Below are 124,889 nucleotides of genomic sequence, written 5' to 3' on the forward strand. Positions count from 1 at the left end.
CATATTAGGGGGATTCTCTTGCTCTTGTAAAATCTTGCACGGTGCAGAAACTGCAGAATTTTCCTCTTGGTGCAACGGCACAACAACAAAAACACGTCAGACCAAACCCCACGTTTATTTTCGTGCCGTCATATATCACTAGATTCTGCAATGGGTGCTCTCTTGGCCTTGCATATTTCGGTATAGGATTTTTGCATTTGTGTCATCGTGCAATCTTGCAAGAGCAAGAGAATGCCGCTATTGATAGTTGTCGGTGAAAACTCATCGAAAACACACATTGTCGGTCCGAACGACTTAGATTCCACAACATACAAATGTGTTTTCAAAATGTTTTCAATGTCGGTCCGAACATAGTATAACGGTTGAACGTATCACCTAAAACTAAACGAGGGTTATGTAAATATAAATGATCAGGATGATGAGAAAAGTTGAAATCCGGTTGAATGTCTATCTGTCCATCCGTCTGTCCGTCCGGACAAGCTGTAACTTGAGTAAAATTGAGATATCTTAATGAAACTTGGCAAGTGCGTTCCTTGGTACAAAAAATAGGTAGATGGGCGTAATCGGACCACTGTCACGCCCACAAATCGCCATTAACTGTAAACACAAAAAGTGCAGACACGGTACTGTTAAATACCGCTAAAAGCGCGATAACTCAATAACTAAATACGCCAGAGACATTAAATCTTACCACCGAGATGGTATGAGAGAGTTTAATGGGACACGATGTGAAAATTTGACGATGGTGAAGACCACAACTCTACTTCTCATATAGCACAATTTTAAATTTCACTCGATTCGTTCAGTTTCCAGTACATAAATCAAGAAGCAATTAATATAACGGGATAAAACTTTGCTCGAACTATTTTCTCCAGAAGCAGGTTGCAAAATAGTTCGAGCTGCAGAACTAAATAGAGAAGGTACCATCTTCTATAAGAGTGTACAGCTGCTGGCGTATGCCGATGATATTGATATCATCGGCCTCAACACCCGCGCCGTTAGTTCTGCTTTCTCCAGGCTGGACAAGGAAGCACAGAAAATGGGTCTGGCAGTGAACGAGGGCAAAACGAAATATCTCCTGTCATCAAACAAACAGTCGTCGCACTCGCAACTTGGCTCTCACGTCACTGTTGACAGTCATAACTTTGAAGTTGTAGATAATTTCGTCTATCTTGGAACCAGCATTAACACCACCAACAACTTTGCACGAATAATGTGTTTAGTGTGCGCATCCTTATACCAAAAATTGTTTAAATCCAATAAAAAGCCCCTAGGTACCGAATATTTAGACCTCGGTACTTGTAGCTGACATTTGATCGAAAATGTCGGTCAATGTGTGATATGTACAAGAACTGAAATTATTGGATAATCCTTCTCTTATAATGGTATGTCTGTATGCCAAAACTGGGTTGAATCGGACCAATACTTCCCTTAGCCCCCATATACCTAATATAAAAATTTTCGAACTTCGGGGTGACTTTGTACCGCATATATCGGTCAATATGTGAGTTATCCCAATGAAAATAAGAGAGCGTGTTTTACTCATAACAATGTATCTTTGTGCCTAAAAAGATTAAATTTAAAATTGTGTTATATGGGAAGTAGGCGTGGCTGTAGTCCGATTTCACACTGTAACATAAAAACGTCAGAGGAATGCCACATACGAAATTTAGTTGAAATCGGTCGGATGGGTCTGTGTTTTCATCTGAAAGTGGGCGGTGCCATGCCCACGATACAATTTTGGACCCGGCTCTCGGATGAACAGACAGACACTCTATCTCGATTAGTTTTGGGTGATACATAAAATCGTTAGGTGAACAAAGCAACATATCGTCACCAAAAATGCAAAACAAAAAAAAAATGAAAAAATTCGAAATTGAGTTTTTTATTGATTACGATTCACTACTTCAAATCACTTACATATAAGTATGTATGTACATATGTACAACATTTTAAGGTTCTGCTATCAGATATAACCCAGTTTTAACCAACATTTCAATTTTGTTTCACTCGTGTTCCATTTTATATTGTGTTTCTTTCTTTCCCCTATAAATTACCGTAAATCTTGTTAAGTTATTTTGCATTTTAGGTGACAATATATTCTTTGTAGCAACGTGTTGAAAGCGCATAAAAGTTATAAAGTATATAAAGAGGAAATAACTTTTTGAAGATCAATTTTAGGAAATTCTTCAGTTCAAAACGTTCGCAAAAGGAAAAAAATAAATTATAGATATTTTCTTTAAAGGTAAAAGAATTACTTGAATCGAAATAGCAAAAGAGTCATCCGTCTGGTTATTGAACCAGTAATGAAATTTTCGAAAGCGCTGACAAACGGATCTGAACGGGATGGATCGCCAACATGATCATGATCGCACGATTTTTACACACATGATCTTAAAAGGACTGCAGAGCGGTTGTTAGCCTAATGACAGGTCCACTGACATCACATGCGAACTGGATGGACTTAATTAACGACGATACGTGCAGAAAGTGTAGAGAAGAAGGCATGAGAGAAACACAGGAACACCTCTTATGTTTCTGTTCAGCCTTTTCTAGAACTCGTCTTAGATATCTAGCCTAGCCATTTTGGTTTTACGTTGTCGAACAAGTTTTTTAGCTAATGTTTCGTATCGTTTAATTTACGTAGGTCGCCTTTTATATTTCGGGACTAGAGAACAAAAACAAATTTTAATCGTCGAAAATGTCTTTCAAATTATTCTCCATTAAGATTTATGTATACACTTCTGCATGCGTTTGAACGAATAGTCGAAGTACTTTTGCTACTTTATTGAGTTATCTCCAAAACATGCGTTCTAAATGCATTAACGGCCTCTTTAGGTGTTGAAAAACGTTGACTCCTTAGTTTCTTTTATTCAAGTCAGGATTTGACGGTCTTTACTCATCAAAACGATTTTTTAAGTGCTCAAGAATGCACTTGTTTCAAGCGAAATATGAAAGCTCGCATTGTCGTGGTGAGGACATACATATCAGTCTCGGTGGTTGGTTTTCCTGATTTTTTGAAAGACAGCTGACTAACAAATGGTTGCATGCAACTCAGAATTTATTGTTCTGTGTTGTTCTAAACCTCCTTATAGGTCAAACAGCATCAATAATTTCCGGAGCAATAACTGATGTTGAACGACTTTCAACAAATTCGTCTGGAGTGATATACAACCTCGCTTGGATTCGCCATACCGTCAATAAACACAGATCCTTGATGATGCTTCACCTCCCAAAATTGAATCACGTTCATCGATGCACTGCTGCTGAGATAATCCACGTCGAAATTTGTAAAAAATGATCGCAATCTAATTCCATTTTTTGGCCGAGATGAATATTTTAAGTTACTATTAACAACACAAATAGCGCTCGCATGTCAAAACCTTCTGAGTATGTGTAACAGCAAAAATGTCGAACTTTACGATACAGTTGTAAATGACCAGATTGCAACACTAGGGTCGCCAAATCCCGAAATATAAAAAGCAACCTGCGTATAGTTATAGCTAGAAATATCATTCTGGGAAGCGTCTGTTCTCATGAAGTAAGTAGTTTTGCTAGTTTTAAGTTTAAGTAAACTGGTACTGGTACCTCCCTTATCCCAACTGCGTTGTTGGGCGTTCTTACTGTGTTTGGGCTGGACTTGTGAAAGGAGGCCACAAAAGATCAAAGGTCACAAGGCATACCTCCTTTCATATGCATACCTAAGTGAACGGAACAAAATTTGCACCAACTTGTGCTATCTAAATCTAACCTTCATAAGACACGTGTATACATTTTGCAACTGTCGGATAATCGGTTGGCACTTCAACTTATGCACGTTTTGGTATATTGAAAATATATGACCTAATGAAATACTATTTTTTGTTGAAAAATTTCAACAGACAAAAAAATGTTTTCATGGTTGTAATCCGATCTCTGCACAAGCCAAATCAACCGTTCGTAGCTGCTTCTTTGTAGCACCGAAGACTATAAAGGTAATGTGTATCAAAAAGAGGAGGTTGCGAACGGAAATATCAAAAGTCCACAAAATTGTTTTAGTTGGCGATAAAATGAAGTTGCCTGAGATGGTTAAGGGATTACATGGGTTTACGGATTTCAAAATATCGATTATTCTTTATTGTCTTATTAAATTCTACAATACCTCTAGAATATTGTCCTATACTTTCAATTCATGATCCGAGTAATAGTTTGAAAGCCACAGCTTGGAAAACTTGCGCGCTCGAATCTAGCTAGGCTAAGTGCGCCGTCTTTAAACGCGTTTTTCTCGAAATTGTGTTTTTAAAGCCGGTTAACAAAATTTCTCGCGAACTACTCAACCAATCTTCATGAAACTTTACACAGGTCTTCGAGATACAATTCTTAAGTATTTGGACAAAGGACTTTTCGATTACAACTATTAAAAAACAATGTCGCGAAGTTTTCAATATTTAATTTTTAATATGAAAAAAAAAATGGTTGAACAAAGTTTTTTTACCCGAGGAAACCTATGTAACCCCTTAACAATCTACAGGCAATAAAACATTGTGTTGACTAAATTGATCATGAATATTTTGTTAATAGTCAATGTTTGTATCCGTACATTAAAATGGAAAAAATTAAATATTTCATTATATTATTATATTGTTTATTATTCTAATAAACATCGATATTTTATTTTTATCCATGAAAAAATTTTGTCGAAAAAATATATTTTTACGCTATGAATTTTTCGTACAACCGATTATAATATCAATTCTATGGATTATACATCCGAAATTGTGTTGACCAAATTTATAATAAATATTTCGATATGCCTAAAGCACTGTCATATTTGTAATAATAAAAATGGAAAAATTTAATACATGTTTGGAAAAATATGATTGACAATAAACAGATATCATCAATTTTGTCGAAAAAATATATTTACACTATGAAATTTTATATAAATAAATAACAAGCCACAAAAATTCATACATATGAGGTATTATGTTATTTATACTCCCAATCTGCAGGTATGATCTTTAGTTTGTTCATTTAATCGACATCAGGTCAAAGTAAACAAAATGGATTTCCATGATAATTTATAAATACCTAATAATAGAGTCGTTTTTTGTTTCCGATACGAACTCCCTTGAAAGACAGAGTCATATTCAATGAGTTTGAAGCTACATCTGACTGTACGATCTTTGGGCCTCACAAGAAAAAAATTTCCAGCAGTCGCTAAAACAATTTGGTGGGTTAAGCAGCAGAATCCTTTATTATTCAGGATGCGGTACAGAGAACAACGCCTCAACATTTACTTAACAAATAACACTCGCCCAAGTCAACATGATAAGGAAATTCCGTATTATAGCCCTTTACCAAAAGTAGGTAGCTAGCTGAAGGATGGAGTCATGTGTAGAAGTCCAGAAAATAAGGAAAGTTCTCTGAGTGCCACTCACGTGGGAATAGCCAGAAACAATTGTTTAACGTATGGCTTAAGCAGCTCACAACTTCCGGTCTTACATCAAGTTTTCTCTGGGTAGCCAAAAAACATCCATTTGAACACGAGCTAAAGTGAGAAGGCTAAACATCCCTCCCCAGGGTTGTGCGCTGGGTTTGGGACCCGCCATTACGCAAAACTAATACGGCTGTGTAAACTGAGGTTGAGCAATACCAAAAGCTAAGTATATCGATATCATCGGCCTTAACAACCGCGCCGTTAATTCTGCTTTCCTCAGACCGGACAAGGAAGCGAAGCAAAAGGGTCTGGTAGTGAACGAGCATAAGACGTAATATCTCCTGTCATCAAACAAACAGTCGTCGCACTCGCGACTTGGCTCCCACGTCACAGTTGACAGTTGACTTCGAAGTCGCAGATAATTTCGTCTATTTTGGAACCAGTATTAACAGTAACAGCACTGCCAGCCTCGAAATACAACGCAGAATAATTCTTGCCAAATGGGTGCTACTTCGGTCTGAGTAGGCAAGTGAGTAGTAAATTCCGCTCTCGACGAACAAAGACCTAACTCTACAAGTGGTGCAGAAGCATGGACGATGACAACATCTGTCCGCGTTACGAGTTTTCAAGAGAAAAATAAGGTCCTTTGGCATTGGCAAGGCGAATACCGAAGTCAATGGAAGAATGAGCTTTACGAAACATACGACTACATTGACGTAGTTCAGCGAATTAAGAGACAGCGGCTACGCTGACTAGGTGGAGGGAGAGGAAGAGTTGGAGAAGGACCTGGCCAAACTTAGAATCTCCAAACAACGAAAAGTAAGAACGAGTGGCGCGCTGTTGTAAACTTGGCTGTAATCGCGTAGGCGGTGTCTATGCCAAAAAATAAGAAGAAGAAGGTAGCAGGCCGTCCCTCCAAACAGCTCAAATTGTCTAAGGCAGCGCTGTAATTTCTGAACATATTATTCAGATCGAGCCACTTTGGAATAAGATATAGCTGACATACAAACTGACTGATCACAATGAAAATAAAGATCTTTAGAAATGAATCTGTAAAGGGTATTATAGCTTTAGTGCATCCGAAGTCAACGTCAACGGCTATCTCTCCTAACTTTCTCGCTTCTTTGCTGCACGGAGCCTAACTCTTCCTCCTCTCAATCCACAGCGACCATATTCAGGAAGGAGTAGAGACTTGATCCTAATATTGCAGTCGATGGCGTTCAAATTCCGCCTCTCCATAACCTAAGCCTTTAGGCATAACACTAGGCAGTTTGTGATTCTTCTCACTCTTCATACGACCGCGATTATTGCCAAAGTACAATCCGCCACAAAGTCCTCAAGTCGCTAGTCGGCAGCACATGGGGAAAAGACTGAGAAACTTTGTTGGCACAATACCCGGCCTTTAACTACGCAGCACCAATATGGTCGGCTGGACGCAATGAAACGCAGACGGGGAAGCTTTAAACATGCCAGAACACTGCACTCCGGACTATAACGTGATGCCTCTTGATGTCTCCGATCGAACATCTACACATAATGAACTCCTCTTCAAGCAGTTTATACTGGGGTGATTTCGTAAAACCAATTCCTGTATTCGCCTGCTTGAAGCGGAACCGCCTCTTATGAACAACAATACGTCGCCGACAAAAGACATTACGCTTAAGCACCTTCACCGACTCCCTCAGTGAATAGCATACTTGGTGTCAAACCACCACTCATTGCGGACGTCGAGCTCGAGTTGTCGCGAGAATCGAAAGTGACCCTTTCGCAGCTTCGTTCTGGACACTGTAACATGTTAAACTCCTACTTATCCATAATCGACCCCGACATATCAAATATATTTCTAGCATGTAACGAATCCCCGCATGACTCTACCATCTTTTTGCATGCCCAGCTAACCCGACACATCTGACACCTCTTTTCCTATGGTCTGACACCGTCGAAACAACACCTTTGATGGGACTACCTTTGGATGACCTCGATGACAACTTATCTTAACCTTACCACCCTAACGGTGACTAACCGTTACAACAACAACCACAACAGCAAAAATCGTATTTTTTCAAGCATGGCATATGAAATTTTTTATTTAATTTTTAAAGACATGACCTTTCATTTAGCACCTTGACAGCGACATCGAAATACTATGTGAACACATTAAAACATTTCTACGAGTAATTTATATGCAGAGGTTCAATTTGGCTTACCTAGAATTCGAAGAATTCATCTAGATACGTAACTATATAGGTATGTACATATGTTTATACATACATACATAAGTAGCTATGAAAAATGTTTTTCTTTCAACCACGTTTTGAAACTTTTACTTCAAATTTCTACATTATTATTGTATATACAAATACATACATATATACAGGTATGTACATAAATATATTTCATTTAAACAATAGTCATATGTATATACATACTACATTGTTGGTATGTACATATGTATGCAGTAATTTCTTCATATGAAATTCCAAACAGCAAGCATTTTATTTACACAATATCTTACGATCAAAAAACCAGTAAGCTGATTTCCAAATTCTTAATAGGTATGTGGAGAGCAGAATGAGTACCTGCTTTTAGTAGACTCAAAGTATACAAAACTTTCAAAAAATCTTCAAATTCGCTGAGCGTTTAGCAGTAAGTAAATAGAAACCGCCTACCTAAGCGTAAAAATTTCTTAAACGCTGAGCGTTAAATACCAAATCTCCAGTGATGGAATCATAGTCAGCTCTGTGCTGCTCTATCTGCTCAAACTGCTCACACTGGATGTGGAATTTCTTACAGTCACGACCATGTGTTCTCTGCAGCCTTCACCCACAAGCGCGCTCAAGCGGGTTTTCGGTGTAGAAGAGCGTTCGACGTGATTCGGCCACTGGAAAGGGCAGCATTTAGTGCGCACAATCTCTATTCGGTTGTACTGCTTGCTTTTTGCCACACAAACATTTCAGCTCAACAGCGTAAGTGACCAGCGGTTAGCAGTTGCCAACCAGCAAAACTATCTTTCACTTCATTTTCGGCAATCAAACGAGGCTAACGCATTTTTATAAGTCACTACTTTTAGAGCGTGGCATTTATAACTATACTTGTCTGAATTCTTGCTCTCATATACATACTTACTTACAAATGTATAAGCATAATTAAAAATAAATATTTGCTTCAAATAACAAGTGTAATTAAATTAATTATTATTCTGCGCATTTGAGGTGGTAAATCAATTACAATATTTACACACCGTGATCTCGCAGATATATTAAATATAAAAAGTGTGTCTAATACCGTGTTGAGTCAACCGAAAATAATTCATGGTGACTTTAACCCCGTAGGACGCATACACGTGTTTAAGAGATTTGTCTTATGTAGCTTAAACTGTAGACTAATTGCTATAATACCTTTGATTTTAATTGACATAAATACATATGCGCCTGAATAAGCTTAATTCAATTGCAATTGAACAATCAACATTCTTTGAATATAATTGATTAATTCTATTTTGCTAGAGCGTAGCATATCTTGGCCACGTGGTAAAATATGCTTTTGCTACTCACATTGCTTCGATAAAAGCTCGGACGGACAACAATCTTTAAGCATGAGCTCCAAAATGTTTTAGAAATGTAGAGCGCATACATACATATGTATCTACAAATATTATGTACTTACATACATACATATTTATTTGTGAGTTTAATATTTATTTAATTGTTAAAAAGCTAGTTGTGGATTAAAGATTATAATTTATACGCTTAATTGTATTTGTTAATTGATAATTCGCTTAATAGCCTTTTAGGAATGTATGTATGTATTATTTATTTTTTATTCTTGATTGTGGTTTTAAAATTACAATGAAAGCGTATAAATCTATACTCATGTACTTATATACATATGTGCATATACATATCTATGAACACAGGTGACATTAAAGCAGCACCTGTGTAACAACATGATCATGAAAACCAAGCAAGCCCTTTTGCAGCATTGTCCATATTTTCAGCCAAGCTTCATACTTATTAGTAAATGCAAGACTTCAATAAATCCACATGCACAGTTCGATATTTATTATATTCTTTTAGCTTAAGCAATCAATAGAATTGAATATCGCCTGCTTTTTAGATGCTCTATATACAGATTATTTTGTACATATGGTTGTACATAGCCGGAACCTCTCATTATGAAAAGTTGAGCCTTCAAATACTTTTCTAATGAGAAAAACAACCACATTAATATATGTATGTATGAAATTAAATGAATAAAATAAAGTAATTACCCAGTACAAGTAAGCTGAAACAGGGTAATAAGTTATTTGCTTATTACATTTACGCAAATCATTAATTAAAGTATTTAAAAATGTTTTAATTCACCCAGAAATAATACTATTTCATAAAAAAAATATATATAATCTTCTTAATAATTACTTTGAAGCCTTAATAAGATGTCTTACACACCCAAACTTCCATGTCTTGAATATTAAATTCGCTTGCATCAGTACTTATGGTGGAATAATCATTATCGGTAATTAAGTTATAGCAAAAATACAATAGTCATTAGCTTTCGCACTCACCCAGTGGGAAACCACTCAGGAATACGGTGTATATTGCAATACTCCTTAATATGCTATGTTGCTTGCATGGACAGCTTTCCTCTTTTCAATTTCTCGCCACTTTGAACTTGACATATTTTTACAATAACTCTTTAAAACACTCCTCCAGTCGTTCACAAATTCACTTAACACACACATTTTAAATAAAAACTGCAATAAATCTTCACTTTTTCAATTTTTACACAAAGAACACTTTTTCTTACAAATTTGCATGACAAATTGAAATTAATTTTCTTCCCGTTTGTCAATTTCTTCCTTTTTATCATAAAAAGGGCGCAATTTCTATTCCACCTGACGTCCTATATGTAGTGCAATAACCCTGTACGAAATATTAATCTAAGTACTGAGAGCTTTCGATAAATATCTTCAATAAAAAAAGGCAGACTTGTGGTACTTCTTACAAAACTTAAGACATCTAGATATATAATTTTGTCAATATATTGTATTATCTGTGGTCATTTTTTGTGTTTAAATAGTTGACTTTACTTTTAATATATATTTTATTCGAAATCAAAACAAGTAATATCGATTGTTATCGATATATTAAATTTTATAAAAAATAAATAATTGAACAACAAATCTAACACTTACTATTCGAAGCTTTCATACATAGAATTATTTTTATTTTATTTTAACTAATCTAATCAATACTATGCCGAATTACGCAATTGGTTAGTAATACCGTATACCGTAAAATATATATCGTTTAAGGTATGGCGTCTAAATGTCAATTATAACAATGTGGCAACGTCTCACATCTGGTTAAACAGCTGACCAAGTGTAAAATATTTGTTGCACGCTTTCTCCTAAACATAATTAAACGTTTTAAACAAAGTGTTTATTAAATAAATATTTGTATTAAATGTGAGAACGTCTAGCTGCTGCCGCCAAAATGTCTATAGAATATGCTAATCTCTGTTCAGTGGTGGTGAAGCAGGTATTCGGCGAAACAGTGCAAATTGTTGCAGATTGTTTATTCTGTGCAGTCTCACGCACATTGCCGGCTATCTTAAAAACAACAAAACTATCACGTAAAGAGGTAAAATAAATTGTCGCTATTGCATGAAAAATAGAGGTTTATTTTTCTTGAGTTATAATAAGCAAAAAATGTGTATATTTATTATTTAGGTGTCCCTTGCATTGGCGGTGCTTATTAAATATCAACTGGTTGTGTTTATACCTTGCGAATCAAACCCATTCTTGGCGGAGTACTCATTGAAGCGTGAAGAGATTTTCAACATATTACGTTATCCAGGGTGTGTATGACACATTGTTATTTATTTTCTTTATTCAACTTGATTATTTGCTTTCCCTAACAGTTATGTGCAATTGATTCATACAAAGTATGGTGCAGTTGGTGCTGCCATTGCAGAGGAGCTACTGCATGGCGGTCCTCAAACCGCTACTAATGTGCTGCTCAAATGTATTGCCAGCTCAGAAGTCAAGGAAAAAGTCGACACCTATCGTGACAATTTCTTGACTATGGTAAGCGATAATTATTTAATACGTTTACCACAGCTGATAACTGGCGAAGAGGAAACTATACCGAAATTTCAAATTGATGCTTATCAATACTTTGTGCCACCAGATATAAATCTACATTTCATCGCACAAGTACAAGCTGGCAAAGAAAATGTGGAAAAAGCTGCAGATGCAGGCATTTTTTGGCATTTAAATTTCAGTCGTTTCCATCAGGATTTTCGGGATGCGGTAATGATCGGTGCTATAGAGAAGAAACTTGGTGCTAGCACTGGAGAATGCTTTAAGTTTATACTGAAACAAATGTATGAGCGTACAGATCCCTGGCAAAAGGTTTGTATGATATATTATTATTTATAAAAGTGTATTTAATTTTTTATGTTACAGGAATGCTCGAACCCATTCACACTAGCCGAAATCAAGCAATTGATTGAAAAGAAATCCAACAACCTGGATTTGATTAAACATTTGGATCAATACGTCACGCTTATAGGTGTGTAGTGCTTATTAAGTTTTTGTTATTATTTACAACATTTAATTGCATTATATTTCAGCTGATGATCCCTTATGTTTCATACGCAAGGTCGGCGATATGGGCGGTGGCCAATATGTCGTAGATTTAAATCGCGCTTTCGAGGAATTAACGTTGGCTTGGTTTGGGCATGTCATAACCGAACGTTATGGCTCCAAGGCGTCCCGTATATTTCGCATTATTTACATGAAGAAATTCATCGAGCAAGAAGAGTTGCAAAAGGAGGCGATGATACCAGCGCGTGAGGCGAAATTATTGTCGTACTATCTATTTCAAGATCAATTTATACAAATAAAAACGATTAGAAAAGCGGGCGGTGGTGGTACGGGACCTGCTAAAGCCTTCTTCTTGTTCCACTTCAAGCCCAGACAGGTAATTATACGCTGAACATAATACTATACATGTATATTAATTTTGCCACGAAACGTATGACTCCGAGAAAGAAACGTCGGAGACCCTATTAAATAAATATATATATGATCAGCAGGACGAGCTGCGTCGATTTAGACATGTCTGTCCGTTTGTATATCGATTTGAAATTTCACACACGTCCTATTCAACTCAAAAAGTTGCTCTTTTGTGGGAAATGCGAATATCTGACCGCTATATCATATAGCTGCCATACAAACAAAACGATCAAAATCAGATCTTTGTATAGAAAACTTTTTTATTTGACAAGATATCTGCCCGAAATTGTATATGTATTATTTTCTAAGGCAATGCTACAATATTTGAATACATTTTTCAGATCCCGCCACTATATCATAGCTGCCATACAAACTGAACTATCATAATTAAGTTCCTGCATGAAAACTTCTTTATTTGTGTTTAAAGTTTTTCGCTATTAAGTCTCCTTTAACTCTCTATTTTTCCAGAGCGTGCGCATGGTCTTAAATGTTTGCTATAAAGCTTTATATAACACAATTGAGCGCTCCAATTTCGAAAAGTCCGAGCATAAACGCTTAATTGAGAAATCACAAAAGTTGGACAGCATTGTTGCAACAATGAAGGAGCGTGGTGAATCAGCCGAATATATTGACGAGGTATGTACTGTTATATAATAAGTATTAATTTATATGCTTACTAAACTTTTTATATACTTTCCTTACGCAGATACTCGAAACTTTGACGCCGCCCGAGAGAGAGATACTGGAAAAGGTGAAATCTCGTCTCAAGACTCTCTCGAAAGCTGAAATAACCTTAGATAGTAGCATATTTCTATTACAAATGTATCTGTTTCACACGAAAGTGCCAACGACACTTTCAAATAAAGACAAGAAATTAATGTAAAAATACGCGATTTTTGTTTAAATTTATTTTTATGTATAAAAAATGTAATTGCCATTTTATTTTTAACAAAATTTGGACTTAAAGTTTAAAATGATAACTTAAAGCACTGCAACAGCTGCAGAAATCTGACTATATACAAATGAAGGAAAAAAAGTTGTAAAAGTACAGAAACTCGTGTATAAATATATATATGTATGTGTGTGTTCGTATAAACATACAGACATAAATATTGTAAATGCACTGGTCATATGAAAACTTGTAATGTTGTGTAATAGTACTTATATGCTAAACTACAAATATTATTGCTAATTTTAAACTAAAACTAAATTAAATTAAACTTTTTACGATGCAATGAATCGCAAATGAACGAGTTACTGTAGTTAGATCGCTGAAATTGGTGACGAAAGTGATGTGTTGTGTATGATAGAACTTTAACATTTTAATAAATTTATTTTTTTACGTTTCGAGCGTCACGTGCAGTTACTTAAGGGGCACACCGATGGTGAATTGAAAAAAATAATCTATTTTGTTTATAATTCGATCGGTTATACTTTTGAAAATTACATACAAATCACTATAAATATTTCTGTATGTTTTCTCTTTAGCTACCCATACAATAACCTAATTTGATCTGACCAAAATCTTTGGTAAATTTACATTTTTTAACAAAGTCCAATAAGCTTTTCATTTGTTGGAACCGTCAGCCTTTCGCATGAACGATCAAAATCCAGGATCATTCATTTGAAATTTCACGAAATTTGTCAGGATATAGTTTCCAATGCAACGGTTTAATCTCCAAAGAAATTGTTCAAATCGGACCGCTATAGATCAGTCCGGAATGACCGTCGGTGATCATGTGTAACTCAAAAATTTTTTAATATTTTTCTGAAAAAAATTTACTGTGTATTCTTTAAATTTGTTTCAAATTTCAAAACAGCTGTTTTTAGGCTGTCACACTAGGGTGCCCCTTAAAACTTCAACTGCAGCGAACTTCTATTACTTTTGTATGTATGTATGCTGCCTTTGTGACATAATTATGTTATGGTTTATGGCATTATGAACGAAATGTTTTTTGTTTTTGTAAGAAATGCATGTATATAGCGGTGCACCGTTATTTATAAATATTAATGGGAATTTTGTGTGACTACATGGCAGCACCGTTAAAATGCTCATACATATAATCCCAAAATTGTTGTCGCTCTGACTCCGGATTACTGCGCATGTTCAGATTAACGGAAATATCTAAATAATTAATATCTTCCATCACAGTCTGTGGATTTATGGGCGTCCAGTTGGTGGTCAGCATTGTGTCCTCCACATTTTGCGGCGTTGGATTGCTGAGTTGTGATTATATAGCATAGAAACAAGTGTTAAATATATATCAAACACACCTTACGGGTGATCCAAGTAGAGGTACATTTTTCAATAGTCTTTTTCTGACAGATTTGAAAGATATAAACTTCAAAAAATAAATGCCAAAGAATCTTCTTTCGAATGATAATAACATTTCCCACTAAATTTGAAGTTTCTGTGCGTTTTCTTTAAAAAAGTGGGGAACCTCTAATTGGATCACCCTTCATTTGCATATTTCCACTGGCACTTACCCATATTTGGCGAAATTGGTCCACATGCGCACCATGCGGTTCTTCACGAGCACCTCGGTTGAGCGCGGATCTAGGCTCAAGTTGAAGAAACCGAATTTGAATAAGTAACCCATTTCGTCGCCATGGCACACGCCGGGACGCGTCAGACCCAGCATGCGTTTGTACAGTCCCAGCGCGCCGTCGTACGAGAAACGGTACATATAAACAGGCGCGCTGCCGTATTTGGCGTGATTGCGCGCAGTCTTGCGTATGCCCTGCAGGAACATCAGATCCGTGAGGAGCTGTAAAAAGCATGCAAATAATATTGAGTTCAATGGACTCGTGATTAAAGGAAAAGTCGTGTTACGCACAGCAATCATTTCGTCCACGGACTCAATGCCCACTTGCTTGTTGCCCAAATAGAATTGACGTATGTCGCGTGTGACGCGCTCACGGTCGTCCGTGACATTCAGGTCACGTGGCACCATGCGCGCGAAATCATTCTCGATAATCTCCAGCAGTTTTGGATTCTTACGTAGTCCTTTCGAAAAAAAAGAAAACAGTGGAAGCATTGAGCACATTTCACTCGCATTTTTGTTGTTTTTACTCACTTCGTATGAAAAGCATGGCTTCGTGTGTATTGTAGCCCGTCATGTACGGCACATTGCTATGGAATCTGTGTTGTTGGTACATTTCGCTGGGATGCTGTGTCATGAAGGGCTCTTCATAGTATACTTCTCTACCACCTTCGGCATTCCAATAACCTTCCACCACGGGCACGAACGGCAAGCCGATATTGTTGCGCGAGTCCTCAACGGTAAGTGTTGTGGGCGCAGCCTCCACCAGTTTCATAGCGGGCACGCGTCGCAGAAATTCCAAAATCTCATCCGTATCATTGGCACCCACATAGCCTAGATTGGCAGCCAAGCGAAAAGCGCGTTCCGACGAGCTGTCGGCCATCGACCAAGGATTCAACGCTGAACCGCTTTGTGAGATGGCACGTTGGAACAGACCTGCGGCGAGTGGCGAGAGTAGTAGCATTTGCACGGACGAAGCGCCAGCAGATTCACCGAAAACTGTGACTTGTTTTGGATCACCGCCGAAAGCGGCGATATTGTCGCGCACCCACTTCAAGGCAAGCACTTGATCCTGTGACAAATATTTTTTAATAATTTTTTTCAAAAATATACCTTCTTTGCTTACCTTCAAACCCTGATTGCCCGGCGCATCGGGACCTGCAGTCAAAAAGCCTAGTGGACCCAAGCGATAGTTAAGTGTGACTAAGACAATATCCTCCGCAACCAAATAGTCGGGGCCATATAGGAAAGTGTTGCCAGAGCCGAAGGAGTAACCGCCGCCATGTAGCCACACCATAACAGGCAGCTGTAGTTCACTGCAGTGGAAAGTGGATGGCGTTAAAAACAGAGTTAATTTAGAAGAGTTTGAGTAATTATATATCTCATGTAAGTAATATATAAAAGATTCTTCAATGAAATCATCGAATTTCCACTAAAATCATATTTGGCCCACTCACTCATCCTCTCTGGGTAGTCGTGTGGTGAAAACATTGAGAAATAGACAATCCTCGTTGCCTTTGAATGTGTCCAGTATCATATTCTTGTGCGGACAGCTGTTGCCCTCACGTGACGCATCGCGCACACCTAACCAGGGCTTTTCAGGCGCTGCCGCACGGAACCTGAAATGCAAATGTATGAAATTTTTAATGTCAAGAGATTTTTGGTATGCTCAAGTGGTGACTTTACCTCCTTGCACCAATGGGTGCCTCGCCATAGCGTATACCCTTGAAGCTGTAGTAGCCACCGCGTTCACCGGATCTATACTTCTGAAAGCGTCCACGAATTTTGCCCAATGAAGTTTCGATTACAACATTTGTGTCCTTCTGAAATAGTTGTAAAAAGAGACTCTGTCTTAGTAAAGCTTAGAATGAATTCATGCTTGACCTGAAAATTCTGATCTCAGTGTTTTCTGCATAAAGTACAAATCTTGATGATAAATATAGTCTTTGAGCTTTTGTGACAATTGATTCAACATCAACTGATGATCAACACGTCAATAAAATAAAGGAATTTAGTGCTTAATAATCGATGATTAACAGTCAGAAATCTTACTGTCATCGTCTAATATCGAAAGAATCAGTGCAACCCCAAAAAAAGATTTGGGCCTAATAAAGGTGAAAGCACGATTGGTTCCAAATTTACTCATTTTTGTTGAAAACTGCGTCGCGTTAAGGCCTGTGAAACAATTCTTACCGACTACCAAGATGTCATGAAACGTATAAATTCCTGGCGATGAGTCTTGGTTTTATGCTTACGACCCAGAAACAGACCATCAATCGACCAATTAACGTGGCAAAGGTAAACCGAAGTCGAAAAACCACCAAAGCAGGTCAAAAATCCAGGTTATGTTGAAAGCTTTATTCGATTAACGAGGTGTGGTGTTCTCCTAATTCTTTCCGACCTGCATTCTGTCAACAAGAAATGCTATTTCAGCTTTATGCTATCGTTTGCGCTAAACTGTTCGTAAAACTTGCGTTATGGGCCGGTGGCACTCTACGCACCGTCTTATCGTAGAGACCTTTCTGCTAAATTTTCAACCAATATCGAATGGAACCAGTTTTCGCCTGATTTAGCTCCGTGACTTCTGTCTATTCATCGAACTTTTCGTGCCGTCGTAAATCTTTTTGAGTCAATTGAAGACTCAAAGGTGAATCATTATTCAGCTTCACTGCTCTTGATTCCAGCTTAGATATAGTTTTGATTTAACAACTCTTTCGATATTTTTGGAAAAACGTTGCGATAATTGGAAGCAAGATTGAAGGATAATTTGAGAGAAAATATTCATATGATTTTTTGTAACGAATAAATTATCTCATCCAAATGTTTAAAATGATGAAATAAAGTCTTACTATTTTTTTTGCTCTGGGGCTAGTAAGCTTTTGGTTTGAATTTCAAATAAAACTCATCAATGAAACAATACTTCGTTTAAAAACTGAGTAAAATCTGGAGTTTTAGTTCGTAACTCAATTTTTTCTCTTTTTGATATCACCATATTTACATAACAAAATAAAATTTGGCGCGCCCTGCAATTTTGTGAAAGTTAGTAGGTCAATTATAATAGTGCTGCTCATTCTTCGACGAAGTTCTACCCACCATTAAACCAGCAGGTGTTTTCGGCTTAAAATTCTTGCTACCTTGACGGACTTAAATATGGAAATATGAGAATTTAATGTATAACGTGAAGGCCAACCACAAATTTTCAGCAGCAAGAACTTTTAGGCAAGCTGCTTGATTACAGTCTTGTGAAAAATTTTTCAATTTTGAAAGAGAATTCTTTCCTGTATTTTCGGCAACATTTTTATTTTATTTTCTCACCATTTTAAATAGAGATTTTAGAATCAAACTATGATTAGAAATTGCTACTGAAATCTTTTACTCCGGTGCCATAGAATTTCAATGATTTCAATATGATTTCAGAAGAGATGAACATTAACCGTGATGAATTTTTGAACAAAGGATGGCCGATTTTTTGTGACATTATCTTATCACTTCGGCCTCGATATGACTTAACCCTGGCGGTTCTCTCTTCGACTTTTTAACAGAACGTTTTTATTGAAAAATTCACGAGAAGATGCAGAATGTTTCATGAATACGTTAGGTGCCACCATTATAGTTAAGTTGTTGTGAGTCCATGAGAAAAAAATGTTTTTAATTTTAAGAAAATGGCTCCAACTAACTATTTAGATCTTCTAAAGGTGGAAAAATAAAAAGTACAAGTTATTTCAATTCTTTACGGCAGCTAATTTGTGCCGTCAGAAGTTCAGTTAAATCTAAATCAGCTGCAAAATTTTTCAACGCGACTGTGTTGATGTTAAAATTCTTGACTTAATCGGCACAAGGCAACGAACTGCCGAAAATATGTGGTAAGCAACAGCTGCTGATGTAGTGCTCGTGGTTAGAGCGACATTTTAAACTTGCAACTTGAACAGCATTTTTGGCTAACGGTGTCAATGCGCCTAAAACTCATTCTCATGTGCACTTGTGCCTAAGCATTGGTTTATACCCTTGTTTGTTCTTGCGAGCCATAGATTGCAATTAAATTTGACGAACGACATAGCCGAGTGGGTTGGCATGTGAGTACAGATTGAACGTTTCTTCTAAAAAACGGCATAAATAATACGTTAACTTCGCTTCCACCGATGTTATACCACCCCTCACGAATACAAAAGGTTACTTGATTTTGAACGGTCAGTTTGTATGGCAGCTATATGCTATAGTAGTTCGATCTGAACAATTTCTTCGGATATTGTACCTTTGTTTTGAAGAATCTAACATATCGTGAAGATATTTTCATGAAATAAAAAAGTTTTCCAAAGAAGAACTTAATTGTGATCACGCAGTTTTTGTGGCGGTTATATGCTAAGTGGTCCAATAACGTAAGTTTCGACAATCATAGGTTAGATGGCTGATCAAAGATAGCACGTGGTATATGTAGTCCTTTGTGCAGCCATAGAAAAGAAGAACTTCCGTTTTCGAACTTATAAATTAGCAAAACGCTTACTAGCCAATACAAATTAGCATAGGCCGCTTCCACTTCCGCCAGTTTGGTGAGATGTGTGAAGATAAGCGCTCCCAAATGTTTAAGTCTTGACCTTTAAAACGTGGGACAGTCTAGAAGGAAGTGTTGCGTTGTTCCCACCTCATCTTCTTCCATACAGTTTCTGCAGATGGCGTCTGATAAGATTCTCAATCTAACAGCATGGACGCCAATATGGCAATGGCCTGTTAAAGTCCCACAACATAGCGATTCCGCTATGGCCTGACACCCACACCAGTCTTATCACAAATCCACCCGAATATATTAATAGCGAGGTTAGGCACTCCCTACCAACCCTAAACGACACTGTTAATGAGTTCAAGGCTAGTAACACCGCTCTGTTATCTGAGTGAATGGTCATTGCTCTGAAAGAGGCTGCACTCCGGAGCATTAAATCTACTGCTACCTTAATGGCTACAACCTCGACTTGGAAGACACTGCAATAGTCAGAATGTCTGAAGCTGGAGTTGATAGAGAGCTGTTGACAGCAAAACCCTGCACCAACCTTTTCTCCAAGCTTTGACGCATCCGTGGAAAAGCTCACTGTCCCGGTCCTCCAACGGCTTTTTTCCACCCACAACTCCCTCGTCGGTATATGTGGGCAGAGAAGGAGCCGCTGGAGTTCGGTTTTGAAATTAGTGCACCACATATGCTGATGAGCGCAGCCCGTTGAGCGCCCGTTGAGTTTCTTTGCAAGTGTGATCTTTTCTAGAGTCCTCGAGAGGGTTTGGTTGTTTCTCACTAGCTTACTGGCTTAGTCTCCGTTACATTCATGTTTAAGAATTTCTTAACTTAAAGATTTATGTAAAAAAGTTCACATCAGCCTTACTCTATTTTTACAGTTGACAAGTCCATTGCGCAGTTAGATCTATGCGATACTATTGTTAAAAACTGGGTTGATGGAATCTGCAAAGGTTACTATTGAAAAATCTTGCAAATTACTCTGCCACAGCTAATGAAGGGTTTTTGTATGAGAACTAGTTAAGGTTTGTCGCAGGTTTTTGATTTCAGTTGGCGGATAGTAAAGAAAAATTCAAAAAATATCCGTTATATAGTAACTATCATTTATTCAGTCCTACCGAGAATGGAATATTGTTCAAAGATTTCCTAAAATTTCATTTGATGAGCAAGTTTTCAAAATCTGAAAAAATTCGTATTCTTCAAGGCGTTTCTTTAATTCTAAAAAAATATCAATCAACATCACAATCGACAGCCGAAAGCGTTACAAGGTTGCATCATAGATTTTAGCCGCCCACTAGAACCAAACCCATTACTGCTAACATGTTTGCACGCACTGCGAACAACAAGTGCAGACACAAGAGTTATGAATTGCCTCCAATTATGTTGAAGTTGCTCCTCAATTTCAATTTCTTATGTCGAAAATGTCAATTTTAACTACCGTCACACCTCTCTGTCGGTTTGCGTGCTTTCAGAATGGCCAAGTGTGTCAAGCAGCAGCTGCCAATCAACCAGCTACGCTTAAAAATATTCTCAAACTATTGGAGTGACTTGGCAATTGCCTAAAGCACTTGTAAATATACACACTAGAGCGGATCGATTCTTTTTCTATTAAATCGCGTCTGCTGGAAATATTCTACCGATTATTCTGAATAACTTTGCGTGTGGGAATATAGGTCTAAAACTGGTATCAAGCCAGCGAGTTTTAAGGCGAAGTTTAAAATATCTGAATAAACGCTTGTATGGGCGATATGTTATACAGTTTTTCAATCTGACCGATACCAACAAATGATCATTAGAATATGAAAATGCGCCTACGTATTAAATTTCATTTGGATATCTCAAAAACAGATGCACAAATTTTTATAATACCTAAAATTTCTATGTTTTTTTGGCTCGCTGTAAATCGACCCGCCCTAATACATACATAGTATAGGTATATATTATAGAAATTCAGCTATAATTTAGCAGCAAATTTACTTGGTTGCGAATTTTTCACAACTCATTCGTTGTGTGCCTACTTTTTGTCGTCATTATTCTGTGGCGAAGGTCACTGTTGCCGTTGGAATGCCTTAATGGCTCCAACGGGTTCGTTTTTGTCGCTAGCATGCGGTTGCGGTTGATTTGTAATGCTTATTGCGAATGGGCATTTTCACACAAATGCGGAATATGCTTCTTGACGATTTCCTCAGACCCCTTTTTCTTCATTTTCATTTTGATTCTGTAATATTGTATTTACTTACGCGTAGCGAGCGCACCACCTCTTGAACGACGCGCATCGCACGTGACGGAAACAGTTGCACCAGCGAGTTGGGATGCGATGTTAATGTCTTCCATGCGGTTGACTCCTGCAAAGTCGAAATATTTGTGATTACAATACTGCAAGATCAGGTATTACAAGCATGCATTTCGATATTATAATAATTAAATGACTTATGTATGAGATAGTGACATATTTATAAATTTTATGCCATTGGAAGATGATGCTAAAGAGTATAATAGTTTTGTTCACTTAACGTTTGTTTGTATCACCGAAAACTAAGCGAGATAGATATAAGGTTTTATATATATAAATGATCACGACATAAACGGATCATTGCCACGCCCATAAAACGCTATTAATCAATAAATTGGAGCATACTCTTGTAGAACCCCCAGCGGTGATCTAGTGACTGATGCCCAGAGCATAGTGAAATCATGTAGACAACACTTCTCCAGTTTGCTGAATGGCAGTGAAAGCAGATGGTGCACTCGATTCCCCAAGCGATGACGATGGAACAGATGTTCCATTGCCGACCATGAAGAGATTTGAAGAGCAAGTACCCGTCTGAACAACAACAAAACGGCGGGTCGGCCGATGAATTGCCTGCCGAGCTATTCAAATACGGCGGCGAAGAACTGATAAGGAGCATGCATCAGCTTCTTTGTAAAATATGGTCGGACGAAAGCATGTGCAACGATTGGAATTTAAGTGTGCTCTGCCCAATCTATGTAAAGGGAGACCCCTCAACCTGCGCCAGCTGCCGTGGGATAAGCCTCCTCAATATTGCATATAAGGTTCTATCGAGCGTACTGTGAGAAAGAATAAAGTCCACCTTCAACAAACTGATTAGTCCTTATTAGTGTGGATTCAGGCCTGGAATATCAACAACTGAGCAGATATTCACCATGAGCCAAACCTTGGAAAAGACCTGTGAAAAGAGGATCGACACACACCTCTTCGTCGATTTTTAAGCTGCTTTTGACAGCACGAAAAGGAGTTGCCTTTATGTCGCTATGTCTGAATTTGGTATTCCCGCAAAACTAATACTGCTGTGTAAACTGACAGTACCAAAAGCTCCGTCAAAATCGGGAAGAACCTCTCCAAGTAGTTCGATACAAACAAGGCTCTCTATCATGCGACTTCTTCAATCTACTACCGGAGAAAATGCTTCGAGCTGCAGAGCTAAATAGGAAACGTACAATCTTCTATAAGAGTGTACAGCTGCCGGCGTACGCCTATGATATTGTTATAATTGGTCTCAACAACCATGCTGTTAGTTCTGTTTTCTCCAGATTGGATAAGGAAGCGAAGGGTATAGGTCTGGTTGTTAACAAGGACAAGATTCGCGACTTGGCTCCCACGTTACTGTTGACAGTAATAACTTCGATGTCAACAACACCTCGAAGTTCAAGGCAGGATAACTATTGCCAACAGGTGCTACTTCTGACTGAGTAGGCAATTGAGAAGTAAAGTTCATGCTCGAGGAACAAAGGCCAAATTCTATAAGTCCCTCATCATCCAATATTGCCTGTACGAGCTTAACGACAACGATCTCTAGCTATGGCGTATGCATCACAGTATCCGCGGAAAGAAGAAACCTCCATTCCGTAGGAAAGACCAGGTGGAGAAGGACGGATACAGTTGGAATCTCTGCTTGTTGGCGCTTTAAACTCGGCTATAATCGCGTAAGCGGTGTCTACGTCAATACAGAAGAAGAAAACATATCTTCCAAACCAATAAGTCTATATCCCCCAAATTTACACAAAACAATTTTTTAACCTTTTTTACGATAGTACGAAAATAGGCGAAATTGGATGATAACTCTGCCCAATGAAGTGAAGCCCTTTCGCTCCATTTTACAATATTGCCGACATCTGCACGTATTTAGAGAGTATAAAATCTTCGATTACGCCCGAACTTAGGCCTTCTTTTATTTTTTTTAGTTAACACGAGTTCTTAGAATCACCGTCGCCCGTTGAGAGCTTTTTGAAAAAAGTGATGTCAGCGATTGGGCCAGGGGGCCTATTCTGTAACTCGATTCGAAAAACAATTTACTCGAATTCGGATTTTTTATATTCTGTAACTCGATTTTCGGATTTTCAAGCCAATTTTCGAATAAAATATTCGTTAGCTTTTGAGTTGTAGAAAGCAAAAACGAAAATTGTACGTATTTGTTCTGGCACAGGGTGGCACAACTTTCGCATAATGATAAAGTAGATCCGAATTTCGAATAGAATACATTTTCGAATCGAGTTACAGAATAGGCCCCCAGTAGTTGCAATTTGGTATCAAAATATCATCATATAGGGTTTTATATACTTGTATAGGTAGGTAGGAGTGCAGCCCTATCGGGCTCAATTAGCCTTGATGTGCCATTTTGATATACTTGTATACTCAGAATGTTTTTAATAAAGAATGAAAACGGGAAATTCAGTTCTTTAAGAGGGACATAGACTGGCCTAACCCCTTATGTTATGTCCGTTTTTGAGATATCTAGACCACATGCGCTTGATCATATTCACAACCATACGAAATCGGACTTGTCACTTTTTTTGTTTTTTAATAAACTTTTTTCGAGGATCCGATTTTAACCCTTATAGCATTTGTCATGTGAGACTAACTGGAAAATGTTGTATACTATTGAAGGAAGGAAAATACTCGTAGTTTTACTTTTTTAGTAACTTACATACATGTTATTATTAATAACAATTTTTGAATTTGCTCACATTCGAAATTCGAAGTCAAATCTTTGGATTTTTGGTAGCAAACTGCGAAAACCGGAAAATTCATTTTTTTTTACTTATGACTCAATCTGGCCAATATATTAGTTTCAGGCATAATCTCCACTGGTAACTGGTAGTTGACTTTATGCTGCATTGCATGCATGTAATTAGATAATTGTCTCTTTCGAAACTAAAAGCTTACTGCAACGGTAATTATCGAATTCATGGTTTATAGCGGTTTTTGCAAACTTAACCTTGACATTAACTAATTCAAATTAAAGCTACTAGATTACATATCAAAAAACAATTATGCGATTCGCATTCAATAAAATTTTATAATTGTCATATAAAAGTGCGGACATGGCGTATGAGTAACCAGCAATTGCAATTAGAGTAAATGGTTTGCTATGAATTGTATGTTATGTATGTATGGATATGCATACATACATATGTAACGGTATCTATGTGCTGTTTATAAAAAATGCCAACCAGTCAGCTGCTGCAACTCGTACTTGTACATACATACATACATAGTACATACACTAATATGTCGCAAAGCCTGTATGATAACCTCAATAGTGTTTTGTTGCGTCTGATTGAGTTAATTGCTTGCCGGCTGGTTTACAACTGTTAATGACTCGCTGTATAATAAGCTTACGCTTAAAGATCAGCAAATAAAATTTTGTCTCGTTTGAGCCGCTTTGTACTCCAATTAAAATCTCACAAATATTGCTAAAATCTTTTACCGTTGATCTCAAACGCTTCGTTCACTGCGCTTTGCCATTACAACTTCATTTCATAAATGGCGAAAATACTGGTTTTATATATGCACATACATACATATGTATGTTTTTCCATATGTATATGTACATACATGCCTTCATGCATACATAAATATGAAATACTAATATCTATACAAACTTTCATACATACATACGACTATATATAAAATAATAATAAGTATATTTGTGCATTTCTATGAAAAAACGAAACGTTTATTCACAAATACATGCAACCATCCTCTAATTTTCTCACATTGCATGTCACACAATTCTTCTTCGCTTGCATGTCGCACTTCTTTTTATCGCCTTTACGCCGTTTACCTCTTTACCAAATTAAAAATTTTCAAGTTCAACTTCAGCTGTTAAGCGTTGTTGGACATCAGGTTTGGTCATTTACATTGTTTAAGTATCATGAATATGCAATGCATATATATGTATGCATAAGTATGTACGTGTTCAAAGAGCCCTGCAACTTCCGTGTAAATGTTTTGATCAATTTGCATTTACATAATTTTTCGCTAAAGCTTCGGAAACGTGGGCAATTTTTATCAAAATATATAGAGTCTTTCCGCATATTTGATAAATTGTCTAGTTTTTCAAATATTATATTAAACGGTTCAATATAACTGAACTCAATTTGTCTTTGAACTTTAGTTGTAGAAATTTGCATTTAGCATACATTTTTTCCATAAATCTTTGACCTGGAAGTGGGCACACATTAATATTATCTAAATAGATGCATGTTTTGTTCATTTTGTGAATTTAGTTAGTTTATTCAAATATTATATTATTGGTGTCGCATTAAAAGCGAATTTAACCATCGCAGCTGTTGAAAAGTCTTCATTTTAATTTTTTCAATTAGCCTTCTAATATTGGCTAAGTCGATCTTACAGCCAAAATTGCATAAAATAGGAAAATTATTTAGATATCCATTTCCTCTTATATATGTATGTAAGTACATACATAAGTAGATTAAGTTCTTAAAAACCCTTGAATATCTGATGATAATTTAGAAAATGTTTAAGTAACTCTAAAATATTGACGATCAATATGGTACGTACTTGTTTATTTATTTATTAGTATAGATATAAAAAAATAAGTTGAAATTCGATTAGAAAAACGAAAAGAATTTTTCGACTACCCAATATAAAGAAAACAGTTTGGGCATGTTTTCAGAACAACATCTGCAGCCGTTACTAGACCGAGACTTCGCTATCAATTTTTAGCTGAAATATGTATTATTAGACCATTTCCAGCATACTCTTAACTGCAAGAATGCACTAAGCTCACCAGAAGACAAACTCCACCTAGACTTGATCTGGGTTCCCGGCCATAGGGACATTTTCGGCAACGAAAAATCAGAGGAGTTGGCAAAGGCAGAAGCTTTCCTTAACGAATTCGAGGCAGAGTGATATACCAAGCCCGCTAGGATCAATCAGAGAGAATGTACAATTCAACAATTAGCAAATAATAGATGGAAAACTATAACAAAATGCAATATAACTAAACAGATATGGCCAACATATGACAAGAAAAGAACTAACGACTTATTAAATAGGTCCAGGAACAGTATCTACAGGCTAACTGCTACTATAACAGTGCATTGGTCATTTGGAGAACATGCATCCAAAATGGGTATGCGCTACAACAACATCCGCCGAGGCTGCAAACTAGTAGGGAATAAGGAAACAATCTTCCACTTTCTCTGTGAATGCCCAGCCCAATCGCAGATCGGACACAGAACACTCGGAATCCATCAAGCACCAAACCTTGAATGGATGTCTACAAAAAGCATATCGGACATTAGTAGCTTCATTGAAACCACAAAATGGTTTGAAAGAGAAGGTGAAACGTGAAAGCAATAGCATAAATGTCTACGACTAGTGCACCAAAATAGCACAGCTAGTGCTAATTGAGCCCGAAATACAACAGGGCTGCACTCCTACCTACTTAGACCATATAGGGGTTTAAAAAGCAGCCAGTTGATCACTGTCGGTACATATGTATAGGTACTTCGTAACCTTGAAAAGACCAATATAGTAAATTCTTATGTTTTGTAGTTAGATCTAACTTTTCAAAAAGCAAGGAATACATAAATCACATATGCCAAATGAGCAGAAAATAGAAAACAGTGAAGGCTATTGACATTTAAAACAGTCTGTTACGAAGCAAAATCCAAAAACAATTAATCAATGAACTGATTTTTGGGATGAGCATAAAATAAAGTTGATCGAAATAGCTGACGCTTGGACAGATCCTTTATGCATGGGTACCGCGCATGATTAAAATCGAAACAATGCACCGTGTCACAAATCGGAAAAAATAATGGAAAAATTGCACAAATAGCATTACCATATTTTCCAGTTTGGGACTACAGTGACCTTTCCTTGTTTTTAAATCTGAATACTCGCACGATAGAAACCTTTGAGACGCAGTCCTATTTTCAATGAAAAAAAAATCCTACAACAAAAATGGCAAGCTTTAAGCCCCTAAGAATGAACCGTGTTAAAAATTCTTCGAATCGAAATAGGGCACCTCAATTGTAAACTTTGGCCATTTTTGTTTCATTCTTCAAATGTCTCATTGGCGACATCGCTAAGACACGACACAGTTTCCTATACTTCCTCAACGATTCAACAGGTTGTCAGTTACTTCCTAGATTAGTTTGTATAATCTTTTTATCTTCGTATAAAGTTTGATTTTAATGTCAACTAAATTGTTTGTTTGCCAGTTTTTTGTTTACGACGTTAAGAGTTTCTTTGGAAACTTTAACCATGAAAAAAATTACCAAAATGTTTGCTTGACATTTTGTGTATCTAATAGAATCACGGTGATGGCACTACTTTAAGCAAACACAAGTATTTGAGCAACACAAAGCATCCAGTGAAGGTCGTAAAGTCATCGAAAACTTGCCTCTTTCGACTCGTCCATCCATCTCTGTTACTGACAATAACATCGTTAAAGTTGAAGTAACAGTGCTATAAAACCGTCGTGTTGGCCCGATAGAGATAGCAGATGATCTCAACATTCCTTATGTATCGCCTCAACACATTTTGGTTAATGTTTTGGGTATGAAGCGTATTAATGCTGGACTCGTACCAAAAGACTTGTATGCATCGCCTCACTCTAGTATGATTGAGACTGACTTTTAGGTCAAACACGAAGCAATAGTCATTGGTCAGCCACTGTTTTCGTCAGATTTGGCTCTCTGTGACTTTTTTCTATTTTCGAAACTGAAAATTCCATTTCCATTGAGTGAATTGAAGACATTAAAACCCATTTCCTAGAGGCCCTGAATGCCATCCTACATGAGGCTTACCATAAGTGCATTGAAAAGTGGATTAAACGTTGGGATACACGGTGAACATGTTGTTTTTTACCAGTTCAAGTATGGATACGATAACACGAAATAAGTAATATTACATCTGTATCTCTGGAAAGTAGAAATGTTACTTTAATTCCATATGGTTTTCTGCGTGATTGAAAAGCAAAGCCATCATTAGGCCCTTGATTGTGCCCGACGGTAACTCAATTTAGCCTTATCTAGCAACACAGTATTTTTTTTAATATAGACTATTTTTCACCCCAACTGTCCAATGTCTCTTAAGTTGGAGTATTGAGAACAGTCGAGTATAGAGGCTGAGGGCGAGGTATTTAAAGAGATAAACCACTTTTCATTTTTTTAAGGGTAGGTAGCCTGTGATGAATACTATTAAGCGCTCTTTTGCCGAGTAGAAAATATTTGAACTATCTGGCTGAGTCCTGAGGCATTCGTATAGGCCTCACTGTTTAAAACAAGCTTTGAAGAAATTGAATTTTCTGGAACAGCTTAGGGAAATTATGTTCCTAGCTGCCCCCGACTGGCCCAACTCGTCTGCCTTTTCGTTCCCTCTTATGCACATATATATCCCTTAGAAAAAGCCTGCTTCGGTTCCTATTTCACCTTTTGATCCATCATTGTTGGATATTTGGTAGACAACACGCAAACACATTTGCCTTTTATTTATTTAATAATTTTTCAAAAATATTAGATACCATATGTTTGTTCAAAAAAATTTCAAAAATCACTTGTCTCAGGTGTCATCAGCATAAAAAGTAATCACTGCAGTTAATTTGTCAATTAAAATGTGCATTCAACAACTATTAACTGAAGAAACACCCCAATATGTAAGCCTTAAAATTGCATAATGCGTAATTTAATTCTTCAAAGTAACTGTATTTAGTAAAGTGAAAACCGACCTAAAACTTTAGCCATTTGTGCATCATAAACAGATGCATTAGTTACTGCATAATTCTCTAATATTAAAAAAAAAAAAAAAAAAATATGAAAGCCATTTGACGCGCACTGCCACTTCCGCATTGTCTGAAAAAAAGGTTTGATACAAACGCCAAGCGCAGCTCACAGACATGCTGAAACATGAACAATGAAGCGCAGCGCCACCAAAAGCGCAAATCAACTTTATTACCGCCAAAGCTAATGTACAACAATAAAAATAACAATAACTAATAATAATAATAAATGAATGCCAGTTGCTTGCTGTTGTTGCACCACGCGTGCGTGGCAAAGAAAACATACTGACACATACATTTCCACATACAATTTTGCATACTTTCCGGGTTAGACATAAAAATGCGCATCTGTTGCATATGCCCTGTAGGAAATTCAATATATTTACATATATGTATAGAGAGTGTGGATCATAACTGAGGTAATTTCGCCGAGATCGTACTAGTTCTCATGCACAAAGCTGCAGCACACTGTGGGCAAAATATAGTAAGACTTTTTCATTTAAATTACGCTCGATTGTTATTGAAGTGTGGGTTCGATTACCTAATTAGGTCTGTTTCGATACTAAAAGAGATACAAAATATAAAAAATGGAGAAGAAAAATAAACTTTGTAATGTTCCTGATAGAAATTTTGTATACTAAATATCGTTTGAACCAGTTAGGAGGCTAGTTAAGGGATATAAAAACTCGCTTAGAAGTTTTCAGTGTCAGAGATAAATTTTGGATCCAAAACTAAGTCTGCCAAGTAAGCTTCTGTCTTTTTGCTTTAGCGTCTTATCATGCTAACCGCCATTTTGTTAATTTTGAAAATAAAAAAATCCTTCGATCAGGCCCGAGTTTATCTATTTATAAAACTAATTTTTTTGTCCGATTGATTTTAGATGAATCTCCAAGGACTTAAGCTTGTCACCGCAAGTACCTTTTTTTGGAACAGGGTCAACACAAACAACTATAACTTTGGAAATTAAGTTTTTTTTTGAAATTTTCGTGACTTCACGTCAACACATTTTATAATAATGCCATATTACTACTTTTGTAAAATAACATGATTTAATAGCAAAAAAAAATATTGAAAACTCTCATTTTTTCGTGCCTCTGACTACCCCTAAGCCAGTGGCGTAGCTAGGGGGGGCGAAGGGGGCCGTCGCCCCGGGCGCAACTTCTTGGGGGCGGCAAAATGGTATTTAAAAACTCCAATTCGGGCAAAAATTCCTGCAAATTGTGTCAAAAGTGTACTAGATATAGGGCAAAAATGAGTTTTTTCTATGGCTTTTAATAAGATGTCTTGTAAATTTACTATCAATTTCCTCAAAAACCGTATTGTGAGAATTTTGGAACTTCAGAATTTGCGTGGCGTTCCTAAATTTTATATACTTAATATCGGAGGTATTTTGTAAAAATTCACTTTTGTTCGAACCACCTCATGAAACTTGTAGGTAGGTAGATAAAGGGGGGCGGCAGAACATCCTTGGCCCCGGCGCCCGAAGTTGTAGCTACGCCACTGCCCTAACCCCTTAAGAGAAACTTGTGATAAATCCATTTCGGATAATATTACCATTAGTGACCACTTAAAAAAATGATGAAATGATGATATTTCTGTGATGTACAGTACCTTTTCAGTAACATAATTGGTGACAGACAATGAAATTTGAACAGAACTGGTCCATTTAAACTGCGCGCTTAAATCGACAAACTTTTTTTCCCTACATTGATACACACATTTTTATGTTCACGTAAACGTTGATCTCTATATGTCATACTTGTATAGTGTGTGTTTAACAGCTGTTTGTTTAGGGCGAGAAATGTTTTTTTGGCGAGTTTTACCATCACGGCTATGAAATCGTTGAAAATGTTTCAGTTTAGTGAGTCTATTTTATCAAGAACACAGGTATGTATTTGAGTGGTCGAATCATTCAGTGAAACTTGACTCTTGCAAGCCGCCGATCCATCACTGTTAATGACGATAACATTTAAAATGTTAAAGAGCTTAAAAATCGTCGTGTTGGCGTCAGAAAGACATCAGATTTTGGTTAATATTTTGGATATAAAACGTGTCAAAGCTAGACTCGTGCCAAAGCTCAAAATCGTTTGCAAAACGGCGTCGATGATTGACAAAGCAGCTGAGACCCTATATTTATCGAATGCATATTTACTGGCGACGAGTTGTGGGTTTATGAATAAGATGACGAAACTGTCGAAGAACCTACCGAAAGGCGCGTCATCCGAGGCTTATTATAAGTGCATAGAAAATTGGACTAAACATTAACATGCTTGTATTGGCTCAAAAGAGGCCTATTCTGAAGACGATAATTAATATTTGTATTAAGAAAGGTGAAATTGTTGTTTTTTTTATCAAACCGGTTTGAATTTAAACATAGTAAATCACATATTTAAGTCCATAGTGGCTTTCATGGGAAAACCTCTCAATATAGTAATAAAGTTAAGTGCACTAAACTTGAACCGGTTAGCAATTAATGCTCTTAGCCCTGCAGGGTCATACAGACGCACGCGTATTTACCTCCAAAGTGTTGGTTGCCGCGCGTGCTGCCACAATGGCTGCTGGCATCAGTTTCGCTTTGAGCCTTGTGATTCGTCGCGACGATTGTGCCCGATCGACAGCAGCATTTATTGTTGTTGTTATATATGCCGGTATTTTTCTAGTGCGCACAGCTGCTCTTGTTACAATTGTTGTTGTTGTTGCGGCGTTCATTGCACCCGCCGTACTAATTCTAGGTTGCTCATACGCCGGCGCGACGCTGCGCTCTACCGACACTGGCTGAACTGTTGTTGTTGTTGCATCTGTTATATCGTTACTTCCTCGTTGCGCGGTCGTTGGCACTGTTATGTCGCTTTCGGTTGGTTTTGAACTCATTGTTGTTGTTGTTGTTGTTGTGCCAATTAGCATCAACTGTTCTGTGATTTGCGTCAAATTGGCTTCATGCGCCGCCAGCTTTCGCTCCAATCGCCGGCTGGCATTCTGCGAGGCAATGGCGAACACAATGAGACCACTCGCCGCCACAATGATAACGGTCACAACAACAAAGTCAGCAATGCAACGGTATTTCATATTGACTGTGACGATTGCAGAGCGTGCCGAGTTGAATGGTTGGTTAGATAAACGACGCTGGCGCACGAGTGTCGCACGAGTCAATTCGCCGATTGAACACTTTGTCAGTTCAGCCAGTTTTGTGTTGAATTGCGCTCGACTGGGCACTCGGTCAGCCGGTTAGTTTGGTGGCACACAAAGTCTGATTGCAGAGAGCGTAAAATGCATGTGTGTGTTTGTGTGTGTTGGTACACTTTATGTAACACTTTAGTTACCGAATACAATGACCAGTTGCTGTTTATTTAGGAACTTTTTTGCTTGCGCTCAACTTTTTAACCCTTTTATTGTAAGTCACTGCACTTTTTCCGTTGCATAAACGGTTTTCTACGCTTTTCACTTCCGCTCACAATTTTCCAACAATTTCACATACGGTAAATTCACTTTTCACTCTCGATTTCGCTGCGCATGCGCGTTTGGCCACACTCCAACTCCGTTACTCGCCTGCAACTGCGGAGTTAACTCTCTTACATAGTTGCCAAAAGCTGATTGCTTGCGCCTATTAGCAATATCACCACCACTACCATCGGCCAAACGGCAGATGCAGTTTTGTTTTCGCAAATGAAATGCTGCCATTTGTTGTTGTTTGTTGGTGTTGCACTTGTTTGCAGTTTACTCTTTGAATGCATACAATTCATTATGTAAAACATGCAACTGTATGAAATAATCTCATCGTCTTGAGCGACATTTCAGATACGAGGGTGAGTTTGAAAGTTTGCGAACTCGGAGAGTATTTATTATATATGTATGTATATTATATTATTTTTAAAACTTTTTATTAGGTCCAACTTAGTAAATACCAAGACTTATTTGCCATAAGTGACTTTTCATATATGAGGGTGCGTTTGAAAGTTTGTGAATTTGGATAGGAGACTTATTATTGAGATTTTTTATTACGTTTAATCATGTAAATACCAAGACTTATACACCCTAATTGAAATATAAGATACGAGGGTACATTTGAAAGTTTGCGAACTAGGAGAGTAGACTAATTTTTAAAGTTATTTGTTAGACCCGACTAAGTAGATTTATTTGCCTTAAGCAATATTTTAGATGCGAGGGTGCGTTTAAAAGTTCGGGAACTTGGATAGTATACTTATTTTTGAATTAATTTATTAAGCCCACTAAGTAAATAGATTTATTTGTCTAAAGCCAAATTTCAAATACGAGGGTGCGTTTAAAAGTTCGGGAACTTGGATAGTATAATTATTTTTTAATTCATTTATTAGATCCAACTAATTAAATACCAAGACTAATTTGCCTCAGCGGCATTTCTTATATGTACATATGTATGTATGTACATACAGACGTATGTACATGTATATACATATGTATGTACATATGTACATGCGAGGGTGAATTTGAAAGCTTGTGAATTTGGACGGAAGACTTATAATTGAGATTTTTTATTGCGTTCAATCAAGTAAATACCAAGATTTATTCGCTTTAATTGACATTTAAGATACGAGGGTGGGTTTAAAAGTTCGGAAACTTGGCGCGTAGACTAATTATTAAGAATAACCGAGTTAATACCAACATTTATTTGCCATGGTAAACATTCCAGGAACGCTGGTGCGTGTAAACTGGGAGAGTTGACTTTTTATTGATGAATTAGTTTTTTGAATGCTTAAGAATTTAAAATACTTAGATGGATGGTAACTTCGAAGAATGGAGAAATACCTTGCTTACTTATGAGTCAGTCTTTCGAAAAAAATACCTTTCTTCCAATACTCAAAAAAAAATCTTTTATTAAAGCTACAAAATTTTTGTGAACATTATGTAGTCCATGTACCTTGACAGTGCCCATCATCAATGCTGTTGCTTCACCTTTGTTTTAAATGATTATAATTTACTTCCGCCGACGAATTAGGCACTCCATACTAATATTATTAGGCTATGAAAAAATGATAGACGTTGTCCTTAAACTTGAAAATGCTCCCTAGTATATAGAGTTACATATATGTGTATGTGTAACTCTGGTTGGTTTGAGATAGCTGCTCATTTTCGTAGAGCAGAGTTTTAGAGGCTGCGTGACTTCATTATCTCTTTACTGTTGTTGCTGGTAATCTCGCATGTTATTGCACTTGCAGTAACTTGGTTGAGGGCATACATGAATTATATTGCTTTATGGCTACAGTGCCACGTAAGTAAAAATAAAGTAAATTTTTGTAATGCAAAAAGCTCGAAATGTCACTAGGGCAACCACGCTGTTTTTTTATTTTTTATAATCTGGCAACGTTTGCACAGAGAGAATTTTTCTCACCTAACTAACGGTTATTTAATCGATATATACATTATTAAATAATCTTTAAAGTTGTAACTATTAAGAACTTCGAGTTGCCAATTGCTTAAATGACAAACTAACTATTAATAATGAGCGTGCTAGAGCGCGGTTTTGACACTATGTAAAAATGCATCTCAAAGTTGTAAATAGTCTTCAGCCTCTCCAAATGGGTTGGCCCGATTCCTAGATTTCAGCACAAAAAATTCATCAAACTATTTGGCTGTCTCAGGATCGAAAAGTTCGTAACCAGATCGATCATGTTGTGATAGATGGGCGTCACGTCTCCAGTGTTCCTGATGTGCGTACGCTCCGAGAACCTAACATCGACTCGGACCGCTATCTTGTTGTAACGAAGATCCCCCGCCTCTGTACAGCAAAGCACGCCCGTAAACAAACACACAGAAAGTTCGACGTCGAGAAGCTCGACTTGCACTCCTACTCTCTGAGAGCACTCATCAGCAACTTGGTATAAGACAACTGTGGAACGGCATTTCAAGCTCCTTACTTATAGCTGCAAGCGAAACCATTGGTTTTCGGAAAGGTCGATAGAACACCTGGTACGATGAGGACTGTTGTGTTGCAGTGGGGGGAAAGCAGAAAACCTACCTCGCAATATTGCGATCGACCATATCACGAGCAGGTTCGGATAGATACCGAGAGTTGAAGAGGGAAATTCTACGAAAAAATGCGGCGACTCACGTAAGGTTTCAAGTGGCTAATGTTCAGCGCATACTGAAGTTATGGAGGGAACACTACTCCAGTCTGCCTTGTACCCAACGGAAAACGTATTGCTAGTTCTTTCTAGCTACTTTGTTTGATAAAAAACACCCACAAGTCGAACTAAGGTTACTTAATACGGGAAAATATCTTTTATGAATATTTTTACCCTGATTTTGAACGGTCAGTTCGTATAGTAGCTATATGCTATGTAAATGTAACACCAGAACATCATTTTCGAAGATTGTAGAATCTTCTATGGTCCAAGATGTTCATTCATGCCCAGTGTCGTGAAGATGGTTTGCGAAATGAAAAAGCTTTCCGTCCAATAACTTGATTTTAATCTTCTCTGCTTGTCTTCTAGTTGTTACCCACTTCGTGGTAAATTTAATATACCTTGTACAGGGTATAGCAATTAGAAAAGTGATTTGGTTGACGTGGGTTCAATAAAAATTCAAATTCATTATTACTTTAACAATAAAAATAACCCGTCATTATATATGAATTGTTAATAACGGATACACCTCATAAATTTTATGCTGCTTACAATCAATAAATTCAAAGTAATAACGGTTCTTTGCAACCTTTAACGTTACAATGAGTTTGACATAGTTAGAATCTAATAATAAACACTAAACACGTTTGTATTATAATTAATGTGACAGTGTAATAACAGTTAATGGGGTATATATAACCTCAAAGCTAATAGAAATATCAAATAAAAGTCTAACAATTACTATTATTATGGTTTCTAATTTGATTGTTTTTGTAAAATGCGAGTTACTTGTATACTGGAATAACTGGATCAACTAGTAAATTTCATAATCCAACAAAAACAACGAATAACTGATTCTGAGAAGTGTTTGAGTGCTCTTTAATCGTAATAAAACCGAATTTCCATCAATTGCGTGAAAAGACAAAAAAGTCGGCTGGAAAGGTTATGACATCAGTCTTTTGGGATGCACGTGGTATAATACATAGTCAACGACTGATTACTGAGCCAATTATAATTTATTTCACTACGTTTTTGGTTGCAGTTCTTTTCTACTATTCCAAATACTTAGCAATTGTATTATTTTTGAGGAAGAATCTGTTTGAATTGTATGCATATATTCAAATGATTCTAACAAACATGAATTTTGAACAAATGCTTATGATTTGAAATATAATTTTTTTATTTATGAGTTGTATTAAATTTTAACATAAATAGAAATAAAAGATATCCTATGTCCTTACACTGGTTCTAAGCTACCTACCGAACAATATCCAGCCAAATCGGTTCAGCCGTTCTTGAGTTATAAATGGTGTAACTAACACAACATTCTTTTATATATATAGATATGCGGAAAACGCCCTTTATTGATATCATGCCATTCATTCGATTCAAAATGATTGTAATCGATATAACGTCAATTTAGTGCCGCACTTTTTTCGGAGTATGTTTGACAGAGAAATGCATTAGTTCGTGACGTCATGAACGAAAAGAGGGGAGCCTTTTTATTAACAATTACTATTACAGTTTGTCGATTTTCTGAGGTTGTATTTCCTCAATTGCCATTTATGACACAGCGTGCCACTATTTTGAACTCTATTAATGGATTAACTGTTTATTTTAACTCTGAATAAATTCTTACGAGTGTTAGGTAAAAAATCAATCACAAATCTTTCAATTTTTTTTTATTGCTACTAAAAATCTATTCTTTTATATACAAAGACTTCAATATTGGTTTAGATAGACAAATTCATGTTAAAATTAAATGAAAAAGCGTTTCTGCGTGTTTTCTTTTCTGAATAGCTTGCCAATTTTATGTAAACTTCTGGGGTTCTGTAACAAAACCTCTCATTATTTTTGATTTTAGTATTTATTACGATCGAAGATATTTGTTAGCACAGAAGAACGAAAGAAAACATTGCGAATTTGTTTACTTAAAAGTACTTCGATTGTTTTAAAATCTCACCTAAGCTCTAACGATTTGGAATTTAAAAAGTACTTGTCGTTGTGTGAAGACTAGGCTACTGTACTTGCCTCAATCTCATGAAGCGAATTTCTATCCGCCCAGGTGAGTCGCAGCTGTGGTAAGTGTGGTATATTTCTGAAGCGGGTGGTTAGTGGTGATGAGTGGTGGGTCACTTACGACAACGTCAAGTGAAAATGGTCGTGGTCAAATCGCGATGAGTCGCCGCAAACGGTAGCTAAGGCATGATTGACAGTCAAGAAGGTTTTGCTATGTGTTTGTTGGGATCTGTAGAAAATTATCCCATGTGGCCATAATTTGAATTTTGTCTTGTTCTATCAACGATGGAACCATCGGAAGGGGACAATCGCTCAGAATCGACCACATTTAACCAATGAGAGAAGATAGTATATCGACAGTAACTCGCAAAAAGCTCGGAAGGAAGCTCTTATTCATCTACCTCATAGCCTGGACTTGGAACCAAGTGATTACTACACGATCCTGTCAATGGCAAATGTTTTTTGTTGACTCGACTGACCCAGTTTTTTGCCAATAGAGACGAGGGACCCTATGAGTGTGACATTAAAAATCAAATGAAATTATTAACGGTGATTCAGTTTTATCAAAAACATAAGCAAATGAGTGATACAATGCCTTCAAAGACATATCTCGTTCTGAACCACTTTCGGCTTCTTCAATTGATTAAAAAAGTGAAGGATATGGTGCTTAAAAATCGCCAGGCAAGTGTTATAGAGTTGGCAGCACAGCTCGACATCTCTCGCGAGTCTGTTCGAATGCTTTTTGATGGACGTTTTGGGCATGAAACGAGTTCTTTCTTGACTCGTCCCAATAAAACTGAAATAAAATAAAATATTAAGTTCAACCCTGATCGGTTGCCATGAGCCATTGCCTTAGCAACAACTAACCTATTTGTAGTATGCTACTTGAAAAGCAACGGTCAAATTAAGATAAGAATATCTAAATTTAACGCTTGAATGCAACTTCAAGTAAAAGACTGCTCAAATACATATCTACAAGTCTGACACATGGCTCTACTCAACACATTGCAATGTCTCGACATGTTTTTTTCTAATTTAAGATACAGTTTTCATTATAATAGGTAAATAAATATATTTTCTTTAGTTTATTCAGAATCACTAATATTAAATATTCATTTATTTTATGCATCTAAGCATACGTATGCACTTTTCAGGTAAATTTTCGCGCCACGCTGTACTCAACTTGTCATAAGCACGCACTCGCATGAAAACTGCCAACACACATATGTTCATATATGTATGTATGTATAGTATATGCATATGTGAATCACTTTGTGACGTTGTAAATGATGCATTCAAGTGTAACGCAGCAGTGTTTTGCTGTTTTAATTATCGAGCCTTGGTTTACTTTACACACCAATTAAGTTCATCGTGATAAGATTTTGTTGAATGAAATCAAATTCAATGTAATTTGATGAACACTTCTAGCTCTAGGGAATAGTAACTTAGTAGGTTCACAGCATAATTTTATAAAACATAACATTTTGTTAAAAATCTTTCACTCTAAAACAATACAGTTATAACAGGTGATTCAAGTATAGCTAATTTTTCCAATAGCATTGGTTTCAACCTTATTACGAAAATTCACATTCTGTAAAGAATGTGTTACGCAAGCTTCGCTCAACTTATGGTCAACATAACGTCCCACTCAGCGTACTATTCGAACTCTATTACCCATCTGGAGACCCAGCATTCATTATTGGATAATATTCGACCGAATAGACCATAGCACGCAGTGAAGAAGTTAAAGCAGCCGTAGCAGAGAGTGTACATGAAGACCGAGGAGAGTCGATTCGGCACCGTTCGCAGCAACTCGGACTGACATATGGAACAACTTGGCGCTTTTTACGTCGAGATCTTAAATTGAAAGCGCACAAAATACAGCTTGTGCAAGAATGAAGCTGCTCGACCTTCCCAAGTTATTTCGCTGCGCTCAATGACCCATTTCTGGCAAACAAACAAAATTACGGAACTTGGGACTTGGAGCAATCTGAAGAGTTTTAAGAGAGGCCATTTCATCCAGAAAAAAACGGTTTGCTGTGGTTTGTAGGCCGGTGGAATCATCGGTCCATATGTCTTCAAAAATGATGCCGGTGAGAACGTAACCAACAATGGCGATCGTTATCGTGCGCGTACCGACTGGATTCGGTAGAGGGAGTTTCTAGCTAACGAACGAGAGGCTAGTCAGTTGTCTCCGAGCACCTGGAGAGTCAGGACAAACATTTTCGCCCGACGTGTTTCTGTAGGAGGCAATCTTCCGAGTGACACGCGCCGGCGTCTCCTCGCCCAAAAAAGGGAGGAATGAGCAAATCCAAAGTGAAAACGATGTTCATTATCTTTTTTGACATCAGAGGCATCGTCCAATATGAATTTGTACGTACAGGACAAACCGTTAACGCCAAGTTTTACGTGGAAGTCTTCAAGAGACTCAAACGTAGGGTCAATCGGATCCGACAAAACATCGCAGCCGATTGGAAGTTGCACCGCGACAACGGCCCAGCTCACACCTCCTTTCTTGTGAACAGCTACCTAACTAAGGCCCGCATCCCAACGTTTCGTCAGCCGCCCTACAGCCCAGATGTGGCCCCCCGGACTGTTTTTTGTTTCCTTGCCTGAAAAGGCCGATGAAAGACAAGCATTTTGAGGCGACAGAGGGGGTCCAAGCAGCATGCTCCGCGGATCTCAAGGCTGTTCAGGAGAATGCCTTCTGTAACGCGCCTTCAATGCTTGAAAATAGCACTGGCAGCACTGCATCGACGTAGAAGGAGCCTTTTTGAAAGTTTTTAAAGAATTGTAATAGTGCTAATACTTTCCGGACAAACCCTGTAAGATCTTATCATCAACTCAATACAAAAATGATAGAGTCAAGCAACGAAACGAGCTGTGAAATTTACAGAGTCCAAATTGTCAGAGTAAATAAAATCTTTCTACTTTCTTTTTCATGACTTTCGAATTATTAAATTTTAATACCAAATTCACATCAAAAAACTTAAGTTTATTTTTTCTTCCATACAGAAAATCCTACAATATTTGAGTATTAACTAAAATAGCTCTGTCAATAGTTTTTTGTCAAAACACATTCTGACACTTTTTTTACGTCTGTTCAATTATTTTGAATTTCGGTGAATGTATTCAACAACATAATTTTTTTAATATCTAAATAGCTCCATAGTTCGTTGCTAGCTTCATACTGACTAAACTATACGAGTATAATAAAAAAAATTGAGCAAAAATAATAATGGTTTTGAAATTTTGGATTCATTTACATATCCTCATATTTAAATTTTCTCTTGTCTCCTTTCCCTTCTCATCTTCCTCTCACATATACATACTTAGATACTCATAGAATAAACTCTCACAATAAATATGAGCTTTACTCGCATGTAGTTCAATAGCCGACAATGAATTCGAAATTGCTAACGTAATGATAATCGATTTCGCATATTTTTGCCAATTCTTCTATAAACTCAATAAATCAATTAGCGTTGCAAACAGTTAATTTTTCAGTATTTGTAAAGAGCAACAAAAGCAAAGGCAATTCAATGACAGAAATACAAAAAAGTAACAACAATGTACGAGATTAGAAAAAGATGAAAAAGTAACGAAAACGCATAGAAGTCTTTATGGAATTTTAACGACTTCAAGTCATACAAGCACAAAGAGAATACTATAACTCATGCATTAAAGTGACAAAACAACACTTATTTGTAAACAAACGACGGCTGTCACTTAATCATTACGCCGTTTAGTCGCTTAGGTACCCTCATAACCATTTTGCAAGTATTTCGGTATTTATTTTCGTTACTTTGCTCAATATTTCTTCAGCAATGACTTCTTGCTTACAGATTATGCTATATATAATAAATTTACTTGTACGTGCGTATATAATGGAACAAGCTTGCGTATATATTATATACATATACATATGTATATAAATGATTAGGATGATGAGACTAGTTGAAATTCAGGTGACTATCTCTCTATCCGACCGTCCAAGCTGTAACTTGAGTAAAAATTACGAGTTCGTAGATGGGCGTAATCGGACCACGCCCACAAATCGCTATTAAAGGAAAACTTATGAAGTGCCATAACTAAGCACTAAATTAGGATATAGAACTGTAATTTGACACAGTGAATCGCAGGAGCACCTATAGGCAAAAAATTTTGAAAAATTGAGTTTCATGTTTCCTAAACCATCAACTACAACAACTAAATTCGCTCATGACAGATTCCTTTAGCATCCCTATTGACACTATAAAAATGGGTGAAATCGGAAGATACCCCGTCCATTCCCCACATTACCACACTGTTAAAAACCACTACAAAAAATCAATGACTAAATATGCCACGAAACGACGTGACGAAAACACTCCAGCTCTGAAAGTATTCGACGCAGTACCCGCCGGGGTAAGCAGAGGAAGAGGAAGACCTCCACTCCGTTGGAAGAACCAAGTGGAGAAGGACCTGGCTTCGCTTGGAATATCCAATTGGCGCCACGTAACGAAAAGAAAAAACGACTGGCGCACTGTTGTTAACTCGGCTATAATCGCGTAGGCGGTTTCTACGCCAGTAAAGAAGGAGAAATATGCCAGAGACATAAAATATTACTTCACGGCTGTATGGATTAACCCTGAATTTCAATTTTATATTTCACACATTGTCCGATATTTTCTGTCAAAAGTCAACTGTAAGTAGTAGGATTCAAATATTCGGTACCAAGGCTTTGGCTTGAACAGTTTTGATTAATTAGAACAATTTTTGGTCAAAAGGTGGCATACTCTAAAGGCATTTTTCGTGCAAAGGTTTATTGCGTTATAATAATTGATTCTAATACTGGAAAGGAAAAAGTCAGATCCAATTTATATTTGGTTGAATCGCGTCAATATAGGTATTTCCCTTAGCTCCCATATATAGTACCTAATAAAAAATATTTTCGAGCTTCCGGGTGACTATGTGAGTTATCTGAATGAAAATACCTTATGCAACAAACATATAACGTCCCGTTGACTTTACTCCATATGAGTAGTATAAAATGTTCGGTTAGACACGAACTTAGCAAATCCTTACATATTTATATTTATATTTCATCTACGGAATTACTACAGCCGGGAAGGACCTTTGTTTTAGCGGCGTCGATGATCTCGTTTAACTCGAAAAATATTTACATTTTCTCAAACATTTCACTGTGTACTTTTGAAACGTTTATAAAAAATACACGGACATTTTCAAAATAATCGATACACTAATTGTTTTTAATTCCCAAAAATCGACCTTCTTTGGGTTGTGACATTAGGGGTGTACTTAAGTTAAACTCTTACTAAGAATAGTTTTTATTCACTGGTATTTTAATAATATCACGAGCCAAAAAACTATGATTTACGTAATCGTTTGGTTCAATTTCCTTTTTTTATTCAAACGAAGATGATACAACAATGTCTTAAGACAAAGATTTTGGGTTCAGATCCTGGAATAGATAACCCTTAAAATAACATAACTTTTTCCGTAGGCTCAAGGGTATTTATAAATTAAAGATCATGTAGATAACTTTGGGAGTCAATTGATTACTGTAGTAACCTTTTCTAAACTGTTATGTTCGAAAGCTTTTTCTTTAGACTTGAGGCATTTTAATTTCTTTCTAAAAGCCTACACCTTACAGTCATAACACTAACCGTTAAATTTGGTTCAGCTTTTATCTGTCTCCAATTTAAAAGAGTACGGTCGTCTACAAGAGAAGATTTTCAACATTCACCCCTTTTTCCGGTTTTTCTTTCAAATTTATGGTGTTCGAAATTAGTTTTGCCGAACACGAGGAAAGCTTTTTGATTTTTTTTTTTTTATTTAATACTAGAAATACCACAAATAAAAAAATTTTTAGTCACTTTTGCTTTATTCGTTAAAATAAATTTGCAGTTTTCCGTTAGAAGTGAAAATAATCTCTGATTTCTCAAACACTGCTATTTTAATGTTTCATTGAAACATGTGCTTGCAGCTGAAATTTTCCTTTATTTTCAACACTACCATATTTTATTAACACTTTGCTGTTTACATAACGTCTACTGATAACTTTTAGTTCCCAAATTCTTAAATATGCCTTATACGAATTTATACACAACTGCCATATGTACTGCTATTTTCATGTTCGCAACTGTACACATATTAAATAAATATTTTAATTGAAAATTGCACTTAATGTGCTTTCCTTGTCATCCCTTAAAATCTTTAAAATTATAGCAAAATATAATAAATATGCATAACAGAATAAATATTAACTTTCTCATAGTGTCTTTGCCTATCTTCGTCTGCATTATTTTGTTTGTTTAATAATATTACAATTAACTCACCTTAAGTGTGTTCGACAGCTTGCCAGCCCTGGCGATGGCTGTTCCAAATGTCGATGGTGCAATGGCCAGCGATGTGGACTCACGCGCCAATATGTTACACAGTGCAAACAATATTAACGGTAATAAGGTCAGTAGACGTTTGCGCACCATTTTTTTGTATTTCGGGTTTTTGGTTGCTGGTTGTTTTAACTATCTCAATTTCACTTTAAACCTTTTTAATGTTTAAATATTTGCACTTTTAAATATTTGTGAAAAAATCTTGAAAAAGTCAACACTTCTATTTTTAATGTTTGTCAAGCTGAATTTTAGTATGGAGATTAAATAAATATGTGAAATAATTTAGTGAGTTGATTTAGTAAACTTTGAATATGCTGGCAGTGAAATGTTGAGTTTTTAAGTAAATTTCTATTTTTGTCACAAAAAATCAAACATCATGCTGCACTTATAATATTTATGTATATATATATTTATTATTAATTATTTATTTCGCCACTATAGTTAATTATTTTTCTGTTTAAATATCTTTTGTAGGCTTCAGTGAATAATTTTTTGTTTAATTTTATTAGGCACTCAAGATTTTTACTTTGCCCGTCGAAATTAAACTTGTAAGAATTTTTTTCGTGGCATTAAAATTTTTTACAGCTGCGTTTCGTATCCGCCAATGCAAGTTTCGGCGGTTGCAAAACATTTAGAATTATTTACCGTTGATTACCAGCGCTTATTAATACAGAGCAACAGTTGGTCTTTATACAAAGTATTATCGCTTAATAAACAAACTAATTGAGGGTTTTAAGAGCTTCCTAGCGGAAGGTTACAACGCATTTAAATTTATATTTTTACATGTGTGTGTGTGTAATGAATAAAGTTTTTGCTTTTTTCAATTTCAGGCAGGAAAAACGTATAATCCATTAACCTTACTGTAGTAACATTGTTGTAATTTTAAGTTATGAAGATTTTCGCTACAAGTACAGGTAAGTATAAAAAATTCGCGACCTTCTTTTCACAGCACGGTGGAAGTAATACACTCAACTAGTTGAATCAATACATACTTACATATATTACATACATACATACATACATAGAAGTATTTTATATTATTTCATACATACATATATACATCTTTACATATGTTATGTATTACCGATGTTCTGCTTAATGTCTTATTAAGCTTTAGGCCTGAAAATTATAGGTGTCACTTCCGCCAACTGGAATTGCGCAGTAATTGCGTTTTAATGCCTTTCTGTTTAATTTAATGCGAATTTAACCAGTTCAACATTTTAACAGCTGCAACGGCCCTCAAGTGCCAGTAATAAAAAATACTGCAAACTTCTGATTTATTAAAGGAAAAAATCAAAAAGTAAATACCATAATTGATAGCTACAGCGATTTAAATTATTTTTACAAAACAAGCAATGAAATATTCTTGAAAGACAAGATAAAAGATGGTCTTCCTGTACGGATGATTGAAGTTAATTACTTTGTTAACTACAACAGACTTTGATATACAGATACAGCTGATACAGAAGACTTCTGACACGAACTCGTTTATAATCTACAATACAGTATTCATGGTGCTGAGAATTTTAGTTAATAATACTTGGTAGTTAAGCAGTCAAATTGTTTTCATGATGGCATGGTTAGTAAGACAAAAGTACAGCCGAAGAAAAAAAATAACAAAATAAAAAAAAAACGTTCGGCTGTATAGAAGCCTTAATACCCTTCTGGATGCTGTTGGAGTTCTTATAGCATAAAAGTGTATAAAAAGAGTTAGATTTTATAGATTTTTTAATACATACCAACTATAAAAATTCTATAAAGCCTTACTTAAAAAGCCGAATATCTCGAGAAGTATTAATGATAGCGATTTTGAGCTCGAATCTTTTTTATAGCAAATAAAATTTCCTACAAATTTGTCATGCACATTTTTTCTATAGCTCCTGTTATTTACGAGATATATACAAAAAAATGCGAAATTCTTGGAAAAATTGGGTTTAGAGCCCCGTACTACCTCGCTGGTGTGAGTTACGACTTTGTTGCACTGAACACTTTTGTAGAGTGAACAATTTTGAGAAATATGCGTCTAAAGTTAAAGCGATGCCATAAAATACCTCTGATCTGTAGGAATTTAAAGATAAAAACTCACGCTTGTACTGTATTTTCTATCGAAAATTTTTACAGACCGTGGTCCAGTTCTTAATGTTAATATTAACGGCAACAATTTACAGGGAATTTTTTTAAGGTATTTCCCAGGAAATTTCGTGACGGAACTGAAAAAAATTAATACTTAAAAAACACCCTAGTATAAATATTTGAAAGTGTTTTCCGAAAATATGAAGTTGAACCGCAAAATAGTTTCGGAAATATGAGCGTTTTTGTGATAATGTGCTAACTTAGTGCTATCGGCTCCCGAAACTATAAACGCGTTTTTCTCGAAACAGTATTTTCACAGTTGGTAAGAAAAATTCCTTCGAAACGGCTCGACAGATCGACTTGAATATTTTATACAGCTTTTTTTAGATTATTTGTCAGGAATAAAATTTTTCATTATAATTTCGATTTTTAAGGCAAGTTTAAATTTTATAAAGTTTTTCACAAAAACGACTTTTTGACAAACATCAAAATTTTGCTTATACCTGCGATCACAACCTGTATTCATGTATTAAAATTGAATAAAATACTTGTATATAATTTTTGGTTTCAAATTTGAGATAATAAGCAGAAAAATCCTTCTCACCGCCAGACACTTTTTTTCGGAGGTTCGCCTAGAAATCGGCAACCACATCATTGGACTCAAATTTTTTTAAAATCAATCAACGATTGTTTAAGTACATTAAATTCTATTAAGGGGGTATTCTCATGTTAACACTTCGAAAAATCGATTTTTTTTTCAGTATTTTGCTGTGAAAAAATCAGACCGAAATTCATAGTATTTGATAAGTTACAGCTCATAGTCGCCGATGTGTCGTAAGCGACTGTCTACCAGGCGCCATGACAAGTCTGCAGCTGCTACGTTTTTAAACGCATTTTTCTCGAATCATCATTTTCTGAAACTGTCATGGTCCTAAAAAAAAAGGTATGCAACCGATTGCTTTAAAATTTACATACATACTTGTATATTCTTCTACTCATTTATAGTTATCGTCCCTACCAGAATTGTTTATTTTCGAAAATATTTTCATATTTTTTTAAACGATTTTTAACGTAAAAATCTAGATTTTCGTTACTTTTTTTGAAGTTCGACATTTTTTTAATGAAATTGATTATATTTGGTAGGGACGATAGCCGCAGAACTACTGAATAATAATCCATTCGAATTTTTTTTATTTCAGACAACATGAACAGCCATGTTCACCATGATCAGTGAACTACTTTTTTTGTTGGGGACTACTTTGATTAAAAAAAAATATTATATTAAAAATGTAAAAAACGAAAAAAAAATTGTTTTGTACATTTCCAAATACAAATAAAATATATTAAAAAACTAAAATGATTGAATTTTGTTGGCGCATTAAAAAAATTCTCCTAAAAGATATAAAGTGGATTTTCAAAAAAAAATTATGAAAAAACGTGTCTGACTTGAAATTAAACATAAACTCTTAAAATCCAAAATTAGATTATTATTTTCAATATAATATGTCTGATAACACAATTTCTTCTTGTAGTACCACAAAATAGTGCAAAAAACAACACAAGTAGCTTTTAGTGGTATTGATTGGCATGACACTGTGGATATTGGAGAGAGTTTCTTTTGTTTTTTTTTGTTGCAATTATAATTTCGTTGTGATTTTCGTAAAGCGTTTTGAGTTAACCCAAACCAAACGGCGAACGCCTCTGGTGATATCTCTATTCGGATCAGAAATGGATAAGACAACGTGCAACACTGGTCCAAATATCCTAAAGCTTGCATTAAAATCAATAAGTCTGTTTGAAATTTCAGTGCGGTACAGTTCAATGAAGCTGCCATTGTACCTTGAAAAAGTCACAAGTGCTTAGAAGTTTTCGAAATTATGATTTCCAAATTAACTCTGAATAACCTATGCATTTTTTTAAATTATATTGAGCATTAGGTGTACGTAAACCAATATTGGATAGTATGTATATATGTTGGCTAAAAGAAAGTTCAACGATGTATAATAAGCAGTTTGACAAACAAGTGAAATGCAATACCTTAGTAATACTACCTTATATGGCAGTCCATGTGCACAAAGAGTTCAGGCGCCAAAAAAACTGTTCAAAACGTCTTCTGGCACTATATGATGCAAAGGCAGTATACAAAATATCGTTGAATGATTATGAAAAACATATATATTAGTAATGCTTTCAGTAGCCAGAAGATGAATGGAGGAGAGAGAAAGAGCGCGAAAAATCAATACCAATGATAAATATTACTTTGAGCAGATTATTTCAATTTACTTTGCTTTATCCGCATTTGACTTTTTATCTACTTTTTGTATTAATTTGATTTCATTTCTATTTGCTATAAATTTTAATAATTTATACCCAGCGACCAAATATACGAGAAGCCTGTATTGACTCTGTGGTACTCACTTGATTATAAAAATATTTATATGAAAACTAGTAGACTCGCTTAAGCGGTATACAAATACAGACTAAATTGTGATTGCCAGCATTAGAATACAAAGTATTGAGCTTGGGCTTTAATTTGGAATATGATTGATGCAAATATTTGCTAATGAAAAAGTAATGAATTTTCCATATAACTTTTTTTTGACCATTGGAATATATACTGTGCCCAAAAAATAAGGTTACATTGTATTTATTTTGAAAATTCTTTATTTATTCTTCCAAATCAATTTCATCCCCTTCAAAGTAATCCCCTCCCGATGCAATGCACTTATGCCAACGGATTTTCCAATCTTCGAAACACTGGTTGTAGTCACTTTCCGGGATGGCCTTCAGTTCCGTCTTCGCTGCGGCTTGAATCTCCTCTATCGTATAAAAACGGTGTCCCCGGAGCGGTCTTTTGAGCTTGGTGAACAGCCAGAAGTCGCACTGCGCCAGATCAGGTGAATACGGTGGTTGCGGAACGATATGGGTTGAGTTTTTGGCGAAATGATCACGAATTACGAGGGCAGTATGGGATGGTGCATTATCGTGGTGTAAAAACCAAGAATTGTCTTTCCACAATTCCGGCATTTTTAGGCGGATAGGGTTACGCAAATGACGCATAACGTTCAAATAATATTCCTTGCTGACTGTTTGACCGGTTGGAAAGAATTCATAATGCACAACACCACGATAATCGATAGAAGAAAACAGTCAACATGACCTTGATTTTTGAGCGAGTTTGGCGCCGATTTTTTTGGTCTCGGCTCTCTTTTGGCACGATATTCGCTCGATTGATCGGTTGTTTCAAGGTCGTAAGCATAGATCCAAGTCTCATCGCCAGTTATAATGCGTTTCATGACACCCTGGTAGTCGGAAAGCATCGTTTCACACACTTCAACGCGACGCCTTTTTTCCAAAAAATTCAATGTTTTCGGTACCAGTCGAGATTTGACGCGCTTGAGGCCCAAAACATCCTTCAAAATGGTATTGGCTGAGCCTTTCGATATGCCAACTTCATCAGCAAGGTCTCTAATTGTTAATCGACGGTTTTTCAACACCAAATCTTTGATTTGTTGAACGTGAGCTTCGTCGGTTGAGGTTGATGGTCGCCCTGGACGCTCTTCGTCTTCGACACGTTCACGGCCGGCTTGGAACTCACTATACCACCTGTAAACATTTTTTTTAGACATAGCCTCATCACCAAAGGTTTTCTGCACCATCCACAACGTATCCGCAGCAGAAAATTGATTCCGTAAACAAAATTTAATGCAAATTCTTTGCTCAACAAATTTCGACATCGCAAAAAACGAAAAACTCACTTTTAACAGTTCACTAAACGACACGTATCTCAAACACGAATGAATATTTTGACATGAAATTTGATATAAATGTGACTGACAGTACTACCAACCTAAAAAAAAATAATTCTCCAAATCCTTCGACGCGCGCAGTTTAAATTCAAATGTCACCTTATTTTTTGGGCAATTATTGTGTGTTTCCAATGGAATGAAGTCATGGAAAACTTGCTTCATGAAAAATTCGGTTATTAGCGTCAGTTTGACAGCAGTAAATCTCTAGACGCGATATGGATCGACTCAATGCAGTTTGGTTAATATTTTGGGTAGGAGGCGTGTCAATGCTAGATTAGTATCACAATACTTGAATATTTTGCATAAAGGAAGCTTAGTGGGGGTCGCAAGAGAGTTGCTTGATAAATTAATTAAGAATCGTACGTTCAGCAAACGCAAAATTACTGGTGACGAGAAATGGCTTTATGAATATGCCGTCGAAACTGTACAACAATTTAGCGAGTCGAGCGCTAAAAATGAGCCAAAACCGAAAAAAAACAAAATATAATGAACAGGCCCTACCACACGAGACTTATAACTAATGTAAGTAATAAGAGAATTTGATTAAGGATCATCTAAAAATGGTTGAAATTGGGCTTCAAGCTTCCAAACACCAAATATGAGAGTGAGTGTTTTAACAAAGTGGTGTTAAAATTAATCAAAACAGTTTTAATCAAACAAAAAAAAAATCAAACTTTCAGCTAACCTTATATATAATGCCACTCAGTGAAGGAGATAACTCCATAATATTAAGCGATATTACTCCTACACCCAACAACGGGCATTATCGGTCCTCATTTTCCCGCAGTTATACAAGTAGACTTTATAATAAATATTTCGGTTATTACTTAAGATATTATACGATAAATAACGAGAGCACCTAATATTCGGCTACGGCTGAATTTAACCTTTCCTTACTCATTTACTTTTCTTATAACGTTAACAACTGCCGTATTGAGTTTTTATGTAGCGCCAATAAACCGATAACCCACTTCCTTTATTCGCAGTCGATGATATCAGAGAGCCAAAGAGCCAAGCTATTTAACAGTCATGAATGATATGTACATATATAAGCAAGCATATGCATTGATACACTGTAAGCTTCGATATATACAAGTTTTTCCTACACCTTGCCGCCCAGCTTTTTCAATTATCGTGTGCGCAGATGAAAGCGACACCAGACAACAACAGATGAGTTGATCGGTAAATGAGAATTCGGTTAATGCTGCCATTGGAAATGTTTGCACTTTCAACGAAAGCGCTGACGACGTCGTTGGACAAGAAACAAGCTTGCTGTGGCGACTTCAGAGCAGTTTGCTTAAGCTTCGGATACTTTGTGGCTGCTGCGCACGCTCACCGAGCAATTGTTACAACACAAGCGATCACATTGTTAAAAAAAATTTCTCAAACACTCACACATATGTATATCTGCACCTACAAACGGATCTGCCGGATTTTCGCCTGTTTCTTTTCTTTCGACTTCTTCTTTCACGTTGCTTTCGTCATCTTCCTTGTAGGTTGTTTTGTTGTGGGCTAGTTGTTGATTTATGTTGTTGTTTTTTGTATGTTTTTGTTATCACAAGCATTTAGTAGTCTGTTGACGATACCTTTTTTCTTCCAACGTAATTGTGTAGCGTGAAAAATCTCGTTTGCAAACCAGCTCAATGTTGCACTGTGACGCCGCGATGGCATTAGAGTTCATGGGGAAGGCGACTGTAGCTGGCTGCAGTTGACCACCAAGCACACAAACATGCTTATACATACATACACATATACAAATGTATGCAGGTGGTTATGCACTTGAGATGTTATTATTTTAATTGATTGCGGTGAGTTTGTGCTTTTGATTATAAAAAATCAATTTCAAAGCAAAAACACCGAAATGTACTATAACAAGGGTGAGCAAAAATAAATAAACATTATTATTATTTTTTCAAATAAATATTTTTTTTATTTTTTAACTCTTTTTCTCAAAAATTTAGTAAGACCTTTGAGCTGTGTAACCCTTTCTGAGTGCATTTGTTGCATTGCTGTTGGTTTTCGTAAGCGAAAACGAAAGAGTTTAGCAACAAACCCGATTTTCCATTTCACTACATCGAACGAATGCCGTTATTGCATTACTCATTCCACTATTGAAATGACAGAAATGCAGTAAGTGAAGCGCAACAGATGCACTCTCGATGAGTATGGGTTGTGTAATTTTAACGGTAGTTCATAAAAATGAAAATAATATATGCTTAAGGTATGTATATAGTACATACATATGTATATGTATACTGTAATATATTTATATACATATATTAAAAAAAAAAAAATAAATAAAAATAAAAAAAAAAACCAAAAAAAAAATGATTTATTAATTTTACGGTAGTTCAAAAATTAAAAAAAAATTGAAATTTGTGGCTTAAGAATTTTTTGGTTTAAAAATGTATGTTTTAAAAATTAAGTTTAAATTTTTAATCCAAAATTGAAAAAAAAGTGTAAATCTAATTTTATTTCAACATTTTTTTATTAAATAATTTTCAAAATCGAAATTGAAAATTGAAATGCGTTATTTTATCTAAAATCTTCGTATTAAAAATTGAAAATTTAATTATTAATTACAAAATCACACTAAAACTGATAAAATATACTATGTTATTAAACTAAAATAAAAATTGAAAATTGTAATTTGGTGGGTTCGGAATTTTTTAGTTCAAAAACTTTGGTTTTAAGAATTAAGTTTCTATTTCTATTCCCAAAATTTTAATTAAAATTGAAAATCAAATTTTTAATTCAACATTTTTTTATTAGAAAATTTCTAAAATCGGAATTGAAAAACTATTTTTTTTCAAAAATCTTCGGATTAAAAATTAAAAATTTAATTATTAATTCCAAAAACAGAGTAAAACTGATAAAATATGCATTAATACTTTGAGTTAGGGTGTTGCTCTATGCGAGTTCTAGTTCAAAAATGGTAGAATCCGAAATGTGCAAGCGCAAAAAACTGTAGATTCCAAAAAAAATATTTTTTTTAATCTTTTTTAAATATTTTTTTTTTAATTTTTTTTTGTTTTTTTTTTTATTTTTTAAATTTTTTTTCATTTTTATTTTGTCAATCAGATATTTTGGATAAAAAAAAATTAATTTTTATTTGTCAAATCGTACACGTTTAGTACCATGTACACAAGTATGTGTATATAGAAATGTTTTCAAATTAAAATTTTAACAGGCTTGACATAAAAGAATAAAAATTACAACAATGCAACAAAACAAAAAAAAAATAAAAATAAAAAATGGAAAAAATTATCATGAAATTTGTTCATTGTAGCGCGTAGAAATCAGCAGAAATGCGAAAGCTTATAAATTCATAAATGACAGCCGCATTATCAACCGAGCAACAGCTGACCACGCCAAAAGGGCAGCGGCGCGTCACTTTTGTATGATCTCATTCGTCGCTTGTGCGCATAACGGCCACTGCCAAGCGCTTTAAAGTGTAAATTTTGCTTTTAAATAAAACAGCGAAATCGCTAATTATGTAACAGTTATATTTCCCTTGTGTATGTGTGTATGGTCAGCGGTGTTGGGCAGTTAACAGTTATAAACAGAAATATGAAAATAAGATTTGCCTTAATATTTTTTTTTTTTTTTGATTTTATGCATGTATTCAAATGTTTGAAGTTAAAAAAAAATAAAAAAAAAAAATTAAAAACTCTTTTTATCGGCAAATAAATGATTTGCCATTTAAAAACTTTCATAATAAGCGCAATTTGTCAAGGTGTGGGTGGAGCGCATAATCGCAAATGTGTCGGCTTATTTATGCCAAATTAATTATGGTAATTGACTTTTACCTTAAAATTTTCACATAGAAAAAGATGTTAAAAAAGTTGTAACAAAGAAAAGCCCTCACGATATATCGCTAAAGCAAACTCATTACTTTTAGAAATGGAAAGCAGTTTCCACTAAATCTGAAAAATCATTCTTTTTAAGAAATTTTATTATGGTCGTCATTCTCTAGCGCGCTTCCATGGAAAAGAAGAGTTTTTAAGATTTTTAACGTCATTCTCTACCATATTTTATATATTTATTATTTTATTTACTATGAAAAACTGTCGAAAAAGCAGCCAAATTCAATACTTTTTCTTCAAACCGCCGCCATTTTGTAAAATTAAAAAAAATAATAGTTTTGAATTTTTTTTAGATCAAAATTGCTGCCGCAATCGTGAACATCGTATAGAACCTTTGTTTATTTTATTATAATTTTTTTATTTAAGTATAATACACCCAATAAATAAACATAAAAAAATCATTTTATTTTTGTCATGAATGTATTTATTTATAAAAAAACGGACCGATTCCTTAATTTCAACATCAAAAAAAGTTGCGAAAATCAGTGATATTTCGGAGGGACGATCCTTTCGTTCGAACATTTACTGTCAACAACTGTACCGTTGACATCTGAACAACGTCAAGCTACACACAATGATAGTGACTCGCCAGCAGCTTCAAAAGCTTGGTTGATAGGTACTTATATATCCACCTTATAATCTGTTCTTGGCACCAAGTTTTTACTACTTGTTTCTGTCTACGACGAATGGTTTTGCTGGTGAAAAATTCGCGTGTAAAAATGACTTTTTGTATTAAACTTTAAATATGTTCGAGAATACTGCAGTATCAGTAAGGCAGAAGTCTTTGCGGTTAGGAAAGCTGCTGCGATAGCTAACTACCATGTAAATGAAATTAAAAAAAAGGGAGGCGGTAGATATAGGAGCTGCCTGAAAGTGGCTATATATATACAGATCCAGTTTAGGATATACGCAAATCGTTAAAAACGATGCACAACGAAATTTTCAAAAGGGCTGACAGACCGATCAGGGATGGGGATGGAATTTAATGCTTTAGGAAATGTTGTCTTCCAAAAAAAATATGTAAGCTTTTCACACTTTACTCACATGGTCTCGAAAAGGCCTTAACAGGTCACAACTTAATCATATGCACTGTTTGGTGTGGTTTGTAGCTATATAGACATTTTTAAATATATGTTTAGAACTCGGTTAATATCTATCGTTTGCTAACAAAGTTCAAGGAAGAGTGGTTGAAAGTATCAAAATTAGACATTAACAGTCTTCTATTAAACTTTGAAAAAACGGTGATAAATATTAAACCTACAAAGATGTGTATTTTTGACGTGACAGCTAGCCAGTGCAACCTAACTTTATCTATTGAAATTTGTCTGTCGACGTCTGTATCCGATTTCAAGCAAATTCGAACTCAGTATAAGAATATAGACATAAGAAGCAAAACTCTGTTATGTGGCAGCCGCTATAGTCGAAGTATTTCTAAAACTGATAAAGAGTTAAATTTCGCTATCTGAGAGCAAACATTTTTCACCGTTTGTTAAATTAAAAATTATATTGTTGTAAAACAAAGAAAGCGATAATTTGGAAAGACTGTTGAATAATACAGACAACGTTTGGAAACAAATTAAAATACTGCAAAAAAAATTAAAGTGCTAGGTCAGTCTAATATTACTTTAGGGTACTCAAAACAAATTATTCTTACTCAGTTATCAAAAGATTTCAATTATCCATGAACTTAATTATAAATAGAATACCAGATTAAGTTTGTTGAAGGGAAATTTGTTTATCTTTTATATAAATATTGTACACTAAACAAGTATTTGGTCTTCATAAATACTAATTTCCTTTTTATATTAAAAATAAATAAAGTTCCTTTCAGCCTTCTTATTCTAGTATGTATTATACCATAAACGGCAACGATGTTGCTATTTATAATTAAGATATATATTATTTTTTAGGTGGATTCCACTTTTGGCAAATCATTATAGTTTGGCAATGTCAATGTCAACAGCAGTAAAGACGATTTAATGCCGTTAGATATTTATTGCATTTCTGTTTTCCAATGATTTTGATTTTACCTAATTTAACATTGATTGCTGAGTATGACCTCATATTAGGCACGCTACTTTTAAACCCGGAAATAAGCAATCGTTTGTAATTTGTGTTTTGATAATTTTTCACAATAAAAATCATCAGTGATAAAGATGTAAACTTAGTTAATCTAACCGCTTATATAACTGGTATATCTTACTTACTGACAAAATTGATCGACTGGTTTTTAGAAGTGAGACTCAAACAGCTGACCAAAGGGCACAGCAGATAAATTAGATGTAATAGTTAGCTTTAATAGAACGTTTGCTTAAGACTTCAATATTTTATTACCGAAATTTAAATATAAAACTTAGTTTTGCTTCAAGAAATGTTTAAGACATGTTGATATCTCGAATAATTTTTTGGTTATTTTTATTATTATTTGTAATAACTTACAACTCTTTGAAGCTTGATGCTTCGTATCAAAGTGCCCTTCTGAAGAAAAAACATGCTGATCAGTGAGCGATGACAGTTAATTACGACTGTTATATAAATTGTTACTACTTTTTTCTTCCTTCATTTATACTATGCGGAAAAAAATCATATGTTGATAAAAGGCCGCCGGTTGAAGAAGCTTTGGAAAATGTTTACTCCTCCAACCAAAATTTATAGTTAGCTACTTGATCAAGGTGTTGATTATGTAAACGAAGGTTGTTGAAGAGTTTGAAAGTTGTCGCAATCAGAAATGAAAACCATAAAATGATATATTAATACATGCCATGGATGCTTATATTATTGAATTGATGTTCGAAATACAATTTTGTTGATTTTCGGATACAAAGAAATAAATTTTCTAGATTTTGCCATTAGAAATTAATCAAAAGAGCTAACATGGACTGACTGAAAATAGTGCGTTTTACTTTTTTTTCGATTTACCGCTACAAATTTTGACAGTTTGAATGCCATTACTCAAGATAAAACTGAAAAAAAAAAAAAAACAAAAACTCGATCATTTAACTTTTTCCCATACATTTTGAGGTTTTGTTGAGGTTGTAGAACATTCATTCCACATATAACTTTGTTCTATAGGAATCGTAGTTTCACCGTAAATCGCGAAAAACTGCTCTTGATCCTTAAAAATTCAACAATGAACCTGCCCTTTATCTTGCCGAACTCAGAGCTCCCGTTAATTATTTTTGCTTTCATTTTAGTTATTCTAACTCTCATTTGTAATGAGATTCAACAAACTATGATTTTTTATTTTCAAAAATTTCTAATTTTCATACATATCGTCGCCTAAAATGCAAAATAACATAACATCACTTTTAATAAGTTTACAGGCAGCTTAAAAACGATATATAATAATAAAAAGCACTCTTATTCAAACAAAATTTGAGTTTTGGTTCAAAATTGTTTATATATATCGGTTATTATACCGGACAGCGATTTTCAATTTTTTTTAATGACGATATATATGTAGAATAACGAATTTGAATTAAAATTTTGCGAATTTGGAATTTGCTTAATTTGTCTAAAATTGTTTTGCAACGCTTGGTGTGCGTTGGCAGCAACCGCCCCTGCGTTTTTCGGAAATTATAACGGAATGGAACGAAAAAAAAACACTTTTCAATGACAATGCCAGCTTATTTGGCGCACCGTTAAGACACTTGTATAAATATTGGCTTAAATTTTTTGTACAAAAATATTGTTGTTTTGACCCACATATGTACGTCACAACAAGCAGACCTGTTCACAGTTATGCAATAAAAAATGCGTTTACACTTGCTGGCGGCGGTAAAAGTGCAAGGAAGTTAAACAAACGGTAAATAACGACGAGCGCAATAAAGCAATAACAGCGCAAGCAAAAGCTGAGAAATGCACGACACTGATAAGACAGACACATACATACATACATATGTATACGCGCAAGCGCCGATCACCGGGATGCTTGTTGGTAGCCTTGTGTGCCGTGCACACATATTTGGGCGCCTGCGCCGATTTTTGTTTTATTTTTTACTTTTATTTATATTTTTATTTATTATTTTGTTTTTTTTTTTTAAACTTCTTTATTTAATTTTTTTTTTACTTTTCGTTTTTTTATTATTTTATAAGATTTTTTAATTTGTTTATTTATTTTTTTTGTTTTTGTTGTTTTTTATTATTATTTTTTTTGTTTTTTTTTTTTTTTTTATTTTTTTTTTTAGTTTTTTTTTATTATTTATTTTTAGTTTTTATTTTTTTTTATTTTTAGTTCTTTTAGTATTTTTTTATTATTTATTTAGTTTTTAAATTTTTTTTTTTTTTTATTTTTTTTTTTTTTTTTTTTTTTTTTGTGTTTGTAGTTTTTACTGAAGTTCAAGTTTGCTGCGCGCGTCTTGCGTTTTTCACTGGCATCTACCAACAACAATAATCAGTGAAATAATTTCAATAATTCCGCCTACTTGCGCGCTGCCTAATACTCTTACTAAAACACCGTTCTTCGCTGGCGTCGCGAGCGCATTTCGTTTGCTTTCTTTGTGTTAAAACGGAAATTCGTAAATTCGCTCATTCACTCACAAACGCACGCACCGACTTGGGAATATTTAGCGCACTGCATTAATTTCCGTTATTTTTTATATGCGTACATATATGTATATGTTTATGTATACATAATATATTTTTATCATTTTTATTTTTTATATTTATTTTATTTTAATTTTTTAAATTTTTTTTTTACAATTTTTATATTTTTTGTTTTGTATTTTAATGTTTCTCGTACGAATCACGTTTCGCCGCTTACGCTTTGCATTTACACAGCTATTTTTCAACGTTCGTTGCGTTACGCCGCTTGAATGTGCCAATATGTGCTTTACCTTTGACAGTCGCCGTCGAACTGAGGCTGTGTGGCTGCTCGTTTATGCGTCAAATTGTTGTTGATATCGCGTCTGGTCGCGCGATCGAAGCGCCAATGGACAAGTGCGCGCCCGCTCGCGGTCAACGAAATATTTAAATAAAATTAATATAAACAAACCATGCAGACGCTTAGGTACACATACATACATATATACATTTTTATATATATGTATGTATGTATATGAATTTATGCTTATATGTAGTATCTTTTGAGTATGTAGCAGAAATTCAGTAAAAATAATAATAATAATAATTTCCACACGCAACCAAGAAGCACATAAAAATGCTGTTATATGAAAAATGTTTAAGACTGCTAATAAAAAATTAAATTATAATTGTGGAAAATTAATCATTAAATTATGTTGAGAAAACCGATAAATTTAGTTATATGTCTTTAACTTGTTTTTACCGCTTATCATAAACCCTCGAGAATCTGGCCAAGACCTCATTGTATTTAAATTATGTTGCCTGAAACTGGTTTGTAACTGTTATAACTGTTTTTAATATTCTACAAACGACACAAATAAAACAACACTGTAAACAACAACAAAAAAAGGTTCAGATTCTGCTGTGTGGCGCGAATCCTTGATCTATTAGGCAACCCTTTCAATGAACTTGACTGCTTAACGCATTTGGCGGCCAAGAAAAATGCTTAAAACAACAACAAAAATGTTATTATATTTTAGTGCGCGCTTCTTAACGGTAAGCGCATGCAAATTATTTGCAGAAAAAATCAAAATTAGCATAACAATTGACATAAATAAATATAATAAAAGTAAATATAACAAAAAGTAAAACGCGCTAGATACCACAAAGAATATAATTAAGTTGGCAAAGCAATTTAGCAGCGCAGCAAGCAAGCTCTTTGACGTCTAGCAAGGCTATGGCTTGTGTAATGAGTTCAAATGCATGTGTGCAGACATATTAGCGGAGCGTGTTTAAGCGTAAAGCAACAATAAACATATTAAGTATGAAGAATTATGTTTGCTATTAAAAAATAAATATAATAAGAAGTCTTAAATTTAAAGATATTGAACTTTATGTGAGCTAAGGTAAAAAAATTGCAAATAAAAATATTTTTTTTTTGTATTAAAAATAAAAAGTTAAAAAATTATGTTTTAATTTTTAATAAAAAGTATATTTTTAATGAAAATATTAAATAATTTTTAAATTTTTAATAAATTAAATTCATATATTTTTTTAATTTTATTTTTTGTTTTTTACCTTTTATTTTTAATAACAAATTTTTAATAAAAATGAAATTATTTAAAAAGAATTTTTTTATTTATTATGTAAATATAAATATACATATGTAAATAAATCTCATTAATTTAAAGATATTGAGCTTTTTGTGTACTAAGTTAAAAATGTGCAAATAAGAATATATTTTTTTATTACAAATAAAAATTAAAAAAAGATATTAAAAATAAAAAAAAACAAAACGGATTTTCATTAAAAATACAATTTATTCAAAATTTATTTATTTAATTAAAATAAAAAAATTAAAAGGAAAAAAATTTTCATTAAAAATAAAAAAGTAAAAAAAATATAATTTTTTTTTTCATTAAAAATAAAAAATTCAAATTTTTTTGTTACAAATAAAAATTTAAAAAAGATATTGAAAATAAAAAAAAAACAAAAACGAATTTTCATTAAAAATACATTTTATTCGAAATTTATTTATTTAATTAAAATAAAAAAATTAAAAGGAAAAATTTTTTTCATTAAAAATAAGAAGTAAAAAATTATTAAAAATAAAAAAAAATTATTTTTTTCATTAAAAATAAAAAAATTAAAATAAAAATAAATTTTTAAAAATAAAACAATTAATTTTTTTCATTAAAAATATATTTTTTACTTTTTTTAAATTTAATAGAAAAAATACAAATTTTTAATATAAAAAAAATTAATATTTTTATTTACATAATTGTTACATTGTAAAAATAATCATAAATTTGTATGGTTTTACAAATATGCAAGCTTTCTACACAAATATTTTAATTATTTGAGGTTAAGCTGACAGCAGATGGTGGCATTTGGCATTAACATAACTTAATAACCACAAAAATGATGAGCCAGAAAAATTTAATTGTACCACAAAACAAAATAAGAATTATAGTTGGAAAAAAATAAATAAAAATAAAAATTATGAAAAATTAAATTAATTATTTTAAAAAATATAGAAAGCTAATGAAAAAAAAATAATAAAACTTGGAACACAAATAAAAAATAAAAATAATAAATTAAAAATAAAAGTATATACATATATATATTTGATATGATTATAAATAAAGAAAAAATTAAAAAAAGTTCATATGTAAAAAATAAGAAAAAAGTTAAGACCCTTCACAATAGCATTTTTAAAGCATAAAAGTATAATATATATAAAAAGATCTTTATTCGGATTTTGATCGATCAGTTTGTATGGGAGCTTTATGCTATAGTAACTCGATCTAAACCACATACTCAAAGATTGTAACGTTTTCTTGAACAATAATCGGATTTCAGCGATGAGAAGTTTCAGAGTGTCATCAACAAGGCAAAATCGTCCACATCCATTAGCCCTAATGGAATTAATACCCTGAAGCTAACTAATCTAGGCTCGACGGGAGTAAGCTACCTAATCAGGGTCCTCAACCTGTCGCTGACCACTCTTCAAATAGCCGATGTGTGGAAAGTTGGAAGAGTGGTCCCACTATTGAAACCTAGGAAACCGGCTAACAAATTGGAGTCCTATTGCCCGATAACTCTCCTCTCCCCAGGAGTGAAGACACTTGAGGCCTTGCTACTCCCGACCTTCACTCACTACCTTAGCCAAGCAAACCACCAGAATGGCTTCCGAAAAGTGCACAGTATCACCACAGCACATAGCGTCATAAACGCCCAAATAATTCATGACCTTAACCAGACACCACCCTGTGAGAGGACGATCCTCGTAGCGTCGGACTTATCAAAAGCCTTTGACACAGTCAATCACACAACGGTACTTGAGGACATCGAAAAATCAATGCAGCACCGAAGTGGTGGACTATGAACTACCTGAGTGGTCGTCAATCATCTGTACTATTTCGTGGTAAAAACTCAAAACTGAGAAGAATTAAACAAAAGGTTCCACAGGTTGTTATCCTCTCCAAGTTATTGTTTAACTTCTTCTTCTTCTCGAGAGTCCAGCAACCACCAGAGGGAATTTCTATCACCTCGTACGCTGATGATTGCACGACAATGATGTCGGGCAATGGAATCGATGGCATGTGCTCAAAAGTAAACGGCTATATTTCCGACTTTTTTCGCTTCTTCGCTGCACTCCGGACTACAACGGGATGCCTTTGATGTCTTCGGTTGAGCAATTGCACTGTGAAGCCCGCATGCTCACAGTTAAGAAGCATAATGAACTCTTTTCCAAGCAGTTTCTGCTGGGGTGCAAGATGTCCTTCCTCAACTACATCGACGACCTCAAACAATACGCTGACTAGACTTCGGACGCAACTAACTTCCGACAAGCACTGACGGTCATTCACAGTGGAGCCACAAACATCTTTCCCGGCTCCCTCTCACTGAATGCCGTTCTTGGAGTAAAACCACCACCCATTGCAGACGAAGCGCTCGAGTTACCGCGAGAAACGAGAGTGATCCTTCCGCAACTTTGTTCTGAACATTGCAGCAGTTTAAACTCCTACTTATCCAGAATAGACCCTAACATATCAAATATATGTATGTCCAACGTGCCATGAGGCCCCGCATGACCATAGCCACTCAACACATCTGACACAACTCTCCCTATGAACCGACCTAGTCGTTTCCTGGGCTTACCGTTTGATGACCTCGACAACAACTTATATTATAACCTTTTCAATAACAACAACAACAACAACAATAACCGGTAACAAATTTTGTGAAGATATCCGCAAGTATATGAAGGCAGACGGACGTGGCTAAATCCACGTTCATCAGCACGTCAAGTTGATCATTTAAGCATATATTTTGTAGAGTCTCCGACGTTTTCTTCCGGGTTTTACTAACTTAGTGGCAAACTTAACGTACCCTGTTCAGAGCATAAAAACAAAAAAAAAATATGTATTAAAGAAAACATCAAAAGAAATATAAAATATGATGATAGACAAAAAAAGTTAATAAGTATAAAAATAAAATAAAAAATTGTTGCTAAAAAAATAATAATACATAGAAACCATAATAATAAATAAATAATAACAATAAAATACATACATAAGTAATAAAGAGAAGATTATCAAACTTTAAATAGAAATTTTGCTTTAAAAACCAAAAAAAATAAAAAAATAAAAAAAAATAAAAAAAATAAAAAAAAAAAAAAAAAAAAAAAAAAAAAAAAAAAAAAAAATAAAAAAAAAAAAAAAAAAAAAAAAAAAAAAAAATTTAAAAAAATAAAAAACATAATACTAGAAAAAAATGTGTACGTAGAAAAATAAAAATTAATACTAAAAAAATAATAAAAACCAAAATAATAAAAATATAATAATAATAAAATAATTGCTGAAAAATAATAAAAAATCAAATTAATAATTAACGTATTTAACTAAATTAAATTGTGTTACGCTATTGAAAGGAGAATTTCCAACCTTTAGATAAAAAATTTGCTTTATTGATTGCCTTTAAAATAGTAAGTATGAGTTACAACACTGTATATGTAAAGATAATGACAGAGAGCGTGAGCTAAAATAAATACAAAGTGCTTCAAGTTGTCTTACAATATGACATTATACTATAGACTTAATATTATAATTAATTTAATACCACATTTTGATTTTAAATTTACTACAATGTCTTTTAAATACTGCTAATTCAGCTTAGTGACAAGCCTAATATAAGCTTGCACTGTACATTTGAAATATAAAATACAAAAAACAAATTTGAGGCTTGCTAGCAACTGCACCTCACTTTAAAATGAATAAAGTCAACACTTTTATTTGGTAACTACAATGGCATGGCATTGTGCCGCGTTATTTTCGCCAGCACTCACATGTTGTTATGGCCATTCGTCGGTTGATAAATACACGCGCTCATCATGCACCGTATGAAAAGTTAAACCGTTACCTTCAGGCTTATGCCATGATGGCAGTAAAACGCTACGCCAAAACGTTCTACAAAGTAAGTTTAAATTACCATGTTAATTACAATTTTTAAAGCTTTTGCGCAAAAGCACACATTACTTACCGTCCACGCACCAAGCCCAAAAATAATTTCCAATTTTTACGCGCACCAAAATTATATGGATTAACGTAAATTTTATTTTCTTTAAGCAAACGTTCGGTTTCCTCTTGATTTATTAGCGCCTCAATGCTAGTTTCACCGCGTGTTATCAATTTGGCATGCCATATGGTGAGTGCACCCAGTGCCAGTACAGCAGTTACATTCGTAGTGGCCATAAATATTATAGCACGTCGCCTCCCCATTGTGTATGTGCCATCGTCTGAGGTAGGCGGTGTGGGCAGTGCATGCTTGGCAGGCAACAGTAGGTCATCATCGTACTCGTGCGCATGAGTCTGCAATTCGTGGAAAATTTAACGATGCGTAAAGTTAAAAAATAAAAACATAAAATTAATGTTTTACCACTGGTATAATGTGTCCGCTTAAATTGAATTTAACTGGTTGGCCTTCTAATGGTTCCGATTCTATCCAACTATCACCATGATCTAGCCATACATGTTTATAGCCGAGTTCAAAGCCAAAAACTATTAGGAAGAGACAACCGAGAGTGGTGTAGGCCATATAAAGGAAGAAGTAGCGATGATTGAAGAAGCCTACGCAATTATTCAGCCACGCTGAAAGAAATATGTACGTTTGAACATAACAGCGAGTTTAGGAAAAGTATGTATACAACTTTTTTTCGAATATAAACACTAAGCACCAAGCTACAATTAATTCCAATAGGACATCAAATATTTATTTTATTTTGTAAACGAAGCTCAGTTAGTGCCTATATAACGCTATGAAATACTTACGGCAGTGATGGTCCATTTTCAGTACACATTTGTTGCAAATGGAGCAATGGTGTGTACGCGGTGCTTTCGGTAAATGACATTTTTTACAAATCTTGCGCACCTCGAAGGATCCATCACTCTGCAATACCACAAGCTAAAAAAAAATCCACAAATATTTAAAAATGTTACTTACAATTTGTGGGGGCTCACCGGGTGGTGTAATTACGCCCATTACATAGTGGAAAATGACATTAAGCAGTAGCCAATTGCCAATAATAAGTAAAAACACAGTAGCTTTGGGACTTTTTTCCCACCAAAACGGTAAACCAATCCAATAGGCAATCACCACTACAGCAATTGTCAATCCCGATACAGCGAATATGAAAAACTAAATAAACAAATTAATATATATCAAATGATAGGTCAACGGACACTCACTGGTCCTAACAAATGTGTATAGTTATCGACGAACCAGAACATTGGTTCCAAACATGTATCTGAATCGAATTCGGTGATGAGTCGGCGGAACCATATCTTTGCATAGCTCCAACGAGCACGATATCTAGTGCTGAAAACGCAAATATGTTTTTTATGTACTTGATTTTTATACATTTATCACTTACAATAATTTCTTTAATTCACTACTGTAGCGCCACTTAAAGCGAGTCATTTTTTAGTAACCACATCAAAATTCAGAATTTACTTATGCCGATTCAGTTCCTCATAGCAAATTTCTACTATTCTGTTATCATAAACAATAAACAGCTGATTCGAGACAAACGGGTTCAGATAGAGTAACTTCTAAAAAATTGAAATTAAAATAATGCTGCATGTTATTATATCAAGAAATATAATTGCATTTAACAAAATTTTAGAAATTTACTTGCTTATTAAAAATATTAATAAAAATTAAAAATTTATTTAACAAAATTGCTACTGACACTTGGGCATCACTTAAATGTGTTGAAATCTTCATACAGTGACAAAAATCATATTCATGTTTCATATAATAAAACGTGATAATTTAGGAAATGCCTTTCAATGCTTTCGAAAATATACTAAAATGATTTACAGATTTGCAGCAGACAGACATTAGAACCAGATTAACACAATTTTTTATAATTTTCAAATTAGGAACATTTTAACAAACGCACATACATATATTTACTTGTGGTGTGTTTAACACCACCACAGGAAGAAGAAGAAATGCAAAAACGAAAACAGTGAAGAATTTTTATGGAATCAGTAATGCAAAAGATTGCTAAATACAAATAATTCATATTTGGTGGAAGTAAACATAAATGGATCTACAAGCAGCTACAGGTATTAGATCTCACCTTAAATTGACGAAGACAGAAAGATTTAAATCTGCAATTAACTTGCCCTACGTTGTTCTTTTATTTAGGAACATCAAATATGGAAGGTGCGGTGGGTGACCAAACTACTGAAATCACTGCTATAAATATTAATGAAAATGCTGAAGCTATGCCACCAAGTGAAGGCCGAAATGGTGGGGCTTCCCTAGAATCGACGCCAAAACCGCATGCAAATAGTAGTGTTGAAACAGATGCAACAGAAACAGTAAACGCAGTTGCTGAACAGCCGTCCGTAATAATATCGACAAACGAAAATGTACCAAACATTACTTCAAATACACAACCAGACACGGAGTGCGACTTGCAGCTACCGGATGCTAATACAACACCTATTGCTCCAAATGAGGACGCGATCTCTTCAAACCAGGAAGAAATTAACTTACAAGAAGATGTGCAAATAATAGACAATAACATAACGGCCGCTCCAGTAGCTACCAATATGGAAATTGAAGCTGACCAACAGCAAAGCCTTGCAAACGCTGAGGCACAGCAAGAGGTTGAAGCAGATGATATATCGTTAGACGAGGTTGTTCAAAATAATAATGAGAATGAAGATGAAAGTAACGACGAAATACGTTTTGATCCCTCACCACTAATAGAACCACTTTTAGAGGACGACGAAATGGGCGAACAAGGCGTTGATGATGATGATCAGCCAATTGCTGATTATGAGGGTGAGGATAACTTAATGCTGGAGGACATATCGGATGATGCTTCAACTTCACCAGATGCTGTTTTTGATGGTTAGTAAATTTTTCTATTTAATTAGTATGTGAGGTTTTCTAAATTTTGTTTTCATTTCAGATGATCAAATGCGCGCTGCCTTTAGTGAAATGCTTGTGCAAAATAGACGCGGCGGGGAAAATTTCATGCAACGGTTGCGAAGCGCTTTCTTTACAATGGAACACAATAGAGAACGTCGACGCATTGAAACTGAAAACAACGAAGTGGAAATTGAAGAGCCCGAACCTGAAAATCCTGTAAGCTTTGACACGAGCTTACCAGCTGAACATTCATATTTAGGAGAGAATATGGATCGTGTGTCGGGTGTACATTATTTGGAAGTGGGACAACAATACAACTTAATGCTTTTCATGCATCAGCATATATTATTTCCCGGCGAAGTGCTGCCCTTTATGATCTCCGGTTCAATTATCGAGTCTGATATGAGCGCACAAAACGGTTTACTTTTTGGCGTTTGTTTTCCCACACTCTGCAACAGCGAAGATATGGATGATAACTTTTATGGCGTCACTTGTCAAATTTATGAAAAAGGAACAGATGAACGTGGCAACACACTAATCAAATCACGAGCTTTACAACGTTTTGTCACTAAAGGAAGTCAAATAACTGGGTAAGTCAGTGTAACACTTACTATTGTTGTTCTATTTCATATAGTTAAATTTTATTTGCAGTCCCCTATCATTTATAGCTGCCCATCCACAATTCAAGGTGTACGGCAAAGTTAGAATACTTCCCGAAATTTATCTACGTGAACCACTACAATGCATTGATATGGGTTCACTAAATCGATTTCGTGATATAAACTCCATGCGCGAAACCTATAAACGTTATCAAGCAGCCACAACCGCTTGGCCAACACATATTTATGACTACTACAGCATTACGGCCATAGTGGAAAAAGCGCGTTCTCAATTGGCACAGCACAAGATTGACACAATGCCCACTGACCCAACACAGTTATCATTTTGGTTGGTGCGTAATCTGCATTTGTCTGATAGTCTAATGAAGACCATATTTTTGACCGATTCGGTTAATATACGCATGAAACTCATATCGGACACATTTACAGATGTAGGTTGCATTGACTTAGCATTTTTTAAATTTACCTCAATTTATATTTTTGTTTTACTCGAATATAGGATTCGGTGTTTACCTGCCGTTATTGTGGTAATCGCATTGCAAATTGTCAACAACTCTTCGCAATGTCAAAGCATGGCGTGCAAACACAATACTGCAATTCGGGTATGAATGGAAAAATGGATTTAAATATAATATATTTTAATATATCTTATTTTTTAATCTTTATTGTAGCTGGTTATATACATGAAACGAACACCGTCTATCAACTCTTACCGGATGCAATTACATATAGTGGTCAGCCATCCTCGAAATTCAGTTGGTTCCCTGGGTAAGTCAACTGAACTGTATATTATTTATTTTTAAATATGATTTTCGCTAAAATTTTAATTACAGTTATGAATGGCACATTATTGTCTGTAAAATTTGCTCTCGTCACATTGGTTGGAAATTCAAGGCGCTCGAACCGAATTTAGTGCCGAAATCATTCTTTGGCATATCCAGCTCTAGCGTACGCATTAGCTCACCAACACCGGAAAACACCAATACACGTGCAGCTGTCTTTCAAAGCTTGATGAGATTGGTGCGTCGCGAGATGCAATGAATTTGGCGAGCGGTGAAGCGTTTAAATTGCAATTGCAACTGTTGCGGCATGAGGCGCGTTAATCGCCCACAGCAACCGCAAGAAAATGAACTCAATGTTATAGATTTGGTATGACCCTATGTGTTTAGTGATGTGTCGCATATGGATTGCCAAACAATTAAAGACAAGTAAAACGTTTCACCCAGAATTATATAAAATTGTCTATATACATATTTAAGCGGTGCTAATGTTCGTATAGAATTAAAAATTATACTCATCGGCCAATTTGATCGCGAGATTTTGCAGCGAGTAGCGAGAAAACGAATTAGTAACTTCAAGAGGAATGCTTTCTAGAACAAGAGTGAATGGAAATTGATTTTCACTTTGAAATAAAATTTTAAGAAACATCCAAATATGTATGGATCTGGACTTAAATTTGCATATTAAACTACTACATTGTGAGATTTTAATGTGTGTGACATGTGTATTGAAATTACAGTGCAATGACCATTTTTGCTAACACAAACTGCGCTGAGTTTTTGTTTGCAAGTGACTGCGTTAATTTTTAACGTCATTGCGATTTGTTTTTATATGTTTTAAAACTCATAATTTTTTTTCAAAGTTAAAACTGGAGTAATATGAAAAGTTTCTAGCGATTTGCATTAATAAAGTGCAGCAACTTATTAGTCATGAATAAAAAACCAAAATTATTAAAAGAAAAACACTAATTTGTTTAAGCTTACTCGTTAGCATATTTGTTGAATTGATGTGCAAACTCTGACGGTAATTACAGTCGTGTATTGTATACATATTAACTTACTGTATCTAAACTAATAGATTACTCGAAAATTATTAAAAATTAATTTGTCAATAATTCAGCGAAAGATGTTGAAAGTTTCTGGGGAGGGGAAAAAGTAATGAAGTCTTAGAATAATTCGCATTTGAATATAAATCCAATTAGAACTTACAGTTTTGCAAAAGGGGCAAGTGCCAAAAGAGACACTCAGAAAGTCCAACCCATCAGTGAGCGTGTTGAACCACTCCTTCAAGCAGGCCGCATGATATACCAGCGTACATTGTAGATTATCGCATGAGACAATTGGAATTTCACCTTCCTCTAGTTGATATGAGTAACAGATATTGCAAAATTTTTGCTCTGTGGTATTAACTTCACCATCTACTTCCATCCAGCCACTGCCGGGCGGCATAGGAAAATAGCAGATGTCGAAAATACGTAACAAGTTCTTATGTATATCCAGCTCAACATCCCATTCGCTCAGGCCATCACTTAACGTACGCCTCAACTCTTCGACAGCCTGCGTTGGTCCTATTATCTGCACTGACATGGAACCAATCGGTGCAAAGGGATCGGAAAGCACTAATTTGATAAAGACACGCTCACGTAACACAAATAAACGCCAATTATGCTTGGTCGAAACTGGCGGCTTTGGCTGCACAACATAGCATAGCTCATCAATATCGGCGAAATTTTCATAAAACGGCCGTAAATCTTGCAGATAGTTGCGGAATTGTTGCACCATTGCGGTTAGGTTCTCATATTTCTGCAGTTGCTCCTCCCATGGCACACAGTCGGGCAGACTATGTTCAGTTATTCGTAGTGTTGGCAGTACTACTTGTAAATAATGTCGTTCGTACCCCGCGAATTTGGAGAAGCGCAGTAAACTACAAGCGTCATTTAGCTCTAATTGATAATCTTGTGGTGCGTAGAGTGCGGCTATTTCGCTATAAATGTTGGAATCTGTTATTTCTAAGCTTTTGGCGTTTGGGTTGGCTGTATCGCTGTACTTTAGTTGTAGTTGTGGCAGGTGCTCCATTAAATCATACAAGGTCCAATCAGCTTCTAAATCTTCTTTTTTAATTTTTGTAAATTTAACTTGCTGTGGCAGCAATAATTCCAGACGCGCTTCTTGTAGTTTAGGGAAATGCGGACACATCACTTTTAAACGGTACCACTTGCCCTAAAACAACATCAACATTGCAACATTATGTATTTAAATTCGTTATTAATTTGCAACATTACATACGTTTAGTTTTACAGTCCCTCTGGCATTGGAACCACTTACAATTATACCGGGATAGCGCAAAAGAAAATCATCCCATTCTCCGGATTCTGTCATCGCATTGCTCAATTCGATATAATTTCAGGTAGTTTTATGGCGTGGTAAGTCTATGGTAAAGCGATCTTTACTACAATTTTTAATTGTAATATGATTTTTTGTTATCAATTACCTGATTATTTACAAAATGTATTAAATTGGAAATGTTCGCGCTTCAAATTTATTAGACCTTCAGAACTTAGCGTTGCCAGAGTACTAAGCATATTTTTAAATAGTAAGATTCAACCTTTTTTGGTATATTTTTGAACCTCGGTACAAAATCGTACCAATGTTATGTTACTACATGTATATACATATGTATATATAAATTTACATATTCAATTTTTATTATTACTTCATAGAATGGCTTAGAGGTTATTTATCAGGGTAAGAGCAGCAAAATGATATGTCTATAAAGTTTATAATTACATTTCTGAATATATATTTTAAAATCCTTATAACTCTTTATAAAAAAATGTTCAACAATTTCATTTTTATTAACAATTTATAAATGGTTTATTAAAGCAAAAATTAAGAATTTTAACTTAAGTTTTTCAATCTTTTTATAGTCCATTTTCATCTTAATATTTTTGCACCTTAATATCGGTAACGAAACAAGCCACGGATTGCTTGTCTTCATCAACCAAATCCAATTCGACTTTTACACTGACTTCTGGGTAAGAGGGATCAATGTAGAAATTGAAGTTGTAAACCACATCCTCGGACTCATCGATGGGGCATGAGGCACCGTGCAACAAATTGCGACAAACATCGGCAACATCGTCGGGCAATGGATAGGGCGTTGTCAGCCCCAAAGCAGTGGCATGGACCACACTATTGATGGATTTGATATTATCGCGTGCTAAAACATACAGATATACATAAATACAATTTTCGAAAATATTTTCAGGCAATAATATTTGCCATATTGCACTTACTGCCCACGAAGTTGACTTTCATGACCGCTGTACTGCCCTTGACCACATTGCAGGGCATGGTCGCACAACCCTCGATTTCAACGCTCAAAGGGAAAGGTCTACCGTTTGTGCCTGAAAGGCAGAATATTTTAATAATATCTGAATTGTTTATAACTTTAAGGATATATGTGTATACTGGAAGAGATAATGATATCTGAATGCATTAAGGACTAAGACCCTCCTTCTCGATGATTATTCAATTAAATTTCACTTACATTGTCTCACATTCGTGGCCGAAACCGAGACTAAGAAAAGCGCCAAGCACGCAACAGTTAAACGAAACATTTTTCCTTTTAATTAAAAGTGAAACACTGAGTGTTCTGTAGTACAAGTAGTAACTCTTCAAGAGGTATGAACTGCAACTGATAACAAACCGTCCAAATAACGGCCTTTAAATAGTGCAGGCGACTGAGTGTGGTTTCTGAATCAGCGTTTTAGTTCCATGGTTGCAGGTGTTGGCTATCTGTTAAAAGATTCTTCTAGTAAACATGCAGGTGTTCTCTCGAATTTATCGGTGTAAATTAATAACAAATTATTGGAAGACAAGTGATAAGCATGTGGCCAGCGACTTAAACTGAATATGTAATAGTTTTCCATTGTTAACAGTTTATTTATTATATAAACCTGATTTATGATTCAATCTTCTTCTTTTTTACTGTCGTAGACAACGCTTTCGTTGTTATAGCCGAGTTAATAACAGCGCACCTGTCGTTTTTACTTTTCATAATTTGGCGTCAATTTGATCTACCAAGTGCAGCTAGGTGCTGCTCCACCTGATTCCTCCAACGGATTGGAGGTTTTCCTCTTCTTCGAATCGAAAACCTTCAAAACAGGAGTGTTCTTCCATCCAGACAACGTGACCTATCCAGCATAGCCACTGTCTCTTGATTCGATGTACTAAGTAAATGCCGCCATATATTCTATAAAGCTCGTCGTTCCATCAACTGATACTCTCCGTTACCAATGGCCCAAGAACAATGAATTTTCCGCAAAACCTTTCTCACCAACACTCCTAAGGCTAAGTCATCAGATGTTGTTATTGTCGATGCCGTCTATACCTCTACACAATATAGCAGGACGATAATGATGAGGGACTTGCAGAGTTTGGTCTTTGTTCGTCGAGAGAGGACTTTACTTTTTAATTGCCTACTCAGTCCAAAGTAGCACCTGTTGGCAGGAATGATTAAGCGTTGTATTTGAAGGCGATTCAAGACGATTCGATCGGGGCCCTAAATTTATGTTATCTAAAACAAAGTTTTATCTTTCTTCTTCTTAAAAGGTCAATGTCGATGGTCTTATAAATGTCCAGTATACACTTTTGTGGCCAGAAGGGCCACCTCATCCTCAGGATGGGTATCGCACTTGAACTACTTACATAGTCGTTTCCAAAGCCCAATATAAAACTCTGTAGTCCGATCTTACCATATAAGTTGTCAATGAGCCTTGAGACTAATAAAAATCTGCTTAGGCGTTTTATATTTCCCCTTCGGCTAGCTAGCTGTCTGCAACTGTGAGCACGGAACAATCAAGAAAGAAGTGTTGAGATATTTCTACCAAGTTTTCTTCGAAAAAGCTTCTATAACTGGTATTCCTGTAAGTTTTTCAAACTTTTCGTGTGGAGGCCAAGTTAGAATCCCTACAATTAGGCCAGCTTTACTGCTAGCATAGTGTTCATTAGACATTTTGCGATTCATCTTGGGTCAAAAGGATCTTGTGAGAGCGCAAGTTTTTATGGTAGTTCAGTACTGACCAAGCTCCCCATCCATATAACTGCCATTGCGCTGTAGTCTTATCATAAAGTGACTCGACACCATTAAAAGCGCCGTTACGCAGTCCTTAACTTGTCTTGAACGCACGGCTAGTGGCCTCTTATCACTTTCAATGTGATCGTGTCACTTTGTGCTAAGTATGCCAGGCCAGAGCGCTCTGCTATCGGAGGGGATACTCACTTCATTAAAGGAGGCTGCACTCCCAAGCAGTAGATCTAACGCTCCCTTTATGAGAGCAAACTGTTATGTTTATATGTTAAAAAATTATTTAGTTCTCCGAGCTGTCCTCTAGACAATTTCATCTTGTTACTAATTGAAATAATTATCATTGGTAGTATATTTATAGAAAATATCAAAATTTTTTATTAGGTGGCCCATGATGATTATATTTAACCAAGGAACTCGTCAACATTTTCGGAAACTTAACTATCAAGGTGAAACAGGTTTTCTTTAAAGTATTAAGAGAGTCTGTTCAGAACGCTATTTCCACCCGCGTTGAAAGCTGATAAAGAACAAATTTCGAAGCAGAAATGGAACACATAATTGAAAGATCTTTGACAGAACACATTTTGCTCAACAAGTTCGATAATAATAAGCTGCTGACTGACTTTTTGTAAGATTATTTAGAAAGCAAGAGTTCACCAATAATCTTCGAGAGCATTGATGAGCTTGAGGGGTCCATGCTATAAGTTTGGGAATCCTACCAGACTCCATCTGCACATGCTGTATGGAAAAAGGTGAGGTGGAAACTTCTCAACACTTCCTTCTTGGCTGTCTCGCGTTTGGGAGGTCAAGACTTAAGCACATGGGAGCGCATGCCTTCAGACATCTCTCCGAGCTGGCGGGAGTGGAAATTAAACGGCTAACATAATACGACTATAATATTGTCAAAAACAAAAATAAATGAAAAGAAGAGAAAACGTTACACCGAAGCTGTAATACTCATCACAAATACGAAAGATTCCTTACAAGAACTTGATTCCGATAGTTCAGTTTGTATGGCAGATACATACATATGTGCTATAGTGTCCGCTATTGGCGGTTCCGATAAATGAGCAGCTTCCTGGGGATGAAAAATTGTGTGCAAAATTTCAGATCGATATCTCCAAAGCTGAGAGACTGGCTCATGTACATGCAGACAGACAGGCGGCAACACGGAAATGACACAATCGACTAAGCTGGTCATGGTAATCATTTATGTATATCTTTTTGTGGTTTCTAATACGTTTCCTTTTGGGTGTTACAAGTCTCGTTATAAGATTAATAAACCCTATTCAGGTTATAAAGAAAACTCAAATATATAGTACATATATTCTCCAGGTTCTTCTCTTTGGACTTATGTATATCTTACAATCATCATTGCAGTAATATCCTCTGTTATTTTCTTATCTTAAATAATATTTAAGTGATAAATAAAAACTTAAGATAGGCCCACAACTGTAAAGACAATGGTTATTTCCGAAGAAATTCAATCATAAATCATAAATCAGTATTTTATAGTAAATAAACAACACTTGTTGCTAAATATAATGCCGCGATGCTTATTCATTTCCTTCAATGGGCTATTGCGTTAGTTTACACCGATAAGCCTACGGAACACCTGCTCGTTTACTCGAAGATTCTTATAACAAATGGTCAAACACCTGCAACCACGGTGTTGATTGAGAAACCGCACTGAGTCGCCTTCACTATTTAAAGACCGTTATTTGGACGGTTAAACATCAGACACAGTTGATACTTCGTGGGGAGTACTACTACGGAACACTCAGTGTTAAAAGAAATAGATTTCTAAATATAAATTCAATTTTAATTGAAAGGCAAAATGTTTCGTTTAACTGTTTTGTGCTTGGCGCTTTTCTTAGTCTCGGTTTCGGCCACGAATGTGAGACAATGTAAGTGAAATTTAATTTAAGGGGTTACATGGGTTTCCTAGGGTAAAAACAGCCTTTTTTCGAACAAACCCTATTAACAAAGAAATTCTGAAATTTTTGGAAAAAAATATTTTTAACTCGGCCATTGCAACGCAATTTCCGGTAACCACTTTGCAGGATCATCTAAAGTGAAAAAATAAGTGCTTTAGTTAAAACCTTGGCATAGAACTTGGACGAAGGAAAAAAACTGAAAATTGGGTTTTTGGCAGAGAATTTTACAAAAAAATGAAAATTTTAGTGAAAAGTTCGCAGATATTTTTTTTTTGTCAAATAGTTGTAATCGAAAAAAGCCTTCATCTAAGTTTTTAAGAATTACATCTCAAAGATCTGTTTAAAATTTCATGAAGATCGGTTAGGAAGCTCTCGAGAAATCTTGGCAACCGACTTCAAAAACACAGTTTCGAGAAAAACGGCGCACTTAGCCTAGCTAGCCTCGAGCGGACAAGTTCTCAAGCCTGTATCTCCGAAACCATTACTCGGATCAACTTGAAAATTTAGAACAATATTCTAGGGATATTGTAGAATTTAATGAGACAATAAAAAAAATCTATTTTTTGAAATCCGTTTACAGTTATTTTGCGGCTGATATCTTGATAATTTTTAGTTACTAAAAAAAATTATAATACAAATTTCGTAAGACGTAGGATTTTTTGTGTTGTAATGCAGGTGTGCGGGTGTAAAACCATCACCATTTACTAAAACGATAAAAATAGCGGTACGTGATGGAGCATTTTTGAACTCAAATTTGTGAACAGGGCACATGAAATACCGGTAGCAAATTTTAGCTTGAGATTTGTTGATTAGTGTAATTATCGGACTGCTGGGTTTTAGACCTTGAAATGAAATTGTAACGGCTGTTAAAGCTTGCTCTTAGTTTGTAGCATATTTTAAGAAATTTTTTTCTAAAAATTTTAAAATCTACAAAAAAAATAATTTTTCAAAATAAAATTAATTTAAACCAAAAAAAAAATATTTTTCAAAAAAAAAATATTTTTCAAAAAAAAAAAATTAAAAAAAAATAAATTTCTCAAAAAAAAAATATTTTTTCAAAAAACAAAATTAATTTCTCAAAAAAAAATATTTTTCAAAAAATGAATTTAATTACCATCCTTCGAAATTAGCATTAATCTTTAACTCTTTAAGTCTTTAACATTTTCGCCGCTTCTAATTGACCTTATCGCCACAGAAACGCTAGTAAACGAGACTCGAAGCACCGTTATGCTAATAAGATAATACGAAAATGTATTTCGCAAACATATTTTTAGGCACGATCTTTTCGCCAATACACACATTTCGCCTTAAACTTTCAAACAATTCAAATATTACTAAACTACTCTACATTTCAGGCAAAAATGATAGACCTTTCCCTTTGAGCGTTGAAATCGAGGGATGTGCGACCATGCCCTGCAATGTGGTCAAGGGCAGTACAGCGGTCATGAAAGTCAACTTCGTGGGCAGTGAGTGGAAAATGACAACTATTATTACCTGAAAAGATTTTCGAAAATTGTATTTACATATGTATGTATTTCTGAATATTTTAGCACGCGATAATATCAAATCTATCAAGGGGGTGGTTCATGCCACTGCTTTGGGTCTGACGGTGCCCTACCCATTGCCCGACGATGTCGCCGACGTTTGTCGCAATTTGTTGAATGGTGCCTCTTGCCCCATCGATGAGTCCGAGGATGTCGTATACAACTTCAACTTCTACATTGATCCCTCTTACCCAGAAGTTAGTGTGAAAGTGGAATTGGATTTGGTTGATGAGGACAAGCAATCCGTGGCCTGTTTCGTTACCGATATTAAGGTGCAGAAATCTTAAGTTGAAAATGAACTGGAAATATAGAAAATGTGCAGACTTTTATTCATGAAAAAAATATGTAAATAGTAGTTAATAATAAAATATATACACAATTGCTAAAAAATAATTGTAGTGATTTGAAATACAAATTTTGAAGCTTTTTTGAAACGTTAAAAGGGTTTTTCATAGTAAAGAAATAACGAGATTTCATCTTGAACTTAATAGTGGCGACACACGCCAGCAAGATGGGGACAGATCGAGACGACTGCAGGAAATGCCTAGCGTAGGACACTAGGGAAGCAATGGAGCATCGCTTGTGCACTTGTTCCGCAATGGCAAGACTACGCTGTAAGCATCTGGGGTTCCCACACTACGATACACTAGAGCAGGTATCGACGGTGAGGCCGCAGAGTCTGTTCAAATTCGCGTCAAGCGCACGTATCCTAAACGATGACTACTCCTCTTGGACTTAACAAGTGAACTCCATCTGGTATCGCAAAGGACCAAACTGGTCTGTATTCTGTGGCCTACCAGATTAACCTAACCTAACTTCATAGTGTATACAATTAGTATGTAGTTATACATATATGTATGTATATTTATGCGCTGAGCTTACATTTAAAATTCTGGTTTAAACCGTTGATATTTTATAGTTAAAGAAAATAGAGAATCTTTTGAAAAAGGTGTATTTTTCATGTATAAAAAAATAATAATTTTAATCAAGTTTCTTTCTGACTTAAAGTTCAAATATTTTTTTTTTAAATTAGCATTATTTAAAAGGTCACTGCACAACCCTAATAGTGATTATTAAGCAACAAGCTTATCACCCGCTACCGTATGCCGTGAATTATGGATTACGCTGATAAGTGCTGCTGAAACACCTGCAACCTTTTGCTAAGCCTTCAACACTAGCGCCCAAGTGGACGCAAATTTAAAGACTTCCATAAGTTTCTATTGTATTTATGACTAATTCTTTTATTTGAAACGTACTGAGGTATTTTGAAGTATTTAAGTAGTGTAAATACCTGGACCTTGCGTCATATAGAGTCGGTATTACCGTAGAGTTGGTACTACGTCGTTGGATTTTATTTCAAATCAAAAAATTTAATTTAAGTTTCTTTGAAGAATTCATTGAGGATGTGCCGTTTGACAGTTATGTGTTTCGCGCTTTTGGTCGCCACTGCAGCGGCGACTAAAGTGTCTCAGTGTAAGTGAATTGTTAGCAAGGAAACCAGTGCCTGATAATAAAAAAAAAAAAACAAGGAAAACGTTAACGTCGGTAGCATGGAAGCTATAATACCCTTCCCAGATGCAAAATATTCTTTACAAGAACTTGAGTTTGATCGGTTAATTTGTATGACAGTGGTATGCTATAGTCATCCGATCTAAACAATTTCTTCGGAGATGGCATCATACCAAAATTTGTAAAGATACATTTATAGTCAAGTGAAAATCGATTCAGCAGATATGGAAGAGTGGCAATCGAAAAACCTACCAGTACAAGCCATTTATGTTCAATAATTTTTCCACTGTAGTTTTAAAAGTACTATATTAAAAAGTCTAGCCTAAACGTAACCTAAATTATTGCTAATCTAAATTATTTCATTTAATATCTAAGAAAAATATAAAATCACTTGTTGTTGTTCTAATCAAACGAACTAATTGGTGAAATATTTGTAATAATTACATGGCACCGACTTCTGTTATTTACAATTACATAATCATATACATATCATAAAACACCGTAATACCATAAATCAATTATCGCTAATCTATTTACTAGTCTACTAATCGTCGCGTAGACAGCAAAAAGACCTTTATCGCTTAGGCTCTCTTGGTGTTTTGTGTATATGTGACCTGGTCTACGAAAAGGGGTTAAAAATAATCGTCAGTTTCTCGTTATCTCATTAATTGTTCTCCTTTTTTTTGACACCTAAGCCCCCTTTCCGTAGACCAGGTCACATATTTGTATGTATACTCAAATTCAATAGTAGGCACTTCCGTGGTCTTTCTTTAAGAGCAGCTGACAAATTTAATATCGTCTCCGCTAAGATAGTGTCATTTGACACCTAATTTTAAATTCCGATTTCATTAGATATAGTTAAAGTTCGGCCTTTGACGAATAGTAACGAAAAAAAAATGTTACTTTCGGTTGCACCGAAGCTATAATACCCTTCACCGGTGCATTTATTATAGAAAAAAAGGGTCTTAGGACCGCTGATCCTAAGATTGCATTATTGCCTTAGATCATTCAAAATTTCGTGAAGATATCTCGACAAATCAAGAAGTTTTCTGTACAAGCACTTGATACCGATTACTCAGTTTGTAGTTAGTGATCCAATATGGGTGAGTGTTTGGACATATGAGCAGCATCTTGAAGAGAGAAGAATGCCAGCAAAATTTCAGATCGATATCTCAAAAACGAAAGGACTCAGCTCGTCATGCTGATCATTTATATATATTTTTTAGAGGGTCTCTGACGTTTTACACTAGGTGTTACAAACTACAAAACTATGAGTATTGAAAAAATAAATAAATTTTCAGGGAGTTACATGTACGGCGTCTACCAATAGCGAACCGTGATTTTGACCGCTCATGGCGGCCATTTTAGTTTACAGATTAGCAACAAATTTTTTCAGTGTATTAAGTGAGGTTTGTTATTTATCATGCCATGTTTTACTTCGATAGAACGCTTGGAAATTGTCCACGATTATTACGAAAATCATGTTCTCCAGCGGCTACCGTGAGATCGCTTTGCGCAAATTTTCATCTTCTCAAATGGAGCCCAATTCTGGCTTAATGGCTTCGTCAACAAATAAAATCGTCGCTATAGGTGTGAGTCAAATCCTCAAATGATTCAGGAAACGCAATTGCATTTCCAAAAAATTTACCATTTGGTTTGGCGGCATCAGCGTACCTTATTTCTTCCGTAATGAGCCAGGAAATGTCGTTGCCACCAATAGTGAGCGTTATAACACGATGTTGACCGACTTTTTTTTCCCGGAATTTGATGATATAGACGCGGACTGTCTCTATATCCAACAAGACGGTGTGGCGCCTCATGTTTCGGGTCTAAACATGGACACAGCGTGCGAAGATTAGCGACTCGTTAATTTCGCGAAATGGCCAAGTTAAGTGTCCGTCAAGGTCATGCGATTTAACGCCTCTAGATTATATTCTCTGGAAGCGTGTTACATCAAAGGCTTGCGCCAAATAACTAGAAACGCTTGCGGAGCCGGAAGACAACATTCAGCGCACTGTAGCTGAAGTTCTGCACACGATCACCATAAATTGGCGTAAACTATATTAAGAGGACGTTATGAGAAGTCTCTAAACAAAATGTTTTTAAGGGTGTCAAATGGTTCAAAATACATATATAAAAATCGGAAGAGGCCGTCGTGTTATTTTTGAAGTAATCCATAAATGGGCCTGCATATCAACCTTGTCAACAAATATTTTGTTTCTAGTTCTGCGTTAGAAAGTTAACACAATTTTGTTGCAGTTAAATTATGCAAACTCACTTTTATTGGAATTTAGTTGCAAGAGAGAACTTTTTTCTCAACATTAAACGTATGAGCGAGTCGTCATGCTGGCCACCTGAGTTGGAATTTATTCATATAGCCAATCTTCAGCGGCTGGCTGCCATGAAACCAGCTTTTTCTCATTGAACCAAAGAGCGATTTCCTCAAATGCCGATTCAAACGCGTCCGAGTCGTGGATAATATTACGACCGACTTGGATACAGAAGTTACTATGGCTGTTTTCAGGCAAAGAGTCAGCTGGGTTACTAGCACCCAACATTTGACAACCAGTCTTCACAACATTCAAACGGTCCCAAACAATGGGAACCACTGGGCCGGAGTTGACATGTAGTTGACCAAACCGGAGAAGAAGGGACGAGCAGACAAATCGGCATAGTGCTTCTTCAAAAGATCCTTTTATACCCATGTGAATTTCATGTTCACCAATTTGAAGCATTTCTGTTCAAAGAGCTCGATGATCTTGCCGACGAGTAAACGTTGGACTTCAACGGGTGTCACCAAGATGAAAGTGCGCACATTATTTGATGCCAAAGAGAAGAAGTGCGTGGTTAGTAGCAGAATGGTCCGTTTTCATATGGTGGTCTGATCTGAGTTTGCAAAGCTATTTAGAACTTCTTTTAACCGCAAAATTAGTTTGAAATCTCCAACCTATGTTTTTTTATCGTTCCTATCAAAGAGCAGTCTGTTGCTCTACAACTCTAAGAAAACACAATTCAAATTAATGTCCTCCGATGAAAATGTTCACCTAATTAACGATTTCTCATTCTTTTTGTGTTACAGGCAAAAGTGGTCAGCCATTTCCGCTAAGCGTTGAAATCGAGAACTGTGAAGATACGCCATGTGATGTGCACAAAGGCTCTACGGTGGTAATGAAAGTGCATTTCTTGGGCAGTAAGTGAGAAAATACAAATAATTCGATTTGAAGAGTAATGAAAAATTTAACAATAAAATTTGTGCCGATTTTAGACCGCGATAATATCAAATCCATCACTGGTGTGGTCCATGCCACCACTTTGGGGCTGACAGTGCCCTATCCATTGCCAGACGATGTTGCCGATGTGTGCAGTAATTTGTTGTACGACGCCATGTGTCCCATCTACGATACCGAGGATGTCGTATATAACTTCAACTTCTACGTTGACACCAGCTATCCAGAGATCAGTGTAAAGGTACAATTGAATTTGGTGGATGAAAACAAAGACTCCGTAGCTTGCTTCATCACCGATATTAAAGTACGCAAGGCTATCAGTTAAGGCTTGAATTTGGTGTGAAGATCTAGTAAATAATGGATATTGATATTCTTTAAATGTAGTTAATAAAATAAAAAAGTATGACTTATTTTAAGAAGAGTTAACCTTTTCTTTTAATTGGACTTTGAAATTTATTGCGCACGGACCACTCAACTTACTTTAAAAGGAAACAATAAAGCTGAGCACTAACAATGTTTTTATCTGTAGATGGAAATTTTTGATTCCGCCTTAGATTGGGCTAACTTACTGGAGCTTGAAGGCAGGTTAGGGTTGCCTTCATCCCAAAGGCCGGTAAGAGATCGCATGTGCGTCCAAATATTTTAGACCCATCAGTCTCTCCTCTATTTTATTGAAAAGGTTAGAGAGATTAATTGAGATTTTCGCTTAAGGTGTAATGTATATATCTAGAAATCGATTTTCAAGAGCATAGTTACAAGGCAGGTTAGCGGACACTTTCTTGCGCACTTTTGTCTCATGGTTGAGAGGACCATAAGGAATAAGGAGTAAGGACCCCTCGATATTGATGGAACATTTAACCACGTCTTGCCGGAAGCGGTCATTAGAGCTTTAAATAGGTTTTTGCTTGATGCTTAATCTTCCGATTTCTTTGCGATAGCGCGTTCGTGACGGAATGGGGTAGCGCGCGGGCGCAACAGAGTGTGAGTAGGGGCACCCCACAAGGAGGAATTCCTAGACTACTTCTCGGAATCATGATTGTTAATAATTTTCTGGAAAAGCTTGAGGAAGTAGCCAGCTGTGTGATTGCTTACTCGGACGACGTAGCTCCGATGGTTGAGGTAGAATTTCTGAATAAAGTATATGAGCTAGCTCAGGAGTACCTTACCATCGTAAGCAACTGGACTGTTGAAAACGGCGTTTCTATAAATCCTAGTAAGACCGAACTGGCTTTATTCACTAAGAATCCCGGAGGCGCAGCTACCATCAATAAAGCAATGTGTCTTCAGCCTTTTGGCAGAGTTATGTACCTACCACTCATGCTAGAGGAAGCTCTCGTGGAAATTCAACATCGAGGAAAGAATCAAGAGGGCATCGTTTGCTCTATATTGCTGTAGGGCACCCATTTACAAAAGATGGGCGCTCTTACTAAATGTAGTTCTTTGGTTCTACGAAACCATAGTTAAATCTAAAATATGCTGCGGAATTTTCCATTGGTAGAAGGCGTTGGAAATGGCCGCGAAAACTGCGTACACTCAGAGAATCTGGGTTGATTGCGAGTCTGAGCACTCTCAAATCCTGGCAAACTTCGAAAACACTCGAAAATACTTGGCTTACCATGTCACCGAGACTATCCTTGGCAGTCGCTTCTTTGCTTGCATACCTTCGAGGGGTATGGGAGAGAAAGACTCGTCGGAGGTGAGGTGCAATGGGTTTTTTTACGGATGGATCAGCTTTCTGACGACTGCAGCGTATTCCAAGCGGAGGTGACTACCATAAAAGTAGCAGTAGATCTACCCTCGCGGTTTCTTTCAAAGTGGTAATTATTCACTTGAGTTCACTGACTCAAAAAAGGATGTCTACTTTCCTTTTCTTAGCATCAAGTTGTTTTAAGTTTAGACTGGTTTGGGCCTAAACCACAACGGCATTGCAAGGCTAATAATATTGCTAGGATAGGTATTTCAGTCTCAATAATCTTATTGTTATTGTCTTATTGTGGTTCACTACTAGAATGTTGGGCGTCAGACTTTGCTTGCTGAGCTGGCATTGGTCAACTACCAGCAGTTTTGCAGTCGCAAGGTCCTTTTCGGATAAATTTTAAAAGATCTTTTCTTCGCTCTCAGCAAGGCCCACCTTTCAATGGTTGTAAGAGTTCCAACTGGACGATAAGTAGTCTTGCAGTAAGATTGAGAAAGAATGATCTTAACACTTCCGAACCGTTTTCGCCGGAAATAGCTGATATCCAACTACAGAAAGCTTTAGTTTACTAACCTTACATCCCTAGTGTTCAAACTAGTTATGTGGTCGTTACTTAAAAGCATACTTTTAGGCGTCTACCGCGTATTGTGAACCAGCAAAATGCTTTAAATTTCATATGTACTGTAGGACTCACCTTAACAGTTGTATCACCCACTCTTCTTTCATTTCTTTATGGTTTTTTGCTAAAAGTATAAAATAATAAATAATAATAATAAAATTTTGAATATTCTTATAATATTTACGATATCGAATCCGTTCTTTAACTTGGCTTCTGAACACTTCAACGGTATAGAAAGAAATGTCTGGTTGTCTTGGGCGTTTAATCGACAAGCTAAAAGAATTCACTAAAAACTGATAAGACTGAGAGATTATCATACCCAAAATCAATATGTTTCTCAAGGTTAGTATATTTTTTTTTAAAGCGGAAAGTATTTTGCTCTCGATAAGCGACTTAAATCTTACAAAAGAAACTTCCAAATACCATTCATAGAAAAAAGTGGGAAAGTGAAAACTCAGTTGGTATAATTTTGTAAATATTGTTATATAGATAGATTAATCCTGAGGGATTCGTGAAAGTCCACATAGAACTAAATGTAGAAATATTGAAATGTAGACACTTTCTCTGCTGGTCTTAAATTTGCCTTAAACAAATTGCTGAATTTTAGCCGCCTACGTAAATGGTGTGATAATAAAATTTCTACTGCTCATTACTTTATCTCATGCGATATTGAACATTATCGCATGCGATATATAATAATACTAATGTAAATGGGGACATTTCTCAATTGAATTTTATACAGTTGTGGTGAAAGGAAAGTTGATACGAGTATATAATATATTTCTTGAGTATTTAGCAAGATCTGACAAGTTTGGTTAACAACCTAGTGTAATAAGTTCCCTTGACGATGGGCTACAATATTTCATGCAATGGTCTTAAACTTATATCTATACTAATATTAGAAACATGGAAGATTTGATAGTTTTTTGTTTGTATTTTAAAAGGCTTCGAAACTACTTGATGAATTTGAAAAACTCTTTCACCGTTGGGAAGCTACACTCTCTTTATGGATCCTTTCTCAGGGTGGTTCGACATCGAGAAGCTACAATCACAACAGACAGCCAAACGATTTTCTACTCGACTTGCACTCCTGCTCTCGCCGAGCACTCATCAGCAACTCGATATAAGAGAACTGTGGGACACCATTTCAAGCCTCTTACCTACAGCTGCAAGCGAAATCATTGGTTTTTGAAAAGGTTGAAAGAACACCTGGTACGATGAGGACGGTCGTGTCGCAGTGGAGAGAAAGCGGACAGCTTATCTCGCAATGTTGTAATCGGCCACAACACGAGCGCGGTGGGTTAGATACCGAGAGTTGTAAAGTGAAAGTGTAACATCTGGAGAACGCGAACCCGATTACCCAATCGATGACGATGGAGTACATGTTCCATTGCCCGACGATGATGAGGTTCGAATAGCAGAACAACAAAGCGGCGATAGATTGCCGGCCGAGCTATACGCCAGCGAAGAACTTGCAAGGTACATGCATCAGCTTCATAGCGAGATATGGTCTAATGTAAACATGCCCAACGATTGGAACTTAAGAGAGTTCTAATCGACAAAAAAAGGACCCCACAATCTGCGCTAATAACCGTGGGAAAACCTCCATAATATCGCATATAAGGTTCTATCGAGAGTATTGTGTGAAAGACACCGTTAACAAACTGATTGAACTATATCGGTGTGGCTTTAGACCTGGAAAATCTCTGTTGAACAGATTTTCACCATGCAAATCTTGGAAAATATCCGTGAAAAGTAGATTCACACACACCACCTCTTCGTCGATTTTAAAGCCGCCTTCGACAACACGAAAACGAATTGCCTCTATGCTGCTATGTCTGAACTTGGTATCTCCGCAAAGCTAGTACGGCTGGCTAAGCTGACGTTGAAGAACACCAAAAACTCCATCAGAATCGGGAAGTACCTCCCCGAGCTGTTCGATATCAAGTGAGGTTTCAGACAAGCCGACTCCCTATCGTGTGACTTCTTCAATCTATTACTAAATAAAACAATACGAGCTGCAGAGCTGAATAGAGAAGGTACAATTTTCTATAAGAGAGTACAACTGCTAAGAACCACGCCGTTAGTTCTGCTTTCTTCAGACTGAATAGTGAAACTAGGGATAAAGCGATATCCAACTTATTCCAGTGTGAGAGCGCTTCAAAATTAGCGTTTTTTATAACATTTTCGATTATGGCCAGATTGGACAAAATAATTAATTTTGGGCATTTAAATTAAAACACCCAACATTTAGTACGAATAAAAATTATTATAAGAGAAATTTTTTTAATCTTTTTATGGTATGTTAAAATAACTGACTTTTGACCATTCAATACCCAATAAAAGGATTTAAGCTTTTTAGCTCTCAAAAAATGGGTCGAGTTGTGAACGGAACGGATAACACGGAATATCTCCTGTTACAAAACAAACAGTCGTCGCATTCTCGACCTGGCTCCCACGTCGCTGTTGACAGTCATAGCTTCAAAGTCGTACGTAATTTCGACTACCTTGGAACCAGCATAAAACATCAACACCAATATCAGCTCTGAAGTTCAACGCAAAATCACTCTTGCCAAGAGGTGATACTTTGCATTTAGTAGGCAATTGAAAAGTAAAGTCCTCTTTCGACGAACAAAGACCAAACTCTACAAGTTCCTCATTATTTTCGTCCGAACTAACTAACCTTTTTTTTCAAAAGAGAAGGAAAGATTGTATTTATTCCTATTTCAAGCCGAAAATTATTAAGTTCCTTTGTTACTACAAATCAGTCCAATAATCGGGTGGCGCAACTCTTTTAGTGCCAGCATAATTTACAATTTCTATGACTTTGAAAACAAAATTAGAATAATAGAACCACTGTTAAATTCCAATGTACCTAAATAATCATTGTTAATTGCTTGAGTCGTTAATGCTCTGATCGCCGATCGAAGGTGACGTATGTAGTTGTAATCGTTTTGCACTTAGCTGTTTTGATGGCTCTCATTGAGTGGTCAATATAATATCGGGTGTTATAATCGATAATATAGATTCAAATAAATGCAAAACAATAACCTGCTCATTTAGTGCAAATGTGCACTTAGAGAAATAACTATATTAATATCAATGATTTTGTGTCTCACTTTTGTAATATAGAATCTATTTCTAATAATAATTTGGATTCAGTTTGCTTATATCAAACAACATGGTTAGAAAGAACTAAAGGGTGATCCATTTCGAGGTTCCCTACCATTTTAAAGAAAAAACACAGAAGCTTCAAATCCTATTATCGTTCGAAATATCATAAATAGCGGTTATTTTAGCGCGATAACGGACGCCTTTGACTTCTACGTTTTCACCGGCATCATTTTTGAAGAAATGTGGATCGATGATTCCACTGACCTGCAAACCACACCAAACCATTGTTTTTCTAGAAAAAAAGACCGCTCTTGAATCTCTTCACATTGCTTCTCGTCCTAAATGCGGCAATTTTGCATTTACACACCTTTGAGCCAGAAATGGGCCTCATCGTTGAACAAAATTTGGCTCGAAAACATCGGATCTTCTTGGAACTTTTCAAGAGCCGATAGAGCGAAGCGATGTCGCTTGGGAAGGTGGAGCAGTTTCAGTTCTTGCACAAGCTGTACTTTGTACGCTTTCATTTTAAGATTTCGACGTAAAATGCGCCAAGTCGTTCCATACGTCAGTCTGAGTTGCTGCGAACGGCGCCAATCGACTCTCCACGGTCTTCGTGTACACTCTCTGCTAAGGCTGCTTTAACTTCTTCACGGCGTGCTGCACGTGATCTCTTCGGCCGAATATTATCCAATATTGAATGCTGGGTCTCCAGATTGGTAATAGAGTTGTGAATAGTACGCTCAGTAGGCCGATTATGTGGACCATAAGTTGAGCGAAGCGCCCGAAAAACATTTTTTATAGAACGTGAATTTTCGTAATAAAGTTGAAGATTTGTAAACGTTGTTCAGACATTAGTCTTTCCATATTGAAATGCCAATCAATACTGAACAAAAATAACATGAGAACTTAACACGGCTCACGCGAAATGGGTTATCATTCATTTAAATAATTATTTTTCACCGTGTATTATTGATAAGCCGACGAAATCGTGCTGTTCTAAAAATATGATTTAACAGTTTAGCTTGCTGAAATAGAACAGATGTCTCACACTTATCATGGCTCACCCAAAATTTACCTTGCACCTAGCCGCGTTTCAACAGTCAGATAATCTCCGCCATAAATCGATGATCGGAAATAACTCTTTTCAAATAAGGTTCACTTGCCAATGACGCAATATGGGTAATATTTATTCGGAGGGTTATTTTGAGAAGTGTTATAAATGTTGCACTAAACCTGTTGTAACAGGTTCGAAGCAATGTTTGACAATAATGAAAATCATCTTCATAGAACAAGTTGAACCTACGGATAAAAAAATGTTAAGTATAAGCTAACTAAATGCGATTTTTCCTTTCTAACATTATGCGTTTCGAAAGAAATCAACAATTATTTCGTCACGCAAGCTCCGATTCAAAATTTCGAATTTTAACTTGAGCGCCAATAAATCCGATAAACTAATTTCTAAGAAAAGTTGCTGGATCCTTTATTCGGTAAACTTCGAGGTCTTTTGCTATTGTTGCTTTAGAACGTCGGTGATTTCTGAAGGGTAGACAAAGCATCCAAAACCATAAATAATGCTCGTAGCTGGATCTCAGGCAACCCTTCAAGCTTTGGGAATACTGGAGTATATTTCAGGCGAAAGTATTTGTCGTCAGGAAAACGGCTAAAATAACTAACAACGCAGGAAACAAAATTTTAATATGGATGGCATTTTTGGCAAGCTCATCAGCTATTTCGTTTACCGGAATGTATGCAGCCACTACATCAACTGCCTCCCTGCTTCTAAGAACATTCTCTGATAATGCGATGTGAGATTATTGCCTTAATTGCTGCCTGGCTACCGAATAAGTACAGGAAATGCGGAGGTCAATAAAAAATATACATGCACGATGAAATTTTCGAAAGAGCTGACAAACGGATCAGTTCGAGATGGAATGTCTTAGATCAGGTTCAATATCGCTAAGATCATACCCTAAGGCAAACATATATGTTTTTTACTGACAAGGTTTTGAAACAACTGCAGGACGGTTGTTGAGCTAAGGACAGGCCACAAAATGTCGCATCATAAGTAATGACGATAAATGCAGAAAGTTCAGGGAAGTAGGCATTAGCAAGACTCTGAAACACCTTCTTCTGTCCGGCATTATCTAGAACTCATCTTGGATATATATAAGAGTTTCCCAGCTCAAGGGACTAGATGAAGTATCAAGTCGCTCTTAAGGTTCGCAAAACGCGTCGATATCCTGTGTGACAAATACTTTAGCTCAAATTAAACTAAACCTCCATCTGGCATTACTAAGGACCACTAGGTCTATGCACGGCGTGACAGCCGACCGGCATAACGTAACCTAATCTTTCCTCTCGATTATCAACTGTAACAGTGAAGTGAGCAAGTTCTAATAATACAAAAGTGGTTATTCTCGCCGAAATGAAGAGTTTAGATTCAAGAAAAAAATTGAAAATTCTTAAACCAAGTCAAGGAATAAATGTGTCTCACAATTTTTTAAAGTAAAACAACAAATTGCAACAATGTTTATAATATGTAAATCTAAAAGACAAACAATATGTTGTTATGCACTTCTACATATACATACATACATACCTCTCTTCATATTTGTATGTTATTTCTTAGACCAACATAAATAGGAGACAAATTTGCATTTAATATTTTCCAAGTTCATTTTCTATGCAAATCTTAGCAAAAAATATAAAAACATTTTTCAACCACTCGAAAAATGTTTTTGTATTGTATATGCTTGTGGTATAAGTAAGCATGTATGTGTTTGCCATGCACTTTGGAATTTGTGCGCATGGAAAAATAATGCCAGTGCAGGCTTTTAGGTGATATTAAATATTCATGCGTTTCGGAATTATGAAATGCTCGCATAAGCGCAGGGCAAAATGCAGCGCTGTACTTGGAGACATAGCCAGCGGCGCATGAATGTCATTGGTGGTGGCGTCGTGACTGTTGGGGAGTGAAAACTTTGATGGAATTACGAAAACAGACCACAAGCATATTCAAATACAGAAGTATAGTATGTATGTATGTATGTTTGCTGTGTATGTTTCAAATTTATTTAGATATATATTTACTTTTATTATTTTAGAACCACAATCCTAGTGCTTTTGGTAGTAAAAGTAATTGCCATTTAAAGTAATTCAAGTGAAATAATTTCATAATAGTTTTGTATAATTGTTTACCTTTTATTATAGTTTTGAAATCAAAAGTTATTCGAAACACTGTAAGGACAAGATACCAACGGTTCAAGTGGCCATATAATATAGTTTTAATTCACTCTTTGAAGTAAGTTTTCTTGCAAGCAAAAATATCGAAATTCCTGAGACTTATCCGTAATGCAATGATACCTTTCAAAAAATGCTTCTTAACATTTCAAATAATTCAGGTTCTAGAGGCATTAAACAACAACCTAGATTTCGTAACGGAGAAAAACTTTGCTACCGGACAATAACTGAACACTTTTCTCCATAGCCGCTGAAAAAAGTGGCTCCTAACTTGGAACACTTCGTTTTTTCCTCGTCTGTTTTTTCATTGACGAAAATGTTCCTATTACCAGGGAACCAAATTATGAACAAGTGGATTTGACTGGCAGTGTCTTTAAAGCTTTTCTGCAATTGTTGACTTCGCTGGAATTCATCTGTGGTGAAGACAGTTTCAGAAATAGAGAGAAATGTCAAAACCCTGGAGTATACCCCCGACTCTAATTCTTATTTTGAATAGACTGAGATAGTTTAGATTAAGATAGTATCCTCCTCCTCTACTAACCCATCTCTCCATTCAAGTCTAGCGAAAATTCTCACCAGGAAATAACTATTAACTTGTTACTTCTTACCGTAGAACTGTTATTTTCCGAGTTAAAATTTCTATGAGCGCATAAATTTCAGTCGGACATGACTTAATAGCCTCCGTAATGCCACAAACCAGTTGTCCATGTGTAAAAATTGTTCTAATGACGGCAGTATACATCCATATATGCACAAAATTTAGTACATAAATATGTTAAATAAATTCTCCAGAAGGGTTCAAGAAGTGAACTCTCGATTTGCCTTCCAACTCACTGTTGACAGTCATAACGTAAGTCGTAGATAATTTCGTCTATCTTGGAAACAGTATTAACACTAACAACAATGTCAGCCTCTCCCGACTAACAAAGGCCAAACTCTATAAGTCACACATTATTCCCATTCTGCTATACGAGTATAGTGTAGAGGCATGGACGATGATATCATCTATGAGTCGAGGTTATGAGTTTTCGAGAGAGAGGAAGAGGAAGACCTCCACTCCAGGTGAAGAAGCAATTGGCTATCCAATTGGCGCCAAACAGCGAAAAGGAATAACGACTGGCGCGCTTTTGTAAGCTTGGCTATAACCGCGTAAGCGGTGTCTACGCCAATAAAAATGAAGATAAATAAGTAACTACTCAGTTGTAATTAGTCCATTTCACACCTTTTGAGTGCATGATTTATTTTAAAATACCCACATTTTTTAATTATCACAGTTGAATTTTTCGTATTCCATAAATATATTTCTTTTAAAATGTATACCGTTAGTCACATTCAAGCACTTAATAGTCAATTTCATATATCGTACTATTTCTCGTGGATCCCTTCTTCACTTTAATGTTACAAACGAAACATGTGGCCACCTCCTGATCCTGATCAACGACATATATTTCCACTTTAACACTGATCTCCGGGTAATTGCCAATGGGGAACGTGAAGAGATACGTCACGTCTTCGGTAGCGTAAAGTGGACAGTAGGCTTCGTGCATAAGATTCGAACACACATCACGTACATCATCGGGCAATTCATACGGTACTGTTATGCCCAAAGTGGTAGCCTTCACCAAAGTGGTCAACTTCGTCACATATTTCACTGTAGGGAAACAGTGTTGCATAAAACTTTAAGTTTTACTGAATTAAGTGTCAATTGCTTTACTTACTGACGTAAAAATCGATCTCGAATATCATTACACTGCCCTTAATAACATCGCAGGGAGGTATCTCACAGTTCAGCACGCGTACGGCCAACGGGAAGGGTTTGTCGTCGGAACCTGTTGTGTGTTTCGGACGTAATTTTTAGTTACACACGTTTTTGTAAGAATTTTATTTTAATATAAAAAAATATAATAGTTTCGACTTACATTTCTGAACCTGTGTAGCCGAGACGTTGGCCAGAATATATGCAAATAGAATGAGCTTCTTCCACATTTTCGTTTTGCCGGACGCTATTTATTGTGCAGCGAAATTGGTAGTATTTCTTATAGTCTTTGACTTTCGGCTTATATTTGGCAAAAAATGTATTTTTGTAATGCGAAGTAGCTTAATTACTATTATCTTATCGCCTTACAAATCATTTTAGATTTGAATGCCAAGAATTTTTTTTATTTTCTCTTCTTATGCTGAGGTAATTGACGATTGTCAAGGAGACTTCTATTTTTATTCTTTCTTTCGTTTAAGATAAATCACATTGCACCGAAATATTATAATTTATGAGTTGGTTTCTGTGTTTAAAAATACCAGACACTATATTTTAGACTTCTAAGCTATTGCGCTGGTCGAGTGAGACATTCGGCTGACGAAAAATGTATATTCTGAAAGCAACTCCCAATATACAGTCACCCAGAGAAGTCTACATACATCATTACCAATACTATACCAAACGTATTAGAATTAAGAGTAAAAAGATATTTAGACTAAGTTTATTGTATTGTATTTATTAAAAATATTTCATAAAAACTGATTTCAAAACATAGAAAAGTCTACATACTCCTAACAAAAACTTATTTTCAACAAAAAAAACGTAATAATAGTATTTAAATTGATATTTATTTGGGCCATCTTTGCTCTGCGGTGCAACGTTTAATCTGTTTTTCATTGAAAAAACGATTTTTTTTGTCTAATGGTTTGAAATAAGATCTCATTACTGGAGCAGTGCATTTTTAAAGTCCTCTAATTCATCCCATAAATGCTCTATGGGGTTCAAATCAGAAGGCTGAGGAGGGCGAATTTTTATACCCTGAGCAAGGTATATTAAGTTTGTCACGAAGTTTGTAACACTTAGAAGGAAGCGTCGGAGACCCTATAAAGTATATATATAAATGATCAGTATGTTGAGCTGAGTCGATTTAGCCTTGTCCGTCTGTCTGTCTGTCCGTCTGTCTGTATATACTATACAAATCCCTCAGTTTTTAAGATATCGTTTTGAAATTTTGCAAACGTCATTTTCTCTTCAAGAAGCTGCTCATTTGTCGGAACTGCCGATATTGGACCACTATAACATATAGCTGCCATATAAACTGAACGATCGGAATCAAATGCTTGCATGGGAAACTATGAGTTATTATTCATAGAAATAATGTAATATTGGAAGAAATTGTTCAGATCGGCTTACTATAGCATATAGCTGCCATACAAACCGAACGATCGGAATAAAGGGCTTGTATGGAAAACTTTTGCATTTGACAAGATATATTCACGAAATTTGACATGGATTACTGCTTAAGATAATAATATAATCTCCGAAAAAATTGTTCAGATCGGATTACTATAGCGTATAGCTTCCATACAAACAGAACACATAGTTACTAAAAGAAATTTACTGCCGAAGTTAACGGTTTTCTTGTTTTTTAATCAGAAACCTTTTAGAATGTCGAAAAATTGGGAATGTAGGCTTGGATTTTCTAAAAATTACCATTTTTACCCTTGTCTTTTGACATCAAAATAGTTAAACCACTGTCAAAATGCCTTTTTTATCGGAAAAGCGCTCTATCACGCACTGGAGTATAAAATTGTCTATAAAATACGCTTTAGTTCAAGTAAATTGGTTAAATAATTCGATCGCAATTTTGACGGCCGGATAAAAAAACGCAGTTTCGAGGAAATGAGCTTCAAAGTATTGGTACTATACAGCCGCTACCTGTAGTGCAGAGGTTTTGGGGCCTATTTCTTAAAAAATATTGCGAGTAAACCAATGAAACTTCGGGATTATATATTTGATTGGTTTTTCGATCGATTAGAGCGAAATTCTTTTTAAATTTTTTGAAAATTCTAAAGATTTATCCCCCCTTAACAATACGTACAGTATGCTTTAGGTCATTGTTCTGTTGAAAGTACCAACCCTCTGAAAGACCCATTTTATTTTCAGATTGTTTCAGATTGTCTTTTAGTACATTCAAATATACCATACGATCCATTGTTGTTTCGATAAAAATTAAATTCCCCACGCCAGCCGCTGACATGCAAGCCCACACCATTCCGGAACCCTTTCCATGTTTGACTGTAGGAAGCAAGTTTTTTGAAAACAGTGCTTCTTTCATTTTGCGCCATACTTTTTGTTTTCCATCACAGCCAAACAAGTTGAACTTGCTTTCATCGCTAAACATGACGTTGGCCCCAAAACATTAATCTTCATCAATATATTTGGTAGCAAATTCAACATGTTTTTGTTTATTATTCTATTAATAATTAATTTTTTCTATTTGGCACACGGCTATGAAATCCACTATCTATTAAACACTTCCACACAGTTTCTGGATGCACTGAAGCAATATTTGAGTTTTCCAGGATTTTCGCAATTTCTATAGCCGAAACTGAGCATTTTCCTGAACTGCTGCCAAAATTTAACGCTTTGCACGTGATGAAAGCTTAGACGGTCGACCGCTCCTCGGCTTGGTTTGTATACTTTTCGTTAGATTACAATTCCAAATTATTGTTCGAATGGTTGATTTTGAATGTAATTTTCCTCCCTCACTTAGAGACCTTCAATAACTAATTTCTTTTACTCATTTAAAAAAAATAACACCGTGAAAATATGTATTAAAAGTAAGGAAATCAGCTTATTTATATATAATTTTATATACTTGCAAATATTGAAATAAGCTTTTATGAAATATTTTTAATAAATATAAAAAAAATTAAAACAAGAAAAAACGTTAACTTCGGCTGCACCGAAGCTGATATACCCTTCACAGGTGCATTTATTTTAGTAACTATGTGTTCAGTTTATATGGAAGCTATATGCTATAGTAATACGATCTGAACAATTTTGTCGGAGATTAAATTATTACCTTAAACAGTAATCCATGTCAAATTTCGTGAAGATACCACGTCAAATGCGAAAGTTTTCCATACAAGCCCTGGATTCCGATCGTTCGGTTTGTATGGCAGCTATATGCTGTAGTGATCCGATCTGAACAATTTCTTCCAATATTACATTATTTCTATAAACAATAACTTATACTAAATTTTGTGAATATATCTTGTCAAATACAAAAGTTTTCCATACAAGAATGTAATTCCGATCGTTCAGTTTGTATGGCAGCTATATGTTATAGTGGTCCAATATCGGCAGTTCCGACAAATGAGCAGCTTCTTGAAGAGAAAATGACGTTTGCAAAATTTCAAAACGATATCTTAAAATCTGAGGGACTAGTTCGTATATATACAGACGGATAGACAAACGGACATGGCTAAATCGACTCAGCTCAACATACTGATCATTTATATACATATGTACTTTATAGGGTCTCCGACGCTTGCTTCTGGGTGTTACAAACTTCGTGACAAACTTAATATACCCTGTTCAGGGTATAAAAATGGTCAAAATATCTTTTTACGCTTAATTGGAATTCGTTTGGCATGAATTTTGTTGTTCCATTGTCAATAGATTGCCCAGAACTGAATTTTTCAGGGGTGTATGTAGACTTTACTGGACGACTGTACGTATTATATGGCATACATATTTACGTCATGGAAAGAAGAAAGTACTCAAAAATAAAAACTCATAATATGAAGTCTAGTAAAAAATAATCAATTATTTTTGCTTTCTTTAGTATAGTCCGATCCGGTAAAGATTAAAATGAACTGCACACAATACACAAATTTCTGTTGCCTAGAATTTTTCTATGAAAAACACCTTTTATCATGTTATATCATCATAAAACATGGGATAAGTATGCTTGGAGGGAACGAGAAAGATGGAACCATAAACTGAATGAAATCATCAGTAATCTAGACTATTTAGCTCTGGAAGTATTTATAGCAGGAGCAAAGACGAAATTCCACGTGCTTTAGCAAAGCCGAATGAAAAAAAATCGTTCCAAATACCGATTTGCTTTTCTGTAAAAAATAAGAAGAAGAAAATATCTCAATGTGGATAAAAACCTCTGCCGATGCCTAGACTGTACGAAAGTTTTAGAAATATACGTATCAAATGATTTTTTAATAGCGAAGCCACATATTTACTTTCTTATAATATGGTAAGCACTTATGTACTATATATGTATGTATGTATATGTATTTACCTATACCGTATGTATGTTATGTATGTCTATGTAGTCTGCGTGTTTTTGCGAATTTTAAAAGAGCATTTCAATACGCTGGGGAACGCCACATCTCGTATCAATACAATACGCTAAGCGGATATGTAAAAGCATCTGAAGAATGATAAAAGTGTACAGGGAATAGGCGACTACGTACATGTGTATCTACAAATACTATGTATGTGTGTCTAACCTCATAAAACTTCCATTTAGCTTCACACGCTCTGAGATTTGCTTGCCAATGTAATGCGAGTATATTAGCCACAATATTGCTAGACATACATGCACACGCACACACACACATACACAAAGTAAGAGCGTTGCATATCAGCAGGCGTTACAACAATCGATGCGTATTTTTGTGATTTTTAATCAAATATTTTCGCTTCATTGATGTCTTCATCCGCTCAACGGTGCGTCGCTCACTCATTTTCGTTTTCATTTTCATTCTTAATGGAATTTAACTAATCCGATTCGTATGAGTTCGCTCTTTGACATATTAAATAATGTCACAATAAAGCATTAATTCAATAGAGATAACAGCATATGTGCGTGTGTGTGAGCGTATGGGTAAAACACACTACTACAAGCAGATACATCATTGATGTAGGTACATTTCACAGGTGGCAAATTGTGAAAAATTGCATTGGTCGGTGGAAATAAGTGCGTGAAATGTGTATGTGTGTGTATGTGTGCAGATTGGAGTGAATTTAGATATGTGGTATGTGGTTCAGGCAGCGATTGCAAAGAATGTGACAAATTACCGCCCGTCGACTAGGAAAAATACTATAAAGTATAGAAACGGACGGCAGTTGATCAGGGCTGGGAGTTGAAGGGGGGTGCGGATAAGGTGGTAAACGGTGGCACACGACAGAGCTGCTGTTAGAGTGTCTGCTGCGTTGGTGTGTGCGCATATGCAGGGGGTAGATCATTAGTGCAACACCACAACAAACACAAAGTACCCTGTGCGAATTCGAAGATTCAAAAGGAAATTTGCGGAACATTTTTTAAATATACTAAATTTGTATAAACAAGGTGCGTTCCAAAGTAAACAGGACTTTAAAAAAACAGAACAAATGATTTTTTCGGCAAAATCAACTTACTTTATTCAAAACAGTCTCCTTCTGCTTCAATGCAGCTTTTTGCACTGTCCAAAAGCATGTCAAACGCGTGTTTTAGCTCGTTGGCCAGTATGCTGGTGCAAGCCTTTTGAATGGCCTCTACGTCTGCATAACGCTTTCCTTTCATGGGCAAATGCATTTTTCCGAAAAGGAAGAAGTCGCACGGTGCCATATTAGGTGAATACGGGGAGTAGTGGAGTAGTGGTTAATGGTTAAAATGTGATTTTTGCGTCGAATCGAAATAATCACACCTTTCTTAAGTCCAAATGTTCAGTTAAAATGCAATAAATCGATGTTTTGGATTCTTATTTCCATAAATTTCAATGATGATTTCATGTTTGATGAATTTTGTGATCGTCCTAGATCAATTTTGATTGGCCCAAATGTTGATCGTCTTTTATGTCCTCACGACCACTTTGAAAACGTTGAAACCACTCATGCACTCTGCTATGGAATAGGCAATCGTCGCCATAAACTTGTTTCATCAATTGATTTTATCAATTTTTAAACAAAATTTAATGTTGGCGTTTGTTTTCGCAAAACACAAACATACTGACACGATAAATTGATGTTCATGAAATGACGATCTGAAGAATCGATAAAGATTTCTAACGCGCTAGTCGTCATATAGATATGCCCAACAGAATTTCAAAAGTCCTGACTTTGGACTTTGGTAAAAAAGTGAACCAATTTACTTGAAAAACTGAAAATAGGCTTCTTCTGCGCACAGTTGGGGTTCGGCTTTTGTTGTGATTGGTTGCACATCTGGGCTGTAGGGCGGCTGCGGAAGCGTTGGGATGCCGGCCTTGGTTAGGTAGCTGTTCACAAGAAAGGCGGTATGAGCCGGGCCGTTGTCGCGGTGCAACTTCCAATCGGCTGCGATATTTTGTCGCAACCGATTGACCCTACGTTTGAGTCTCTTGAAGACTTCCACGTAAAACTTGGCGTTAACGGTTTGTCCAGTATGATGAAATCCATCTGGGACGATGCCTCTGATGTCAAAAAAGACAATGGTCATCGTTTTCACTTAGGATTTGCTCATTCTTCCCTTTTTTGGGCGAGGAGACGCCGGCGCGTGTCACTCGGAAGATAGAAACGCCCTCTACCGAATCCAGTCGGTGAGCGCACGCTCCGAAGTATAGTCGCGGCGGAAGAAAATCAGTTTTATTACTTTCCGGACAAAGCCTGTATGTTGACAGTTTTCTCCGATTATCGATTTGTAATGCACTCGGAACTCCTTCCGACCAACCAAACTGTCAAAAAGGAATACTATTTGAGTGTTATGCGTCGTTTGCGAGAAGCTATTCGTAAAAATAGAACAAAATTATGAGCCGCCAACTTTTGGTTTTTGCACCACGATAATGCACCGTCCCATATGCATTGATTCCTATCTCGTACCGCAACCACCGTATTCGCCTGATTTAGCTCCGTGGGACTTCTGGCTATTCAGCAAACTCAAACAACCGCTCTGGTGAAATCTTTTTGAGTCAGTTGAAATTCCGGAAATTGAATTTAACAACTGTTTTGAGGATTGGGAAAAACGTTGGTCTACTGTATTGGGACCAAGAGGGATTCATTTGAGAGGAACGATTAGATTTTGAAGAATAAATTAAGAATTTTAAAATTATTATTAACATGAGTGATTATCTTCATAAAACGTGGTACATTTTTTTTGCACCCAAGCGAGATTGGTACAGGTGGGAGTAAGCGGACCATTGTCACATCCACAAATATCGAAAGCCTATAAAGTTCTATAACAAAATTAAGATACAAAACTATAATTTGGTGCAGGAAATCTTAGTAGTGATGCTTGTCTAATCGGTCTAATGATCATATCTTACAAACATCTAATGCTATTTTGCGATCAAATTTGCCCAAAACAAGTATTTTTAAGACCTCTTTATATACTTTGAAATCAGATGATAATCACGTACACTCCCCATGTAACGGTTAAGAGCATATATATTAAGCACCTGTGAAAATGAAAATTTTCCAAAATAATACTTCTTATCTTATACCATCTCAAGTTGAAATTGTCAAGTACCTAGATACCGAATATGTGGGCCTCAGTGTTGTCAAAGTTGATTATTTAGTGGAAATATCAGAGAAAATAAAAATCACTAAGAAACATTTTTGATTTTAAGAGATAATATTTTCCGGATAATAATGAAAAATGAGTAAAATCGAGTTAATACATCTCCGAGTCGCCATGTATCTGATATAAAGATTATCGAACTTAAGTTTGATTTTATTCAGTATATATCGATCAATGTTTGAGTTATCATTATGAAGGTCGTAGCGATAATTTTTCGGTTTTGCCTGAGTACTTATATATTGTTATGTCAAAAATGGAGAAAATCAAAATCAAACATTTCAAACTCGGTCAAAATGCAAGATATCTTAGCAAAATTAGGTGAATGTAGAATATCTTATACAGTATATAGATTAATGCCGAATATTGCATAATCGGTTTATGAATAACCCCAGCTTTCATATGCTAAATATAACGATATTTGTTAGACAAAAAAACTTTACGCAACATAGATTAAACAGAGTGTAAGCTATATCCGAAAAGAAATCATGTTCGGAAATATTCTTTTAGAATGTGGAAAATTAATTAAATCAGTCCAGACGTTCCGCTAGTTTGAATAATGCTTATATACTCATTTCCAAAATATATACTCAAGCAAGTTAGCTTTTCCCTGACACTGTCACTGTGTTTAAAATTTCCTACAAGGTATTATTTCACGTAAGAATAGATAGTAGCTCGACATGCATGCTTACATTTGTGTGTTGTGCGAAAATATTTCTGATTTTTTTTCTCCAACTCGCCAATATTATTTTCCGCCTGACGCATTTTTGCCGGACAAAAGAATTTCGAACAAATGTCTGGACGAATTTTGGTTTTTACATTGAAGTTTTTTTTACTGGGAATTTTACTTTGTAGGCTTTTGCGGCTTATGTTATCTTTAAGGATTTGTTAAGCTTTTGGCGAATGTTTTTTTTTACGTAGCACAAAATTTTGTACTTCTTATGTTTAAAGATTTCAGTTGTATGTATATATTTATATAGATGTATATATGTATATAGTGTATATCGTCACCTAAAATACAAAATAACGTAACATCACTTTTCATAAGTTTGCAGGCGAAAGGAAAACGATGTAATAGAAAACACTCATAATGAAATAAAAGGTATGTTTTGGTTATATATTGGTTATGTCTGATGGCGGAAACATAAAAATTTATGCATAAAAATATGTAATATGATGTAGGAAATCGTAAGCAATAGAAATCACAATTTTGAATTTTTTCATGATACGTTGTTTTGCGTTTTAGGTGACGATATGGAAAAAACTAAGAACATGAGAAACCATTTGTACTACTTTTGCTGATCGAAGAGATAGCTGCGGTTTTCAGAAGTGTTCACTTTGAAATTATGAAGCAATATGAAAGGTCTTTTGTGTAGTACAAAAAAATATATGGTATATATACTTACACATGCATATGTATGTGTGTAAGTGCCATACATGTGTGTTTGAAGTGGTTTTTGGGGTCAAATGAAATTAAATGTGCACAAAAGTGTAAAAAAATATTGCGAAAAGTAATTCAGCTGAATGTTTGAGCTGCTCCAAAAAATTATTTATTACTTTAACGAGTATTCAGCACAATTCCTGCATTATATTTAACAAATCAAGGAAACCAAAGCACTGATTGCATTGCATTTCACTTGCAACAAGGCAACGAGGCAGGATGTGTGTCAAAATTACTCGCACGCATAATTAAAAGCGCGCACGTGTACTTGATTACGCCAAATACTATTGTAATTAAAAGTCATATGTAAATGAGCAGCAGCACACTTACCTACATCCACAGTGCGCACGCGCCTTGAAGTAGGCAACGCCAACTGAATTTGCAGCGAAAAACTTCAAACTAACATTCTAATTACGTCTAAATAATAGTCGCATTCACTTTTCAACTAAAAACATTTCTATGCAAATACCGGCGAGGCAGCCAACTGAATGCACGCATGAATGCTGCTGCAATTTTCTCGCAGCCGCAAGTGGAGCGTTGAATTTATTAACGGTATTATTTTAGAGGCGCATTTCTTTGCATTTTTCCAATAGCTGAGACGCCGCCAAAGCACAAACAACAAAGGAAACGAAAGTAGGTGAGGAACGTCAACAACAACCGACATGTGGCATAACGGTAACGACGACATGCCGACATGCCGACACGCCGTTAGCGGCAAATTGCTTGACATTAAGCGGAGCGTTGTACGACTTGTACAAGTTGTTCGGACGCGTGTAACTTCTTATCGGCATCGAGGAATTTCGCATACATTCGGTAATTGCGGCAAATTAATTGATGGCGCGTTGCGAGTGACGACGCTCGTCAGCACACACACACACACATACATATATATATGAACGAATAGTGACAGGTACAAGGCAGCAGTGTGGTCGTCACATGCGCGCGTGTGTGTGCTTGTGTGCGTGTAGTGGTATATATTTGCTGTTGTTGTACTAAAAATTTTCGCATGACAAAATATGCAAATTAATAAATAATGAAAGGACAACCAAATCAAACTAGAAGTTGGCAAGGTAAAAGAACTTAAAACAAAAACAAAAAATATTATTAAAATGAAATAAATAAAGAGAAGCAAAAGACGTTAACTTCGACTGCATCGAAGCTATAATACCCTTTACAAATAAAAAGTTTCGCTGCAAAAATTTTTAATTGCCTAATTTTTTGTATGACAGCTATATGCTATAGTAGTCCGATCTGAACAATTTCTTCGGAGATTACATTATTTCTATGAACAATAACTCATACCAAATTTCGCGAAGATATCTCATCAAATACAAATGTTTTCCATATAACGACTGGATTTTGATCAATCAGTTTATATGGCAGCTATGCGCTAGAATAGTCCGATCTGAACAATTTCTTGGGAGATTACAGCGTTGCTTTGGGAAATACGCCTTGCTAAATTTCCTGAAGATATCTCATCAAATGAAAAAGTTTTCTATACAAAAACTTGATTTTTATCGTTCAGCTTGTATGGCAGCTATATGCTATAGTCATACGATCTGAACAATTTCTTTGAAGAATACAGGGATACTTCGGAAAATAATTCTTGCCAAATTTTGGGAAGATATCTCATAAAATGCATAAGTTTTCCATACAAAAACTTGAATTTGATCGTTCAGTTTGCATGGCTGCTATATGCTACAGTAATGCGCTATCGGCGGTTCCAACAACAAATGAGTACAGTGGTAGTGAAAAGAAAAAGACGTGTGCAAAATTTCAGATGAATATATGAAAAACTGAAGTACCAGTTCGCATATAGCGAACAGAGAGATGGACGGACCTTTGTACCTGGACACGACCCAGCTCGTCATGCTGATCATCAAATATATGCTTTTTATAGTCTCCGAAGTTTCCTTTTGGCCATTACAAATTCCATGTCAAACTTAAAATACGCTGCTATGGGGTATAAAAGGTAAATATGTAAAACCAGTTGAGCGCCGAAAAGGTAAAAGTGCTCTCACACACATGTCCACGCACTCACACGTGACACATGTGTGTAAATAACTGTATCTCCTTGTGAACTTTTGTGCAAATTTTCCGCATAAAATGCGTGTCACTCGTCACCCCAGCCGACTCGAGCATGTTGCCTTACAATTTGCCTTTGAAAATTGACCATTTCAAGGCCACTGGTCAGTGGACGCCCTTTTTCGTTTAATTTTTTTCGTTATATGTGTGTGAATTTCAAAGAAAACGAAATGTGTTATTAAAATACAAACACATGAGTGCTTTTTGTTCGGAAATTCCACTTTCGTATATAAAAATATTCTTTGTTTCATAAATATCCTTTTAATTGCTTAGTTATTTGTGACAATTGTCTCTGTGTGGTTAACCACACACAGACAAATTACTTTAATTGCAGATATGCGAAATATAAAAATGATACTTTTAAATGAGTGCTTAAGATAAGATAAGATAAATAGTTTAGGAGTGCACCGCGACCTAAGGTCTAATGTGCTCTTTTTTAAGTCACAAGGACCCACTTAACTCCAGCATATTGAAAAATTCCAACATACTGCTAGGTGCTAATGAGGATATGTGATCTTTATTTGGGAACATGGATCAAAATTAACCTGGGTCTGCAAGCTTCTATGCAGTCAATTAGCAGGTGCTCGAAGTTTCAGTAAGACAAGTAGCCTAAGTTTGTCCCTTGGGAGGTTGATTACATATTCCCTTATGATGTGAGGACCCACCACGATGAAGTATTCAGGCACTACCTTGTTAGTGGATACTGCAGAGCGAGCGAGTTCATTAGCCAGTTTATTCACGGCTATACCTTTGCGACCGGAGATCCGGATAAGGTGCACTTGGTTACGTTCCGATAGACTGTTTAGCCGTTCTCTACATTCCTGCAACAGTAGCGATTTGATCTCGTAGGCAGAGATCGCTTTAAATGCCGCTTGACTGTCGCTAAGTATGGTTATACGCTCATTGCGATAGTTGCGTTGGAATTATGGCAAAGATCTCTGCTTGAAATATGCTCGGAAAACTTTCCATACGTGTGGAGAGTGGCAATTCCCTAGGGAGCTTTCGAGCCGTCGGTGTACCACTTGATTGTACTATCCCTAAGTGGGCTAGAGAGTGGATTCATTCCATTTAGCCTTACTGCTTAGGCTAATTGTACTTCTTAGTTAGGTTTACTCTTTTGGTAATGCTGTCCCTTGGCAGAAGAGTCAATGATTTTTCACTACTTAAATCCTTCAAACGCTAGGATGAGATTACCACCAAACCCTTCTGCCAAACCCTTCTGCTGTCATTTGAAGCAGTGTATTTTTTGTGCTAACTGACCGATTACCGGCATTTGCCTCAACCCCATACGTGATAACCGGTCGCACGATCATGGTGTACAATCCTCTGACAAGCCTTAGCTTGCAGCCCCACGATTTATCAGCTAATCGACTGCGCACCATTAGTGCTGCTGCCATCGCAGAGTGGAATCAAGCGTGAGAACAAGATATCTGAACATATTAGTTATCTCTACATCTCTGCCCCGGAGACTTAGGTTCGAGTGGTCGGGCAGGTTGATATTCAGCTCAACCCCACTGAAGTTTTTAGAAACTTCTTCAATATGTGAAAGTTTACTATAATAATATAACTTTGGAGACATGATAAAAGTTTCAGGTCTTTAAATTTCAGCGTTCAGAGGAATTCCCTTATATATAGAGGCTCTGATCATAATTTGTATATTATTTTATTGTCGTAGGAATTTTTTCATAAAGGGGTAATAAAACGACAAGTTGCTGGCCTTTGAGTTATAGTTCTGTATTATTTCCATCTTTAGAAGGTGAGGCTATATTTTTTTACAACCTGAGGGAGAACTCCTCCATTATGTTAGTATGGACTTAATGTGACTTGATGTTGATGCCCGCACAAATTTTTACGAAACATTTGAATTCGATCGTCTGAAGTAAGATACCCCACTATAGATTATTCCTGGTATTCAACTAATGTTGCTAAAAAATATCTATCATTATCTATCTAATACAAATGGCAAATCATCATGAAATTTATCTTAGGAATAAACAGTTATACGTTTCATAAAGCTCTTATTACCGTCTCCTGAGAACACTGACTGAATAATAAGGAAGGTTAAAGATATTTCGCTATAAAAAAAATTGATATTTAACGAGTTTTTAACATTGAGAGCCCGGAAAACAAGAGATTCTCCATCCTAAATTACTAAGTATTTTCAAAATACTAAAGTATGTGATAAGTATATTTTCTTATTTCTTAATTAACATTTTGATATTATAAAGGTCCAAAAAACGGTTCGTGAAGAACCGGTTCTCTTGTAGAGTGTTAAACTGCTGCCGTACGCCGATGACATCGATGTCATTGGCCTCAAAAATCGCGCCGTTAGTTCTGCTTTCTCCAGGTTGAACAAAGAAGCGAATCAAATGGGTATGGTAGTGAACGAGGGCAAGACAAAATATCTCTTGTCATCAAACAAACAGTGGTCGCACTCGCGACTTGGCTCCCACGTCACTATTGACAGTCATAACTTTGAAGTCGTAGATAAGTTCGTCTATCTTGGAACCAGTATTAACACCAACAGCAACGTCAACCTCGAAATCCAATGCAGAATAACTCTTGCCAGTGTTACTACGGACTGAGTAGGCAATTGAGAAGTTAAGTCCTCTCTTGACGAACAAACTAAACTCTACAAGTTCCTTATTATTCCCGTCCTGCTATACGATGCTGAGGCATGGACACTGACATCATCTGATGAGTCGGCATTACGAGTTTTCGAGGGAAGGGTATGGTCCTTTGCGCATTGGCAACAGTTGGTTGGTTGTAAGAACATATGATCATTAATTTGAAATTCCGACGTTAATTACATTCAACTGCAAGACCACATTCCAACATACCTACATTCATACATATAAATATGTATGAATATATACACATGTTCGTAAACGAAAAACAATTAGCCACACATTTTCCGAGCGTAGAATCTCACTTTCTAAAGAATTATTCTAAAGGAGTTGGGGCCACACCCACACCCACAAATATGTATTTGTCACTCTTATTGTTTATTGTGTTGTAATTTATTTGTTTGTAAAGTATTTTCTTTGGTGCAAATGTCAGTCTGAAAATTTGTCAAGTGATATGAGTATGTGTTCTGGTTCGTGCAACAAACGGTAAATTAAATTGTTGCTTAATTGACAGGACGCGCGTGTATTAAATTACCGGCACTTTGACCGAGCATCCGTTGACATTGTCAAAATTCATAAAGGACATAAGGTTATGCTACATTAACAGATACACACATCCACATACATACATATATACATATGTATATGTGTATAGTTGCGCTGGTGGCGTGTGGCCTGAATGTAATTTTGATTTGACAAATTAATTGATTTTGAATGAAGTTTTTGATTAACACGAGGTTGTTGGAGTTAATTAAAATTTCATTACACCGGACACACCTTGATTTCACTCATAGCTACAAATGCGTGAATGTATATGTAGACATGTTCGTATGTGTAGAAATTTGAGCTTTGTTATACTATAAATGAGACATTATACCTGCTTACATATTATTTATTTTATATTTTTGGACTAGCAAAGTGTGAAGGATAATTTGAAAGTTAAGAAAAATGAAAAATACACGCGGTATACAGTTATATAATATGCGACTCATCCGACAATTTAGTCTAATATTCTATGATACAAACATTTTTTGTTCTGCAAAATGATGAGAAGATATGAACTGATATCGTTGGTCAATTGATTCTTGATGTGTGGGAATAAAAAGAAGTACCATTTACGGCGGATGACCCAAATTCGACGTTTTGGACGGTCAAAAAGGCGCTTGATGAGTATGTCTGAGCTCTGCGTCCTGGCAAATGAACTGTTTGTTGTTCGGAAGCTGAAGAAAAGGCAAACAAATTGGGTATTCAAAATAGGTTGCTATAGACAGTGTGAATGAAGCTAACAACGGTAAAAGTTTTGTTAGATCTCGCTAGCTATATGTTTTGGATAAGGAACCTCTAAGACGAAATGAGATTACTTAACAAGGAAAATTAATCTTTTATGAAGATCTTTATTTTGATTTAGATCGGTAATTTTGCAAGCTATTTTCAAATTGCCTTCGAGTAATTGAATCTTGTACCAGTTTCTCAACTTTCATGAAAATGTCTTCATAGCCATACAAAAGTTTTTTCATCGATGCATTGTGATCATCCACGTTAAAGTTTGTGCGACAGCTCCACTGCTGCAGATGATTTTTTAATTCTATGTGGATAAAACAATTCTTAAATACAAAACGTTCTTTTTCCTAGAAGAAATTATCTGGAAATGTCAGATTAGTAGAAAAAAATATATAATTTACATAATTTTGAATCAATTTTTTTCTCGTACAGCTCATCGTTCCATCGACTGCGGTATTCGCCGTTGCCAATGCGCAAAGGACAATAAGTCTACCGCAAAAACTTACTCTTGAAAACTCAAACCGCCGACTCATAGGTTTGTTGTCATCGTCCATGCGTCTGCAGCATGTAGCAGTACGGCGATGATGAGTGACTTGTCGAATTTGGTCTTTTGTCTGGTTCCAAGATAGACGATATTATCTACTTTAATGTTATGACTGTCAACAGTGACGTGGGAGCCAAGTCGCGAGTGCGACGACTGTTTGTTTCATGACTAAAAATATTTCGTCTTGTCCTCGTTCATTACCAGGCCCATACTCTTCGTTTCCTTATACAGTGCGGAGAAAGCAGAACTACATAATGGCGGGTTTGTTGAAGCCAATGATATCAATATCATTGGCGTACGTCAGTAGCTGTACATTCTTGTAGAAGATTGTACCTTATCTATGCAGTTCTGCAGCTCGAATTATTTTCACTACAAATAGAGTGAAGAAGTCGGACGATAAGGAGTCGCCTGGTCTGAAACCTCGTTTGGTATCGAACGGCTAGCAAAGGTCATTCCCGATCCTGACGAAGTTTTTGGTATTGCTCAACGTCAGCTTACACAGCCGTATTCGTTTTGCGGGATCTAAATTCAGACATAGCGGCATAAAGTGTTGTCAAAAGCAACTTTGAAACTTTGAAATACCATACATACGAGTATATGCGATGTTGAGTAGGCTTATCCCAAGGTAGTTAGCGCAGATTGCGAGGTCTCCCTATTTGTGGTTTGGGTAGAGCACACTTCAATTCCAATCGTCGGGCATGCTTTTGTCCGGCCATATTCTACAAAGAAGCTGATGCATACTCCTTATCAGTTCTTCACCGCCGTATTTGAATATATTTATATGTAGTTATGTATATACCATACATAAAAGGCTGGGATTCCGATCCTCTGATTGACTTTTTGCACTTTAAGGTGCTTCTCTGGCTTTGCTTCTGGCAAGTTACAAGATTATCTACACCCGAACTTACCCCTTTTTTATTTGTTAAAGGTATAACTTATTGAAATAAAAAAATTATATTTTGTGCCCTTAATCATTACTTTTAAAGCAACTAGGATAGGCTACTGAGGTGGATTAGAATACCAAATAAATATAGGCAAATTTTAGGTTTTTGATTTCTACCGTTTTCAGTTAATCGGTTAGCCTTCGCAATGTCTTTAAATTCGGCTCGAAGAAAAATACTTTTTTTATTCTAGTTGCGGTCATACTATGTACATCACATAACATCATACCTTGTATACCTCGTATATCTAAGACCTTTTATCTGCCGCATAAAACTAAGCCGTATACAAGAAATAGCAAGATAAAATATGCTACTAAAGATGGTATGTTCATTAATATGTTCATTAATGAAAAGCTTCCTCACACCTCTGCCCGTTTCCACCTCATTTCACAGCCGCCTTAATTAGCGCTACCGCCGCTCCACCGTCTCTAATAATTTAATTATTTTATTAAAATGCTTTCGCACAAATTTTATTAAAAATTAATTAACAAATGCAAATTGCGCGACTCAAGCTTGAACCCCCAGAAGATTAGATACAAATGACTGTCCGCGTAGTACGAGTAAATACACAAACAACAATGGGAAATATGCACGCCGTCCGAATAAAAGTATTGGCAAACACATCATTTTCGCATTATTAATGTAAATTTCTCAGCCGATAAATCAATTTAAAACATAAAATATGCTAAAAACATAAACACGAAGTTAAGTGTTTGACGCGAGTGTGACGAAAGTGTGAGCAGGCTAATTTGCATATAAAACAGTTGAGTTTTTGAAAATTCATAAACACACGCGTAAACTCACAAACACACACACACACACATTGACACAGTAGCACATTGGCGCGTATTTACGCATAACAACTCAATATTGTGGAAATATTGAAATTTAGTCACAACAAAATAATCCCTTGTAAAATCTGACACGGCGCCAGGGTCAGGGACTGATTGACACCGAAGCCGAAAACACACCACCAGCACTATAAATTATGTTGCTGCTTTGTATTTGAACAGTGTGTTGGTGGTGGAAAACAAACAGTTGTGATTCAATTTACCTAAAGCAGAGTAAAAAGAATGTTTTCGCTGTGTTTGTTGGGATTGGCAGAGAATTTCCACTATCAGGTGAAAATTTTGTTGTTAATGCTATTGCGGAACCAACTGTCGTAGGAACAGGGGCCCTTCAAATGATTTCGAACTAGATTAACTAGATTGTCTTAAAGTCTATAAAGGCTATTTGCTTATTTCGGATTGTCTTTTTCAGTATGATTCAAGATCGAATAACATTTTGATGTTGAATTGTTCAGCATTGAGGATAGCAATATCTTGCAGGTATCCATCAAACTGGATTTTATCACTAACTTCTCTTATAACTTCAAAATGTAAAGAGGAGGTGGACGAAGTGCTGGTCTTCCTCTTTCTGTGCTTTCCCGGAGGGTCGAATACTTTCAGAGCTGGAATGTTCTCATTCATTCGGATGGCACGAGCTAGCCAGCGTCCCCGCTGTCTCCAAATTCGCTGAACTATGTCAATGTCGTCGTATATCTCATACAGCTCATCGTTCCATCGACTACGGTATTCGTGTTTATCAATGCGCAAAGGACCATAAATTTTCCACAAAACCTTTCTCTTCAAAACTCGTAACGCCGACTTCGTCTCAATTGCCTATTCAGTTCGAACTATAGTAGCACCTGTTGATTAGAGTCATGGTGCGTTGGATTTCGAGGCTGTCGTTGCTGTTGGTGATAATGCTGGTTCCAAGATAGAAATTGTCTACGACTTCAAAGTTATGTGTGTCAATAGTGACGTGGTAGCCAAGTCCACAAATCTTGGAAAAGACCCGTGAAAAGAGGATCGACACACGCCACCCCTTCTTCGAGGTCAAAATTAGCTTTGACAGCACGAAAAAGAGCTGCCTTTATGCCGCTATGTCTGAATTTGGTATCCCCGCAAAACTAATACGGCTGTGTAAACTGACGTTGAGCAATACCAAAAGCTCCGTCAGGAACTGGAAAGACCTCTCCGAGCCGTTCGATACCAAACGAGATTTCAGACAAGGCGACTCCCTATCGTGGGACTTCTTCAATCTACTCCTGGAGAAAATAATTCGAGCTGCAGATCTGAATAGATAAAGTACAATCTCCTACAAAGGTGTATAACTGCTGGCATACGTCGATGACTTCGATATCATTGGCCATATCAAGCGCACCATGAGTTCTGCTTTCCCCCGGTTGGACAAAGAAGCGATGCAAATGGGTTTGGTAGTGAACGAGATATCCCCTAGTCATGAATATCTTATGAATTACATTTAAATATTAAAAGGTTCGCAAATATCCTATCATATTCCGATGTCATTACGTAACATAAAAAAAAAAAACGTTTAAATATTTCGTTGGGACAACAAGACATGTCCTCTGAATGAAAAAAATTTTGAGATTTGTCAAATGTGATTTTCCACACATTGGATATTGGACTATATGTTATTTCTATCCCGACAAATTTCGTGAAGAATCATTTTCATAGTTTTCAAAACTAACTATTTCTTATATAAGTCGGACGGACGGACGGATCTTGTCTAAATGGTAATTGTATTATGGCGATAAAAGACCGATTGTCCTTAATATACCCTGTTCGATAAAAAAGTTTAGTATTTCGTTAGGACAACTAGACATGTTCTCTGAATGAAAAATTTTGAGATTGTAATCAAAATGCCTGGAATCAGCAGCGACGTTGGTTTCTAGAAGACGCCTATCTACAAGTAAATGTTTCAAATCAATTTGGATCCACACATTTCATCACTTTTTGGTTTTAAAGTATTTTCAAAGATGGACGAGAGTATGCTAAAATTTAAACTGGGGTTCGTATTTTCGTCTGACAATGTTATTGGACTTTATTTCTATGAAATCCTTACGAATCATTTTCATAGTTTTCAAAGTTAGTTCATTTCTTATAAAGTCAGTTGGTCTAAACTAATTGGATTGTGGCGAAAAGGACGATTGTCCTACTCGAAGAGCTCAAAGGTTCGTTAAGATGACTGAAGCAAAGTTCTTAGTCTCATTCTGGTGAAGTTAAAAGCAAACAATAGCTGACGGAGATATAGATATTTCAACTAATTTTTGAAGACTTATTAGTATATGTAACTATTAAACATAAAATAGTCCAAGTGAAGAATTTATAATCCGAAGAGATCTCAGAAGAATATAAAATCGAAGAGATGATGTGAACACAGCTTTTATAGTGTCAATATTACAAATTAAGTTCAGAAAGGTAAAACCGTCCATTATGTGGCATCACTTTTACAATCAAATCAAACGAAGTTTTTCAAAATTGTTCGACAAAAATGTAATATCAACTTTCATCTCATATTATGTGTGAATAAAATGAATAATGTAACCACTGTTCATCATCACAAATACACCCTAAGAAATACTTACACAATTCTCTCTATACATATATATATGGTACATGCGCCACTTTTTGTTGCAACAGTTACTTTAGCTCGCTGTTTAGCTGAAAAACTCAAGTGGCGGAAGAAATTCTATAAAACTTGTTATAAATTGCTTCTGCATATAAATTGGCGTTAATGTTGTTGGAATCTGCTCTAAGTAAGTAGGCAGTGATCGGTTTCTAAATAGCCATGTAAATGTAAAAATAAACAGTTTACACTTTCGTATCAACTCATGTATACTTGGGGAAAATGTAAGGCACGCTTAGTTCAGCGCATTTTAGCTATGCAAACAGCCTAAATGTATGCAATGTTTTTTAACTTCAAACTAAGGAATATACTTGTACATACATATATCATATACAAACATACAGAACAACTTGTTTGACAATTTCGATTTCAACCAGCAATAACTGTAAATAGTATTGGAGCGATAAAATGCAAATACAATTTAATATTGACCGAGTGCTAATGACTGAGAGTATACTTTTTCGTTGTTTCTTTCTTCTTTTTTTAATTAAGTTACTTATACTATTTTTGGCAATCCAACTGATTATGAAGCAGATTAAAGAACAAATAATGAAAATGTGCTGGCGTGTGCTTTGACTCAATCGGTGATTATTCTGGTATCAGTTGGTGAGCAAAATATAGTAAGACTTCTTAATTTAAATTTCGCGCAAAACCATTTTGAAAGATCATTTCGGCCCAAAAAGAAGTGAAAGCACGATAGGTTACAAAATCACTAAATTTTTTCGGAAAACAGCGCCGCGTTAACGTCTGTGAAACAATGCTTTCTGACTACCAGGTTGTTATGACGCGTATTATTACGGGCCATGAATCTTGGATGTATGCTTACGACCCGAAAACAGACCATCAATCGGTCGAATAACGTGGCAGAGGTAAGCCGAAGCCGAAAAGACCATGAAAAAGTAGATCAAAAATCAATGTTAAGTTGACAGTTTCTTTCGATTATCGAGTGAATTCCTTCCGACCGGCCAAACTGTCAACTCGGAAAACTATTGGAGTGCTATGCGTCGTTTGCGCGAAGCTATTCGTAAAAAGTGGCAAGAATTATGGACCGAAAACTGTGGTTTTTTCATCACGATAAATGTATCATCGCATACTGCATTGATTGTTCGTGAGTTTATCGCCAAATTTTCACCCAAAATCGTGCCGCACCCACCGTTTTCGCCAATGTAGCCAATGTAACCAAAGTTTTATTTTCTCTTCTTTTTTATACAATATTTATTATATAATGAAATGTACTATTTGAGGTTATGTTCAATTTTAATGAAGAAATTTACTATTTAAGTGTAATAAATCAGAAATTTGGTTGTCTCCGCATCGTAAAGTTATCAACCAGATCGATCACATTGTGCTAGACGGAAGACATGTATCTGGCGTTTTAGACGTGCGTACGCTCCGAGGTCCTAGCATTGACTCTAAGAGGAAAACCTCCACTCCGTTGAAAAGGTGAAGAAGGACCTGGCTAAACTTCGAATCTCTAATTGGCGGTGAATAGTGAAGAGAAAAACGACTGACGCGCTGTTGTAAACTCGATTATAACCCCGTAAGCGGTGTCTACACTGTTTAAGAAACCATTTGAGCCAATAGTCATATTTTTCCAGCGAAAACGACACTGGCGATGGAACTAATACAATATAAGAAACATCGGTAAATGCTGCGTTATTTGTCAAACCGAAAATGCGAGAAAAAGATCTAAATTTTTACAGCGCGACCCGCCTGAGATGCTGAAAAAAGTAAGCAAACTATAAGAATAGAGAAATATGGAGAGAGGATAAAACTTTGATTGATTGAAAAAAAAACGCTAAAAAATTACACACAAATTTGTTACAACCATTTATGGACTTCCAAATTAAAATTATTTTGCAAGATTCTGTCTGTCAAAGTATTTTCGAACTAACTAATCATATCTTTTGCAGCACAATTAATTATATTTAAGGAATTTATAAACATCAAAAGTATCTACACTTTATTGCTATCTTTTCTCTCTCATTTATTATACCTTATTTAATCGGCTCAACACAAATTAATTCGCTGTAATCCAACAATATATATTAAATTATAAACAAAGAAAAACTATTGCAGCAAATAAATAATAATAAATAATAGCCCAAAAAACAACCAGAAATTCAGTACTATGGGATTTATATTATTTGGCTTAATGTTCGTTTATTAAATTAGCGAAATAGGCAAACTCATGTGGCGATGGCGAAACCATACACAACTTAAGGTGCAAATACCTGCTAATTTGACATTTGTCTGACAGACAGCTTTCAAACAACCGCTAGGCTTGGGCATGTGTTTCAATATGCTTGCGTTATTTCTGTGTATTTAGACAGAAATAACATCCCTCTTAACACTTGCGGAGAAAGTGTGGCAGGTGTGTTCACGAGGCGCTGAAGCGGCTTAATTAAATGATGCAGAAAATTACCTTCGATGCTGATAGGTGCGGGGTTAGTAAGGATAACATAAGAAAGCGGTTAAACGCAACGAAAAATGTAGCTAATTAGGCTAAGCGTTCATATAAATACAATTATGTATAAATATTACATAAATAAAGAATATAGAAAAAATATGACGTTATTTCTGAAATATGAATTATAACAACATTGATCTAAAATGAAAGTTACCACCACTGCTAGATTTTGATGAGTTATGAAGGGTGATCCATTTCCAGGTTCTCTACTTTTTTAAAGAGAAAACACAGAAACTTCAAATTTAATGGGGAATTTTTATTATCATTCGAAAGCACATACTTTGGCATTTATATTTTGAAGATTATCTCTTTAAAATGTTGGCCGCGGCTATGTCTCAGATGGTCCATCCGTTGAGTCCAATTTCCGATGATTTGTTCGAGAATTTTGACTGGTAACTAACGACTCCCTATCGTGCGACTTCTTCAACCTGCTTCTGGAGAAAATAGTTCGAGCTGCAGAACTAAACAGAGAAGGTACCATCTTCTATGATATTGATATCATCGGCCTCAACACCCGCGCCGTTAGTTCTGCTTTCTCCAGGCTGGACAAGGAAGCACAGAAAATGGGTCTGGCAGTGAACGAGGGCAAAACGAAATATCTCCTGTCATCAAACAAACAGTCGTCGCACTAGCGACTTGGCTCTCACGTCACTGTTGACAGTCATAACTTTGAATTTGTAGATAATTTCGTCTATTTAGGAACCAGCATTAACACCGCCAATAATGTCAGCCTGGAAATCCAACGCAGGATTGCTCTTGCCAACAGGTGCTACTTCGGACTGAGTAGGCAATTGAAAAGTAAAGTCCTCTCTCGACGAACAAAAGCTAAACTCTATATGTAAGTCGCTCATAATTCCCGTCCTGCTATATGGTGCAGAGGCTTGGGCGATGACAGCAACCGATGAGTCCACATTACGAGTTTTCGAGAGAAAAATTCTGCGAAAGATTTATGGTCCTTTTGCGCATTGGCCACGGCGAATATCGCATTCGATGGAACGATGAGCTGTACGAGATATACGACGATATTGACATAGTTCAGCGAATTAAAAGGCAGCGGCTACGCTGGCTAGGTCATGCTGTCCGGATGGATGAAAACACTCCAGCTCTGAAAGTATTCGACGCAGTACCCGCCGGGGGAGGCAGAGGAAGAGTAAGACCTCCACTCCGTTGGAAGGACCAAGTGGAGAAAGACCTGGCTTCGCTTGGAATATCCAACTGGCGCCACGTAGCGAAAAGAAGAAACGACTGGCGCGCTGTTGTTAACTCGGCTATAATCGCGTAAGCGGTGTCTACGCCAATTAAGAAGAAGAAGAACTAACGAATTACACGCGATATGTTGTGCTCCAAGGCCTGAAACGAAGTAGGATTGTCCGCATGAACTTTTGGCTTTACATATTCCCACAGGAAAAAGTCTAACATTGTGATATCACACGATCTTGGTGGCCAATCCACCGGTCCAAAACGTAAAATTATCTGCTCGCCGAAGTCTTACCTCAATAAATCCATTGATTGGTACTATGAGTGGAAAGAGGCGCCGTCGTGTTGAAACCAAATGTTGCCGAGATCACGAGATTCATTTTTAGTCATCCAATAATCGGTTATCTTGACGTGATAACGGTGGCCATTAATGTTTACGTTCTCACCAGCATCATTTTTAAAGAAATATGGACCGATGATTCCACCGGCTCATTTTTTTTTGATGAAATGGCAGTTCTTGATCCTCTTCAGGTTGCTCTTCGTTCCAAATGCGGCAATTTTTCTTGTTTACATACCCAATGAGCCAAAAATGGTCCTTATCGCTTAACCAAATTTGGCTCGAAAACTTCGGATTGTCTTGGAACTTTTCAAGAACTGATAGAGCAAAGCGATGCCGCTTGGGAAGGTGAAGTTAACTGATTTGCAATCGCTATTCATGTATAAGTCTTTCCGTGATGAAAAAGCAAACAATACTGAACAAAAATGACCTGACAGCTTGACACGACTCTCGAGTGATCTGTCAAAAAGAGGCTATTGAAAAAAGTATCTCTACTTGGATGACTTGTTATTTGATCATTACCTATATTAACAGCTAAACACAAGCTTTAAAAGCTTGCGTGAAAGTTCATTCGAATGGTCATCTTACTCTTAAAGTGATTGAATTGACAAAACGCTTAAGCTTTTTTTCTATTTTAGTAGCGCAGCAATGTACAAGTATGTACATATATATATATGTAGGTAAGAACATCTATCGGATGAATATTTTTCAAAATGAGTTGAACTAAGGCTTGCTTGATTTAACAAAATGGAGAATATACTGTATTAGCTTACATACACATATAGCAAATATATAATGTATGTATAGTATATGCTACATGACATATGCATACTTTTCAATTTTACCTCAAATACATAAATTTACAACTGTATGCGTGTATAGTGTTTATTAAGGAAATTTTTGCTCTTAATCGTATCGTCCATTTTCTCATTTTTCACACCTTTTAAGTCGTAAAATTCACACCTTTTCGCGAGTAAATTATTTGTAATTGTAGCTTTAAACGAACTGAATTTCCTTTAGCAGCGAAATTTTTAAGTGGACACCTACAGCGTGTCATTTATTTGATGACCACTAATGATAGGGTTGACAAGCCTTTTGAATGAATTTAAAAATATTGTGTCTTAGGAAGTGGAGTCTATTAAAACCAACGTTAGCAAATGGGTGAGTAAGTTTATGCTTTAAAGACATGATTTTTTTACATGTGTAATAACTACTAAATCAATGCAATTCAGGGTATTATACTTTAAATTGCCGAAGTCTTACATACGACGCTATTTAATGGTTAGAAGTATAAATTACTTCTCATGATAAACTTAGATTACTTTCACTTCACTTTCCCTTTGATTAGACGATAAATCATAAGATGATCTGCTAATTATACTAGGCAGCCTCACTGTCAAGCTCATGGAGCGTTTGCTTTATGGAGGATCTGCTGTGAAATTACACAATCTGAAACCCAAAAGAGTAATCTATATCATCAAAGAAAGTATTATTATAGGTTTGTGTAGAAGTTCACGCAAGTGAGGAAAGTTCTCTGAGCGCCATTCACTGGGGAGTCAAACATCCGTTTGAAGGCGAGCTAAAGTGAAAAGGCGAAACATGCCTCCTCAGGGTTGTGTGCTTGGTTTGGGACCCGTCACGTAGAAAACATCCCTAATGAAAAGAAGGAAACAGCTTTCGATAATTCGGTTATAACCGGGTAATCAGTATTAACTCCAATAAAGAAGAAAGGTTGTAATACAAACCGTTTTTGGTTCGAATATGATGAAATATTTACCCAAGTTTCGTCAGTTTAACATCCCGCAACATACAGCAAAAAAGTGCATAATAGTTTAGCTTTTTGTAACACCTAAAAGTAATCGAGATAGATGTAGACTTAACTTACTTTGCGAAAACAGGCAGAATGGGATTATATCCACGCCATCCTTTGAATTCCTTCGGATCCTTTAATTTCACTGTTTCAACTGGAGAATCAATGACGTTGTTGATATAAAACTTTAGACAATAGGGACTTAAGGTAAGCTATCTCACCTCTAAAATTTCAGAAATCTGATCTTTACTTTTCAAGCATCCATTTACGGAATATGTGAATCTCAGTGCCCATGGCTGACATTTTACTGAAAATATCGATAAAACTGTAAGATATATAACTGAAAGGAGAGAATCTTTTTTTATAATTTTTTTCCATAATAAATTATTATTGTTTTCCAAGATATATACAAAACTTATTTTTCTGCACCAAGATAAATTCCTTCAATAATCTGAGCCTGGAGATCAAGCGCAAAATAACTCTTGCCAACAGGTGCTACTTTGGGATCGTTAAGCAATTGGGAAGCAGATCTCTCTCGAACAAAATTTACACTTTATAAGTTTCTCATTATTAACGTTCTATTAATGTGCACGATGTCGATCCGAGATGAGAATGCACTTGAAGTTTTCGAGGGAACTGTTTTTCGCTAAGATTTTTGCAGCCGTCCGTGAGCGTGAGCGATTAGCATCGAAGAAGAACGTTATGAGTTATAAGGCGACATTAATATGTATAATGTAGTTAAGGGCTATACCAGTGTAACGCATGAAAAATTAGGCGATTTTCGTGAATTTTTTTAAAAGAAAGTACTAGATTGAATGTTTCGACGTTCTATGGACGTAATAAAGTATATTTTTAGCTATATGAAAAAAATTGTTTTTTACAAAAATATTGAAAAATAACGGAGTCTGCGGAAGTGCCGAAAAAAAAGTGCCTTAACTGCTGGCATGATTCCGGTCGAATGAGTAGCTGAATCAAAAAAATTCAAAATGTTTATTAAACTTAAATATATTTTCTATACAATGAACTACGATCTTTGAAAAATATCAAAAATTAAGAAAATGGCGTAATTTTGAAAAAAAAAATCGTTTTTTTACGAAAAAAATGGTGGTTTTTTTAATGCCAAATTGACAATTTTCAACCAATCAAAAAAATCGTAGTCTATTGTATAGCAAATGTATTCAACTATATCCAGTTTTAATTTGAAGTCGATCGGTCAATTTCTCGTTGAGTTATGATGTCAGCAATTTTGAAAAATGTCGTTTCGAGAAAAACGCGTTTAAAGTTTCACTTATATATGTTTGCACCTCTGAGCAGTCGCTATTTAGAACGCTGCCATTCAAAAACGATTGAAGATACGACCTCGCTGATTTCACAGGACATTTTTGAATATATAAACTATCGAAAAAGCAAAAAAAAAAATAAAATTTTTTTTTTGAAAGTGTCACACTGGTAAAGCCCCTTAAGCGCATAAAAATTCAACGAATGCGCTGGCTAGGCCATCTTGTTCGCATGGACGATGATGCTCTAGCAAAATGCTCCTTCGTCTAGAGACCTATGAGAGAACAACAGAAGCAAGGGTGCCTACGACCACATAAAAAGGATCGAAATGCATGTATTATTATAAATATAAAAAAAAGTTGAAGTTTTGTTAAAAATACGAAAAGACTTTTTCGACTACCCAATATAATAGTCGATAGTAACCATTTAAGGGCTTTAATTCTACCAAACTCTAATTTTGTCCTCCACTTGAAAACCAACGAAGACACTAATTACCAAAACTACAACAATAATGCGTACGTCTTGCGAGCTTACTTCCACAACAACCAAATGCGAGCTCAACTAACGTTATTCGCTCTTATGTGCTCGTTACAATTGTACAAGAAACAAGATAGAAAACTGCAATTTGCGATTATTGAGAAATATTTGCACAACATACATACATATATACGTACATAAAAGCGTAGGTGGAATAAACTATTTTCCATGCATATGCATGTTTTGAGCTCGCTTGTATACTTAAACAAATGCAGGTTAATGCACACTATGACCTGCATATGGCTTCAGCCATGTGCCGCACAGACCACACCCACTTACATCAGCATATCTGAAAATTAGCGTTGGTCCTCTGGGGAAATGCATTTTAATGAAACTGCTGTTTGCCTTATTTCGGTTGTTGTTTTTGTATTTGGTATTTGTGGGTAATAAAGCGGCAACTTAAGTTAAAAACACGAAGATAATCACGATAATCGGACGGTGGCCTCACTGCGTGGCACTACAACGCAGTCTTCCAAACACATTCACACACTCCCTTATTATGCAAGGAAATCACCTTTCGATAATATTCGATACGTGCAACTTGTTGATGAAAGACAATCCGCTTAAGTGCACAGTGACACACCGACCTAGGCTGAGTACTCAGCACTCAATGCTCGGTACTTCGAATGCAGTCTTTGTTTATTTATACGCACATGTAATATTTGTGGAAAAGAGTGGCAATACACTGGGTTGGAAGTTTCCACATGCGGTACGTGCAGACACAACACCCCTTGTTTCCTCCCCTTTTGTATGAAGTCGTTGAGAATCCTGCGGGGTTTCGTGTTGGCCATTGTCATATGCGAGTCTCATTGTGCTCTAATTGAGGTTATGTGAATTAAATTTTTTTTATAAGGTTGCATGCAACATGCCATTTTTATTTTGGTTTTTGCTGATTTATTTATTAAATTATTAAACATTGTGTGGGGACATATTTAAAAGCTAACTAATTTTTATTAATGTAATTATAGGAGAATGGAGCTATGTAGAAGTTGGAGGATGGAGCCCCGTGTATGTACTATAAGTTCACACAAGTGAGGAAAGTTCTCTGAGCGCCATTTACTTGGGAGTGACTAGGAATCATTCTTTTACATATGACTAATGCAGCTCACGGCTTTTGGTCTTAGACCAAGTATCCGCTGGGTAGCCAAAAATCATCCGTTTGAAGGCGAGGTAAAGTGAGAAGGCGAAACATTCCTCCCAAGGGTTGTGCACCGCGTTTGGGACCCGCCACGTAAAAAACACTCCCAATGAAAAGAAGCAGCCACGCTGTCTAGGGCATGTCGTCTGAATAGATGAAAACACTCCAGCTCTGAGAGCTCACCCGCCTGTGGAAGCAGAGAAAGAAGAAGACCTCCACTCCTTTGGAACGACCAGGTGGAGAAGGACCTGACTACACTTGGAATTTCCAATTTACGCCAAACAGCAAAAAGGAAGAACGACTGGAGCGCTGTTGTTAACTCGGCTATAATCGCGTAAGTTCTGTCTTGGTTGGTATTAAAGGGTTACGTATAGGAAAAGCTGTCTCATTTAATATAATTTCACTTCTTCGAAAAACGTAACGTAAAACGGTATTTGTTAATATCAACTCTGTCTGAACTTGGCTGAAGTTTTATGAGTATTTCGTTTTTTAAACAATATAACAGAACAATATTACTGACTTGGGTGCTACCAAAAAAGGTGTAAATAAAACCGTTAGACTTTTGATAATAAAATTATTTGGCTAGAGCAACTCGCGAGAGTCTACTCGCGGTGGATTTTGCTCTGCTGATTTACCGACGAGGAAAATGTGGATGAGGAAGAGTCGCTGGAGAATATGCGCACTGAGGTTTTTCACGGATGAGTTGAAGCTAAAACGAAAGATTGGAAGGGAAGTTTTCTGTAAAGAGCTCTCCGTCAATTGGAGCTTTAGGCCAGCGGTCCACTGTAGCGTTGGTGATAGACGTACTGCTATAAAGTGCAGCTTTTTTAGGGTGGTAAGCATTCACTTCGACAGCAGAGTGGCAATACTAGAGCTGAGCTGGCTAAGTGTGCATTCAAAGCTAGTCAAGAAGTGTCTCTCCTCACTGAAAACAGTAGCAAGCTACTGCAACATCAGCCTCGTTTGGGTGGCGGGTCATAGCGGAATCCCTGGTAACCGCAAAGGGAAACGAGCTAGCCATTGCAACACCTTTGTCCCGCTCACATTGGAATTGGATATTGTCCAATATCCATATATAATATGTGGTAAGGCTAAAAACCTTAACGAGCACAAGTTTTCAAATTTGTATGGAGAAGGGTGAGGTGAAAATATCAAGGCACTTTCTTTTCTATTATTCAACCTTTGACCAACCAAAGACTGAGGATGAAATATCTCGATGGTCTTACCTTAGGCGAACCAGGAGATACGGCCGAAACTGACATTAGCGGTCTCTATAAATTTGTGATAGGCTCAAAGCACTTTGTCGATTTGTAAAGCAAGGAACAGCATTCTACGCTGCCCAAGTGAGCTCAGTGTTACAATCGTCCGCTTAACGTAACCTAACCTAACCCGCGAGAAAAGGGAAAATGTGTCACAGACATTGCATTTAGTAAAGAAATATCTACGTTAATCACGATATTTCACAATTACATTTTTTAGACACTCCACTAGTTTTAAACAGTATTTTGATTATTAAAAAATGTGGCAACGCTTTAAATAAATTTTTCTACATATTTGTCTCTTAACTTCAATTTAAATTTAGCTTTATTACTATTTTTTTAAATTCAATTAACAAAATAATTTATGCGGGTGGCAACCCCACTCGCAAATATTTCTCAATTGTTAATGCTTTGTGTCCCTTAAAAATCTCTTAGCTTTTCTCTGCTTTAAAAATTACTTCTTTAAACATTTTGCATGGCTACTCTAACCACATTTGCTTTAAGGGGGGAGCCTGATTTAGAAGCTTCAAAAAATCGATTTTTTTTTGCTTAAATCTCTTAAGAAATAAGCTAAGAATATGTCCCCAAGTTTTAGATGGGAATTTGAAATGTTTTCGAAGCTAAAAGGAAAATACTGACCGAGCGTCTAGCAGATATATGAGCTATTGGGCAGAAGGCGAAAACGTTGACGCGCGATTTCTCAGTTTTTCATTTTTACGATTTTTCTTAATTGGCGGGCAGGATAGAAAAAAAACTAAACGTCGTATGAAATTGAGGCAAAACTTATTATCTTTGGCATTAAATTATCTTCTATTTAAACTAAAAGAAAAGTCAAGTTTGAACATATTTTTAAACAACATAAAGTCAAATTTTTTTGGTCAAAAACCACTTTTTTTTCAATTTTTAAAAAATTTCTAAAATTTTACACTTTTTTTAGTTGAACTAGAAGATAAATTATTAAAAAATATGAATCTCTTTAAATTTTTTGCTTCCGATAGAAATTGCGACCTGCATCCTGCCCGCCGTCCGACAAATGCACATGTGAGATGCATCGGGCAAATGCTTCCAAAAAGCAGATTATCCAAGATTTCGCATCCAAAAAAATTATGAATATTGTTTAAATATAAAACTATAAACCCTAGAAATTTTGCTTTAATCACTTATTTCTTTCCTTCCCAAAAAAATCCTTAAAAAATCGATTTTTTGAAGCCTCTAAAGCAGGATCTCCACTTAAATCTTGATATCCGTACTAAATCTTTAGATGGCAACGCTCTAGCTTTTAATACCCTAAAGAGGGTATATTGAGTTTGCCAAGAAGTTTGAAACACCCATTAGGAAATGTTGGTATAAAGTATAGTATATATATAAATGATCCGCTTGACGAGTCCGTCTGTATATATAGACTCAAGGTCCTTAAATTTTTAAGACATCGATCTGAAATTTTTCACACGGTCTTAGTTGCTAAGAAGCTGCTCACAACTACCGATATGAGACCACTACAGCATATTTCTGTCATATAAACTGATCGATCCAAATCAGGTCCTTGTATAGAAAACTGTTTTTTTCTGATCAAATATCTTCACGAAATTTGCATAGATTATTTTTCAAGGCAACGCTTCAATATATAATTCGAGGAAATTGTTCAGATTGGACAACTTTAGCTTACAGCTGCCGTTCAAACTGTCCGAGCCTAGTCTAGATTAAGTTCTTTTTGTACCTTTACTATAAAAAGCGAAGCTCACTTTTTTTTTCTTTATCGCCGAATATGACGGAAAGCTGTTGTTCTACAGAAATTAGTTAAAGCCGATTTTACTACCGTGTCTAAAAAGTTTTATCTAAAATATTTTTTATTGAAAACAATAGTTTAATATTTTATTTTAAGTTGAATATGTAATAAGTTTAATACATTCGTGTATAAACGTATATTTTTTCATATAGACACTAGTTTCTCTTGCAAAGAAGGCAACAAAGCAACGTATTTATTAACCCAAGTTACCGCACGTCACCACCAATCAAAATGCGTGGCCGACACCACAAATTGACAGCGCCGCACCGAAAGTGCACTCAAACACACACGACTCTGCATCGGCGTGGAGCCTCGGCGCACAAGTGTTTCGCATAATTAACGTCTGATTGAATCGCTGCAGGCTGAACAAATGACCTTTAATAAGTGCCTACACAGCTCAACAATTAAGCAATGCAGCGCCGTTAGACTCGTAGAGCTCTCGCCTGTAAGTATGCCTCGCAGCGCAGTGCGTATAATTAAGGCGAAATGCAACTCTGGCATATGAAAGTGGTGATTTCTATGCAAATCTTGCTTAATTACAAAACTGCGAAAATGCAAGCGTCACTTCAATAACGGTCTAATGGCTAAATAATATCGAAAAAAGTGGTTTTCTCTTTATGCTTTTTAATTGTTTCATTCCGGAGCTTGGCTTTTCCGATCCGGCAAGCAGTCACTCTCATGTTTGTTGGTAAAAAACAAAAGGCGCTTGAAGGTAAAACTTAATTACAGTTGGCATACTGGCATGACACAAATAATATTTAATTCTTTCATACTAGTTTAAATAGTTTTGTAGGAAAATTGTGTAAAATAATTTTTTTTTTTTTGTAAATGGGAGCTTTCAGAATGTCGATTGGCTTCGAAATGTAATCAACAAAATTAATCGTGTGAAGTAATTCACGACATTCAATATTTTGTGATATACTTGTATAGTGCGAAAAAAGGAAAAAATATATTAACTTAAAATTAAATTCAAATCAAGAAACAAGAAATCAGATCAGTCATACGTGAAATCATACCTGATACCTGTTTCAGGAAGGTTTTCAAACATTCATAGTAACTGAAATAACTATTTCTCGATCCTTCTTAATTTGTTTCTGAAAGAATAGTTTATTAGGTTTTTGAGTAATATTATTGCCCAAAAAGATGCATTAGACTATACCTTAAATTGTGTTCTTTCAACAGAGACGATGTAATCAAGAAATGCAGAAATAATTCGTTTCCTAACTCTTTT

The 124,889-nt window shown here is 35.8% G+C and overlaps 9 protein-coding genes and 1 pseudogene across 11 annotated transcripts; 4 read left to right on the forward strand and 6 right to left on the reverse strand.

Annotated features, from left to right (window-relative positions):
• Window positions 1-9,817: 9,817 nt before the first annotated feature.
• LOC126753626 (DNA-directed RNA polymerase III subunit RPC3) lies at window positions 9,818-13,328 on the forward strand. Of its 2 annotated transcripts, XM_050465276.1 has the most exons (8): window positions 9,818-9,934; window positions 10,734-11,061; window positions 11,151-11,278; window positions 11,342-11,834; window positions 11,889-11,994; window positions 12,056-12,405; window positions 12,909-13,076; window positions 13,147-13,328. In XM_050465276.1, exons 2-8 carry the CDS (start codon window positions 10,915-10,917, stop codon window positions 13,321-13,323), a joined length of 1,569 nt encoding a protein of 522 aa, XP_050321233.1. In that variant the 5' UTR covers window positions 9,818-9,934; window positions 10,734-10,914; the 3' UTR covers window positions 13,324-13,328. The 2 variants fall into 2 exon arrangements, with proteins under 2 accessions (XP_050321233.1, XP_050321224.1); XM_050465267.1 differs by lacking the exon at window positions 9,818-9,934 and having other exon boundaries at window positions 10,631-11,061.
• A 54-nt stretch (window positions 13,329-13,382) lies between these two features.
• On the reverse strand, window positions 13,383-44,286 carry LOC126753565 (esterase E4). Of its 2 annotated transcripts, none has more exons than XM_050465119.1 (9): window positions 43,995-44,286; window positions 21,722-21,826; window positions 16,670-16,806; window positions 16,441-16,602; window positions 16,110-16,299; window positions 15,518-16,055; window positions 15,278-15,447; window positions 14,928-15,208; window positions 13,383-14,660 (listed from the first exon to the last, which is right to left on the reverse strand). In XM_050465119.1, exons 1-9 carry the CDS (start codon window positions 44,142-44,144, stop codon window positions 14,468-14,470), a joined length of 1,926 nt encoding a protein of 641 aa, XP_050321076.1. In that variant the 5' UTR covers window positions 44,145-44,286; the 3' UTR covers window positions 13,383-14,467. The 2 variants fall into 2 exon arrangements, with proteins under 2 accessions (XP_050321076.1, XP_050321068.1); XM_050465111.1 differs by lacking the exon at window positions 43,995-44,286 and adding an exon at window positions 32,054-32,602.
• Window positions 44,287-63,270: 18,984 nt separating this feature from the next.
• On the reverse strand, window positions 63,271-65,386 carry LOC126765536 (palmitoyltransferase ZDHHC16A). The gene is made up of 7 exons (XM_050483152.1): window positions 65,255-65,386; window positions 65,070-65,199; window positions 64,825-65,019; window positions 64,653-64,770; window positions 64,261-64,472; window positions 63,865-64,193; window positions 63,271-63,791 (listed from the first exon to the last, which is right to left on the reverse strand). The coding sequence occupies exons 1-7, from the start codon at window positions 65,299-65,301 to the stop codon at window positions 63,677-63,679; spliced, it is 1,146 nt and encodes a 381-aa protein (XP_050339109.1). The 5' UTR covers window positions 65,302-65,386; the 3' UTR covers window positions 63,271-63,676.
• A 422-nt stretch (window positions 65,387-65,808) lies between these two features.
• On the forward strand, window positions 65,809-69,295 carry LOC126755713 (protein cereblon). The gene is made up of 7 exons (XM_050468460.1): window positions 65,809-65,954; window positions 66,037-66,750; window positions 66,812-67,361; window positions 67,423-67,822; window positions 67,891-67,993; window positions 68,063-68,159; window positions 68,225-69,295. Exons 1-7 carry the CDS (start codon window positions 65,933-65,935, stop codon window positions 68,430-68,432), a joined length of 2,094 nt encoding a protein of 697 aa, XP_050324417.1. The 5' UTR covers window positions 65,809-65,932; the 3' UTR covers window positions 68,433-69,295.
• LOC126755720 (E3 ubiquitin-protein ligase FANCL) lies at window positions 69,140-70,849 on the reverse strand. Its single transcript, XM_050468465.1, has 4 exons — window positions 70,662-70,849; window positions 70,457-70,599; window positions 69,380-70,390; window positions 69,140-69,309 (listed from the first exon to the last, which is right to left on the reverse strand). The coding sequence occupies exons 2-4, from the start codon at window positions 70,547-70,549 to the stop codon at window positions 69,271-69,273; spliced, it is 1,143 nt and encodes a 380-aa protein (XP_050324422.1). The 5' UTR covers window positions 70,550-70,599; window positions 70,662-70,849; the 3' UTR covers window positions 69,140-69,270.
• Window positions 70,850-71,014: 165 nt separating this feature from the next.
• Window positions 71,015-71,859, reverse strand: LOC126755724 (NPC intracellular cholesterol transporter 2 homolog a-like). Its single transcript, XM_050468471.1, has 3 exons — window positions 71,721-71,859; window positions 71,467-71,577; window positions 71,015-71,390 (listed from the first exon to the last, which is right to left on the reverse strand). The coding sequence occupies exons 1-3, from the start codon at window positions 71,788-71,790 to the stop codon at window positions 71,110-71,112; spliced, it is 462 nt and encodes a 153-aa protein (XP_050324428.1). The 5' UTR covers window positions 71,791-71,859; the 3' UTR covers window positions 71,015-71,109.
• A 3,151-nt stretch (window positions 71,860-75,010) lies between these two features.
• On the forward strand, window positions 75,011-77,133 carry LOC126767698 (NPC intracellular cholesterol transporter 2 homolog a-like). The gene is made up of 3 exons (XM_050485241.1): window positions 75,011-75,166; window positions 76,552-76,662; window positions 76,747-77,133. Exons 1-3 carry the CDS (start codon window positions 75,097-75,099, stop codon window positions 77,025-77,027), a joined length of 462 nt encoding a protein of 153 aa, XP_050341198.1. The 5' UTR covers window positions 75,011-75,096; the 3' UTR covers window positions 77,028-77,133.
• A 932-nt stretch (window positions 77,134-78,065) lies between these two features.
• Window positions 78,066-81,902, forward strand: LOC126755773 (NPC intracellular cholesterol transporter 2-like). Its single transcript, XM_050468508.1, has 3 exons — window positions 78,066-78,213; window positions 81,329-81,439; window positions 81,515-81,902. The coding sequence occupies exons 1-3, from the start codon at window positions 78,144-78,146 to the stop codon at window positions 81,799-81,801; spliced, it is 468 nt and encodes a 155-aa protein (XP_050324465.1). The 5' UTR covers window positions 78,066-78,143; the 3' UTR covers window positions 81,802-81,902.
• LOC126768094 (nucleoside diphosphate kinase-like) lies at window positions 80,616-81,106 on the reverse strand (annotated as a pseudogene).
• A 9,536-nt stretch (window positions 81,903-91,438) lies between the features above and the next one.
• On the reverse strand, window positions 91,439-92,258 carry LOC126760768 (NPC intracellular cholesterol transporter 2-like). Its single transcript, XM_050476663.1, has 3 exons — window positions 92,065-92,258; window positions 91,864-91,974; window positions 91,439-91,796 (listed from the first exon to the last, which is right to left on the reverse strand). The coding sequence occupies exons 1-3, from the start codon at window positions 92,129-92,131 to the stop codon at window positions 91,486-91,488; spliced, it is 489 nt and encodes a 162-aa protein (XP_050332620.1). The 5' UTR covers window positions 92,132-92,258; the 3' UTR covers window positions 91,439-91,485.
• Window positions 92,259-124,889: the final 32,631 nt, after the last annotated feature.

Source organism: Bactrocera neohumeralis, chromosome 2 (genome assembly GCF_024586455.1).
Source record: "Bactrocera neohumeralis isolate Rockhampton chromosome 2, APGP_CSIRO_Bneo_wtdbg2-racon-allhic-juicebox.fasta_v2, whole genome shotgun sequence".
In the NCBI taxonomy this organism is placed as follows: Eukaryota; Metazoa; Arthropoda; class Insecta; order Diptera; family Tephritidae; genus Bactrocera; species Bactrocera neohumeralis.

What these genes read in the sequence shown, in the direction of transcription:
- LOC126755724 (XM_050468471.1), bottom strand. Translation starts at nt 71,790, where the DNA reads ATGTTTCGTTTAACTGTTGCGTGCTTGGCGCTTTTCTTAGTCTCGGTT. An exon ending in GGCCACGAATGTGAGACAAT is followed by an intron (nt 71,578 to 71,720) that starts GTAAGTGAAATT and finishes TCTGCCTTTCAG; the next exon opens with GCACAAACGGTAGACCTTTC. An exon ending in GAAAGTCAACTTCGTGGGCA is followed by an intron (nt 71,391 to 71,466) that starts GTAAGTGCAATA and finishes TGTATGTTTTAG; the next exon opens with CACGCGATAATATCAAATCC.
- LOC126755713 (XM_050468460.1), top strand. Translation starts at nt 65,933, where the DNA reads ATGGATCTACAAGCAGCTACAG. An exon ending in GGATCTACAAGCAGCTACAG is followed by an intron (nt 65,955 to 66,036) that starts GTATTAGATCTC and finishes TCTTTTATTTAG; the next exon opens with GAACATCAAATATGGAAGGT. An exon ending in AAATTCAGTTGGTTCCCTGG is followed by an intron (nt 68,160 to 68,224) that starts GTAAGTCAACTG and finishes TTTTAATTACAG; the next exon opens with TTATGAATGGCACATTATTG.
- LOC126755720 (XM_050468465.1), bottom strand. Translation starts at nt 70,549, where the DNA reads ATGACAGAATCCGGAGAATGGGATGATTTTCTTTTGCGCTATCCCGGT. An exon ending in GAGGGACTGTAAAACTAAAC is followed by an intron (nt 70,391 to 70,456) that starts GTATGTAATGTT and finishes ATGTTGTTTTAG; the next exon opens with GGCAAGTGGTACCGTTTAAA. An exon ending in CTTGCCCCTTTTGCAAAACT is followed by an intron (nt 69,310 to 69,379) that starts GTAAGTTCTAAT and finishes TCCCCTCCCCAG; the next exon opens with AAACTTTCAACATCTTTCGC.
- LOC126765536 (XM_050483152.1), bottom strand. Translation starts at nt 65,301, where the DNA reads ATGACTCGCTTTAAGTGGCGCTACAGTAGTGAATTAAAGAAATTATT. An exon ending in CCGGTGAGCCCCCACAAATT is followed by an intron (nt 64,771 to 64,824) that starts GTAAGTAACATT and finishes GTGGTATTGCAG; the next exon opens with AGTGATGGATCCTTCGAGGT. An exon ending in GAAAATGGACCATCACTGCC is followed by an intron (nt 64,473 to 64,652) that starts GTAAGTATTTCA and finishes TATTTCTTTCAG; the next exon opens with CGTGGCTGAATAATTGCGTA.
- LOC126755773 (XM_050468508.1), top strand. Translation starts at nt 78,144, where the DNA reads ATGTGCCGTTTGACAGTTATGTGTTTCGCGCTTTTGGTCGCCACTGCA. An exon ending in GGCGACTAAAGTGTCTCAGT is followed by an intron (nt 78,214 to 81,328) that starts GTAAGTGAATTG and finishes TTTGTGTTACAG; the next exon opens with GCAAAAGTGGTCAGCCATTT. An exon ending in GAAAGTGCATTTCTTGGGCA is followed by an intron (nt 81,440 to 81,514) that starts GTAAGTGAGAAA and finishes TGCCGATTTTAG; the next exon opens with ACCGCGATAATATCAAATCC.
- LOC126753565 (XM_050465111.1), bottom strand. Translation starts at nt 32,602, where the DNA reads ATGAAATACCGTTGCATTGCTGACTTTGTTGTTGTGACCGTTATCATT. An exon ending in CGGGCAATCAGGGTTTGAAG is followed by an intron (nt 16,056 to 16,109) that starts GTAAGCAAAGAA and finishes TATTTGTCACAG; the next exon opens with GATCAAGTGCTTGCCTTGAA. An exon ending in CCGTGGACGAAATGATTGCT is followed by an intron (nt 15,209 to 15,277) that starts GTGCGTAACACG and finishes TGCTTTTTACAG; the next exon opens with CTCCTCACGGATCTGATGTT.
- LOC126753626 (XM_050465276.1), top strand. Translation starts at nt 10,915, where the DNA reads ATGTCTATAGAATATGCTAATCTCTGTTCAGTGGTGGTGAAGCAGGTA. An exon ending in CAAAACTATCACGTAAAGAG is followed by an intron (nt 11,062 to 11,150) that starts GTAAAATAAATT and finishes TTTATTATTTAG; the next exon opens with GTGTCCCTTGCATTGGCGGT. An exon ending in TCCACTTCAAGCCCAGACAG is followed by an intron (nt 12,406 to 12,908) that starts GTAATTATACGC and finishes CTATTTTTCCAG; the next exon opens with AGCGTGCGCATGGTCTTAAA.
- LOC126760768 (XM_050476663.1), bottom strand. Translation starts at nt 92,131, where the DNA reads ATGTGGAAGAAGCTCATTCTATTTGCATATATTCTGGCCAACGTCTCG. An exon ending in GGCTACACAGGTTCAGAAAT is followed by an intron (nt 91,975 to 92,064) that starts GTAAGTCGAAAC and finishes AACACACAACAG; the next exon opens with GTTCCGACGACAAACCCTTC. An exon ending in CGAGATCGATTTTTACGTCA is followed by an intron (nt 91,797 to 91,863) that starts GTAAGTAAAGCA and finishes GTTTCCCTACAG; the next exon opens with TGAAATATGTGACGAAGTTG.
- LOC126767698 (XM_050485241.1), top strand. Translation starts at nt 75,097, where the DNA reads ATGTTTCGTTTAACTGTTTTGTGCTTGGCGCTTTTCTTAGTCTCGGTT. An exon ending in GGCCACGAATGTGAGACAAT is followed by an intron (nt 75,167 to 76,551) that starts GTAAGTGAAATT and finishes TCTACATTTCAG; the next exon opens with GCAAAAATGATAGACCTTTC. An exon ending in GAAAGTCAACTTCGTGGGCA is followed by an intron (nt 76,663 to 76,746) that starts GTGAGTGGAAAA and finishes TGAATATTTTAG; the next exon opens with CACGCGATAATATCAAATCT.